This window comes from Pseudophryne corroboree, chromosome 5 (genome assembly GCF_028390025.1).
Source record: "Pseudophryne corroboree isolate aPseCor3 chromosome 5, aPseCor3.hap2, whole genome shotgun sequence".
Classification (NCBI taxonomy): Eukaryota; Metazoa; Chordata; class Amphibia; order Anura; family Myobatrachidae; genus Pseudophryne; species Pseudophryne corroboree.
In genome coordinates, this window is record NC_086448.1 from 118766271 (window position 1) to 118910449 (window position 144179).

Genomic DNA, 144179 nt, shown 5'->3' on the forward strand with positions numbered 1-144179 from the left:
CACTCACAAAATCTGCAACGGACCTAGTGGAGAGGATTTTTACCATTAGAAGCATAGAGATAGGGAAAGTGCAGGAGATCCATGTCTAGCTTTAGGGATACTTTTAGGTTTCAGAGAATGGGTATAAAAACCCTGGGATGTTTGTCCTCCACACACCTTGATAAAGATACCCTTGTGTATTGAAACGCGTTGGTGAGGAGGGGCTCTGCAAACGGAGGACCACTACCCAGGACGAAGGACTGTTTCCAGGGACGCCTGAGGTTTCTTCATTAATCCTGCGAAAAAGTCTATTTTTCAGAATAGACCATTCCATCTGGTAGGAGTCCAATATTTGCAGATTTTACAACTTGGCCATTTTTAAACTGTTTTGTCTACTTGTCGATTAGTAGACCACCTATAAGGGTGGGAGGCTAATTTTTATTTTTGTTTGTGAAAATAAATCTATGGTTTTACACTATGGTGGTGAATTTCTGTTTTCACATGTGATATCCTGAGGAGTTACTGTTGGAAGGCTCAGAAGGAGGATCCATTAAGAGGAGGAACCCCGTGTGATCAGTTGGAGTTTCAGACGCTTTTTTGTCTATCATTAATCTGATAGGCAAATTTAAGGGTACGAGTTTCCTCATAAAGACCTAGTAGAAATGCTATAAAGATATAACACTATATGCATTTTTTGTTGTTTTTTTAAGGTTACACAAGACCCTTGAAAGACCCATCAAACTAATAAGTATTTTATGTGTGCGCCATTCTATGTGGAGGGTTTCTATCTCTGTTCGTCTATATCTGTGAAGTGTTGGTGGAACTTCATTCCCTCTACTAAGAAAAGCAGCCACGCATGCGCAATTGTGACTGTCTATCAATTATTTGTCTAGCACACACAAGTGATAAGGGGATCCCGGGACTTCCCCACAAGAAGACCGGGCTGCTGCCACCAGGAACACACTTTGCTGAGTCTGGCTGGAACGCCTCCTCACCGACGCGTTTCTACCCCTGACTTGGGTCTTTCTCAAGGTGTAAAAAAAGGAATAATCCATTTTGTCTCAAGTCAATATTTAAATCTTCATTGTCCAATTGCGTCGTTCCGTGCACAGCTGAACCCTGAACATCATTTACTACAAGTCTCATGGTGCCCTGCCGTGCACGGACTTCCTGTACAGCAGCTTCCGCGTATACAGGGTTCCATGGCAACCTAGGGATTACGAACACAGTCGGGCGCCCGTTGTCGATACGTTACTTCCGCCCTACGTCCGCTTCGTGGCTATTCGTATTATAGTTGATAGCACCATATACTGTTGTTTTCTCTACAACAAATTTACTTTATAAGGTCTTTTGTGATTTGAGTATGTTTCACATTCATTTTGATAAGCGTAGAGTCCGCGTATGGCGCTACGTCACTTCCGGTGACGCTTTATTGTAAACAAACTGCTGTCACAGGTACATTTATCATCATAGAAAACATCGAAAAAAATAAAATAACATTATACACATATGCACAGATTCAATAAGAAATGGTGGCTAAAAGACATTACCGACACACAAGACCACTACTAAACAGGCTAATAAGCTAAAATAAAGTTAAAAAAGGAGGAGGATATTAATATAAAAACCATTTAATTTCGAAATCAGCATTAAGGCCACCTGTTTTTAACGTTCCAAAATCATAAATGGCCTTCATTTCAGCTTTGGCCAGCTGGCTTTCCACATCTTTTCTTCTCCGCTGGCCTTTAATATGTCTGATACCGCAAAAATGTTTGATACCAGATGTACTACACTGGTGATGGGTTTTAAAGTGCTGAGATAGTCCATGAGTCATTAGACCCTTTTTAATATTTTTCAAATGCTCACTAATTCTTATTTTTAGTGGTCTGGAGGTACGGCCTATGTACCACTTGCTACATGTGCACTGTATCGCATAAACAACGTTTGAACTGTTGCACGTAACATAATCTATTATTTTAAATTCATTATTATTTATATTCACTTCAGTTATTTTACTGCTGTTACTTTGTATATTTCTGCAGCCCAGACAGAATCCACATCTAAAAAAAACCTTGGATTTCACTGTACACATTGGTCTCTTTACTGGTTGGGCACTTTTCACCAAACATTTTCTCAGATTTGGAGCCTTCCTAAAAATGCATTTAGGTTTCTCAGGCAACAAATGGCCAATAATAGGGTCCTTTTTCAGAATCCCCCAATGTTTGTTGAGGGATTTTTCCAGGATTTTATGTTGGCTATTAAATGATGTCACAAACGCCCAATCATAATTTGATCTGTTTCCCCCATCATTTTTATTCTTTGGCTGTAACAAATCTTTTCGATCAAGCTTTGCGACCTTCATTTAAGTTGGTCTATTTTTTCTGGTAAGTATCCTGAAGCCTCAAATTTCAACTTCATGTCTTCTGCTTACATCTCATAAGTTTCGAGACTTGTGCAGTTGCGTTTTAGCCGCATAAATTGACCATTTGGAATTGAACCTAACCAATTTCGGTGGTGGCAACTAGTTGCATTAATATAGGCTCCCGAATTGGTAGGTTTAATTTAAGTTTTTGGTTTCAATTTGTCCATTCTTAATTAAAATTAGAGATGAGCGGGTTCGGTTTCTCTGAATCCGAACCCGCACGAACTTCATGTTTTTTTTCACGGGTCCGAGCGACTCGGATCTTCCCGCCTTGCTCGGTTAACCCGAGCGCGCCCGAACGTCATCATGACGCTGTCGGATTCTCGCGAGACTCGGATTCTATATAAGGAGCCGCGCGTCGCCGCCATTTTCACACGTGCATTGAGATTGATAGGGAGAGGACGTGGCTGGCGTCCTCTCCATTTAGATTAGGAGAGAGAGAGAGAGATTGACCTGAGGCTGATACTGTAGAAGAGAGTGCAGAGTTTAGTGACTGACCACAGTGACCACCTGCAGTGCAGTTGTTTTATTTAATATATCCGTTCTCTGCCTGAAAAAAACGGTACACACAGTGACTCAGTCACATACCATATCTGTGTGCACTGCTCAGCCCAGTGTGCTGCATGCCTGCATCATCTATGTATATATTATATATCTGACTGTGCTCAGCTCACACAGCTTATAATTGTGGGGGAGACTGGGGAGCACTGCAGTGCCAGTTATAGGTTATAGCAGGAGCCAGGAGTACAAGATAGTCACATACCATATCTGTGTGCACTGCTCAGCCCAGTGTGCTGCATCATCTATGTATATATTATATATCTGACTGTGCTCAGCTCACACAGCTTATAATTGTGGGGGAGACTGGGGAGCACTGCAGTGCCAGTTATAGGTTATAGCAGGAGCCAGGAGTACATATTATATTAAAATTAAACAGTGCACACTTTTGCTGCAGGAGTGCCACTGCCAGTGTGACTGACCAGTGACCTGACCACACTGACCACCAGTATAGTTATTAGTATACTATATTGTGATTGCCTGAAAAAGTTAAACACTCGCCGTGTGACTTCACTTGTGTGGTGTTTTTTTTTTTTATTCTATAAAAAACTCATTCTGCTGACAGACAGTGTCCAGCAGGTCCGTCATTATATAATATATATACCTGTCCGGCTGCAGTAGTGATATATATATATATTTTTATATCATTATTTATCATCCAGTCGCAGCAGACACAGTACGGTAGTTCACGGCTGTAGCTACCTCTGTGTCGGCACTCGGCAGTCCATCCATAATTGTATACCACCTACCCGTGGTTTTTTTTCTTTCTTCTTTATACATACATACTACTACATCTCTTTATCAACCAGTCTATATTAGCAGCAGACACAGTACAGTACGGTAGTTCACGGCTGTGGCTACCTCTGTGTCGGCACTTGGCAGTCCGTCCATAATTGTATACCACCTAACCGTGGTTTTTTTTTCTTTCTTCTTTATACATACATACTACGACATCTCTTTATCAACCAGTCTATATTAGCAGCAGACACAGTACAGTACGGTAGTTCACGGCTGTGGCTACCTCTGTGTCGGCACTCGGCAGTCCGTCCATAATTGTATACCACCTAACCGTGGTTTTTTTTTCTTTCTTCTTCATACATACATACTACGACATCTCTTTATCAACCAGCCTATATTAGCAGCAGACACAGTACAGTACGGTAGTTCACGGCTGTGGCTACCTCTGTGTCGGCACTCGGCAGTCCGTCCATAATTGTATACCACCTAACCGTGGTTTTTTTTTCTTTCTTCTTTATACATACATACTACGACATCTCTTTATCAACCAGTCTATATTAGCAGCAGACACAGTACAGTACGGTAGTTCACGGCTGTGGCTACCTCTGTGTCGGCACTCGGCAGTCCGTCCATAATTGTATACCACCTACCCGTGGTTTTTTTTTCTTTCTTCTTTATACATACATACTACTACATCTCTTTATCAACCAGTCTATATTAGCAGCAGACACAGTACAGTACGGTAGTTCACGGCTGTGGCTACCTCTGTGTCGGCACTCGGCAGTCCGTCCATAATTGTATACCACCTAACCGTGGTTTTTTTTTTCTTTCTTCTTTATACATACATACTACGACATCTCTTTATCAACCAGTCTATATTAGCAGCAGACACAGTACAGTACGGTAGTTCACGGCTGTGGCTACCTCTGTGTCGGCACTCGGCAGTCCGTCCATAATTGTATACCACCTACCCGTGGTTTTTTTTTCTTTCTTCTTCATACATACATACTACGACATCTCTTTATCAACCAGTCTATATTAGCAGCAGACACAGTACAGTACGGTAGTTCACGGCTGTGGCTACCTCTGTGTCGGCACTCGGCAGTCCGTCCATAATTGTATACCACCTAACCGTGGTTTTTTTTTCTTTCTTCTTCATACATACATACTACGACATCTCTTTATCAACCAGTCTATATTAGCAGCAGACACAGTACAGTACGGTAGTTCACGGCTGTTGCTACCTCTGTGTCGGCACTCGGCAGTCCGTCCATAATTGTATACCACCTAACCGTGGTTTTTTTTTCTTTCTTCTTCATACATACATACTACGACATCTCTTTATCAACCAGTCTATATTAGCAGCAGACACAGTACAGTACGGTAGTTCACGGCTGTGGCTACCTCTGTGTCGGCACTCGGCAGTCCGTCCATAATTGTATACTAGTATCCATCCATCTCCATTGTTTACCTGAGGTGCCTTTTAGTTGTGCCTATTAAAATATGGAGAACAAAAATGTTGAGGTTCCAAAATTAGGGAAAGATCAAGATCCACTTCCACCTCGTGCTGAAGCTGCTGCCACTAGTCATGGCCGAGACGATGAAATGCCAGCAACGTCGTCTGCCAAGGCCGATGCCCAATGTCATAGTACAGAGCATGTCAAATCCAAAACACCAAATATCAGTAAAAAAAGGACTCCAAAACCTAAAATAAAATTGTCGGAGGAGAAGCGTAAACTTGCCAATATGCCATTTACCACACGGAGTGGCAAGGAACGGCTGAGGCCCTGGCCTATGTTCATGGCTAGTGGTTCAGCTTCACATGAGGATGAAAGCACTCAGCCTCTCGCTAGAAAAATGAAAAGACTCAAGCTGGCAAAAGCACAGCAAAGAACTGTGCATTCTTCGAAATCCCAAATCCACAAGGAGAGTCCAATTGTGTCGGTTGCGATGCCTGACCTTCCCAACACTGGACGTGAAGAGCATGCGCCTTCCACCATTTGCACGCCCCCTGCAAGTGCTGGAAGGAGCACCCGCAGTCCAGTTCCTGATAGTCAGATTGAAGATGTCAGTGTTGAAGTACACCAGGATGAGGAGGATATGGGTGTTGCTGGCGCTGGGGAGGAAATTGACCAGGAGGATTCTGATGGTGAGGTGGTTTGTTTAAGTCAGGCACCCGGGGAGACACCTGTTGTCGGTGGGAGGAATATGGCCGTTGACATGCCAGGTGAAAATACCAAAAAAATCAGCTCTTCGGTGTGGAGGTATTTCAACAGAAATGCGGACAACAGGTGTCAAGCCGTGTGTTCCCTTTGTCAAGCTGTAATAAGTAGGGGTAAGGACGTTAACCACCTCGGAACATCCTCCCTTATACGTCACCTGCAGCGCATTCATAATAAGACAGTGACAAGTTCAAAAACTTTGGGTGACAGCGGAAGCAGTCCACTGACCAGTAAATCCCTTCCTCTTGTAACCAAGCTCACGCAAACCACCCCACCAACTCCCTCAGTGTCAATTTCCTCCTTCCCCAGGAATGCCAATAGTCCTGCAGGCCATGTCACTGGCAATTCTGACGATTCCTCTCCTGCCTGGGATTCCTCCGATGCATCCTTGCGTGTAACGCCTACTGCTGCTGGCGCTGCTGTTGTTGCTGCTGGGAGTCGATGGTCATCCCAGAGGGGAAGTCGTAAGCCCACTTGTACTACTTCCAGTAAGCAATTGACTGTTCAACAGTCCTTTGCGAGGAAGATGAAATATCACAGCAGTCATCCTGCTGCAAAGCGGATAACTGAGGCCTTGACAACTATGTTGGTGTTAGACGTGCGTCCGGTATCCGCCGTTAGTTCACAGGGAACTAGACAATTTATTGAGGCAGTGTGCCCCCGTTACCAAATACCATCTAGGTTCCACTTCTCTAGGCAGGCGATACCGAGAATGTACACGGACGTCAGAAAAAGACTCACCAGTGTCCTAAAAAATGCAGTTGTACCCAATGTCCACTTAACCACGGACATGTGGACAAGTGGAGCAGGGCAGGGTCAGGACTATATGACTGTGACAGCCCACTGGGTAGATGTATGGACTCCCGCCGCAAGAACAGCAGCGGCGGCACCAGTAGCAGCATCTCGCAAACGCCAACTCTTTCCTAGGCAGGCTACGCTTTGTATCACCGCTTTCCAGAATACGCACACAGCTGAAAACCTCTTACGGCAACTGAGGAAGATCATCGCGGAATGGCTTACCCCAATTGGACTCTCCTGTGGATTTGTGGCATCGGACAACGCCAGCAATATTGTGTGTGCATTAAATATGGGCAAATTCCAGCACGTCCCATGTTTTGCACATACCTTGAATTTGGTGGTGCAGAATTATTTAAAAAACGACAGGGGCGTGCAAGAGATGCTGTCGGTGGCCAGAAAAATTGCGGGACACTTTCGGCGTACAGGCACCACGTACAGAAGACTGGAGCACCACCAAAAACTACTGAACCTGCCCTGCCATCATCTGAAGCAAGAAGTGGTAACGAGGTGGAATTCAACCCTCTATATGCTTCAGAGGTTGGAGGAGCAGCAAAAGGCCATTCAAGCCTATACAATTGAGCACGATATAGGAGATGGAATGCACCTGTCTCAAGCGCAGTGGAGAATGATTTCAACGTTGTGCAAGGTTCTGATGCCCTTTGAACTTGCCACACGTGAAGTCAGTTCAGACACTGCCAGCCTGAGTCAGGTCATTCCCCTCATCAGGCTTTTGCAGAAGAAGCTGGAGACATTGAAGGAGGAGCTAACACGGAGCGATTCCGCTAGGCATGTGGGACTTGTGGATGGAGCCCTTAATTCGCTTAACAAGGATTCACGGGTGGTCAATCTGTTGAAATCAGAGCACTACATTTTGGCCACCGTGCTCGATCCTAGATTTAAAGCCTACCTTGGATCTCTCTTTCCGGCAGACACAAGTCTGCTGGGGTTGAAAGACCTGCTGGTGAGAAAATTGTCAAGTCAAGCGGAACGCGACCTGTCAACATCTCCTCCTTCACATTCTCCCGCAACTGGGGGTGCGAGGAAAAGGCTCAGAATTCCGAGCCCACCCGCTGGCGGTGATGCAGGGCAGTCTGGAGCGACTGCTGATGCTGACATCTGGTCCGGACTGAAGGACCTGACAACGATTACGGACATGTCGTCTACTGTCACTGCATATGATTCTCTCACCATTGAAAGAATGGTGGAGGATTATATGAGTGACCGCATCCAAGTAGGCACGTCACACAGTCCATACTTATACTGGCAGGAAAAAGAGGCAATTTGGAGGCCATTGCACAAACTGGCTTTATTCTACCTAAGTTGCCCTCCCACAAGTGTGTACTCCGAAAGAGTGTTTAGTGCCGCCGCTCACCTTGTCAGCAATCGGCGTACGAGGTTACATCCAGAAAATGTGGAGAAGATGATGTTCATTAAAATGAATTATAATCAATTCCTCCGCGGAGACATTGACCAGCAGCAATTGCCTCCACAAAGTACACAGGGAGCTGAGATGGTGGATTCCAGTGGGGACGAATTGATAATCTGTGAGGAGGGGGATGTACACGGTGATATATCGGAGGGTGATGATGAGGTGGACATCTTGCCTCTGTAGAGCCAGTTTGTGCAAGGAGAGATTAATTGCTTCTTTTTTGGGGGGGGTCCAAACCAACCCGTCATATCAGTCACAGTCGTGTGGCAGACCCTGTCACTGAAATGATGGGTTGGTTAAAGTGTGCATGTCCTGTTTTGTTTATACAACATAAGGGTGGGTGGGAGGGCCCAAGGACAATTCCATCTTGCACCTCTTTTTTCTTTCATTTTTCTTTGCGTCATGTGCTGTTTGGGGAGGGTTTTTTGGAAGGGACATCCTGCGTGACACTGCAGTGCCACTCCTAAATGGGCCCGGTGTTTGTGTCGGCCACTAGGGTCGCTAATCTTACTCACACAGTCAGCTACCTCATTGCGCCTCTTTTTTTCTTTGCGTCATGTGCTGATTGGGGAGGGTTTTTTGGAAGGGACATCCTGCGTGACACTGCAGTGCCACTCCTAAATGGGCCCGGTGTTTGTGTCGGCCACTAGGGTCGCTAATCTTACTCACACAGTCAGCTACCTCATTGCGCCTCTTTTTTTCTTTGCGTCATGTGCTGATTGGGGAGGGTTTTTTGGAAGGGACATCCTGCGTGACACTGCAGTGCCACTCCTAAATGGGCCCGGTGTTTGTGTCGGCCACTAGGGTCGCTAATCTTACTCACACAGTCAGCTACCTCTTTGCGCCTCTTTTTTTCTTTGCGTCATGTGCTGATTGGGGAGGGTTTTTTGGAAGGGACATCCTGCGTGACACTGCAGTGCCACTCCTAGATGGGCCAGGTGTTTGTGTCGGCCACTAGTGTCGCTTAGCTTAGTCATCCAGCGACCTTGGTGCAAATTTTAGGACTAAAAATAATATTGTGAGGTGTGAGGTATTCAGAATAGACTGAAAATGAGTGGAAATTATGGTTTTTGAGGTTAATAATAATATGGGATCAAAATGACCCCCAAATTCTATGATTTAAGCTGTTTTTTAGTGTTTTTTAAAAAAAACACCCGAATCCAAAACACACCCGAATCCGACAAAAAAAATTCGGTGAGGTTTTGCCAAAACGCGGTCGAACCCAAAACACGGCCGCGGAACCGAACCCAAAACCAAAACACAAAACCCGAAAAATTTCAGGCGCTCATCTCTAATTAAAATAACTAGGTCCAAAAAATGAATGGCTTCACTGCTACTTTCAAATGTAAAAGAAATATATTGATTCAAATTAATATATTCTAAAACTCTTTTAGACTTTCCTCACTCCCTCTCCAAATAAAAAAGACGTCGTTGATATTTTCCAGGACACCAGGTTCGCTCCATATGGGCAGTGATTCCAAATCGTGGAATCTTCCCACTGACCCATAAAAATATTAGCGTAACTTGGAGCGAACCTGGTGCCCATAGCTGTACCAGTGTACTGCAAATAAAATATACTATCGAAAGAGAAATAACTATTATCTAAAATGAATAAAACTCCTTTTTTAATAAATTCCTGTAGAGATTCTTTTAGTACACTGTTGACTAATGCCTTAGAGATTGCATCTGGTGTTCAATTATTGTATAAAGCGAACAGACATCCGCCGCCACCTGTATGAAGACTTCTTCCGATTGTATTGTTTCTGTTCTATTAAGAAAAACTCTAGTATCTTTTAAATGTGATGGATACTGAGCTACCAGAGGTTGTAAGTAGTAATCAATGAACTCTGATAGGTTCGAAGAGATATAAGCATTGTCAGAATGTCGGCATTAGGGTAGGCTGTGGGTGGGAGTGTTATGGTTAGGCTGCAGGGAGGTTAGGATTAGGGTGTGTGTGTGTTTAAGATTAGGGGTAGGCATAAGCAAGGCCGGACTGTCTATCTGGCAAATGAAGGGCTAATGGCCTGTTGGGCTGATCGGGCCACACAGAGAGTCGTGATGTCCGCACGCAGCACAGCCTCCCAGCTCTCTATTTCCCCCATCTGACCTGCCTGTGTCCAAGAAAGATGGGCGCGTGCTCCGAGGCCAGGTCCCCCTGACTCATGGCCACACCCCTGTGACGTGTGTGGACACCTGCGGCACCCGTGCTCACTCAAATGCCAGGGTCAAAATGTAACCTCAGTCCATCCCTGGGCATAATGGTTAGGGGTGGAATACTCACCCGGCTGACCCAGAAGTGGTGATCACATGACTGCCGGGACCTCAAAGACACTGTTGCAGTCGCCAGGAGCTGGTAAGTGACCGCTGGGCTACTGTGGATGATATGTCGGCATTCTAACATATTGACAATTCATCACTGTCTAAAGGGCCCCATATACTATAACGATAATGCCTGATTTCATCTGATTTTGGCCATTTGGGCCAATATGTCGGATGAAATCGGGCATATCGGAAGTGTTTTACATCCGATCCAATGCGCAGTCCCGTGAGCATCGGATCCCCTATGACTGTGCTGCACTAGTGATATGTCGGACCCAGCAGGCATGGCTGGGATCGCATAAGATACATCGTAAGCAAAAGGACCACATACGATGTATCTTATGCGATCCCGCCGCCCGGGAGGCTGCCGGGCAGTTCAAGGGTGATCACCTGCGGCATGAGGGTCCGACATGTCACAATAGTGTATGGGGCCCTTAAATGATGAATGCCAACAACATCCACATTAAGGGCCTAATTCATTTAGGATTGCAAATTCTGCTAATTAGCAGAATTTGCAATCCTTTTGTTCGTATGCTGGGGGCCGCCCATCACAGGGCAAAGTCGCCCAGCATGCTGACCGCCGCCTCCCCCACTTCATCAAGCAAAAATTGTTATCGCATCACAATTTCTGCTTGATAGCAGAAATAAGGTTGACTCCTGCCTGCCCAGCTTAGCTGCGCCCTCAGGATGCCCGCCATCATGTTATTGATCGTGCCACAATCACACCCATGCTACGCCCTCCATTTCACCGACGATGCCCCCGTTTGGCCGCCTCAGCCCCCGCAACGCTCCATCTCTGCCTAGGAAACAGAGCATTGCCGCCCCCCCCCCCCCCCCCCCCGACATGCATTCATCTGTATGCTTGGTTTGTTACCACCACCATCATCATCATCATCATCAGTGGTCACATGAACCATTCCTATACTAAAAGTAAATCATACCTCCCAACATGACCCTCTCCAGGAGGGACAGAATGCTCTGCTCCTGGACTTCCCTCTTACTGTATGATTGCCATCACCTGTGCTGAAACACCTTTCTTATCCATTAACCTGTTCAACACAGGTGCCGGCAATCATAAATTACGAAAAAAGTCCAGAAGCAGAGCATTGTGTACCTCCTGGAGAGGGTCACGTTGGGAGGTATGGTAAAGAAAGGTGGGCGCTTTTGTATTGACTTGGTAACACTTGGAACAACCACACAGATATTAGTGGGCTAATGCTGATCACTTGCACCTGCTCATTGGACTGCAGCTGCTTAGATTGAGTTGCTGAGTCTCAATGATTATTGAAGGGGAAAAAAAGGATTTTAAAGAAGCGCCATCCGTAGAGCAAAGGTGCTATATTTGTCAACATATTTATTAAATCATATAACATATATATCAGCACATAAATATTCACAATATAATATTATAAATATTCACAGTATCTACAAACCACCCCCAGCTGGAAATATATATGTTTGATTCATAAAACAAAAAAGTCAATAGGTTGGTAAGTAACTTTTGGTTGGTTATAGATAAAAGAATTTCTACCACAGCTGTTGGTGAAAAAGCGCTCTTGATAAAAATAAATAAAAATGAATTAAAAACTTTCCAATCATAGACAACACTGCACCTGTATTTGTAATAGATAGGCTTCATACAGCGGACTCCTTTGGATGAATATACAGGTTGAGTATCCCATATCCAAATATTCCGAAATACGGAATATTCCGAAATACGGACTTTTTTGCGTGAGAGTGAGATAGTGAAACCTTTGTTTTTTGATGGCTCAGTGTACACAAACTTTGTTTAATACACACGGTTATTAAAAATATTGTATTAAATGACCTTCAGGCTGTGTGTATAAGATGTATATGAAACATAAATGAATTGTGTGAATGTACACACACTTTGTTCAATGCGCAAAGTTACAAAAAATATTGGCTAAAATTACCTTCCGGCAGTGTGTATAAGGTGTATATGAAACATAAATGCATTCTGTGCTTAGATTTAGGTCCCATCACCATGATATCTCATTATGGTATGCAATTATTCCAAAATACGGAAAAATCCCATATCCAAAATACCTCTGGTTCCAAGCATTTTGGATAAGGGATACTCAACCTGTATAAGCATACCTCCCAACATGACCCTCTCCAGGAGGGACACAATGCTCTGCTCCTGGACTTCTCCCTTAATGTATGATTGCCATCACCTGTGCTGAAACAATTCATGGGTTGTAGCGCTCAACCTATGTGGGTATGTAAATGATGATGCTGTGAAACTAAATTTCAGAAAAATAAATCAAAGTTTTATTGTTAGTAAAGGACACAAACGTATAGTTCGTGTACATGCATTGATAAATATATATTAATGAAAAAATATGAAAAAGATTATAAATATATATATGTTGCTTGGAAAACTGAATATATATATATATATATATATAAGTCAAGAAAAAAGGGAAAAAATGAAAAAAATGAAAAAAAGTGAAAAAGATGAAAAAAATGAAAAAAATGAAAAAAATGAGAAAAATGAAAAAAATGAAAGAAATGGAAAGAAAAGTCTCTTTGGCTGTGACCCAGCTGATTATGTTACTCAAGTGGTTATGCAGCAATAAAAGTCATTTACAGAGTAGTCAGCGGCGTCCCGCTGACTAAACGGCTCGAGCAGCTGATGGTAACTTGCTTACGGTGATTGCGGTGTTTCCCCGGGGTTCAGGGTGCGCCTGGTGCGGGGAGGGTAAGGGGACAGGGAGCACTGGACTGCACAGGCCCCGTGGGAAGGGATGCACTCACCCCGTCCTGGTTCGGACAGTGATGGGGGATCCAGCCGCCACAGGGACTGAACTAGCGGCGATTAGCAGTGTGGGCTTGTTTAGAGCCGTCACTGCACTTCGTCCGCCGGGACCGGAGCTGCTAACCTGTCTCTCCCCCCTCCTCCGCTGATCGACTCGGCAAAACACCCCACCGGCTTACCTCTCCTCCTTCGGGTATTTCTCCGTCGCTGATGTCTTCTTCCGGGTAGGGGAGTCACGTGACCCCCGCTCGGCAGTGTCTTGCAGGATTTCCACGGCCCGTACTGTCAGTACGGTATCGGTGTGAGTGTGGTGGTTGGTAGTATAAGCCCTGTGCTGAAACACCTTTCTTATCCATTACCTGTTCAACACAGGTGCCGGCAATCACAAATTAAGAAAAAAGTCCAGAAGCAGAGCATTGTGTCCCTCCTGGAGAGGGTCATGTTGGAAGGCATGTATAAGTGCTGCAAGCACTTCCAAAAAAAGTTCTGAAAAATGGATTATTGCTCCAACAGTTCCATGTAGTATATTGCCCCTCACCTGTCGCTTTAGAGAGAATCCAGGTAGATAGCAGTATAGGGGTTAAGAATCTCCGATGCAGGAGCTGTTTGTCTCTTTATGTATGGAGCCTGCTGTCGGGCACCTGTGTGGAGCTGAACTGATGGAGCCTTCCGCTTCCGGCGCTTGGAGCTGATGACCGCTCGTGTCCGCTGAAGGCAACCGTTACTGATGCCGGCTTGTCGGTGTGTAGCGCTGGAAGCCTGGTGTATATCTCCGGTGCAGGGTCAATAACACGTGAAACCAGGGCACTAGATATTGTGAATATGTATAATATTATATTGTGAATACTTATATTTTATATGATTTAATAAATATCATTCCTATACTACTGTAGGTGCAAAGGCTACATCTGAAAACAGGCGTCTTTACTCTCACATCCAGGTCTGTATAGCGCACAATTCCACCAGCACGCTCTTTCTGACCTGCCTTTGCGAAAGCATCACATTACAACTCCGTTACCCCTCTTCAGTCACAGGCGGAGGTGCGCAGGAAATGCGTCAGCTGTTCATCAACGATACATACACATGCCCAGCTTTAGAGCATGCGCAATGGGAAAACACACAAGATACTCTCTATGAACAGGCATGTGTCCAACTCACCATCAGCAGCCCCACTGGCTCATCATGCTTTCTGCCAGTGTAGATTGATATCTGAAGAATGGTGGTCAGATATCGATCAGACGTACCATTCATTTGGGTTCCATACATACTGTTATTTGCATCTACTGTACCTAGGGCTATATATTACCCTGTGTCTGCACCAACTCTGGACATGTGACATCATGACATCACATTGAGGTGGCGGGACTGACGAGAGGAGGAAGAAAGATTCCCCAGGCAGTTCTACAGAACCCTATTGCAGGGCCAAAACTAGGATTTACGGCACCCGGGGCAAGGCAGTAATTTGGCGCCCCTCCTCACCCCCAAAAAAACAAAAATGAAAAAACTCTGTCACACTAAAATAATCAGATTATTAAACATTTAAAAAAAAGGGGATATTATTGGACAATATTCCCCTATGTGCCCCAAATGCCCGAAGCGTCACATGCCCCCCCAGCAGCGTGTTCCACTATATGCCCCCCCGTGTGTCCCAATCCATTGCACTATATCACTGCACTATATCATAACACTTCATCACTGCACTACATTCCCCTATCCACTGCACTACATCACTATACTACATCCCCTACATGCTGAACTACATCACTACACTACATGCCCCTATACACTGCACTACATACCTTATACGCTACACTACATCACTACACTACATCCCCTTATATGCTACACCACATCAGTGCACTACATGCCCCTACAAACGGCAATACATTACTACACTACATACCCTGGCCCTCATTCCGAGTTGTTCGCTCGGTATTTTTCATCGCATCGCAGTGAAAATCCGCTTAGTACGCATGCGCAATGTTCGCACTGCGACTGCGCCAAGTAACTTTACTATGAAGAAAGTATTTTTACTCACGGCTTTTTCTTCGCTCCGGCGAACGTAATGTGATTGACAGGAAATGGGTGTTACTGGGCGGAAACACGGCGTTTCAGGGGCGTGTGGCTGAAAACGCTACCGTTTCCGGAAAAAACGCAGGAGTGGCCGGAGAAACGGTGGGAGTGCCTGGGCGAACGCTGGGTGTGTTTGTGACGTCAACCAGGAACGACAAGCACTGAAATGATCGCACAGGCAGAGTAAGTCTGAAGCTACTCTGAAACTGCTAAGTAGTTAGTAATCGCAATATTGCGAATACATCGGTCGCAATTTTAAGAAGCTAAGATACACTCCCAGTAGGCGGCGGCTTAGCGTGAGCAACTCTGCTAAATTCGCCTTGCGAGCGATCAACTCGGAATGAGGGCCCCTATACGGTACACTACATCACTACAATACATCCCCCTATAAGCTACACCAAATCCACCCTACTGGGAGGCAAAGCAGAGGTTGATACTGCTAACTGGGAGCACAGTGCTGATTATAAAGATTGTCTTTAAACTCACCACAAAGCTGTTGTAGTGATACTCGGTGAGAGTTGGAGGTTGTCCAGGCTCTTAGTTTCCACTGTCAAGTGGATAGCTAGCAAAGTGAGCCTTTGATTTCTGTAACATCGTTGACTGCACCTGTTAACAAGCAGAAGCCTGGGGCAGCGTGTCCTCTCAATGGTGTGTAGCCTGCAGCTTGTTATCGGTTGGAGCTAATATTGTCTAAAATATATAAACAATTAAGAGACAATATTAGCTTTGGTTTATCGGGTGTTCAGAACACCTTATGAGAGCAGCTATTGTTAATCTATAGGTGTATTAATATTTGTGTCTAATTGGGAGCGCCTGATTTATTCTTCTTTATTGAGGATTGTTTGTTATTGTTATCAGTTGGTGCTGGGCAGGCAGCCGAGATCATAGCCTGCTGAAAAACACAGCACCAACAGCTCGCTTCTATAGCTTGCACGGTGCACTACACGCTAGCCGCAGCACTGCATGGCAAAGAAGAGCGTTTAAGACAGTAGCCGGCATGGGAGAGATCCCACATACTGGAGCTCACCCGCACAGCGTCAGAGCCAGCTGCAGACAGACAGGTGGGTCAGAGACACTGCACCGGGAGCCATCTGCTGTCTCACTGGAGCAGCACAGCACTGCCAGTAATTAAAAAAAAAAAAAAACTGTTCCTCTGTAACTCCCTGGCGCCCCCTCAAATCCTGCACTGGGGCGCATGCCCCCTTAGCCCCCCTAGTTGCAGCCCTGCCTATTGTCCTAAGGATGCTCTGCTGTGGTTTTCTAGATTGCAGGTGCCATGGGGCAGTGATGCTGGGTGGCAGCACTCCTTGGGTTGCTCACCCCTATTTATGATCCTAAAATTACCTTATCCAGAATCACAGAATGTATGGGCACAAAAGGATTCATGTGATTCCTGAATTGCTTGCAAGTCTTCTTAGGGTGTGTACACACGGTGAGATAAATCTGTGAGATTTTGACTATATAGTCAAAATCTTATGAAAAGTTAGTGCATATCTCATGGTGCTAGGCAGCTTGCGATACAGATTCGATCCCGATGCGCGCTCCCGTGGGGTCGGTATCGTAAGGCTAGATAGACTGTGCAGGCAAGTCAATCTTGACTATCTAGTGTACAATCTAGTACAAAGTATAGTCAAAATTGGCACTTAGTCAAAATCGTACATAGACGAAATCTCAAGCACAGACAGTCAAAATCTGTACAATCTGTGCTATCTGGGCTCTGGGGGAGTTCAAGGGAAATCGCATAGTCAAAATCGAACATAGCAGGGATCTCACCGTGTGTACACACCCTTACTCTATAAACATATACTCTAGCTTCCTGTCTTATGAATGGGTAGCAATTTGCTCAGTCTCTGGGACCAGTTTCAGGATTTTCATGTCCAGGGAGAGGCAGATTCCAGCTTTGAACAGCTTCATAGCCATACACTAGATGCAAATAGGACATTTATATAACAAACACATTTTTCCAGCCCTTGACACATCTGCAAATCATAGTGGCCTGTGAACAGCAGCCAGTGCGTAGGCGCCTCCAGCGCTGATTTAAGGATATTACATTGCGGGATGCTAACGCCTGTGTGCTATGCTCCTTCTCAGTTGTGATACAAACAGCTGTAGTTTATGGTTTAAATATTCCCAGATTTGAATTCTAGAGGGAGGTTCTGAGCAACTGAAATCCCAATATCCCATCCTGCCTATGCATGGGCCCAGTATATCTCACCTTATAAGCAGAAAAAAGTATTGCAGAACAGTTGTAAATAACGGCTGTATAGGAAACATAATGATATAATACATAATTATTACTTCTGGCATTTAGTGGAGCTGCAGAGATTATGCAGATGCAGATACGTTTGTTAGGATCAAAGAATACATTCAATAATTTTAAAGCTTTCGGCTGAAATATAATGACCTTATTATTGAAAAAAATCATATTACGTTGACTGGAAAAATATGAGTAAGCCCTGCTCATCTACTGAGTGGGCAGAGCATTGGACCAAACGCTGTTCCTCTGAATCATACCCAGCACTATTAATGAGGTTTCAGTACAGGATTCTGTGTTTCTATCCTCATTGAAGCACTTTCTAATGATTGAGGCGTGGCATGAAAGTCCATCTTTCATGGACCAACCCCATGTTAGATGGAAAAAATCCATCAGAAACAGGCTTCTTTACACCAGACGTACTATGCAGAAATGCACAAAGCTTTGGATACACACACACACACACACACACACACACACACACACACACACACACACACACACACACACACACAACACTTCCACAAGTCAGTGTAGTTATGTTATGTGTGATAGCATTGTCACTGCCCAGCTCCCTCACCAAAACATCTGCAAGCCGGCACCTAGTGCTACAAGGCAGGGCTCTGTGTGTTAACCACTGGGGATTGGGAGCTAGCTCCCAGCGCCCCCAGCACTATAGAGTGAATGGGTATTGTTTAAGGTCCCAGCGCCGAGGTAAGTCTGCTGGTGCCGGGACATGTACTGTACAACTGTAAGAGCGGCCCCGAGGGAGTGCCCCAGCAGTTCTAGACTGCATGTCTCAGGGCTGTAACTAGGTGCAGATGCACTGTGGGAGCAGAACTGCCGGCAACACCCACAGTTCCGAGCCGCGATGGGTTTCAGCGCTGTGGGAGGCTACTTGTTACAGATGGCAGCGCTGCAGCTTGGTGGGCACACTGTGGGGTCCTTCTTGCTTCCTGCAGCTTCTGGCTCTTGCAGCGTGTACTGTGTCAGGTAAAGTTGTATGCTCTGGTGTGTGGGGAAACATACGCACACAATGTGGGCCCTATCTGGCATAATGAGGACACCACCTGGCGCCATGTGTATCAGGGGTTCTACCTGGCATAATGTGGGCTCAACTTGCATTATGTGTATCTTGGGCTCTACCTGTCATAATGTGTGCTCTACCTGGCATAATGTGTGTCAGGGGCTCTACCTGGCATAATGTGGGCTCTACCTGGCAGAATGTGTATCGGGGGCTCTACCTGGCATAATGTGGGCTATATCTCCACTGTCGTGTAATGTGTGTAAGGTATACTACTGTGCGGTATTATGTGAACTGGTACTATTATGTGACCATGCCCCTTCCCCATAAAGCCACGCCCCTATATTTTTGTCGTGCACCTTGACCACACACTGTCCCTATTTGAAATATATTGGGAGAGGGGGTGCCAATTCTCTTTCTGGCACAGGGCACCAATATGTACAAAGCTCAGCATGTGTAAAACAAAATAAATAAATGTTATTTAAAATGGATTGTGTTGTAAAGCACTGTACCTGGGTATGTGGAGCGTGGTGCAGGGTACCAAGCATAAAATATGTACAGTGTATTTAAAAATTTATTTTAAAAGAAAAATGCACTTACTGGCATCCCTGGTGGTCTATGGGCAGAACCGGCGCCTCCATTAGGCAGCTGTTTAAGGGCTCCAGGACCTGAAGGGGCAGGAGACAGAGACTGAATGGACATCCTGTAGCAGTAGGCAGAAGTTCTTCCTAGGGTGCCAAGAAACTTTGCACTGGCCCTGTCTTGGGGGAATCCAGAGCAGGGACCCCCAGCCCCTCCCTCTCAGGAGAAACAGAATTCCTTCCCAAGCAGCCTCCTAAATGGGAGTACATGGAATTGGAAAGACAGAGGAAAAGCTTGCCAATTCAGCTAGCTAAGTGTTTTCAGGCAGTCCCAATGGGACCCTGCCTGGGGACACTGGTTGCCTATCTCTAGAGCTTGGATTCAGCCTAGAGGTGGCAGGCTTGATCCCTTAGCAGATTCCTGGAAGTACTTTTGGAGGGAACTTTTTTTTTTATTCCCCAGACATGTCGGCACCAGGGCAGGTTTAACACGGCAGGTTGACATAGGTACAGAGGAGTGACCACTCCCCACTGTCCAAAGAGGACAATGTTAAATGTGCACATGCACTTAATTTGATTAGGTAAAGACAACAGGGTGGAACTACCCTCTGTGTTATTGTGTGTTGAAGTAAAAGGAGGGCTGTTAGCCCTGAGTTGTATTTACTTTTGGTGACATTAAGAAATTAAGAAGTATTGAACTGTTGTAACGTCCCCTTGAAAAAGAGGAGGGGTCTTTTTTTAAGATTTTTTGAGCAATAAACATCTTGTCTTCAAGATGACTGCCTTCATCTTGTGACCAGCAGGAATGCGACACACAAAGTCATGTTCTGGGCTGAGCCCAGCGTTTCCAAGCTCTGCCCTCTGTCAGCTCCTGTGCTGGACTTGGTCCAGGTCACTGACCAGTGGGGTCAATCGACGCCAGTCAGGAGCTGTGGCAGCAGTGAGTCTATGCATACACAGCAGCAAACGATTTCAGGTGATGAGGGTAGGAGCCTGAGCTGAAAAGCTGTTCCAGGGCCGGTGGTAGGACCTGGTGGTGGCAGCAACATACCAACCCACTGCGCAGTGGGTGGAGTCAGTAGCAGGCGGTTACTGATGGTAAGAGGGAATCCCCTATTGGCCAGGCCCTGTGAGACCCAATTCCAATCTGTGATAGCTTGGCAAATCCAGTCACACTTACACTTTACTTCCTAGAGATTTTCAGTGTGATGGCTAATTGCCCGATTACTAGTGATGAGCACCGGAAATTTTTCGGGTTTTGTGTTTTGGTTTTGGGTTCGGTTCCGCGGCCGTGTTTTGGGTTCGAACGCGTTTTGGCAAAACCTCACCGAATTTTTTTTGTCGGATTCGGGTGTGTTTTGGATTCGGGTGTTTTTTTCAAAAAACCCTAAAAAACAGCTTAAATCATAGAATTTGGGGGTCATTTTGATCCCAAAGTATTATTAACCTCAATAACCATAATTTCCACTCATTTTCAGTCTATTCTGAACACCTCACACCTCACAATATTATTTTTAGTCCTAAAATTTGCACAGAGGTCGCTGGATGGCTAAGCTAAGCGACCCAAGTGGCCGACACAAACACCTGGCCCATCTAGGAGTGTCACTGCAGTGTCACGCAGGATGGCCCTTCCAAAAAACACTCCCCAAACAGCACATGACGCAAAGAAAAAAAGAGGCGCAATGAGGTAGCTGTGTGAGTAAGCTAAGCGACCCTAGTGGCCGACACAAACACCTGGCCCATCTAGGAGTGGCACTGCAGTGTCACGCAGGATGGCCCTTCCAAAAAACACTCCCCAAACAGCACATGACACAAAGAAAAAAAGAGGCGCAATGAGGTAGCTGTGTGAGTAAGCTAAGAGACCCTAGTGGCCGACACAAACACCTGGCCCATCTAGGAGTGGCACTGCAGTGTCACGCAGGATGGCCCTTCCAAAAAACACTCCCCAAACAGCACATGACGCAAAGAAAAAAAGAGGCGTAATGAGGTAGCTGTGTGAGTAAGCTAAGCGACCCTAGTGGCCGACACAAACACCTGGCCCATCTAGGAGTGTCACTGCAGTGTCACGCAGGATGGCCCTTCCAAAAAACACCCCCCAAACAGCACATGACGCAAAGAAAAATGAAAGAAAAAAGAGGTGCAAGATGAAATTGTCCTTGGGCCCTCCCACCCACCCTTATGTTGTATAAACAGGACATGCACACTTTAACCAACCCATCATTTCAGTGACAGGGTCTGCCACACGACTGTGACTGAAATGACGGGTTGGTTTGGACCCCCACCAAAAAAGAAGCAATTAATCTCTCCTTGCACAAACTGGCTCTACAGAGGCAAGATGTCCACCTCATCATCATCCTCCGATATATCACCGTGTACATCCCCCTCCTCACAGATTATCAATTCGTCCCCACTGGAATCCACCATCTCAGCTCCCTGTGTACTTTGTGGAGGCAATTGCTGCTGGTCAATGTCTCCACGGAGGAATTGATTATAATTCATTTTAATGAACATCATCTTCTCCACATTTTCTGGATGTAACCTCGTACGCCGATTGCTGACAAGGTGAGCGGCGGCACTAAACAGTCTTTCGGAGTACACACTTGTGGGAGGGCAACTTAGGTAGAATAAAGCCAGTTTGTGCAAGGGCCTCCAAATTGCCTCTTTTTCCTGCCAGTATAAGTACGGACTGTCTGACGTGCCTACTTGGATGCGGTCACTCATATAATCCTCCACCATTCTTTCAATGGGGAGAGAATCATATGCAGTGACAGTAGACGACATGTCCGTAATCGTTGTCAGGTCCTTTAGTCCGGACCAGATGTCAGCATCAGCAGTCGCTCCAGACTGCCCTGCATCACCGCCAGCGGGTGGGCTCGGAATTCTGAGCCTTTTCCTCGCACCCCCAGTTGTGGGAGAATGTGAAGGAGGAGATGTTGACAGGTCGCGTTCCGCTTGACTTGACAATTTTGTCACCAGCAGTTCTTTGAACCCCAGCAGACTTGTGTCTGCCGGAAAGAGAGATCCAAGGTAGGTTTTAAATCTAGGATCGAGCACGGTGGCCAAAATGTAGTGCTCTGATTTCAACAGATTGACCACCCGTGAATCCTTGTTAAGCGAATTAAGGGCTCCATCCACAAGTCCCACATGCCTAGCGGAATCGCTCTGTGTTAGCTCCTCCTTCAATGTCTACAGCTTCTTCTGCAAAAGCCTGATGAGGGGAATGACCTGACTCAGGCTGGCAGTGTCTGAACTGACTTCACGTGTGGCAAGTTCAAAAGGTTGCAGAACCTTGCACAACGTTGAAATCATTCTCCACTGCGCTTGAGACAGGTGCATTCCACCTCCTTTTGCTGCTCCTCCAACCTCTGAAGCATATAGAGGGTTGAATTCCACCTCGTTACCACTTCTTGCTTCAGATGATGGCAGGGCAGGTTCAGTGTACGTGGTGCCTGTATGCCGAAAGTGTCCCGCAATTCTTCTGGCCACCGACAGCATCTCTTGCACGCCCCTCTCGTTTTTTAAATAATTCTGCACCACCAAATTCAAGGTATGTGCAAAACATGGGACGTGCTGGAATTTGCCCAGATTTAATGCACACACAATATTGCTGGCGTTGTCCGATGCCACAAATCCACAGGAGAGTCCAATTGGGGTAAGCCATTCTGCGATGATCTTCCTCAGTTGCCGTAAGAGGTTTTTAGCTGTGTGCGTATTCTGGAAAGCGGTGATACAAAGCGTAGCCTGCCTAGGAAAGAGTTGGCGTTTGCGAGATGCTGCTACTGGTGCCGCCGCTGCTGTTCTTGCGGCGGGAGTCCATACATCTACCCAGTGGGCTGTCACAGTCATATAGTCCTGAGCCTGCCCTGCTCCACTTGTCCACATGTCCGTGGTTAAGTGGACATTGGGTACAACTGCATTTTTTAGGACACTGGTGGGTCTTTTTCTGAGGTCTGTGTACATTTTCGGTATCGCCTGCCTAGAGAAATGGAACCTAGATGGTATTTGGTACTGGGGACACAGTACCTCCAACTAGAGATGAGCGCCTGAAATTTTTCGGGTTTTGTGTTTTGGTTTTGGGTTCGGTTCCGCGGCCGTGTTTTGGGTTCGAACGCGTTTTGGCAAAACCTCACCGAATTTTTTTTGTCGGATTCGGGTGTGTTTTGGATTCGGGTGTTTTTTTCAAAAAACACTAAAAAACAGCTTAAATCATAGAATTTGGGGGTCATTTTGATCCCAAAGTATTATTAACCTCAAAAACCATAATTTACACTCATTTTCAGTCTATTCTGAATACCTCACACCTCACAATATTATTTTTAGTCCTAAAATTTGCACCGAGGTCGCTGTGTGAGTAAGATAAGCGACCCTAGTGGCCGACACAAACACCGGGCCCATCTAGGAGTGGCACTGCAGTGTCACGCAGGATGTCCCTTCCAAAAAACCCTCCCCAAACAGCACATGACGCAAAGAAAAAAAGAGGCGCAATGAGGTAGCTGTGTGAGTAAGATTAGCGACCCTAGTGGCCGACACAAACACCGGGCCCATCTAGGAGTGGCACTGCAGTGTCACGCAGGATGGCCCTTCCAAAAAACCCTCCCCAAACAGCACATGACGCAAAGAAAAAAAGAGGCGCAATGAGGTAGCTGTGTGAGTAAGATTAGCGACCCTAGTGGCCGACACAAACACCGGGCCCATCTAGGAGTGGCACTGCAGTGTCACGCAGGATGTCCCTTCCAAAAAACCCTCCCCAAACAGCACATGACGCAAAGAAAAAAAGAGGCGCAATGAGGTAGCTGTGTGAGTAAGATTAGCGACCCTAGTGGCCGACACAAACACCGGGCCCATCTAGGAGTGGCACTGCAGTGTCACGCAGGATGTCCCTTCCAAAAAACCCTCCCCAAACAGCACATGACGCAAAGAAAAAAAGAGGCGCAATGAGGTAGCTGACTGTGTGAGTAAGATTAGCGACCCTAGTGGCCGACACAAACACCGGGCCCATTTAGGAGTGGCACTGCAGTGTCACGCAGGATGTCCCTTCCAAAAAACCCTCCCCAATCAGCACATGATGCAAAGAAAAAGAAAAGAAAAAAGATGTGCAAGATGGAATTGTCCTTGGGCCCTCCCACCCACCCTTATGTTGTATAAACAAAACAGGACATGCACACTTTAACCAACCCATCATTTCAGTGACAGGGTCTGCCACACGACTGTGACTGATATGACGGGTTGGTTTGGACCCCCCCAAAAAAGAAGCAATTAATCTCTCCTTGCACAAACTGGCTCTACAGAGGCAAGATGTCCACCTCATCATCACCCTCCGATATATCACCGTGTACATCCCCCTCCTCACAGATTATCAATTCGTCCCCACTGGAATCCACCATCTCAGCTCCCTGTGTACTTTGTGGAGGCAATTGCTGCTGGTCAATGTCTCCGCGGAGGAATTGATTATAATTCATTTTAATGAACATCATCTTCTCCACATTTTCTGGATGTAACCTCGTACGCCGATTGCTGACAAGGTGAGCGGCGGCACTAAACACTCTTTCGGAGTACACACTTGTGGGAGGGCAACTTAGGTAGAATAAAGCCAGTTTGTGCAAGGGCCTCCAAATTGCCTCTTTTTCCTGCCAGTATAAGTACGGACTGTGTGACGTGCCTACTTGGATGCGGTCACTCATATAATCCTCCACCATTCTATCAATGTTGAGAGAATCATATGCAGTGACAGTAGACGACATGTCCGTAATCGTTGTCAGGTCCTTCAGTCCGGACCAGATGTCAGCATCAACAGTCGCTCCAGACTGCCCTGCATCACCGCCAGCGGGTGGGCTCGGAATTCTGAGCCTTTTCCTCGCACCCCCAGTTGCGGGAGAATGTGAAGGAGGAGATGTTGACAGGTCGCGTTCCGCTTGACTTGACAATTTTGTCACCAGCAGGTCTTTCAACCCCAGCAGACTTGTGTCTGCCGGAAAGAGAGATCCAAGGTAGGCTTTAAATCTAGGATCGAGCACGGTGGCCAAAATGTAGTGCTCTGATTTCAACAGATTGACCACCCGTGAATCCTTGTTAAGCGAATTAAGGGCTCCATCCACAAGTCCCACATGCCTAGCGGAATCGCTCCGTGTTAGCTCCTCCTTCAATGTCTCCAGCTTCTTCTGCAAAAGCCTGATGAGGGGAATGACCTGACTCAGGCTGGCAGTGTCTGAACTGACTTCACGTGTGGCAAGTTCAAAGGGCATCAGAACCTTGCACAACGTTGAAATCATTCTCCACTGCGCCTGAGACAGGTGCATTCCACCTACTATATCGTGCTCAATTGTATAGGCTTGAATGGCCTTTTGCTGCTCCTCCAACCTCTGAAGCATATAGAGGGTTGAATTCCACCTCGTTACCACTTCTTGCTTCAGATGATGGCAGGGCAGGTTCAGTAGTTTTTGGTGGTGCTCCAGTCTTCTGTACGTGGTGCCTGTACGCCGAAAGTGTCCCGCAATTCTTCTGGCCACCGACAGCATCTCTTGCACGCCCCTGTCGTTTTTAAAAAAATTCTGCACCACCAAATTCAAGGTATGTGCAAAACATGGGACGTGCTGGAATTTGCCCATATTTAATGCACACACAATATTGCTGGCGTTGTCCGATGCCACAAATCCACAGGAGAGTCCAATTGGGGTAAGCCATTCCGCGATGATCTTCCTCAGTTGCCGTAAGAGGTTTTCAGCTGTGTGCGTATTCTGGAAACCGGTGATACAAAGCGTAGCCTGCCTAGGAAAGAGTTGGCGTTTGCGAGATGCTGCTACTGGTGCCGCCGCTGCTGTTCTTGCGGCGGGAGTCCATACATCTACCCAGTGGGCTGTCACAGTCATATAGTCCTGACCCTGCCCTGCTCCACTTGTCCACATGTCCGTGGTTAAGTGGACATTGGGTACAGCTGCATTTTTTAGGACACTGGTGACTCTTTTTCTGAGGTCTGTGTACATTTTCGGTATCGCCTGCCTAGAGAAATGGAACCTAGATGGTATTTGGTACCGGGGACACAGTACCTCCAACAAGTCTCTAGTTGGCTCTGCAGTAATGATGGATACCGGAACCACGTTTCTCACCACCCAGGATGTCAAGGCCTCAGTTATCCGCTTTGCAGTAGGATGACTGCTGTGATATTTCATCTTCCTCGCAAAGGACTGTTGGACAGTCAATTGCTTGGTGGAAGTAGTAAAAGTGGTCTTACGACTTCCCCTCTGGGATGACCATCGACTCCCAGCAGCAACAACAGCAGCGCCAGCAGCAGTAGGCGTTACACGCAAGGATGCATCGGAGGAATCCCAGGCAGGAGAGGACTCGTCAGAATTGCCAGTGACATGGCCTGCAGGACTATTGGCATTCCTGGGGAAGGAGGAAATTGACACTGAGGGAGTTGGTGGGGTGGTTTGCGTGAGCTTGGTTACAAGAGGAAGGGATTTACTGGTCAGTGGACTGCTTCCGCTGTCGGCCCAAGTTTTTGAACTTGTCACTGACTTATTATGAATGCGCTGCAGGTGACGTATAAGGGAGGATGTTCCGAGGTGGTTAACGTCCTTACCCCTACTTATTACAGCTTGACAAAGGGAACACACGGCTTGACACCTGTTGTCCGCATTTCTGGTGAAATACTTCCACACCGAAGAGCTGATTTTTTTGGTATTTTCACCAGGCATGTCAACGGCCATATTCCTACCACGGACAACAGGTGTCTCCCCGGGTGCCTGACTTAAACAAACCACCTCACCATCAGAATCCTCCTGGTCAATTTCCTCCCCAGCGCCAGCAACACCCATATCCTCCTCATCCTGGTGTACTTCAACACTGACATCTTCAATCTGACTATCAGGAACTGGACTGCGGGTGCTCCTTCCATCACTTGCAGGGGGCGTGCAAATGGTGGAAGGCGCATGCTCTTCACGTCCAGTGTTGGGAAGGTCAGGCATCGCAACCGACACAATTGGAGTCGGACTCTCCTTGTGGATTTGGGATTTCGAAGAACGCACAGTTCTTTGCGGTGCTACTGCTTTTGCCAGCTTTAGTCTTTTCATTTTTCTAGCGAGAGGCTGAGTGCTTCCATCCTCATGTGAAGCTGAACCACTAGCCATGAACATAGGCCAGGGCCTCAGCCGTTCCTTGCCACTCCGTGTGGTAAATGGCATATTGGCAAGTTTACGCTTCTCCTCCGACAATTTTATTTTAGGTTTTGGAGTCCTTTTTTTACTGATATTTGGTGTTTTGGATTTGACATGCTCTGTACTATGACATTGGGCATCGGCCTTGGCAGACGACGTTGCTGGCATTTCATCGTCTCGGCCATGACTAGTGGCAGCAGCTTCAGCACGAGGTGGAAGTGGATCTTGATCTTTCCCTAATTTTGGAACCTCAACATTTTTGTTCTCCATATTTTAATAGGCACAACTAAAAGGCACCTCAGGTAAACAATGGAGATGGATGGATTGGATACTAGTATACAATTATGGACGGGCTGCCGAGTGCCGACACAGAGGTAGCCACAGCCGTGAACTACCGCACTGTACTGTGTCTGCTGCTAATATATAGACTGGTTGATAAAGAGATAGTATACTCGTAACTAGTATGTATGTATAAAGAAAGAAAAAAAAACCACGGTTAGGTGGTATATACAATTATGGACGGGCTGCCGAGTGCCGACACAGAGGTAGCCACAGCCGTGAACTACCGCACTGTACTGTGTCTGCTGCTAATATAGACTGGTTGATAAAGAGATAGTATACTCGTAACTAGTATGACTATAAAGAAAGAAAAAAAAACCACGGTTAGGTGGTATATACAATTATGGACGGGCTGCCGAGTGCCGACACAGAGGTAGCCACAGCCGTGAACTACCGCACTGTACTGTGTCTGCTGCTAATATATAGACTGGTTGATAAAGAGATAGTATACTCGTAACTAGTATGTATGTATAAAGAAAGAAAAAAAAACCACGGTTAGGTGGTATATACAATTATGGACGGGCTGCCGAGTGCCGACACAGAGGTAGCCACAGCCGTGAACTACCGCACTGTACTGTGTCTGCTGCTAATATATAGACTGGTTGATAAAGAGATAGTATACTCGTAACTAGTATGTATGTATAAAGAAAGAAAAAAAAACCACGGTTAGGTGGTATATACAATTATGGACGGGCTGCCGAGTGCCGACACAGAGGTAGCCACAGCCGTGAACTACCGCACTGTACTGTGTCTGCTGCTAATATATAGACTGGTTGATAAAGAGATAGTATACTCGTAACTAGTATGTATGTATAAAGAAAGAAAAAAAAACCACGGTTAGGTGGTATATACAATTATGGACGGGCTGCCGAGTGCCGACACAGAGGTAGCCACAGCCGTGAACTACCGCACTGTACTGTGTCTGCTGCTAATATATAGACTGGTTGATAAAGAGATAGTATACTCGTAACTAGTATGTATGTATAAAGAAAGAAAAAAAAACCACGGTTAGGTGGTATATACAATTATGGACGGGCTGCCGAGTGCCGACACAGAGGTAGCCACAGCCGTGAACTACCGCACTGTACTGTGTCTGCTGCTAATATAGACTGGTTGATAAAGAGATAGTATACTCGTAACTAGTATGACTATAAAGAAAGAAAAAAAAACCACGGTTAGGTGGTATATACAATTATGGACGGGCTGCCGAGTGCCGACACAGAGGTAGCCACAGCCGTGAACTACCGCACTGTACTGTGTCTGCTGCTAATATATAGACTGGTTGATAAAGAGATAGTATACTCGTAACTAGTATGTATGTATAAAGAAAGAAAAAAAAACCACGGTTAGGTGGTATATACAATTATGGACGGGCTGCCGAGTGCCGACACAGAGGTAGCCACAGCCGTGAACTACCGCACTGTACTGTGTCTGCTGCTAATATAGACTGGTTGATAAAGAGATAGTATACTACTAATATTATATATACTGGTGGTCAGGTCACTGGTCACTAGTCACACTGGCAGTGGCACTCCTGCAGCAAAAGTGTGCACTGTTTAATTTTAATATAATATTATGTACTCCTGGCTCCTGCTATAACCTATAACTGGCACTGCAGTGCTCCCCAGTCTCCCCCACAATTATAAGCTGTGTGAGCTGAGCACAGTCAGATATATATATACATTGATGCAGCACACTGGGCTGAGCAGTGCACACAGATATGGTATGTGACTGAGTCACTGTGTGTTAGAGATGAGCGCCTGAAATTTTTCGGGTTTTGTGTTTTGGTTTTGGGTTCGGTTCCGCGGCCGTGTTTTGGGTTCGAACGCGTTTTGGCAAAACCTCACCGAATTTTTTTTGTCGGATTCGGGTGTGTTTTGGATTCGGGTGTTTTTTTCAAAAAACACTAAAAAACAGCTTAAATCATAGAATTTGGGGGTCATTTTGATCCCAAAGTATTATTAACCTCAAAAACCATAATTTACACTCATTTTCAGTCTATTCTGAATACCTCACACCTCACAATATTATTTTTAGTCCTAAAATTTGCACCGAGGTCGCTGTGTGAGTAAGATAAGCGACCCTAGTGGCCGACACAAACACCGGGCCCATCTAGGAGTGGCACTGCAGTGTCACGCAGGATGTCCCTTCCAAAAAACCCTCCCCAAACAGCACATGACGCAAAGAAAAAAAGAGGCGCAATGAGGTAGCTGTGTGAGTAAGATTAGCGACCCTAGTGGCCGACACAAACACCGGGCCCATCTAGGAGTGGCACTGCAGTGTCACGCAGGATGTCCCTTCCAAAAAACCCTCCCCAAACAGCACATGACGCAAAGAAAAAAAGAGGCGCAATGAGGTAGCTGTGTGAGTAAGATTAGCGATCCTAGTGGCCGACACAAACACCGGGCCCATCTAGGAGTGGCACTGCAGTGTCACGCAGGATGTCCCTTCCAAAAAACCCTCCCCAAACAGCACATGACGCAAAGAAAAAAAGAGGCGCAATGAGGTAGCTGTGTGAGTAAGATTAGCGACCCTAGTGGCCGACACAAACACCGGGCCCATCTAGGAGTGGCACTGCAGTGTCACGCAGGATGTCCCTTCCAAAAAACCCTCCCCAAACAGCACATGACGCAAAGAAAAAAAGAGGCGCAATGAGGTAGCTGACTGTGTGAGTAAGATTAGCGACCCTAGTGGCCGACACAAACACCGGGCCCATCTAGGAGTGGCACTGCAGTGTCACGCAGGATGTCCCTTCCAAAAAACCCTCCCCAATCAGCACATGATGCAAAGAAAAAGAAAAGAAAAAAGAGGTGCAAGATGGAATTGTCCTTGGGCCCTCCCACCCACCCTTATGTTGTATAAACAAAACAGGACATGCACACTTTAACCAACCCATCATTTCAGTGACAGGGTCTGCCACACGACTGTGACTGATATGACGGGTTGGTTTGGACCCCCCCCAAAAAAGAAGCAATTAATCTCTCCTTGCACAAACTGGCTCTACAGAGGCAAGATGTCCACCTCATCTTCACCCTCCGATATATCACCGTGTACATCCCCCTCCTCACAGATTATCAATTCGTCCCCACTGGAATCCACCATCTCAGCTCCCTGTGTACTTTGTGGAGGCAATTGCTGCTGGTCAATGTCTCCGCGGAGGAATTGATTATAATTCATTTTAATGAACATCATCTTCTCCACATTTTCTGGATGTAACCTCGTACGCCGATTGCTGACAAGGTGAGCGGCGGCACTAAACACTCTTTCGGAGTACACACTTGTGGGAGGGCAACTTAGGTAGAATAAAGCCAGTTTGTGCAAGGGCCTCCAAATTGCCTCTTTTTCCTGCCAGTATAAGTACGGACTGTGTGACGTGCCTACTTGGATGCGGTCACTCATATAATCCTCCACCATTCTATCAATGTTGAGAGAATCATATGCAGTGACAGTAGACGACATGTCCGTAATCGTTGTCAGGTCCTTCAGTCCGGACCAGATGTCAGCATCAGCAGTCGCTCCAGACTGCCCTGCATCACCGCCAGCGGGTGGGCTCGGAATTCTGAGCCTTTTCCTCGCACCCCCAGTTGCGGGAGAATGTGAAGGAGGAGATGTTGACAGGTCGCGTTCCGCTTGACTTGACAATTTTGTCACCAGCAGGTCTTTCAACCCCAGCAGACCTGTGTCTGCCGGAAAGAGAGATCCAAGGTAGGCTTTAAATCTAGGATCGAGCACGGTGGCCAAAATGTAGTGCTCTGATTTCAACAGATTGACCACCCGTGAATCCTTGTTAAGCGAATTAAGGGCTGCATCCACAAGTCCCACATGCCTAGCGGAATCGCTCCCTTTTAGCTCCTTCTTCAATGCCTCCAGCTTCTTCTGCAAAAGCCTGATGAGGGGAATGACCTGACTCAGGCTGGCAGTGTCTGAACTGACTTCACGTGTGGCAAGTTCAAAGGGCATCAGAACCTTGCACAACGTTGAAATCATTCTCCACTGCACTTGAGACAGGTGCATTCCACCTACTATATCGTGCTCAATTGTATAGGCTTGAATGGCCTTTTGCTGCTCCTCCAACCTCTGAAGCATATAGAGGGTTGAATTCCACCTCGTTACCACTTCTTGCTTCAGATGATGGCAGGGCAGGTTCAGTAGTTTTTGGTGGTGCTCCAGTCTTCTGTACGTGGTGCCTGTACGCCGAAAGTGTCCCGCAATTTTTCTGGCCACCGACAGCATCTCTTGCACGCCCCTGTCGTTTTTTAAAAAATTCTGCACCACCAAATTCAAGGTATGTGCAAAACATGGGACGTGCTGGAATTTGCCCATATTTAATGCACACACAATATTGCTGGCGTTGTCCGATGCCACAAATCCACAGGAGAGTCCAATTGGGGTAAGCCATTCCGCGATGATCTTCCTCAGTTGCCGTAAGAGGTTTTCAGCTGTGTGCGTATTCTGGAAAGCGGTGATACAAAGCGTAGCCTGCCTAGGAAAGAGTTGGCGTTTGCGAGATGCTGCTACTGGTGCCGCCGCTGCTGTTCTTGCGGCGGGAGTCCATACATCTACCCAGTGGGCTGTCACAGTCATATAGTCCTGACCCTGCCCTGCTCCACTTGTCCACATGTCCGTGGTTAAGTGGACATTGGGTACAACTGCATTTTTTAGGACACTGGTGAGTCTTTTTCTGACGTCCGTGTACATTCTCGGTATCGCCTGCCTAGAGAAGTGGAACCTAGATGGTATTTGGTAACGGGGGCACACTGCCTCAATAAATTGTCTAGTTCCCTGTGAACTAACGGCGGATACCGGACGCACGTCTAACACCAACATAGTTGTCAAGGACTCAGTTATCCGCTTTGCAGTAGGATGACTGCTGTGATATTTCATCTTCCTCGCAAAGGACTGTTGAACAGTCAATTGCTTACTGGAAGTAGTACAAGTGGGCTTACGACTTCCCCTCTGGGATGACCATCGACTCCCAGCGGCAACAACAGCAGCGCCAGCAGCAGTAGGCGTTACACGCAAGGATGCATCGGAGGAATCCCAGGCAGGAGAGGACTCGTCAGAATTGCCAGTGACATGGCCTGCAGGACTATTGGCATTCCTGGGGAAGGAGGAAATTGACACTGAGGGAGTTGGTGGGGTGGTTTGCGTGAGCTTGGTTACAAGAGGAAGGGATTTACTGGTCAGTGGACTGCTTCCGCTGTCACCCAAAGTTTTTGAACTTGTCACTGACTTATTATGAATGCGCTGCAGGTGACGTATAAGGGAGGATGTTCCGAGGTGGTTAACGTCCTTACCCCTACTTATTACAGCTTGACAAAGGGAACACACGGCTTGACACCTGTTGTCCGCATTTCTGGTGAAATACCTCCACACCGAAGAGCTGATTTTTTTGGTATTTTCACCTGGCATGTCAACGGCCATATTCCTCCCACGGACAACAGGTGTCTCCCCGGGTGCCTGACTTAAACAAACCACCTCACCATCAGAATCCTCCTGGTCAATTTCCTCCCCAGCGCCAGCAACACCCATATCCTCCTCATCCTGGTGTACTTCAACACTGACATCTTCAATCTGACTATCAGGAACTGGACTGCGGGTGCTCCTTCCAGCACTTGCAGGGGGCGTGCAAATGGTGGAAGGCGCATGCTCTTCACGTCCAGTGTTGGGAAGGTCAGGCATCGCAACCGACACAATTGGACTCTCCTTGTGGATTTGGGATTTCAAAGAACGCACAGTTCTTTGCGGTGCTTTTGCCAGCTTGAGTCTTTTCAGTTTTCTAGCGAGAGGCTGAGTGCTTCCATCCTCATGTGAAGCTGAACCACTAGCCATGAACATAGGCCAGGGCCTCAGCCGTTCCTTGCCACTCCGTGTGGTAAATGGCATATTGGCAAGTTTACGCTTATTTTAGGTTTTGGAGTCCTTTTTTTACTGATATTTGGTGTTTTGGTTTTGACATGCTCTGTACTATGCCATTGGGCATCGGCCTTGGCAGACGACGTTGCTGGCATTTCATCGTCTCGGCCATGACTAGTGGCAGCAGCTTCAGCACGAGGTGGAAGTGGATCTTGATCTTTCCCTAATTTTGGAACCTCAACATTTTTGTTCTCCATATTTTAATAGGCACAACTAAAAGGCACCTCAGGTAAACAATGGAGATGGATGGATTGGATACTAGTATACAATTATGGACGGGCTGCCGAGTGCCGACACAGAGGTAGCCACAGCCGTGAACTACCGCACTGTACTGTGTCTGCTGCTAATATATAGACTGGTTGATAAAGAGATAGTATACTCGTAACTAGTATGTATATATAAAGAAAGAAAAAAAAACCACGGTTAGGTGGTATATACAATTATGGACGGGCTGCCGAGTGCCGACACAGAGGTAGCCACAGCCGTGAACTACCGCACTGTACTGTGTCTGCTGCTAATATATAGACTGGTTGATAAAGAGATAGTATACTCGTAACTAGTATGTATGTATAAAGAAAGAAAAAAAAACCACGGTTAGGTGGTATATACAATTATGGACGGGCTGCCGAGTGCCGACACAGAGGTAGCCACAGCCGTGAACTACCGCACTGTACTGTGTCTGCTGCTAATATATAGACTGGTTGATAAAGAGATAGTATACTCGTAACTAGTATGTATGTATAAAGAAAGAAAAAAAAACCACGGTTAGGTGGTATATACAATTATGGACGGGCTGCCGAGTGCCGACACAGAGGTAGCCACAGCCGTGAACTACCGCACTGTACTGTGTCTGCTGCTAATATATAGACTGGTTGATAAAGAGATAGTATACTCGTAACTAGTATGTATGTATAAAGAAAGAAAAAAAAACCACGGTTAGGTGGTATATACAATTATGGACGGGCTGCCGAGTGCCGACACAGAGGTAGCCACAGCCGTGAACTACCGCACTGTACTGTGTCTGCTGCTAATATAGACTGGTTGATAAAGAGATAGTATACTCGTAACTAGTATGTATGTATAAAGAAAGAAAAAAAAACCACGGTTAGGTGGTATATACAATTATGGACGGGCTGCCGAGTGCCGACACAGAGGTAGCCACAGCCGTGAACTACCGCACTGTACTGTGTCTGCTGCTAATATATAGACTGGTTGATAAAGAGATAGTATACTCGTAACTAGTATGTATGTATAAAGAAAGAAAAAAAAACCACGGTTAGGTGGTATATACAATTATGGACGGGCTGCCGAGTGCCGACACAGAGGTAGCCACAGCCGTGAACTACCGCACTGTACTGTGTCTGCTGCTAATATATAGACTGGTTGATAAAGAGATAGTATACTCGTAACTAGTATGTATGTATAAAGAAAGAAAAAAAAACCACGGTTAGGTGGTATATACAATTATGGACGGGCTGCCGGGTGCCGACACAGAGGTAGCCACAGCCGTGAACTACCGCACTGTACTGTGTCTGCTGCTAATATATAGACTGGTTGATAAAGAGATAGTATACTCGTAACTAGTATGTATGTATAAAGAAAGAAAAAAAAACCACGGTTAGGTGGTATATACAATTATGGACGGGCTGCCGAGTGCCGACACAGAGGTAGCCACAGCCGTGAACTACCGCACTGTACTGTGTCTGCTGCTAATATATAGACTGGTTGATAAAGAGATAGCATACTCGTAACTAGTATGTATGTATAAAGAAAGAAAAAAAAAACACGGTTAGGTGGTATATACAATTATGGACGGGCTGCCGAGTGCCGACACAGAGGTAGCCACAGCCGTGAACTACCGCACTGTACTGTGTCTGCTGCTAATATATAGACTGGTTGATAAAGAGATAGTATACTCGTAACTAGTATGTATGTATAAAGAAAGAAAAAAAAACCACGGTTAGGTGGTATATACAATTATGGACGGGCTGCCGAGTGCCGACACAGAGGTAGCCACAGCCGTGAACTACCGCACTGTACTGTGTCTGCTGCTAATATATAGACTGGTTGATAAAGAGATAGTATACTCGTAACTAGTATGTATGTATAAAGAAAGAAAAAAAAACCACGGTTAGGTGGTATATACAATTATGGACGGGCTGCCGAGTGCCGACACAGAGGTAGCCACAGCCGTGAACTACCGCACTGTACTGTGTCTGCTGCTAATATATAGACTGGTTGATAAAGAGATAGTATACTCGTAACTAGTATGTATGTATAAAGAAAGAAAAAAAAACCACGGTTAGGTGGTATATACAATTATGGACGGGCTGCCGAGTGCCGACACAGAGGTAGCCACAGCCGTGAACTACCGCACTGTACTGTGTCTGCTGCTAATATAGACTGGTTGATAAAGAGATAGTATACTCGTAACTAGTATGTATGTATAAAGAAAGAAAAAAAAACCACGGTTAGGTGGTATATACAATTATGGACGGGCTGCCGAGTGCCGACACAGAGGTAGCCACAGCCGTGAACTACCGCACTGTACTGTGTCTGCTGCTAATATAGACTGGTTGATAAAGAGATAGTATACTACTAATATTATATATACTGGTGGTCAGGTCACTGGTCACTAGTCACACTGGCAGTGGCACTCCTGCAGCAAAAGTGTGCACTGTTTTAATATAATATTATGTACTCCTGGCTCCTGCTATAACCTATAACTGGCACTGCAGTAGTGCTCCCCAGTCTCCCCCACAATTATAAGCTGTGTGAGCTGAGCAGTCAGACAGATATATAATATATATAGATGATGCAGCACACTGGCCTGAGCCTGAGCAGTGCACACAGATATGGTATGTGACTGACTGAGTCACTGTGTGTATCGCTTTTTTCAGGCAGAGAACGGATATATTAAATAAACTGCACTGTGTGTCTGGTGGTCACTCACTATATAATATATTATGTACTCCTGGCTCCTGCTATAACCTATAACTGGCACTGCAGTAGTGCTCCCCAGTCTCCCCCACAATTATAAGCTGTGTGAGCTGAGCAGTCAGACAGATAATCAGATATATATAATATTATATATAGATAATAGATGATGCAGCACACTGGCCTGAGCCTGAGCAGTGCACACAGATATGGTATGTGACTGAGTCACTGTGTGCTGTGTATCGCTTTTTTCAGGCAGAGAACGGATTATAAATAAAACTGGTGGTCACTATCAGCAAAACTCTGCACTGTACTGAGTACTCCTAATGCTCCCCAAAATTAGTAAATCAAGTGTCTCTCTAATCTATTCTAAACGGAGAGGACGCCAGCCACGTCCTCTCCCTATCAATCTCAATGCACGTGTGAAAATGGCGGCGACGCGCGGCTCCTTATATAGAATCCGAGTCTCGCGATAGAATCCGAGCCTCGCGAGAATCCGACAGCGTCATGATGACGTTCGGGCGCGCTCGGGTTAACCGAGCAAGGCGGGAAGATCCGAGTCGCTCGGACCCGTGAAAAAAAACATGAAGTTCTGGCGGGTTCGGATTCAGAGAAACCGAACCCGCTCATCTCTACTGTGTGTATCGTTTTTTTCAGGCAGAGAACGGATATATTAAATAAAACAAACAACTGCACTGTCTGGTGGTCACTGTGGTCGTCAGTCACTAAACTCTGCACTCTCTTCTACAGTATCACAGCCTCAGGTCAATCTCTCTCTCTCTCTCTCAACCCTAATCTAAATGGAGAGGACGCCAGCCACGTCCTCTCCCTATCAATCTTAATGCACGTGTGAAAATGGCGGCGACGCGCGGCTCCTTATATAGAATCCGAGTCTCGCGATAGAATCCGAGCCTCGCGAGAATCCGACAGCGTCATGATGACGTTCGGGCACGCTCGGGTTAACCGAGCAAGGCGGGAAGATCCGAGTCGCTCGGACCCGTGAAAAAAAACATGAAGTTCGGGCGGGTTCGGATTCAGAGAAACCGAACCCGCTCATCTCTACCTCCAACAAGTCTCTAGTTGGCTCTGCAGTAATGATGGATACCGGAACCACGTTTCTCACCACCCAGGATGCCAAGGCCTCAGTTATCCGCTTTGCAGCAGGATGACTGCTGTGATATTTCATCTTCCTCGCAAAGGACTGTTGGACAGTCAATTGCTTGGTGGAAGTAGTAAAAGTGGTCTTACGAGTACGACTTCCCCTCTGGGATGACCATCGACTCCCAGCAGCAACAACAGCAGCGCCAGCAGCAGTAGGCGTTACACGCAAGGATGCATCGGAGGAATCCCAGGCAGGAGAGGACTCGTCAGAATTGCCAGTGACATGGCCTGCAGGACTATTGGCATTCCTGGGGAAGGAGGAAATTGACACTGAGGGAGTTGGTGGGGTGGTTTGCGTGAGCTTGGTTACAAGAGGAAGGGATTTACTGGTCAGTGGACTGCTTCCGCTGTCGCCGCTGTCGCTGTCGCCCAAAGTTTTTGAACTTGTCACTGACTTATGATGAATGCGCTGCAGGTGACGTATAAGGGAGGATGTTCCGAGGTGGTTAACGTCCTTACCCCTACTTATTACAGCTTGACAAAGGCAACACACGGCTTGACAAATGTTGTCCGCATTTCTGTTGAAATACTTCCACACCGAAGAGCTGATTTTTTAGTATTTTCACCAGGCATGTCAATGGCCCTATTCCTCCCACGGACAACAGGTGTCTCCCCGGGTGCCTGACTTAAACAAACCACCTCACCATCAGAATCCTCCTGGTCAATTTCCTCCCCAGCGCCAGCAACACCCATATCCTCCTCATCCTGGTGTACTTCAACACTGACATCTTCAATCTGACTATCAGGAACTGGACTGCGGGTGCTCCTTCCAGCACTTGCAGGGGGCGTGCAAATGGTGGAAGGCGCATGCTCTTCACGTCCAGTGTTGGGAAGGTCAGGCATCGCAAACGACACAATTGGACTCTCCTTGTGGATTTGTGATTTCGAAGAACGCACAGTTCTTTGCTGTGCTTTTGCCAGCTTGAGTCTTTTCATTTTTCTAGCGAGAGGCTGAGTGCTTCCATCCTCATGTGAAGCTGAACCACTAGCCATGAACATAGGCCAGGGCCTCAGCCGTTCCTTGCCACTCCGTGTGGTAAATGGCATATTGGCAAGTTTACGCTTCTCCTCTGACAATTTTATTTTAGATTTTTGAGTCCTTTTTTTACTGATATTTGGTGTTTTGGATTTTACATGCTCTGTACTATGACATTGGGCATCGGCCTTGGCAGACGACGTTGCTGGCATTTCATTGTCTCGGCCATGACTAGTGGCAGCAGCTTCAGCACGAGGTGGAAGTCGATCTTGATCTTTCCCTATTTTTGGAACCTCAACATTTTTGTTCTCCATATTTTAATAGGCACAACTAAAAGGCACCTCAGGTAAACAATGGAGATGTATGGATACTAGTATACTTATGGATGGACGAGCGACTGCCGGCACAGAGGTAGCTACAGCCGTGGACTACCGTACTGCGTCTGCTACTAATATAGACTGGATGATAATGATATAAAAAATATATATATATATCACTACTGCAGCCGGACAGGTATATATTATATAATGACGGACCTGCTGGACACTGTCAGCACTGCAGACTCCTAAAGTAAGCTACTAGTATCAAGAAGATAGAAGAAGAAAAAACACCACAGGTAGGTGGTATACAATTATGGATGGACGAGTGACTGCCGACACAGAGGTAGCTACAGCCGTGGACTACCGTACTGCATCTGCTGCTAATATAGACTGGATGATAATGATATAAAAAATATATATATCACTACTGCAGCCGGACAGGTATATATTATATAATGACGGACCTGCTGGACACTGTCAGCTCAGCACTGCAGACTCCTAAAGTAAGCTACTAGTATCAAGAAGATAGAAAAAAAAAAACCACCACGGGTAGGTGGTATACAATTATGGATGGACGAGCGACTGCCGACACAGAGGTAGCTACAGCCGTGGACTACCATACTGCGTCTGCTGCTAATATAGACTGGATGATAATGAGATATAAAATATATATATATATCACTACTGCAGCCGGACAGGTATATATTATATAATGACGGACCTGCTGGACACTGTCAGCTCAGCACTGCAGACTCCTAAAGTAAGCTACTAGTAGTATCAAGAAGATAGAAAAAAAAAAAACACCACAGGTAGGTGGTATACAATTATGGATGGACGAACGACTGCCGACACAGAGGTAGCTACAGCCGTGGACTACCGTACTGCGTCTGCTGCTAATATAGACTGGATGATAATGATATAAAATATATATATATATCACTACTGCAGCCGGACAGGTATATATTATATAATGACGGACCTGCTGGACACTGTCAGCTCAGCACTGCAGACTCCTAAAGTAAGCTACTAGTATCAAGAAGATAGAAAAAAAAAAACACCACGGGTAGGTGGTATACAATTATGGATGGACGAGCGACTGCCGACACAGAGGTAGCTACAGCCGTGGACTACCGTACTGCGTCTGCTGCTAATATAGACTGGATGATAATGAGATATAAAATATATATATATCACTACTGCAGCCGGACAGGTATATATTATATAATGACGGACCTGCTGGACACTGTCAGCTCAGCACTGCAGACTCCTAAAGTAAGCTACTAGTATCAAGAAGATAGAAAGAAAAAAAAACACCACGGGTAGGTGGTATACAATTATGGATGGACGAGCGACTGCCGACACAGAGGTAGCTACAGCCGTGGACTACCGTACTGCGTCTGCTGCAGTGCTAATATAGACTGGATGATAATGATATAAAAAATATATATATATCACTACTGCAGCCGGACAGGTATATATTATATAATGACGGACCTGCTGGACACTGTCAGCAGAATGCGTTTATAGAATAAAAACACCACACGACGAGTGTTTAACTTTTTCAGGCAGACAATCACAATATACTGGTGGTCAGTGGTCACTGGTCAGTCACACTGGCAGTGGCACTCTGGCAGCAAAAGTGTGCACTGTTAAAATATGTACTCCTGCTATAACTGCTCCCCAGTCTCCCCCACAATTAAGCTGTGTGAGCAGTGAGCACTCAGCACAGTCAGATATACAGTATTACATAGATGATGCAGCACACTGAGGCTGAGCACAGATATGGTATGTGACTGTGTCACACTGTGTATCGTTTTTTTTCAGGCAGAGAACGGATTAATTAAACTGGTGGTCACTGGTCACACTATCAGCAAGTAGTACTCCTAATATGCTCCCCAAAATTAGTAAATCAAGTGTCTCTACTACTCTCTAGTCTACTCTAAACGGAGAGGACGCCAGCCACGTCCTCTCCCTATCAATCTCAATGCACGTGTGAAAATGGTGGCGACGCGCGGCTTCTTATATAGAATCCGAGTCTCGCGATAGAATCCGAGCCTCGCGAGAATCCGACAGCGGGATGATGACGTTCAGGCGCGCTCGGGTTAACCGAGCAAGGCGGGAAGATCCGAGTCTGCCTCGGACCCGTGTAAAAAGCGTGAAGTTCGGGGGGGTTCGGTTTCCGAGAAACCGAACCCGCTCATCACTACCGATTACCTGGAATTTCTCACATCTCCCGGAGAAGTGGGCATCCAGCATCCTACTACTGCTCAGGGGAAGTACGCAGAGAGTGTGATGACACAGTTAGTTATGAATTGCATCAGTGCAGGCTTTAGACCCCTTTGACGTGGTACCTATGAAGCTGGAGCTGCGATTACATGATTCATAGAGCAACGCTACCACCACTGCCGTCTGGACATTCCCCATGTGCTGATCTCATGAAGAGCATATCAGGTAAGCATGGTGTGATAGCAAGAGTTACCTAATAGCAAAAAGGTGATTGGCCTCTTTGTCTCAGATACCAGGGTCAATAAGTTTCAAATATGGTTAACAGCCTTAAGGTCTCATGAATCAGAATGCAGTATGGCTCCAAATTACTGGTGTCTTCTGAACACTCAGGAAAAAAAATTGCCATTTGCAGTGGAAACCACTGGCTAACCAATGAACGTGTGTCTGACAGTGTCCTATAAACCTATAAATTGCTTTATGTTATAGAACAAATCACTTTTGGATCTAACAGCACTTCATGTAACATTTATCTCTTGTATGTTACAAAGAATTAAGGTTCAAAAAGGGTTGAGATTACCTAAAGGCTTAAAAGTAAAAGGGGCAGACTAGATGGGCCAAGTGGTTCTTATCGGCCGTCAAATTCTATGTTTCTATGTTTCTATGTTGTAAATTAATTAATGTGATCATTTTTCTATCTGCTGCTGAGGCTCAAGAAAGCTGATTTCCGATAATCTCCTGCACTTTCCTACTACTTAGCCGTTACAAATGGGGCTAATTCTCATTATTTTATGCATTCCCAGACTGTGACATGAATACAGACTTCAAAGGAAACTTGCTTTCATCCACTCTTGTTGACAGTCCCCACACAAGTAGGAGATTTATTAGTTGGGCTGCTGATAGCTCACTTACACCGCTAATACTCCAGGTGCAAACCACCAGTATCACTACGGCATGTCACCTAGGTGCAGGTAACATATCTAAATGATTCAGAGAGCCTGATGTAGTAGTTAGTAGTGAACCCCACTGGAGTCTCCTTTACATTACATTTATTGACAAGTAGTCATAACCTTTATTATAGGACTATATAAAACTTTGTGAAATTATAAAGCGGCAATGGGGGTGATTCCGAGTTGTTCGCTCGATAGCAGATTTTAGCAGCATTGCACACGCTAGGCCGCCGCCCTCTGGGAGTGTATCTTAGCTTAGCAGAATAGCGAACAAAAGATTCGCAGAATTGCGAATAGAAATTTCTTAGCAGTTTCTGAGTAGCTCCAGACCTACTCACAGATTGCGATCAGCTCAGGCCGTTTCGTTCCTGGTTTGACGTCACCCACACGCCCAGCATTCGGCCAGCCACTCCCCCATTTCTCCAGACACTCCCGCGTTTTTCCCTGACACGCCTACGTTTTACCGCACACTCCCAGAAAACGTCCAGTTTCCGCCCAGAAACACCCACTTCCTGTCAATCACACTACGATCACTTCAACGATGAAAATTCTTCGTTTGGACGTGAGTAAATCTACTAAGTTTTGTGCTAAAATACTTAGCGCATGCGCACTGCGTACCATGCGCATTTTTGCCTTAATCGCTCCGTTGCGAAAATCTGCAACGAGCGAACAACTCGGAATGACCCCCAGTATGATAATATCACCACTTTCTTGCGTGATTTTGTTAAAGTAAAAGGCGCCAGATTCAGAGCGAAACTGCTGGGAAATTGTAACAAAAAGCAATTTTCTAAACTGATACAACACAATAAAAAAATAATAATACTACAAAGTATATAAACCTGTGGTTTCACAAACTGTAAGATAATCCATCCATAAAATAAAAACAAAAGCTGAAAAAAGAGGTGGTTGTGACAGGGGAGATATCAGACACAGGTCCTTCTTCAGAGATGAACGCAGATCACTGCATACTCAGCCAGGTCTGCGTTCATCTCCTCACATGCGTTCATCTCCTCATTTTTTTAATCGGAGCGGCTGAGTGTGACGTCACGCAGCCGCCCCGAAAACGGTCCCAGCCCGCCCCCATTCCAAATGCCCCGCCCCCCAACACCATGTCACTGTCCCGCAAACGGCCGCTGCTGTCAATCAAATTGTTGTCACATCTATCGGGAATGCAGCTGCAATGTGTGTGCCCACACAGCCGCAATGTGGCCACTGCGCATGCGCAGTTTGCCTCCATCGGCAGACTGCACTGCAGACCGCATTAGTGGCTGGGTCTGAATGACCCCCACAAGTCACAGCTATTCTGCCTGCCAGCACAATAGAAAAAGCACCAAAAACTCTTCCTCCCTTCCTGAATGGGCTATTCTACTTAGCACTTGTCCCAGTCTTATAAGTAGCATTGGCTCCCTGCCAGTACCTCTGGCCAGTGTGTTCCAGGTGAACACAGAAGTAAATATCATTCTTAACAGTATACAGTACATAATATCAGCGTGCCTTCCAATGAGTGAAGACTATGATTCAGTAACATTCACAGGATGTAATTAGTTTCAGTGGTGCACGCAGTGGGGGGGTTTCCAGATCCAGATATGTGATAATATATATTACATATCTGGAAACCCCTCTTTACATGCCTATGCCATTCGGGGGGTAGGAGGGTACACTTGTAAGGGGCATGGGCTGACAAGGGGACCTGCCAGAGATGATGATCCTAACTGTGAATAGACAGCCCTGTGCACGAGAAGCAGTCAGTGGCTGGCATCGAAAATCCAAATTTACAGGGGGAGGGGTTCCCTGGACCCATTTATCTCAGTGGGTGGTTTGAAGAAGAGCATGTAAGGGACATACTGCATTCAGTTTTGTGGGAGAGAGAGCCTCCCTTTGTGCATTTTCATTGCTCAAACTAAAAATATATTGTAATCAACACCCTACATATTGTATTCCACAGGTTCTCAAACTCTGTCCTCAGGACCCCACACAGTGCATGTTTTCCAGGTCTCCTCACAGAATCACAAGTGAAATAATTTACTTTACTTGTGGACCTTTCTAAAATGTGTCAGTGAGTAATAAATACACCTGTGCACCTGCTGGGTTACCTGGAAAGCATTGGCTGTTTGGGGTCCTGAGCACTGACTTTGAGAACTTATGTTGTATAGAAATGGAAAAGACCACAACTCACAAATGGATTCATCTAGATGGCACCACATTTCTTACACTAATTTCTCTAAAATATACTGTATAACAGATCCTCAACACCTCCAAGAATTCATAAAGAAGCCGCTCCTCATAGTGTAAAAAAGTTAACAATTTTTTTCTCTCATAAACAAACCCTTAGATAGGGTAATAGCTTACCCAAGAGGGCCTTAAAGAAGGCAATGTTCAGACATGGCGGTACTTCATCTGCTTCCTGGGACACTAGTCTTTGTCACAAGACCCCCAAGGTGTGGCAGACCACTCTCCTTCAACAAGCGTTTCTTGAAGATTTCTTGGAGGTATTGAGGATTCATTATATTTTTTAGAGAATTGAGTGTAAGATATGTTGCGCAATCTGGGTGTATCCATTTGGTAGTTAAAGAGGTTTCCCAGTGGGAAGGAAAATAAAGAAAACTTTCAAGGCCCATCTCTCACCTATTAAAGGTGAGCAGGGAAATAATTGAAAGCAAAAACAGTCAGAAAAAATAAAGCCTAATACAGCGGTTCTCAGGTGTACTCATTACTCTCTGACACATTTTAAAGGATCCACAGGTGAAACTAATTATTTCACTTGAAATTCCGTGAGGAGACCTTGAAAACATAAACAGTTTGGGGTCCTGCGGACCAAGTTTGAGAACCTATGGCCTAATATATTTTACACTGCATTGTGGACTTTTGTATGTTTTACATCATACTTGCATACTCTCCCAGAATGGCTGGGAGGCTCCTGAAAATTGGGTAGTGTTCCCGGCCCTTTGGGAAAGTGGGCAAGTCTCCCGAAGCCAGTCGCCACTGCCTGCATTCCCCTGCACTCCCCTGCAGCAATCTGTGAAAGTGGGCGGTCCGGATGGGGCTGATGACGTGATCATCGTAGCCATGCCCCCATTTGGTACAATGGCAGTAATATCGGCATTGCACGCCCTCACCCACTGCCTCTTCTGCCGCATAACAGCCCACACCCCACATTGGCCACCGCTGTGCTGACCTGATTGCCCCCTCTCGGAGGGGGCAGCCATAAAGTCGTAAACTGTGTTTTCCATATACTATACGCAGGGTGACGACCGTTAAGAACTGCGCTTGGTGGCCATCCCTGTGTTATTTTGGTATTTGTTGGATAGTTATACCCCTTTCACACTGCCAATGCTGGATCCCACCCGGGAATTGGAAACGGGTCCTTCCCGGGTGGGATCTGGCATTGGCAGCTGCTGCAGGCTTCCCCGACCCAGCAATATGTCGGGCGGGTTGCCAAAGCAGTGGCGGGTGGAGCCGCGGGCGGGTGCGGAGGTGGAGGCGGCGCTGGGAGATGAGATCATCTCCGTGCCGCCTCTCCCTGCTGTAGTAAACGGGTCCCGGGACGCATCAACCCGGGAGCCCGTTAATGCAGCCACTGACCCGGTATTCAACCCGGGTATAACACTGCTTTATTCCCGGGTTGAATTGCTGGGTCAGGCAACCCGCGATTTTGGCTATGCCCCTTTCACACCGCACGCCGACCCGTGTCGACCCGGCAATACCGGGTTATTTGTGCGGTGTGAAAGGGGTATATGTGACCTCTGGGTGGGACCCTTGCTGCTGAATTGAAAGCCTCAGGTTATAACATACCATTTCCGTTTGAAAATACATTGTGATCATACTGAATCATGCACACCCAGCTACTCTGTGATAGAATGTTTGGATATGAATGATGATGTCATTTCCTCTTGTAACATTTTATTTCATGCTTCACATTTTATAAAATGGACTTCTGGCATTCTTATCAATACATTAAATATGAACTGTTTACTAAACTGCAGTTGGTATATTTTCATGCCAGTAATTTTCACAAGAAACCAAATATTTGCAAGGAAGTTAGCTTACTGTAGCTCAGTACATACTGTAGCAAAAAAAAAGATAATGGCCAGGATGTAATGAAGTCCTGTAACAAAACGTCCAAGTTCGGCCCGCACGGCTGCTGAGCTAGGACTTCATTATATCCCGTCTGTCACGGATGAAGTTATTTGTGAGTCCAGACTAGGTTTTGGCTTGAGGTCTTAGGACAGAATTTAGCAGGCTTAATAATATAGGATCTCCTCATTCAAAGACGTGACAGTTCGGCAATTCAAGAACACCTGGATGATTGCTGGAACAGGTAAGTAGAGTTACTGTAGTGAAGTGGTCAAGCTATATGGGGAACTGGAACATTGGAGTAATGTGTTTCCAGTGCAATAGAATAGCTGGAAAGTTCATAACACTGGGATGAGATTAACCAGTGACTCTGGAAATGCTGTAATAGGTTTGCAGGAGCAGCTTTACAGGAACGCTGGGGTAGGCTGTACCACAAATTGGGTAATGCTGCAGTGGAGATGCTGCCTGGAACAGCTCTTCAGGAACGCTGGGATAGGCTGTACCAGTGTATTGGAAATGCTGCAATGATGAACTGAGCAGCCCTTCAGGATCACTGGGATTAGCTATACCGGTGGATCTGGATATGCTGCAATGAAGTAGCTAAGCAGCCCTTCAGGATCCCTGGGATTAGCTGTACCGGTGAATCTGGATACGCTGCAATGATGTAGCTGAGCTGCCCTGCAGGATCACTGGGAATGGCTGTACCGGTGAATCCAGATATGCTGAGAGGATGAACTGAGCAGCCCTTCAGGATTGCCAGGAAGCCAAGGAGTGCTAAAGATGGAAACTGCACTTGTCTAGAATCCAACAGCAGAGTCAGGAGGTCTTCACAGGTAGAAAGACAACAAAGCATTGGCAATTTGCCTGTGTTAGGATTTAGGATTTATACACATGGCTTACAGCTGATTGGTGGTGATAATCACATGACTGTGAACTGATTCCTGGTTGGACTCTGGGCGGTCAGCTGATCAGAACTGTCATGGCTCCATGGTGTGTGCCGTGGAGACTGACAATGGCTGCCAGACCTGTGTTCGCCGGTAGCGCAGCACAGCGGCAGACTGCGCAGGATGCCAGATAAGCCAGCACATGATAGACAGCGCCTCAGACTGCAGCGCAGGTAAGAGAGAGCGTGGCTGGGGAGTGCTGAATACCTCAGTTTTGTGACACTGTCCAATTTCTGCATGCCAAATCTAGCAGTGGCGCACCCAGGGGGGGTTTCCGAGCACCCAGAAACCCCCCTCCACTTTTTTTTTTTTTTTTTAGCTGCATGAGTATTATTAATGGCTGTCTAGCGTCCTCTGCAGCCTGCTGTCTTCCTGGTGGCACTTGTAAGAGCAATAAAAGTTTATTTTAATTATAGTACATATATATATTTCCCTCATGTGCTTATCCATTCTTACTTTAATAATCTTCAACTGCATCACCTCCAGCAGTCTTCGGCAACCTGATACTTATTCCAGTGTCATCTGCTGATGTAACTATGTGTATTTACCCTGTACTTGTCCTATACTGTCATCAACTGAAAGTTGCTGTTTTCCTGTTTGATTATTCATGTACTCTGTAATTGGGCGCTGCGGAACCCTTGTGGCGCCATATAAATAAAGGATAATAATAATAATAATAATATATCCATGTGCATACATATATACACATGTATATAAATACATACATATAAACACACACACATGATATATATATATATATATATACGTGTGTGTGTGTGTATATATATATATATATATATACTGTATGTGTGTACACACACATATATATATATATATATATATATGTATATGTATGCATGTTTAATATGCTGTGTATATTGTCAAAGTCAGAAAAAATATCACGCTGCACATTGCCATATATGCACCTCATGCGTGTGCCCGCTGCACGAGCATGAGCTCTCCCGTGCGTGCGTATACTCGCGGTCGCGTGCACTCGCAGGCGCACGGTATGCGCATTTACGGTAGAGTTTGTGTGCGTCTAGCGGGCGACTCAATCGTAACATAATTTAGTCATATAATGTATTTTGTAGATTATGGTCCCTTTGATAGAATCTGAAAGTTTAGCTAATATAGCATGTTCGGAGACAAAGAGATTCCTCTTTGTTTGATACGAAGGGTCAGACAGGGGTGACACAGTGGTGTTTAGTATCCATCGGAAGAGAATATAATTAGCAATATTCCGGTGTTGGTTTGAAGCGGATTACTCGCTCGTGCGTATAGTTATGGACATAAGAAGTTTATGGACATTTACTATATTTGCACTTTATTACCCATGCGGCGGGAAACCCAGTTTCCCTCCCACCTGAGCAGTTTGAAATAGTCACAGCCCACCTGTATGAACCAACCTATGACCTTTTGTTATAATGCGGAGACGGATTCCTGTGTCCAATGAACAATAAGAATGTAGGGACCATTGTACTGTACTGTGTGTAAGTGTATATAAAGACAAGCCGACCTGGGCCAGCTCTCTACTCTTTTCAACGGTTCTCATCACTGATAATCGGGAGCTGGATATCCAGAAAGGCGCTTGCGATTGTTCCCCTTGTGCGTAAGTTCTCTGCAACCATATTTATCTCCAATTTTGTTGTAAGCCATTCTCTCTCTCCTTCCCCCTTAAATGTAATTGTGTCTTTGATTGTATTTTAACGTGTAGTAACTCGGTTAGGTATTTTATGTTAGTTTGGTAGTGTATAACTTGTATTGTGTATTCTTTTGCAATTGAACGTTCATTCATTCCCTTAAAAGGTGTTAGACCCTTAGACCGGTATTTGAGTGTTTATTGTATTGCTAAAGGGTTCTCAGAGCGTAAGAATCGCTCATACAGCTTTCTAACTAACAAGGTTACACTGTGTTGCATTTACACCTTATCACTGCACAAAGGTTTACAATATAAGTACATTGTTTATGATATTGTTACAAAGGTTTAACTCTGTGAGCGTCAGCGCCGCTCGTGATCTCCTCGTGGTCTCGAGCGTCCGCTACGCTGATAGCGTATCATTACGGTAATCGGCAGCCTATAGCGTGCTTGCCTTTACGCATTAAGCCGTGAGCGAACGTGCCGCTCGTGCGTCTCGTCCACGGCTAAGCGTCCGCTACGCTGAGTACGTACCCTTACGGTACCACATACTCCAATAGCGTACTGAGTCTCTTAACCTTTTAGCGTGTTTAATATAGGATATATATTAGGATTTGTCAATTGGGGACTCGCCCGCTCTTCACATATCTGCACTAGGTAATTTCAGCAGACATTATCGGTCAGCAAAAGGCGGGAGGTAATATTCCTCGTTGTGCTGACCAGATAAGCGTCTGCTTCGCTTAGTAAGGAGTGCTGAAGGAATCCGGAACCGGAAGGTAGGAACAGTACGTTATTGTCTTTTAAAACCTGTTTAGTTTCTGTTTTGCGTACGTACGCATAAGCACACACACCTGTATTTCTTGCTTAGTAGTATTTGTCCATATCTCATTCTCCTGGTTGCCATTTCATAATTGATAACGTGCTGAGAAAGATTTGTTGCTATTGGTAGTTAAAGAGTAAAAATAATACATTAAGGGGTAATTTGTAAAACACACACACAGCTTTGCCTAAAATACAAGGAGAGACCTGTGTGGTGCTCGGTAGATGATTACAGTTAAAGATCATCTACATTGATAAACGTGCTAATTGTATTTCTGTGAACATATCTGGCCAGCGCACACGTGTCTCTAACAAAAGGGTGAGACTAGTGTGCGCGACGCAAGGGTCGACGCACGGAGCGTACATTACGCAACGGAGCGCCTGGGTACGCCCACCGAAACTCAAATCGCACAATAGCATTGTTTTAGTGGGGGCGGTATAGTATAGCCACGCGATAATAGCACAAATTGATTTCAGTTTCCAAAACTTAGTTTAAATACCTTACTTTACTGTAATGCCTCTGGGGAGAGCTATCAGATTACGGGAAATTATTTTTCTGATCAGAAAACTATAGAATGATAGTGGGTTGAAAACGGTATGAGTGTATTGAACTCCTCTTGGTGAAGTCTTGGTGAAATCTTGGTGAAGTAAATCTTGGTGAAGTAAGTCTTGGTGAATCACGGTCAAGGTGAATACGTGATGAGCACGGTCTAGGTGAAAACGTGCGACGGAGTGTGATAAAGTTTTCGTTGTATTACGCTCTGGCTGTTTTGGAGCACAGTAGGGAGACTCCAATGATCCTACAATTTATAGGCAACAAGTGTCTATAAGTGGTACGATTGGACCGCACGGTTGTATGTGTGACCAATAACGCAACGTGATATGAGGTCATATATTAAATTTCCCCCATGCGTGTTGTAGGGAGCACATGCAAGTGTGATTTGTGTAAAAATATAAAGGTAAGGCGCTGGTAGGGCCTGCAACGATTACGTGGGTCTGCTAAAAGGGGCAGATTCGTTGTACTCGGAGCAGAAGAAGCTGGTGGTAGAGCTTGGAGAACTTCCACCGTAGACTTCTGTGTTTGGTGCATTTTAGGAAGTTTTTCTGTGTTAAAAAGGTCCACAATGGCAGCCAAGTGCACAACACAGGGACGTTTAGCAGTCAGGGTTCAGACTGAAGAGGCTTGCAGACCCCGAGGGTCTGCTCGGTTAGTAATGTGGGGGAGGTATGGTCCCCACACTGAGACCTTTTGTGACGAATGGACACGAATGACTGTGGGGGATAAAGCACCATTTCCTGGGATAGGTAGTTTTGACTCAGAGGTATTGCAAAATTTAAGGCGAAGGATCTGTCTCATAAAATCCGGGAAACAACGAGTTAGACATTATGATTGTTTACAGTTATGGGATCAGGAAAGTGAAATGCAAAGAAATTTAACTTACATATCTGACTCTCATCTTGGGAGGAGAGACATGGCAATGGAGAGGATTATGGCTGCAGAGAATGGCACGATGGTGTACGATAAAAATGCACTTAGTAACTGTATTAAGACTGAAAGAAACAATTGTAATAAATGTAACAAGAATAATCGTAATACTGTTAAATGTACAACTATTAACCCATGCAAGTTGCACCCCATGTTAAACTTCCCTCAGGATCACCAGCAAGAAAGTGGGCCCAGCACGATGTCGGCACCTTTTCCAGCAGCCATCACACAAGACATCCAGGTGGACGCGACCAATTCGGTAAAGGCAGTAATCAAACCCCCTAACGGAGGGTCAGGTGAGGTAGTGTCCACAGGTACGTATGGTGTTATACATCACGCACAAACAAATGTACCTCATATTGTAGAACCAACTCAGAATGACGCTATTGGACTTAATCCTGTCAGGGTAATTGCAGTACCAAATGGGAAAACTGACACTTCAGGAGTCAATCCTGTCAGGAACATCGCCATGCACTGCCCCTTTTCCCGAACAGAATTAAGAACAATTTTGTCTGAATTTCCTGACCCTAGGAAAGACTTAGTTGCATGTCAAAAGTATATTAGAGAGCTAGGAAATTCTGCAGAGCCAAATAACAAAGATTGGAGGACAGTTTTGAGGGCATGTTTACCCACCGAAGTCGACTCAGTGAAATTTATCGCTGACTGTAAACTAGATGAAGAAATACCACTAACAGACGAGTATAATCAGGATAATGTAAAGAGAATCAACTTACAGTTAGGAGTATATTTCCCTGCAGTGGTAAAGTGGAATAAAATATTTACAATAAAACAAAAAGAAGGTGAATCCACACCAGAGTATTTTCACCGGGCTCTGCAGGATATGGCTAGGTACACTGGTATAGATGACATTAAAACTAATGTACACCACAGAGAAGTAGCTGTGTCCGTATTAATGGACGGCTTAAAAGACACACTAAGAATCAGGGTACAAACCTCTCTACCTCACTGGAGAGGTATCTCGGTGGCTGCATTAAGAGAGTCCGCTATCGAGCATGACCGTAATATCCAAAGAACCAGGGAAGCACAGGGAGAGCGGTTGATGGTGATGAGCATCCAAGCATTAGAGGAGGCATCAAATCGACCGAAACCCCAGGCCACTGGCACATGGAGGAAGCCAAGGGTTTGTTATCTTTGTAAAAGAGAAGGGCATTATGCCAGCAACTGTAACAGCCCACATAAAGTCAGACCCCCTAGACATGAATATGAGCAAAGTTATGACACACCAAATTATAATCAGGGATCACATAGGAAGAATTTTGGGCCACACTTATGATATGTAGTCAGGAAAGGTGATCATTAGGACTGATGATGAGCCTGAGGTAACGGTTAATAAATTGGGAGGTCATTCCCTGAAGACACAGGAATGACCGGGGTAAAATTTGTAAAGTATCTGTAAAATGTTTCCTCCCCCCCCCCCCATCTCTGACGGTCATCGGCAGGACTCAAACATTACATAGCTACTTGGTCTTTGCAGAAGTCTACCAAACCCCAGCATGACCTACCCGCATCAATTTATCCTGGCCAGATACAAAGGGTGGAGTTTGGAAATGCTGGTGGGAGGGACTGCGCAAAGATACCATTGGACATGCAGGTGTGACAGCCTGATGATGAACGGAAGAACTGACAATGAAAATGTTTGAAAAAAAATGTTTTTTTCTGTTGTTGTTTATTGTTGATTTATGTGATGCATATATATATGAACGGTTCTCTCTCTCTTGTTGTTTTTTCTCTCTCTCTTCTTTCTCATGTTCTCATAACGTTATAGATGGTATGTCACACATCAGTTGGATGAATGGTAATGCAAGATTTATTTTCCTTACAGAAAGAGCGCTGAGCTAGAAGAAATATTGTATCACCAGAATGTTTACAAGACTGAGAGACAGCACCTTTGAGATGACAGCAGAACAAGAAGAACAACAAGACTAGAGAACTAATTATCGTAACAAGTTTCTCTCCCCCTCAAACTGTTTTTCTGTACCCCCATTACGAATTTCTCCCTTCTCCTCCTGTAAGATGGACTTGCCCCAAGAGACTGTGATACGGATTTTCCTGTTGACCATGATGATTGACCTGAGCAGTCTGTTTCGGTGAGAGTACCAGTGAGGTCGAGAAAGGATCCAGAAAGGTTCTGATGACAGAGATGGAGGCGTAGATTTCCAAGAATAACATAATCACCAAGCAAAGGCGAGTATCAGAAAACGATCTGGTAGCATTGACCATAGAAGGAATTGTGAAGGATTGTTAGCTGAAGAGAACTGTATCTGTAGACTCTGTGACAGTGTAGTTGAGGATGGGTGCATCAAGAAATGTCAGTCCAGTTTTAATATCCACATGGACCGGCATCCATTGAGTGACTATCACTCCTTAGTGGGTAAAGTGTTAAATCAGACAGATTGTTGGGTATGCTCTCAAGTACCTCAAGGCCATAGCAAATCAGGATTAGTGCCATTCCCTTTAACTATAGGGGAGGTACTTGAGCTAAGTGGTGGGAGGCCGGTGGACAGGAGGTTTAATATCTCCAGTCCTCCTAGTTTGAAGCTCCACCAATATCATGTGGATAGATCCCTAGTATGTTTTAACATTTCCAATCCCCGAAAGCCGGGAAATTGGGAAGTGTCATGGAACAACCAAACCATGACCTTTTCATACAGAGCCGATAGAATGCCTACAGATACAGAACTTATACGCCACATAGCCGGTAGTGGAAAATATTTCCGATATAGGTATACCCTAGGAAGTAGGATCATGAGAGTTGGAGAAGTATCACCAGGATACTGTGCACATATCGTACAAACAGATACGTGTACTAAACAGATGGGAGAATTAGGGTTAGGAGATTTTATATGGAAAATTTGTAATATGGTAATGTCCTATTCCGTCCCATATGTTCTCCCCGATAATGCATATTTCATATGCGGGAGGAAGGCATATAAGTGGCTTGCCCCAAACTCAGAAGGGTTATGTTGTATTGGAAAAGTACTGCCTGAGGTAATGACCATATCCCACACTAAAATGAAGGATATTCACCGCAGTGCCCAAGCTCCTTATACTCACACTCATTACGAGCACATCGTTAAATGGTACCTGATAGAAAGAACAGAGCATCCGGCCTCTGACCTGATCCATGAATCCACCGGGATTCAATTCCTAATCGCGTTAGATATCACTCGTACCGCCAGAGGAGTGATAAATTATAAATATATATCTGCGCTTGCAAATTTATTAGACAATATCACTGAAATGTATGATGACACATTCAGGTATACCAGAAGGGAGCTCCAAGCTTATAAAACAGAACTGGTTCAGCATAGGATGATTCTCAATTATCTCACAGCTGTGACAGGCGGGTATTGTGTTACCCTAGCGACTCAGTATGGAATAAAGTGCTGCACGTATATTACAAACAGCACCGAGGACCCGGCCGAGGTCATAGACCAAAAGATGGATGACATTTTGCAATTAAAATGGGAGTTCCGAAGGAAACACAATCTCACCTTTGCCGCTGTGGGTAATGAGCTGACCGGTTGGGTGTCATGGTTGAACCCGCGAAATTGGTTCTCTGGTTTAGGAGAATGGGCTCAAGGAATTATCATGGATGTAGGGAAATTTCTTTTGTGTATTCTGGGTGTCATCATAGTGGTCGGTCTGATATTTAGATGCGTTCGGGTTTTAACAAAGTGTAAACGTAGCGCCCGAGTGATGAGTTTAAGAAGTGAAGATACTGTAATAACGACTGATTTGATTTACGACCCAACCATTGAGACAATGTTGTGATGAAAATGTGATTCCACGGTCCGTTTCTTTCACCCGTTTCTCCTTTGTTTTTCTCCAAGGTACAAAGACATCCGCTTGGAAGAAGAATTTGACAACCTTTTACACAGACAACTGATGGACTATGCCATAGACCCCCCATATCCCTAGTAACTTTAACTTTACGCTAGCCCAACATTTTTTGTAGGTCTATGGACATTGAAAAAGCTTTTTGCACACCGTTTATAGCAAAAGCTCAAAGAGACTACAGTCATCGAGACAAGACATCAGACAAGACCTCAATCGGCAAATGTACATTAAACTCACATAGTTTACGACTGCATTTACCATAATTGCTACTTATCTTCATCTCTACAACCTTCAGGTAATGACACACATAGTCGATAGGGAATATAGGCACAGATATCAGCACTCACATATCCCCCCATTCATGTATCATCAACTAAAATGTGCTCCCCCATTTTGTTGCAACCAAAAGCCGAAAAGAGCTCGGTAAAGTTTGACAGCCCATCCACAGACCCGTACCACGGGATAAGAAGGAATTCAAATGTATACTTCGCAATACCTCGAAGCTTGATTTAAAACACGTACGGCACGATGATACATGACCCCCCAAACATGGATTCATACACACATGCTTCTACTATCTCACTAGGTCATACCGTTTTCCCACCTTCTTCTCTTCTCCCCTACCCAATCATAGAAATGTATTATACATGACATATATTTTTCTCTATTTGAACTGTTTTAGGAAGTGGCAGTTATTGGTGACTGCCAAAGGGTGGACTGTCAAAGTCAGAAAAAATATCACGCTGTACATTGCCATATATGCACCTCATGCGTGTGCCCGCTGCACGAGCATGAGCTCTCCCGTGCGTGCGTATACTCGCGGTCGCGTGCACTCGCAGGCGCACGGTATGCGCATTTACGGTAGAGTTTGTCTGCGTCTAGCGGGCGACTCAATCGTAACATAATTTAGTCATATAATGTATTTTGTAGATTATGGTCCCTTTGATAGAATCTGAAAGTTTAGCTAATATAGCATGTTCAGAGACAAAGAGATTCCTCTTTGTTTGATACGAAGGGTCAGACAGGGGTGACACAGTGGTGTTTAGTATCCATCGGAAGAGAATATAATTAGCAATATTCCGGTGTTGGTTTGAAGCGGATTACTCGCTCGTGCGTATAGTTATGGACATAAGAAGTTTATGGACATTTACTATATTTGCACTTTATTACCCATGCGGCGGGAAACCCAGTTTCCCTCCCACCTGAGCAGTTTGAAATAGTCACAGCCCACCTGTATGAACCAACCTATGACCTTTTGTTATAATGCGGAGACGGATTCCTGTGTCCAATGAACAATAAGAATGTAGGGACCATTGTACTGTACTGTGTGTAAGTGTATATAAAGACAAGCCGACCTGGGCCAGCTCTCTACTCTTTTCAACGGTTCTCATCACTGATAATCGGGAGCTGGATATCCAGAAAGGCGCTTGCGATTGTTCCCCTTGTGCGTAAGTTCTCTGCAACCATATTTATCTCCAATTTTGTTGTAAGCCATTCTCTCTCTCCTTCCCCCTTAAATGTAATTGTGTCTTTGATTGTATTTTAACGTGTAGTAACTCGGTTAGGTATTTTATGTTAGTTTGGTAGTGTATAACTTGTATTGTGTATTCTTTTGCAATTGAACGTTCATTCATTCCCTTAAAAGGTGTTAGACCCTTAGACCGGTATTTGAGTGTTTATTGTATTGCTAAAGGGTTCTCAGAGCGTAAGAATCGCTCATACAGCTTTCTAACTAACAAGGTTACACTGTGTTGCATTTACACCTTATCACTGCACAAAGGTTTACAATATAAGTACATTGTTTATGATATTGTTACAAAGGTTTAACTCTGTGAGCGTCAGCGCCGCTCGTGATCTCCTCGTGGTCTCGAGCGTCCGCTACGCTGATAGCGTATCATTACGGTAATCGGCAGCCTATAGCGTGCTTGCCTTTACGCATTAAGCCGTGAGCGAACGTGCCGCTCGTGCGTCTCGTCCACGGCTAAGCGTCCGCTACGCTGAGTACGTACCCTTACGGTACCACATACTCCAATAGCGTACTGAGTCTCTTAACCTTTTAGCGTGTTTAATATAGGATATATATTAGGATTTGTCAATATGTATGTGTCTGTATGTATGTATATATATATATATATATATATATATATGTGTAGATATGTGTGTATATATGTATATATATGTGTGTGTATGTGTATGTATATATATATATATATTATACATACACACACACTAGTTTTACGGACCCAGCATATGCTGGGTCACCTCAATCCCCACACCCGTGATTGGCTCCGCCCAGTTCTGGAAACCCCCCCATGCAAATCCTGCGTTTGCCACTGTCTAGAGCAGGCGTTAGCATCGCATGGGGCCACACATCGCTGTCGCCGGCACCCTACACACGGAGCGATGTGTTCTTATTTTCTAAGCAATCTAGTCAGATTGCTTAGAAATTAAGTGAACATCGCTACGCGTATACCCCCTTTAACTTTTCTTTTTATTGTTGCACTATCTGCTGTTTGTAGTTATTTTTCTTGCATTGTGTTAAAGGAATTCAGTTGGATGATTGCCAAATTTGGGTAGTGATTCATTCTTACATATCTCCCAACATGACCCTCTCCAGGAGGGACAGAATGCTTTGCTACTGGACTTCCCTCTTAATGTATGATTGCCGGCACCTGTGGTAAAACACCTTTCTTATCCATTAACCTGTTCAAAACAGGTGCCGGCAATCATAAATTAGGAGAAAAGTCCAGAAGCAGAGCATTGTGTCCCTCCTGGAGAGGGTCATGTTGGGAGGTATGCTCTAGGTCTGAAAGTGGCATAACCCTTAGCTAGATCAGTGTTTCCCAAACGCAGTCCTCAAGGCACCCAAACATTCCAGGATTTGGGGATATCTCTGCTTCTGCACAGATGGTATACTCAAACTGACTGAGTTACTAATTAAGGGGTCTATTTAGGAAGACTTGGGTGGAGATAAAGTACCAGCCAATCAGTTCATAACTGTCATCTTACAAGCTGTGTTTGAAAAATGACAGGAGCTGGTTGGTTGGCACTTTATCTTCATCCACTTTATCTCTATCCAAGGCTTCGTACATAGGGGGTCATTCTGCACCCGGGTGTAATGCCTAGAAGGGGTGACACCAATCTATGGGTTCCTCCGCAGTGACAGTAGCCAGGTGCTGCAGTGTGAAATTCTGCTATAGCACCTGGCTCCTGTCATAACAGAGGAGCCGACAGCGCTGCAGACAGTCTTCGGGGGTAGCCCAGTACAACCCAGCATCTCCGGAGATGCTGGGCATGCCTCCGAAATGACGTTCTGCGAGGGCACATCCCTTTTCTTTGCGACCAAGCCCCCTTTTGCCGCGAGCGCGCCTCCAGTGCGCTGGCATATGAAGGGTGCGCACCAGGTGTCACCACACCCGGTGATGCCTCTGCATACCTCCCAACATGACCCTCTCCAGGCGGGACAAAATGCTCTGCTTCTGGACTTCTCTCTTAATTTGTGATTGGCAGCACCTGTATTGAACAGGTTAATGGATAAGAAAGGTGTTTTAGCACAGGTGAGGGCAATCATAAATTAAGAGGGAAGTCCAGGAGCAGAGCATTTTGTCCCTCCTGGATAGGGTCATGTTGGGAGGTATGCTCTTACAGTATGTATATTGGGCCTTGCAGTCTCCCCTGTCTTTTGCTCTAGCAGCTTTTGGAGTTTCCTGGATGTGTTCATTGGGGCACAGTCAGATGCAATGGAGTTCCCTGTTGCTGCTGCTGATTCCTTTGGGCCCCCAGCTGTCTTGGTGGTACACCTAGGTGGGAACGACCTGAGTGGCCCTGGTGTAACTAGTGTGGTTGTGTCATCCCCTGGCAGAAATGGCACAATATTTTGTAGGATGTGATTATGGACAAGTCCAGGCAGAAGATGAATGCCTTGGTTTCTTGGAGATGCAGGGAGTTAGGTGGCTATGTTGTTGAGCTCCCACGTATTTCCTTTCTTGATGTGCACTTGTTCCTATTGGATAGTATGCATTTAACTGGGGACGCAATGGTTTTGTTTTTGGAGGCTGTTTTGGGGTTTTTAGAAAGCTTAGTTTAGTGGTGGCAGGCTCGGATCCTTTACTAAGGCACCATTGTCTGCTGGTAAAGAACGTCATTTATCCAGTAGATATTTTAGTGGGACGTATTTTATTTGGGTGCGCTTCCTATCAATGCTTACAGTTATCTGATTTCACCCTAAGTGGGGTCAGCAGCATTGGCTGTCAGGCCGTGCTCTGGTCGGCACTGTTTAGGGGATTGGAGCCTGGTAAAGTTTGCTTGCACTTTGTGAGAAGGACAATTGGCCCTGCAAGTTTTATATGGTTGTCATCTAGTATATTGGCTGTTGGCTGGCCACTGGATATCTGCCCTTCTTTCTTCCTGCCACCATATCAGTTTAATTGGATTATATTTTTTTCTTTGGCTGTTTCCAATAAAAGGATTGACAATTTGAAATGCCACCTCATTGGTCTGTGCCTTTATTTAAGTTTAGGGTTACGGTTTATATCTGCATGGGTAAATCAATCGGGCATCAGACAATAGGTAGTTTATGTATTCAATAGGAATCTGTTTTATAGAAACCTATCCCCACATATTGTTGATTTGAGTGAATACTAACTCTGAAGTATGGGGAAATAAGCAACGCAAGTTAAATTTTTGGGGTGAAATATATGGCGACTGTCCTGTAAAAACTAGGAGATTGTAGAGTGAAATTTACCCATACACAAAATTTTCCTATGTTCCCTGATTTTTAGATTTTTCCCTTTTAACTAAAAAACTATTCTTTTTGGTGAAAAAGCTCCTTTAAATCTCCTAAATTATTATTTACTAAATGTTTGTATGTTTCACTATAAAAGCAGAAACAGGAATATGTTACATACATTCTTTACTAAAATAAGCTTTGATCAGTTTGGAATTTTTATTATTTGCTTGCTCTGATAAAAAGCATATCCGCTGCTGGGTAAAAATGCTGACTGCATACTAATCTCTCTCATTGCCCTAAATTATTCCAATATCGGTAATACACAGTTCTGCCTCAAGGGCGAATTGCATGGGTAGATCAAGAACGCTATCTGCATTTCCAAAATAAGGAACCTTAAAAAATCTGTAAGATTTAGTGGAGAATTATTTTTACATAAAATTATCAATTGCTTTTATGTCATGTTTAATGTTTTAGGTTATTGTAGAGACATTATTATTCATTAAAACAATAGTGTTAAGTTTACTAAAAGATATTTATGTATAGGTACTGCATGGGCCACCAAACACATATTGTACATGTTGTATTATATCATAAGCTTTCCACATGGGTCACTGCTGTTCCATTGGAATCTATATCCAATATTTTATGTTACATTGCTTGAGGCATTAACATTACAGCTTACTGAAATCGAGTCTGCAGATCAGGATGTTCTCTCTCTTTAATGAGTATTTATATCGGACTGTACCATTATAGTAATATGATGCAAAATCGATCGTATATCGCCAATATTAATATTTTTTTAGAGAAATAAAAATAGCTCATTGTTTTGTGATCTAATAAAAATAATACAACAAATCAGTCGTGATCCAATGAAAAACCTGTAATGTTAATAAAGCACTGGAAAATAATAAATGTTGTCTAAAACATTCAGGTCCAGAGCCAACGGATGTGGTTCAGAATCAGGCCCTACATCTCTAAAAAGGGCAAGATGTACTAAGCCTTGAAAAGTGATAAAGTGGAGAGTGATAAACTACCAACCAATCAGCTCCTGTCATTTTCAAACACAGCCTGTAACATGGCAGTTAGGATCTGAATGACTGGTACTTTATCTCTCTCCACTTTATCACTTTTCAAGGCTTAGTACATCTGCCCTGTAGGTCCTAATCCACTCTGCACATTATAAATCGCCCCACTTGCAGGGCAATGTGGTTTTTCCAAAGTGCAAGTTGTTCCTTTTTCTTAAGGGGGGTGCTCACGGAGAGATCCATGCTTAAAATCTAAGCAATCTGACTAGATTGCTTAGATTTTAAGCAGAGATCACTCGTGTGTAACCCCCTCAGCGATAGCGATGCGCGGCCTCGCACATCGCTATCGCCGGTGCTAGATTGGCCTAAATCTAGCACGTCCTCCCCCACATCGGCCCCCCGTCCTCCCCCACATCGCTCAGCACACATCTCTCCCGTTTATATGGGCCTTAACTCTTGTTTTACTTGCTCCTATCTTTGAATCAGGCCAACTATGTTGAAAGAAAGGACAATTATACAATAGCAAGACTCTTCTTTCTATTTTGTTTAATAAGCGTAATTAGTAATCAGTTAAAATATGTCAAATGCAAACGCCTTTAAAATTTATTACAGCTAGTACTTGCTGCCAACTAGACTCCAGAAGATGTTTGGCAAGACTTCAAACCCCCCCCCCCCCGGAGTTGGAAAGTTTGTGGTGAACTAGGCTCTTATTTGTACATTTGTACATCTTAAGATTGTCTCTTTCCGGAACAACACAGCTATAAAATTATTATTATTATTATTATTATTACTATTATTATTATTCATAATAATAATAATAATAATAATAATAATAATAATGATAATACTATTATTACTACTACCACTAATGTAAAGTGCTTTACATTTGCATTTAAAAAACACAAGATACAGGAAAGAGAGTTAAGCGTTTGGTTTGTATATTTTTTTTAGAAACTAAAGGGGCATTAGTGAAATGCGTGGGTTAAGACTTGAGTCTGTTTAGGATCACATCTACGGCAGAGGCTCCTGGAAGCCTCGGCAGCTTACTGAGTACATCACAGGGACAGGCTCCTTTTGGTGCCCATGACTCTGCGGGTGGCCCTTCATATATCCCTCCCCCCCCCCCCCCCCCAATTGTGCAAATGTTATTTGCTTCACCTGTGACTAATGGACATCTAATGCTATACTTTGGGGTTTCAATATGTGTGACAATGCTTATGCTTAATACCTTTTTGCTACCCACACTGTGATTGATTGCCGTTTTGATGCACTCTCTCATTGCCTGTTGCTGTTTACATTTGTGTACCTGAAAACTGGAATAAAGTTATAAAAAAAAGCTTACTTAAGCATGATCTTGAGGCTACATCGCAGAAATCTCATCAATGGCCGCAACTCACAGGCTATTACATATCAAAACCAGCTCTGCTTTGAAAAGTTCAATACAAGTAGCAAGAAAGTGTCCCAACAGCAATATTTAAACACAACACATGAAAATGAAACTGCATAACAGAAATCAAATAGACAGTTGCACATAAGTCAAACCCAATTAATTTTTATTGTGCAATAAATTTCATTGAAGCAAGTAATTAGAAAGAAATTATTTTGATGTGTAAATTAGTCTCATACATTGTATTTGATCTGACAGCCTACGAAAGAGCCCATACCTACTACAAACGGGATGCAGATAAAATTCCAGCTGTCAGGATCCCGGTATTGGAATCCCGACAGACAGTGAAATACCGCTGTAGGGAATCCCGACCTCCGCAGGGTATGCCCACTCAGTTGGTGGGTCCATGCCACAAGACGACGACACAAACACGACACGGGCGACGAAACGACGGGGGAGCGAACGACTATGCACTTCAATTATACCTTATACATATGTTACCTTATACTGCACAGAACTATGGTGTATTTTCTACAGTGCATTTCTGTTATTAATGTGGTAGATTATCATGCATGCACTAGCAATATTTACTGTGTATAATTATCAAGGGGTCCAGACTATACACTCTCAGATGGTTAGGCAAACCAGTGTGGTGGCTGGCCACACCCCCTCTGGAGACTGACCTAATCCCTAAGTATGGGCCCCTAACACTGCATTCCCCCAGTGGGCCCTTCATGCCTCAGTCCAACACTGCGAGTATGGTATAAATTCTGTCTCCATCATAAAATGGAAGTGAGCGGTAACACAAGCCCAAACCATCTGAACCACTCTGAAATGCATGTTAATTTATTAAACCAAATATTCCTTACCCCTGACAGATTACATATGCCAAAAGGTATGTAATCTGTCAGGGGTAAGATATATTTCATTTAATAATTTACCATGCATTTCAGTGTGGTTGAGACACCATGACTTATGGAAGGACATGACATAGATTATCTGCTGTTGAGCACCAGAGATAGGATGACCCAAACCTATGTCACAGTGGAGTTGAGCAGATGATTTAACCTGGGGGCACAAACCTAAAAGAAATTTATATCAAAAGGAAATATTACCCCTACTCCCACCAAAAGTCAGATGAGATAAAAGGTCATTAGTAGGTAGACGTACAGGCCCAGAAAAGCGCACCACACTTCCAAACCAATGATGGTTCTGAAGATATGGAAATATTTCAGTAGAGGGTAGGGAATATCGGTCATGTAAAGTAGGGAAGGGAAGCAAGGTTACATCATCCATGAGGTTCCCTAAAGTCTTGACATCCTGAGAATACCAGAGAGAGAGATATTGACATTAAGGGCGGTATTTAATTCTTTCCACTCTCTTCCACACCCATTCTGTTTATGGTGATGGGCATGGTATTATAATTTCAGCTTGCTATCCCCACGGTAGTGAGGCGCCCAACCCTTTACACAGCTAAACCTGATTACTATGGGCGCGATATGCGCAATAACGGGGATCACTTTAGAAAGGAGATTGGGTGTGATATATCATTTAAATACCACCCTAAGAATCAATTTAGCAACAGCCCTAAGAGACAGAGAAGTGGTCAGGGTAGACAACTCTGCAACCTGATTGACCAATCTATCTCAGACTTACAGTATAATATGGCTCTAATAGATGGGAGAGATAAAGAGGGCAGAATTTTACATGTGGTTAGTAGTCCATCATAAATTTTCCAAAGGGTAGCCAGGACATCAAGACTATTCAAGGGGCACCCAAAAATTAACAGTGGATTAATGGAACCACTCTGGAAGTGGAGAAAATAAGCATGGCTTTTGATGTCTGGCCAGATCAGGAAGAGCCAAGTGACCCCAGATTTTTGGAAGAATCATACGAGCTTGCGCTAGTCTCGGAGAATGGTTCGCCCAAAGGTAAAGAGACAGTATGGAACAACAATTGTCTAAATATTTGCTAGGGAAGGTGAAGGAAATTATACGAAAGAGATACATAAGTTTAGGGATCAGGGATATCTTGAATGCTGCTAGGCGGCCCAGCCAATACATTTTACATGACAGCCAATATTTAGTGTAGTTAATCAGGCACTCAATCAGAGGAGGGAGGTTCACATCGAAAACAGAGGAGGGTGATGGAGGGATTTAATATTAAGGGCTTTTGCCAACTGTCAGGGATTTATTTTTTAATGAAAACATTGCATATAAATATTGTAATTAATATGTGGAATATCTGGGACTTTGGGGTTGTCTAGTAAGGATGTTTCAAACTGATAAGAATTAGTTTATGTCTTGCTAGAGGAATAATATACAGTATAAATTCAATAGACACGTAATAAACAGAAACAAATAGCACAAATAATAACATAAAAACACATCACTAACAAATAGTAACCATACACAGATATGCTTACTGATCATGCTTGTTCTGTACATATTGCAAATCCCTGAACAGCAATATTAATTCCTTTTTTTACGTTTCAGGTTTTCCAGAGCATTTTGGATTATGGCTTACCGGATAAAAGATCTCATACTTGTACTATAATGTTACTTTCATTTGAACAATATAAATGTACACAAAAGAAACAGACAGCTATCCTTTTGACAATTAATGCATAGTACTATTCCAACGTACAGTATATAAAACAATGTTATCCAACCCAATTTTCTCCAAACTAGCTGAATGCCTAGCGTTTCCTCCACTGAGTGTAATCTCCAGGCATCAAGCATTTATTACATTTACTTTATTCATTTTTGGGGTCCCTACATTTATTTTATTATTTATAGGGTCACCTACTGTACATGTATTATTAACAGGACAACTAGCCATGAGATCCGCTGGTTCGGCTTCCAGCGGCTTTGGTGTTACAGCTTCCAGCAGCTTCAGCCTAAATAGGTGAGAGAAGAAATCAGGTAACATAAAGGACTGATCTGTAACTAAATGATTAATTTAATTGGCCCCTAAGATATGATTTAATCAATACTGAGAGCACTATTAAATATTTAACCCTAGGAAGGGGTCAATAAATGTAATGCACAATATTGAGGCACTACAAGTACATGTATGCACTTGTGCACAATAGTCTCTAGAGCATGGGGGTCATTCCGAGTTGATCGTAGCTGTGCTAAATTTAGCAAAGCTACGATCATTCACACTGACATGCGGGGGGACGCCCAGCACAGGGCTAGTCTGCCCCGCATGTCAGTGCCGCCTCCCCCCCCCCCGCAGAAGTGCAAAGGCATCGCATAGCGGTGATGCCTTTGCACTTCAAGAGTAGCTCCCGACCAGCGCAGCTTTAGCGTGCTGGCCGGGAGCTACTCATCGCTCCCCAGACCGCAGCGGCTGCGTGTGACATCACACATCCGATGCGGACCGCCCCCCCCCCCCCAACGGTCCGGCCACGCCTGCGTTGGCCAGACCGCTCCCCCTAAACGGCGGCTTAACGCCTCTGTCCAGCCCCCTCCTGACCAGCGACCGGCTCTGCCTCAGAGTCAATCGCTAGGCAACGATGACTGACATGCGCCGGCACACTGCGGCGCCAGTGCATGCGCAGTTCCGACCCAATCGCTGCGCTGCGAGAAACTGCAGCGAGCTATCGGGTCGGAATGACCCCCCATGAACTACATATACTACATGTAGCGAGTATGGGGGTAATTCAGAGTTGATCGCATCAGCAAATTTGTTAGCAGGTGGGCAAAACCATGTGCACTGCAGGGGGGGGGGGGGCAGATGTAACATGTGCAGAGAGAGTTAGAATTGGGTGGGTTATTTTGTTTCTGTGCAGGGTAAATACTGGCTGCTTTATTTTTACACTGCAATTTAGATTTCAGTTTGAACTCACCACACCCAAATCTAACTCTCTCTGCACATGTTATATCTGCCCCACCTGCAGTGCACGTGGGGGTAATTCCAAGTTGATCGCAGCAGAATTTTGGTTAGCAGTTCGGCAAAACCATGTGCACTGCAGGGGAGGCAGATATAACATGTGCAGAGAGAGTTAGATTTGGGTGTGGTGTCTTCAATCTGCAATCTAATTTGCAGTGTAAAAATAAAGCAGCCAGTATTTACCCTGCACAGAAACAAAATAACCCACCCAAATCTAATTCTCTCTGCACATGTTAAATCTGCCTCCCCTGCAGTGCACATAGTTTTGCCCAACTGCTAAAAAAATTCCTGCTGCGATCAACTTGGAATTACCCCCATGGTTTTGCACATCTGCTAACAAATTTGCTGCTACGATCAGGTCTGAAGGGCTAATTCAGACTTGATCGGTGCTGTGCATTTTCGCACAGCAGCAATCAGGCCTGAACTGCACATGCGCCGGAGCCGCAGTGTGCCAGCGCATGGCAGACAGCCGACGGCTGTCTTAGCCCTGCGATCGCCTCTGCCTGATTGACAGGCAGAGGCGGTGGCCGGGCCGGAGGAGCGGGTTGGTGGCGTTTAGCTGCAATTTAGGGGGCGCGGTCCGGGCAACGCAGTCGTGGCAGGACCGTTGGGGAGGCGGGCCGTGGCTGCGTGATGTCACACGCAGCCGCTGCGACCCGGGCTGCGACATGCAGCTCCCTGCCAGCGCGCAGGAGCTGCGCTGGCTGGGAGCTACTCTTCCAGTACAAAAGCATCGCACTATGAGATGCTTTTGTACTTGTGCGGGGTTGACCATGACATGCGGGGCGGATTAGCCCTGTGCCTGATGTCCCCCCGCATTTCAGGAAAGCTGATCGTAGATGTGCTAAATTTAGCACATCTACGATCAGGGCTGAATCACCCCCTGAATTAGGCCCATGGTCACTAGAAGTAAGATGCCAGAGCCATTGAAACTCCGTACAGGATCACAGTCACAAACTGTCACACGTCACAGTCACCACTCCCCTGTTACCTCCCTCAAATGCCCCCTGCCTGTCACTCACTATGCAAATAAATCCTCACTGCAACCACCACCGTAATAACTCTGCGGCACATGCGCAGTGCGAATTATACGTATACGCAGCGACATAACATCGCTACACTGCGTACAACATCTGCATTGCCCCATCTCTGAATCAGGCCCAGAGTTCAGTTGTGTAGCAGCAAGCCAGATTCCACTAGTAGCCTAAACATAACTATATGCTGAAAGTGGGGACAGTTCATGAGGATATACAGCAAGCGAGTCAAGGCCACAGTTCCTTCAGTCTGCCTGTAAAGAAAGTTGAATGAGTATATGATTGCTGTGAACTACTGTAACATCCAGGGCTGTTTCTAGCCAATTTGTCTCCCAGTGCGAGATTTAAAAATGTGCCCCCGCCCCCACTGACATTAAAAAAATGTGTGTGTACTTCCGGCAGGGGGCGTGGCCTCACTAAATGGGTGTGGTCTCTAAAATGGGCGTGGTCTTGCATGAAAAGACTACCTTACACCCCAGTTTTTGACCCTGCACCAACAGATCACAGCCACCACAGGGAAAAAAATTAATTCCACCATATTAAGCCCCACGCAGTAATGCCCCCTGTACCATATTATGCCACATACCACTATGCCCTTGATACATTATGCCCTACAGTAAAGCTTCTAATTACTTTTAAATTACCTGCTCATTGCCAAGGGTTTCACGCGCTGGGTGTCATGCTGGTTGCCAGGGGTTTCATGCTCTGGGATCCATGCTTGTTACCAGGGGTATCATGCTCTGGGACAGGTGTCATGATCGTTGCCAGGGCTGTGTAATGCTAGTTGCCAGGGCTGTGTAATGCCAGTTGCCAGGGCTGTGTAATGCCAATTGCCAGGGCTGTGTAATGCCAGTTGCCAGGGCTGTGTAATGCCAGTTGCCAGGGCTGTGTAATGCCAGTTGCCAGGGCTGTGTAATGCTAGTTGCCAGGGCTGTATAATGCTAGTTGCCAGGGCTGTGTAATGCCAGTTGCCAGGGCTGTGTAATGCTAGTTGCTAGGGCTGTATAATGCTAGTTGCTAGGGCTGTGTAATGCCAGTTGCCAGGGCTTTGTAATGCTAGTTGCCAGGGCTGTATAATGCTAGTTGCCAGGGCTGTGTAATGCTAGTTGCCAGGGCTGTATAATGCTAGTTGCCAGGGCTGTGTAATGCCAGTTGCCAGGGTTGTGTAATGCCAGTTGCCAGGGCAATGTAATGCTAGTTGCCAGGGCTGTATAATGCTAGTTGCCAGGGCTGTGTAATGCCAGTTGCCAGGGTTGTGTAATGCTAGTTGCCAGGGCTGTATAATGCTAGTTGCCAGGGCTGTGTAATGCCAGTTGCCAGGGCTGTATAATGCTAGTTGCCAGGGCTGTATAATGCTAGTTGCCAGGGCAATGTAATGCCAGTTGCCAGGGCTGTATAATGCTAGTTGCGAGGGCTGTATAATGCTAGTTGCCAGGGCTGTGTAATGCCAGTTGCCAGGGCTGTGTAATGCCAGTTGCCTTGGCTGTGTAATGCCAGTTGCCAGGGCTGTGTAATGCCAGTTGCCAGGGCTGTGTAATGCCAGTTGCCTTGGCTGTGTAATGCCAGTTGCCAGGGCTGTGTAATGCCAGTTGCCAGGGCTGTGTAATGCCAGTTGCCAGGGCTGTATAATGCTAGATGCCAGGGCTGTGTAATGCTAGTTGCCAGGGCTGTGTAATGCCAGTTGCCAGGGCTGTGTAATGCCAGTTGCCAGGGCTGTGTAATGCTAGTTGCCAGGGCTGTGTAATGCTAGTTGCCAGGGCTGTGTAATGCCAGTTGCCAGGGCTGTGTAATGCCAGTTGCCAGGGCTGTGTAATGCCAGTTGCCAGGGTTGTGTAATGCTAGTTGCCAGGGCTGTATAATGCTAGTTGCCAGGGCTGTGTAATGCCAGTTGCCAGGGTTGTGTAATGCTAGTTGCCAGGGCTGTATAATGCTAGTTGCCAGGGCTGTGTAATGCCAGTTGAACTTGCCAGGGCTGTATAATGCTAGTTGCCAGGGCTGTATAATGCTAGTTGCCAGGGCAATGTAATGCCAGTTGCCAGGGCTGTATAATGCTAGTTGCCAGGGCTGTATAATGCTAGTTGCCAGGGCTGTGTAATGCCAGTTGCCAGGGCTGTGTAATGCCAGTTGCCTTGGCTGTGTAATGCCAGTTGCCAGGGCTGTGTAATGCCAGTTGCCAGGGCTGTGTAATGCCAGTTGCCTTGGCTGTGTAATGCCAGTTGCCAGGGCTGTGTAATGCCAGTTGCCAGGGCTGTGTAATGCCAGTTGCCAGGGCTGTATAATGCTAGATGCCAGGGCTGTGTAATGCTAGTTGCCAGGGCTGTGTAATGCCAGTTGCCAGGGCTGTGTAATGCCAGTTGCCTTGGCTGTGTAATGCCAGTTGCCAGGGCTGTGTAATGCTAGTTGCCAGGGCTGTGTAATGCCAGTTGCCAGGGCTGTGTAATGCCAGTTGCCAGGGCTGTGTAATGCCAGTTGCCAGGGCTATGTAATGCCAGTTGCCAGGGCTGTATAATGCTAGTTGCCAGGGCTGTGTAATGCCAGTTGCCAGGGCTATGTAATGCTAGTTGCCAGGGCTGTGTAATGCTAGTTGCAAGGGCTGTGTAATGCTAGTTGCCAGGGCTGTGTAATGCCAGTTGCCAGGGCTGTGTAATGCCAGTTGCCAGGGCTGTGTAATGCTAGTTGCCAGGGCTGTATAATGCTAGTTGCCAGGGCTGTGTAATGCCAGTTGCCAGGGCTATGTAATGCTAGTTGCCAGGGCTGTATAATGCCAGTTGCCAGGGCTGTGTAATGCCAGTTGCCAGGGCTGTGTAATGCCAGTTGCCAGGGCTCTGTAATGCCAGTTGCCAGGGCTGTGTAATGCCAGTTTCCAGGGCTATGTAATGCTAGTTGCCAGGGCTGTATAATGCTAGTTGCCAGGGCTGTGTAATGCTAGTTGCCAGGGCTGTGTAATGCTAGTTGCCAGGGCTATGTAATGCTAGTTGCCAGGGCTATATAATGCTAGTTGCCAGGGCTGTGTAATGCTAGTTGCCAGGGCTGTGTAATGCTAGTTGCCAGGGATTTGTAATGCCAGTTGCCAGGGCTGTGTAATGCTAGTTGCCAGGGCTGTGTAATGCTAGTTGCCAGGGCTGTATAATGCTAGTTGCCAGGGCTGTGTAATGCTAGTTGCCAGGGCTTTGTAATGCCAGTTGCCAGGGCTGTGTAATGCCAGTTGCCAGGGCTTTGTAATGTTAGTTGCCAGGGCTGTATAATGCTAGTTGCCAGGGCTGTGTAATGCTAGTTGCCAGGGCTGTGTAATGCTAGTTGCCAGGGCTGTATAATGCTAGTTGCCAGGGCTGTGTAATGCCAGTTGCCAGGGCTGTGTAATGCCAGTTGCCAGGGCTATGTAATGCTAGTTGCCAGGGCTGTATAATGCCAGTTGCCAGGGCTGTGTAATGCCAGTTGCCAGGGCTGTATAATGCTAGTTGCCAGGGCTGTATAATGCTAGTTGCCAGGGCAATGTAATGCCAGTTGCCAGGGCTGTATAATGCTAGTTGCCAGGGCTGTGTAATGCTAGTTGCCAGGGCTGTGTAATGCCAGTTGCCAGGGCTGTGTAATGCCAGTTGCCTTGGCTGTGTAATGCCAGTTGCCAGGGCTGTGTAATGCCAGTTGCCAGGGCTGTATAATGCTAGTTGCCAGGGCTGTGTAATGCTAGTTGCCAGGGCTGTGTAATGCCAGTTGCCAGGGCTGTGTAATGCCAGTTGCCTTGGCTGTATAATGCCAGTTGCCAGGGCTGTGTAATGCCAGTTGCCAGGGCTGTGTAATGCTAGTTGCCAGGGCAGTGTAATGCCAGTTGCCAGGGCTGTGTAATGCCAGTTGCCTTGGCTGTGTAATGCCAGTTGCCAGGGCTGTGTAATGCCAGTTGCCAGGGCTGTGTAATGCTAGTTGCCAGGGCTGTGTAATGCCAGTTGCCAGGGCTGTGTAATGCCAGTTGCCTTGGCTGTGTAATGCCAGTTGCCAGGGCTGTGTAATGCCAGTTGCCAGGGCTGTGTAATGCTAGTTGCCAGGGCTGTGTAATGCCAGTTGCCAGGGCTGTATAATGCCAGTTGCCAGGGCTGTGTAATGCCAGTTGCCAGGGCTGAGTAATGCCAGTTGCCTTAGCTGTGTAATGCCAGTTGCCAGGGCTGTGTAATGCCAATTGCCAGGGCTGTGTAATGCCAGTTGCCAGGGCTATGTAATGCTAGTTGCCAGGGCTGTGTAATGCCAGTTGCCAGGGCTGTGTAATGCCAGTTGCCAGGGCTATGTAATGCTAGTTGCCAGGGCTGTGTAATGCCAGTTGCCAGGGATATGTAATGCTAGTTGCCGGGGCTGTTTAATGCTAGTTGCCAGGGCTGTATAATACCAGTTGCCAGGGCTGTGTAATGCCAGTTGCCAGGGCTGTATAATACCAGTTGCCAGGGCTATGTAATGCTAGTTGCCAGGGCTGTTTAATGTTAGTTGCCAGGGCTGTATAATACCAGTTGCCAGGGCTGTGTAATGCCAGTTGCCAGGGCTGTATAATGCTAGTTGCCAGGGCTGTGTAATGGTAGTTGCCAGGGCTGTGTAATGCTAGTTGCCAGGGCTGTGTAATGCTAGTTGCCAGGGCAGTGTAATGCCAGTTGCCAGGGCTGTGTAATGCCAGTTGCCTTGGCTGTGTAATGCCAGTTGCCAGGGCTGTGTAATGCCAGTTGCCAGGGCTGTGTAATGCCAGTTGCCAGGGCTGTGTAATGCCAGTTGCCAGGGCTGTGTAATGCCAGTTGCCTTGGCTGTGTAATGCCAGTTGCCAGGGCTGTGTAATGCCAGTTGCCAGGGCTGTGTAATGCTAGTTGCCAGGGCTGTGTAATGCCAGTTGCCAGGGCTGTATAATGCCAGTTGCCAGGGCTGTGTAATGCCAGTTGCCAGGGCTGTGTAATGCCAGTTGCCTTAGCTGTGTAATGCCAGTTGCCAGGGCTGTGTAATGCCAATTGCCAGGGCTGTGTAATGCCAGTTGCCAGGGCTATGTAATGCTAGTTGCCAGGGCTGTGTAATGCCAGTTGCCAGGGCTGTGTAATGCCAGTTGCCAGGGCTATGTAATGCTAGTTGCCAGGGCTGTGTAATGCCAGTTGCCAGGGATATGTAATGCTAGTTGCCGGGGCTGTTTAATGCTAGTTGCCAGGGCTGTATAATACCAGTTGCCAGGGCTGTGTAATGCCAGTTGCCAGGGCTGTATAATACCAGTTGCCAGGGCTATGTAATGCTAGTTGCCAGGGCTGTTTAATGTTAGTTGCCAGGGCTGTATAATACCAGTTGCCAGGGCTGTGTAATGCCAGTTGCCAGGGCTGTGTAATGCTAGTTGCCAGGGCAGTTTAATGCTAGTTGCCAGGGCTGTATAATACCAGTTGCCAGGGCTGTGTAATGCCAGTTGCCAGGGCTGTATAATACCAGTTGCCAGGGCTGTTTAATGCTAGTTGCCAGGGCTGTATAATACCAGTTGCCAGGGCTGTGTAATGCCAGTTGCCAGGGCTGTATAATACCAGTTGCCAGGGCTGTGTAATGCCAGTTGCCAGGGCTGTATAATGCTAGTTGCCAGGGCTGTATAATACCAGTTGCCAGGGCTGTGTAATGCCAGTTGCCAGGGCTGTGTAATGCTAGTTGCCAGGGCTGTTTAATGCTAGTTGCCAGGGCTGTATAATACCAGTTGCCAGGGCTGTATAATACCAGTTGCCAGGGCTGTGTAATGCCAGTTGCCTTGGCTGTGTAATGCCAGTTGCCAGGGCTGTGTAATGCCAGTTGCCAGGGCTGTGTAATGCCAGTTGCCTTGGCTGTGTAATGCCAGTTGCCAGGGCTGTGTAATGCCAGTTGCCAGGGCTGTGTAATGCCAGTTGCCAGGGCTGTATAATGCTAGATGCCAGGGCTGTGTAATGCTAGTTGCCAGGGCTGTGTAATGCCAGTTGCCAGGGCTGTGTAATGCCAGTTGCCTTGGCTGTGTAATGCCAGTTGCCAGGGCTGTGTAATGCTAGTTGCCAGGGCTGTGTAATGCCAGTTGCCAGGGCTGTGTAATGCCAGTTGCCAGGGCTGTGTAATGCCAGTTGCCAGGGCTATGTAATGCCAGTTGCCAGGGCTGTATAATGCTAGTTGCCAGGGCTGTGTAATGCCAGTTGCCAGGGCTATGTAATGCTAGTTGCCAGGGCTGTATAATGCTAGTTGCCAGGGCTGTGTAATGCTAGTTGCCAGGGCTGTGTAATGCTAGTTGCCAGGGCTGTATAATGCTAGTTGCCAGGGCTGTGTAATGCCAGTTGCCAGGGCTGTGTAATGCCAGTTGCCAGGGCTATGTAATGCTAGTTGCCAGGGCTGTATAATGCTAGTTGCCAGGGCTGTGTAATGCCAGTTGCCAGGGCTGTATAATGCTAGTTGCCAGGGCTGTATAATGCTAGTTGCTAGGGCAATGTAATGCCAGTTGCCAGGGCTGTATAATACCAGTTGCCAGGGCTGTGTAATGCCAGTTGCCAGGGCTGTATAATACCAGTTGCCAGGGCTGTGTAATGCTAGTTGCCAGGGCTGTGTAATGCCAGTTGCCAGGGCTGTGTAATGCCAGTTGCCTTGGCTGTGTAATGCCAGTTGCCAGGGCTGTGTAATGCTAGTTGCCAGGGCTGTGTAATGCCAGTTGTCAGGGCTGTGTAATGCTAGTTGCCAGGGCTGTGTAATGCTAGTTGCCAGGGCTGTGTAATGCTAGTTGCCAGGGCTGTGTAATGCTAGTTGCCAGGGCTTTGTAATGCCAGTTGCCAGGGCTGTGTAATGCTAGTTGCCAGGGCTGTGTAATGCTAGTTGCCAGGGCTGTGTAATGCCAGTTGCCAGGGCTGTGTAATGCCAGTTGCCTTGGCTGTGTAATGCCAGTTGCCAGGGCTGTGTAATGCTAGTTGCCAGGGCTGTGTAATGCCAGTTGTCAGGGCTGTGTAATGCTAGTTGCCAGGGCTGTGTAATGCTAGTTGCCAGGGCTGTGTAATGCTAGTTGCCAGGGCTGTGTAATGCCAGTTGCCAGGGCTTTGTAATGCCAGTTGCCAGGGCTGTGTAATGCTAGTTGCCAGGGCTGTGTAATGCCAGTTGCCAGGGCTGTGTAATGCTAGTTTCCAGGGCTGTGTAATGCTAGTTGCCAGGGCTGTATAATGCTAATTGCCAGGGCTGTGTAATGCTAGTTGCCAGGGCTGTGTAATGCTAGTTGCCAGGGCTGTGTAATGCTAGTTGCCAGGGCTGTGTAATGCTAGTTGCCAGGGCTGTATAATACCAGTTGCCAGGGCTGTGTAATGCCAGTTGCCAGGGCTGTGTAATACCAGTTGCCAGGGCTGTGTAATGCTAGTTGCCAGGGCTGTGTAATGCCAGTTGCCAGGGCTGTGTAATGCCAGTTGCCTTGGCTGTGTAATGCCAGTTGCCAGGGCTGTGTAATGCAAGTTGCCAGGGCTGTGTAATGCCAGTTGTCAGGGCTGTGTAATGCTAGTTGCCAGGGCTGTGTAATGCTAGTTGCCAGGGCTGTGTAATGCTAGTTGCCAGGGCTGTGTAATGCTAGTTGCCAGGGCTTTGTAATGCCAGTTGCCAGGGCTGTGTAATGCTAGTTGCCAGGGCTGTGTAATGCCAGTTGCCAGGGCTGTGTAATGCTAGTTTCAAGGGCTGTGTAATGCTAGTTGCCAGGGCTGTATAATGCTAGTTGCCAGGGCTGTGTAATGCCAGTTGCCAGGGCTATGTAATGCTAGTTGCCAGGGCTGTATAATGCTAGTTGCCAGGGCTGTGTAATGCTAGTTGCCAGGGCTGTGTAATGCTAGTTGCCAGGGCTTTGTAATGCTAGTTGCCAGGGCTGTATAATGCTAATTGCCAGGGCTGTGTAATGCTAGTTGCCAGGGCTGTGTAATGCTAGTTGCCAGGGCTGTGTAATGCTAGTTGCCAGGGCTGTGTAATGCTAGTTGCCAGGGCTTTGTAATGCCAGTTGCCAGGGCTGTGTAATGCTAGTTGCCAGGGCTGTGTAATGCCAGTTGCCAGGGCTGTGTAATGCCAGTTGCCAGGGCTGTGTAATGCCAGTTGCCAGGGCTGTATAATGCTAGTTGCCAGGGCTGTGTAATGCCAGTTGCCAGGGCTGTGTAATGCTAGTTGCCAGGGCTGTGTAATGCTAGTTGCCAGGGCTGTGTAATGCCAGTTGCCAGGGCTGTGTAATGCCAGTTGCCAGGGCTGTGTAATGCCAGTTGCCAGGGCTATGTAATGCTAGTTGCCAGGGCTATATAATGCTAGTTGCCAGGGCTGTGTAATGCTAGTTGCCAGGGCTATGTAATGCTAGTTGCCAGGGCTATATAATGCTAGTTGCCAGGGCTGTGTAATGCTAGTTGCCAGGGCTGTGTAATGCTAGTTGCCAGGGCTGTGTAATGCTAGTTGCCAGGGCTGTATAATGCTAGTTGCCAGGGCTGTGTAATGCCAGTTGCCAGGGTTGTGTAATGCCAGTTGCCAGGGCTGTGTAATGCTAGTTGCCAGGGCTGTATAATGCTAGTTGCCAGGGCTGTGTAATGCCAGTTGCCAGGGCTGTATAATGCTAGTTGCCAGGGCTGTATAATGCTAGTTGCCAGGGCAATGTAATGCCAGTTGCCAGGGCTGTATAATGCTAGTTGCCAGGGCTGTATAATGCTAGTTGCCAGGGCTGTGTAATGCCAGTTGCCAGGGCTGTGTAATGCCAGTTGCCTTGGCTGTGTAATGCCAGTTGCCAGGGCTGTGAAATGCCAGTTGCCAGGGCTGTGTAATGCCAGTTGCCTTGGCTGTGTAATGCCAGTTGCCAGGGCTGTGTAATGCCAGTTGCCAGGGCTGTGTAATGCCAGTTGCCAGGGCTGTGTAATGCCAGTTGCCAGGGCTGTATAATGCTAGTTGCCAGGGCTGTGTAATGCCAGTTGCCAGGGCTGTATAATGCTAGATGCCAGGGCTGTGTAATGCTAGTTGCCAGGGCTGTGTAATGCCAGTTGCCAGGGCTGTGTAATGCCAGTTGCCTTGGCTGTGTAATGCCAGTTGCCAGGGCTGTGTAATGCCAGTTGCCAGGGCTGTGTAATGCCAGTTGCCAGGGCTGTGAAATGCCAGTTGCCAGGGCTGTGTAATGCCAGTTGCCTTGGCTGTGTAATGCCAGTTGCCAGGGCTGTGTAATGCCAGTTGCCAGGGCTGTGTAATGCCAGTTGCCAGGGCTGTGTAATGCCAGTTGCCAGGGCTGTATAATGCTAGATGCCAGGGCTGTGTAATGCCAGTTGCCAGGGCTGTGTAATGCCAGTTGCCAGGGCTGTGTAATGCCAGTTGCCAGGGCTGTGTAATGCCAGTTGCCAGGGCTGTATAATGCTAGTTGCCAGGGCTGTGTAATGCCAGTTGCCAGGGCTATGTAATGCTAGTTGCCAGGGCTGTGTAATGCTAGTTGCCAGGGCTGTGTAATGCTAGTTGCCAGGGCTGTGTAATGCCAGTTGCCAGGGCTGTGTAATGCCAGTTGCCAGGGCTGTGTAATGCTAGTTGCCAGGGCTGTATAATGCTAGTTGCCAGGGCTGTGTAATACCAGTTGCCAGGGCTATGTAATGCTAGTTGCCAGGGCTGTATAATGCCAGTTGCCAGGGCTGTGTAATGCCAGTTGCCAGGGCTGTGTAATGCTAGTTGTCAGGGCTATGTAATGCCAGTTGCCAGGGCTGTGTAATGCCAGTTGCCAGGGCTATGTAATGCTAGTTGCCAGGGCTGTATAATGCTAGTTGCCAGGGCTGTGTAATGCTAGTTGCCAGGGCTGTGTAATGCTAGTTGCCAGGGCTGTGTAATGCTAGTTGCCAGGGCTATATAATGCTAGTTGCCAGGGCTGTGTAATGCTAGTTGCCAGGGCTGTGTAATGGTAGTTGCCAGGGCTGTGTAATGCTAGTTGCCAGGGCTTTGTAATGCCAGTTGCCAGGGCTGTGTAATGCTAGTTGCCAGGGCTGTGTAATGCTAGTTGCCAGGGCTGTATAATGCTAGTTGCCAGGGCTGTGTAATGCTAGTTGCCAGGGCTTTGTAATGCCAGTTGCCAGGGCTGTGTAATGCCAGTTGCCAGGGCTTTGTAATGCCAGTTGCCAGGGCAGTATAATGCTAGTTGCCAGGGCTGTGTAATGCTAGTTGCCAGGGCTGTATAATGCTAGTTGCCAGGGCTGTGTAATGCCAGTTGCCAGGGCTGTGTAATGCCAGTTGCCAGGGCTATGTAATGCTAGTTGCCAGGGCTGTATAATGCTAGTTGCCAGGGCTGTGTAATGCCAGTTGCCAGGGCTGTATAATGCTAGTTGCCAGGGCTGTATAATGCTAGTTGCCAGGGCAATGTAATGCCAGTTGCCAGGGCTGTATAATGCTAGTTGCCAGGGCTGTATAATGCTAGTTGCCAGGGCTGTGTAATGCCAGTTGCCAGGGCTGTGTAATGCCAGTTGCCTTGGCTGTGTAATGCCAGTTGCCAGGGCTGTGTAATGCCAGTTGCCAGGGCTGTGTAATGCCAGTTGCCAGGGCTGTATAATGCTAGTTGCCAGGGCTGTGTAATGCTAGTTGCCAGGGCTGTGTAATGCCAGTTGCCAGGGCTGTGTAATGCCAGTTGCCTTGGCTGTAATGCCAGTTGCCAGGGCTATGTGATGCCAGTTGCCAGGGCTGTGTAATGCCAGTTGCCAGGGCTGTGTAATGCTAGTTGCCAGGGCTGTATAATGCCAGTTGCCAGGGCTGTATAATGCCAGTTGCCAGGGCTGTGTAATGCTAGTTGCCAGGGCTGTGTAATGCCAGTTGCCAGGGCTGTGTAATGCCAGTTGCCTTGGCTGTGTAATGCCAGTTGCCAGGGCTGTGTAATGCCAGTTGCCAGGGCTGTGTAATGCTAGTTGCCAGGGCTGTATAATGCCAGTTGCCAGGGCTGTATAATGCCAGTTGCCAGGGCTGTGTAATGCCAGTTGCCTTGGCTGTGTAATGCCAGTTGCCAGGGCTGTGTAATGCCAGTTGCCAGGGCTATGTAATGCTAGTTGCCAGGGCTGTGTAATGCCAGTTGCCAGGGCTGTGTAATGCCAGTTGCCAGGGCTATGTAATGCTAGTTGCCAGGGCTGTGTAATGCCAGTTGCCAGGGCTATGTAATGCTAGTTGCCAGGGCTGTTTAATGCTAGTTGCCAGGGCTGTATAATACCAGTTGCCAGGGCTGTGTAATGCCAGTTGCCAGGGCTATGTAATGCTAGTTGCCAGGGCTGTGTAATGCCAGTTGCCAGGGCTATGTAATGCTAGTTGTCAGGGCTATGTAATGCTAGTTGCCAGGGCTGTGTAATGCCAGTTGCCAGGGCTGTGTAATGCTAGTTGTCAGGGCTATGTAATGCCAGTTGCCAGGGCTGTGTAATGCCAGTTGCCAGGGCTATGTAATGCTAGTTGCCAGGGCTGTATAATGCTAGTTGCCAGGGCTGTGTAATGCTAGTTGCCAGGGCTGTGTAATGCTAGTTGCCAGGGCTGTGTAATGCTAGTTGCCAGGGCTATATAATGCTAGTTGCCAGGGCTGTGTAATGCTAGTTGCCAGGGCTGTGTAATGCTAGTTGCCAGGGCTGTGTAATGCTAGTTGCCAGGGCTTTGTAATGCCAGTTGCCAGGGCTGTGTAATGCTAGTTGCCAGGGCTGTGTAATGCTAGTTGCCAGGGCTGTATAATGCTAGTTGCCAGGGCTGTGTAATGCTAGTTGCCAGGGCTTTGTAATGCCAGTTGCCAGGGCTGTGTAATGCCAGTTGCCAGGGCTTTGTAATGCCAGTTGCCAGGGCAGTATAATGCTAGTTGCCAGGGCTGTGTAATGCTAGTTGCCAGGGCTGTATAATGCTAGTTGCCAGGGCTGTGTAATGCCAGTTGCCAGGGCTGTGTAATGCCAGTTGCCAGGGCTATGTAATGCTAGTTGCCAGGGCTGTATAATGCTAGTTGCCAGGGCTGTGTAATGCCAGTTGCCAGGGCTGTATAATGCTAGTTGCCAGGGCTGTATAATGCTAGTTGCAAGGGCAATGTAATGCCAGTTGCCAGGGCTGTATAATGCTAGTTGCCAGGGCTGTATAATGCTAGTTGCCAGGGCTGTGTAATGCCAGTTGCCAGGGCTGTGTAATGCCAGTTGCCTTGGCTGTGTAATGCCAGTTGCCAGGGCTGTGTAATGCCAGTTGCCAGGGCTGTGTAATGCCAGTTGCCAGGGCTGTATAATGCTAGTTGCCAGGGCTGTGTAATGCTAGTTGCCAGGGCTGTGTAATGCCAGTTGCCAGGGCTGTGTAATGCCAGTTGCCTTGGCTGTAATGCCAGTTGCCAGGGCTATGTGATGCCAGTTGCCAGGGCTGTGTAATGCCAGTTGCCAGGGCTGTGTAATGCTAGTTGCCAGGGCTGTATAATGCCAGTTGCCAGGGCTGTATAATGCCAGTTGCCAGGGCTGTGTAATGCTAGTTGCCAGGGCTGTGTAATGCCAGTTGCCAGGGCTGTGTAATGCCAGTTGCCTTGGCTGTGTAATGCCAGTTGCCAGGGCTGTGTAATGCCAGTTGCCAGGGCTGTGTAATGCTAGTTGCCAGGGCTGTATAATGCCAGTTGCCAGGGCTGTATAATGCCAGTTGCCAGGGCTGTGTAATGCCAGTTGCCTTGGCTGTGTAATGCCAGTTGCCAGGGCTGTGTAATGCCAATTGCCAGGGCTGTGTAATGCCAGTTGCCAGGGCTATGTAATGCTAGTTGCCAAGGCTGTGTAATGCCAGTTGCCAGGGCTGTGTAATGCCAGTTGCCAGGGCTATGTAATGCTAGTTGCCAGGGCTGTGTAATGCCAGTTGCCAGGGCTATGTAATGCTAGTTGCCAGGGCTGTTTAATGCTAGTTGCCAGGGCTGTATAATACCAGTTGCCAGGGCTGTGTAATGCCAGTTGCCAGGGCTATGTAATGCTAGTTGCCAGGGCTGTGTAATGCCAGTTGCCAGGGCTATGTAATGCTAGTTGCCAGGGCTGTTTAATGTTAGTTGCCAGGGCTGTATAATACCAGTTGCCAGGGCTGTGTAATGCCAGTTGCCAGGGCTGTGTAATGCTAGTTGCCAGGGCAGTTTAATGCTAGTTGCCAGGGCTGTATAATACCAGTTGCCAGGGCTGTGTAATGCCAGTTGCCAGGGCTGTATAATACCAGTTGCCAGTGCTGTTTAATGCTAGTTGCCAGGGCTGTATAATACCAGTTGCCAGGGCTGTGTAATGCCAGTTGCCAGGGCTGTATAATACCAGTTGCCAGGGCTGTGTAATGCCAGTTGCCAGGGCTGTATAATGCTAGTTGCCAGGGCTGTATAATACCAGTTGCCAGGGCTGTGTAATGCCAGTTGCCAGGGCTGTGTAATGCTAGTTGCCAGGGCTGTTTAATGCTAGTTGCCAGGGCTGTATAATACCAGTTGCCAGGGCTGTATAATACCAGTTACCAGGGCTGTATAATACCAGTTGCCAGGGCTGTGTAATGCCAGTTGCCAGGGCTGTATAATACCAGTTGCCAGGGCTGTGTAATGCTAGTTGCCAGGGCTGTGTAATGCCAGTTGCCAGGGCTGTGTAATGCCAGTTGCCTTGGCTGTGTAATGCCAGTTGCCAGGGCTGTGTAATGCCAGTTGCCAGGGCTGTGTAATGCCAGTTGCCAGGGCTATGTAATGCTAGTTGCCAGGGCTGTGTAAGGCCAGTTGCCAGGGCTATGTGATGCCAGTTGCCAGGGCTGTGTAATGCCAGTTGCCAGGGCTGTGTAATGCCAGTTGCCAGGGCTATGTAATGCTAGTTGCCAGGGCTGTGTAATGCCAGTTGCCAGGGCTATGTAAAGCTAGTTGCCAGGGCTGTTTAATGCTAGTTGCCAGGGCTGTATAATACCAGTTGCCAGGGCTGTGTAATGCCAGTTGCCAGGGCTATGTAATGCTAGTTGCCAGGGCTGTGTAATGCCAGTTGCCAGGGCTATGTAATGCTAGTTGCCAGGGCTGTTTAATGCTAGTTGCCAGGGCTGTATAATACCAGTTGCCAGGGCTGTGTAATGCCAGTTGCCAGGGCTGTGTAATGCTAGTTGCCAGGGCTGTTTAATGCTAGTTGCCAGGGCTGTATAATACCAGTTGCCAGGGCTGTGTAATGCCAGTTGCCAGGGCTGTATAATACCAGTTGCCAGGGCTGTTTAATGCTAGTTGCCAGGGCTGTATAATACCAGTTGCCAGGGCTGTGTAATGCCAGTTGCCAGGGCTGTATAATACCAGTTGCCAGGGCTGTGTAATGCCAGTTGCCAGGGCTGTATAATGCTAGTTGCCAGGGCTGTATAATGCTAGTTGCCAGGGCTGTGTAATGCCAGTTGCCAGGGCTGTGTAATGCCAGTTGCCTTGGCTGTGTAATGCCAGTTGCCAGGGCTGTGTAATGCCAGTTGCCAGGGCTGTGTAATGCCAGTTGCCTTGGCTGTGTAATGCCAGTTGCCAGGGCTGTGTAATGCCAGTTGCCAGGGCTGTGTAATGCCAGTTGCCAGGGCTGTATAATGCTAGATGCCAGGGCTGTTTAATGCTAGTTGCCAGGGCTGTGTAATGCCAGTTGCCAGGGCTGTGTAATGCCAGTTGCCTTGGCTGTGTAATGCCAGTTGCCAGGGCTGTGTAATGCCAGTTGCCAGGGCTGTGTAATGCCAGTTGCCAGGGCTGTGTAATGCCAGTTGCCAGGGCTGTGTAATGCCAGTTGCCAGGGCTATGTAATGCCAGTTGCCAGGGCTATGTAATGCCAGTTGCCAGGGCTGTATAATGCTAGTTGCCAGGGCTGTGTAATGCCAGTTGCCAGGGCTATGTAATGCTAGTTGCCAGGGCTGTGTAATGCTAGTTGCCAGGGCTGTGTAATGCTAGTTGCCAGGGCTGTGTAATGCCAGTTGCCAGGGCTGTGTAATGCCAGTTGCCAGGGCTGTGTAATGCTAGTTGCCAGGGCTGTATAATGCTAGTTGCCAGGGCTGTGTAATGCCAGTTGCCAGGGCTATGTAATGCTAGTTGCCAGGGCTGTATAATGCCAGTTGCCAGGGCTGTGTAATGCCAGTTGCCAGGGCTGTGTAATGCTAGTTGTCAGGGCTGTGTAATGCCAGTTGCCAGGGCTGTGTAATGCCAGTTGCCAGGGCTATGTAATGCTAGTTGCCAGGGCTGTATAATGCTAGTTGCCAGGGCTGTGTAATGCTAGTTGCCAGGGCTGTGTAATGCTAGTTGCCAGGGCTGTGTAATGCTAGTTGCCAGGGCTATATAATGCTAGTTGCCAGGGCTGTGTAATGCTAGTTGCCAGGGCTGTGTAATGCTAGTTGCCAGGGCTGTGTAATGCTAGTTGCCAGGGCTTTGTAATGCCAGTTGCCAGGGCTGTGTAATGCTAGTTGCCAGGGCTGTGTAATGCTAGTTGCCAGGGCTGTGTAATGCCAGTTGCCAGGGCTGTATAATGCTAGTTGCCAGGGCTGTATAATACCAGTTGCCAGGGCTGTGTAGTGCTCGTTGTCAGGGAGGTGTACAGCGCCCACCAGCCGGCATCTCCTTCCTCCTACTCCTCCCGCCTGCCAGTTGCTCCTGGTGCTCCCCATCATTATCACTCCCCTCGGGGGCAGAGTTTCATGAAATGACGTCTTGCATTGTGATGTCCTGAGTGGAGTGCTAATGATGGGGAGGAGGGGGAGCACCTGGAGCAAGCATAAGTGCCGAGGCGGACGGCCCGTGCGACGGCATGCCTTGCCTGCCACAAGAAATGGCACTGGTAACATAATTTTTTTTACCAACATCAAGTGGAGGTTTCATGAGCATAGAGAACTTGTACGCCATCATTGGGTCTGATTCAGATGTGATCATAACATTGATGGCGTCGCAACTGAGCAATTATCAGCAGACTGCGCATGGATCGTGGCCGCAGTGCGCAGGCGCCAAGGAACATTTGCGATGCAGTGAGGAATCAGTCGCAGAGTGATTGGCAGGAAGAGGCCGTTCGGGGGAGGTAATGGGGTGTATTGCAAAAATGCAGGCGTGTCAGGGCATGTTATTTGGCGTGTGACTGCGATCTGGTATGCATAAAACAAGGCACCAGTGTTGCAGCTGCCGCAGCCATACTGCACGGCCATAGAGGCACTCAGGGAATTGATATTCTGCGTTGTGAGTACATAGTTGTATGTTGCAAAGACTTTGGTGGGCGTCTCTGGTCTCGCAGTTCCATCACTGAAAATGATCGTTGCTGCGTCAGCATGAAACTACATCTGAATCAGGGCCATCGTGCATTCCTTACCATACAGGTGTTTTGGATTCCAGAAAAGAGACCATATTGTAGTGTGGAGGTTTCCAGTCTATGGATAAACAGTGTCTAGCTAGACAGTCAATAGGTCAACCCCATATGGCGACATGAAAAAGGCCACCTGGGTCAAAGGGTCTACAGGTAAAGTGTCGACTGTGTCTAAATTTGACAGGTACAAAAGGTCAACATGACATTGGTCGACAACTCGACATACAAATGGTCAACACAAGGTTTTTATTTATTTTTTTTACTTTTTTTTAAACTTTTGCTGCATTTACCATCCACGTGGACTACGATTGGGAATAGTTACCTTGTCTGAAGCGTGATGAGCGAAGCGAGCCTCATGAGGGGACGTGGCACACTATCTGTGGTCATACTATATGGTGAACTATACAAAACGACACCCCAAAAATGGAAAAAACTTGTGTTGACCTTTCTGTGTTGACCATTTGCTTGTTGACCTTTTGACCCTGTCGACCTTAGACATGGTCAACCTTTTAACCCTATCAGCCTTTTGACCGTGTTGAACTTTTGTATGTCGACTATATGGGGTCGACCTATTGACTGTTCATCCTTTTACTGCAGCTCTATTGGTCTACACCCGGCATTTTTTTGCTGTGTATATTTTATACTGTATATGTTTTTTTTAAATATGTTTATTTGGTATTTGTCCATCATAGATATTGTATTTTATTTTAATTAGTTTTACCTACCTACCTATCTGTTAAGCGCCTTGAATCCTATTGGAGAAAGAGCGCTATATAAATAAAAAATGTATTATTATTATTATTATTATTACAGTACATACCTACATTTCTTGCATTCATTTTATTTCAATAAATTTCAGCAGCCTATTTCCTATCATGATTCGCACAGCAATATTCAGCCAAGTTCAGACTTGCCACGCAGAATAGTAAGTGCAGTGATAATGAACAATAGAGAGACTGCAATTTACTTAAGTTAGATGGGGAAACGGGTGTACTATGGTATGCCGGTGCTCGGGATCATACCGGCACCGGGATCCCGGCTGCCGGTATACCGGCAGCGCGGCGAGCAAAAAAGAGCCTCTTGCGGGCACAGTGGCGCGCGCCATGCTATTTATTCTCCCTCCAGGGGTGTCGTGGACACCCCAAGAGGGAAAATAGTTGTTGGTATTTCGGCGCCGGTTTGATAAGTGCCGGGATCCCGACAGCCGGCATATCAAGTGCCGCCCAGGAAAACTTACTCTAAATAAATCAGCAACCTGCGCATGGTCGCTGCTGTAGCTTTGCGGCTCTTCTCTCCTCCGCTCTGCATAACAACTCGGTTTGCTCCGATTCAGCTTCTCCCACTCTGCTCCTCATAACATGTCCAGCTACTCCAATGACTTCTCTCCAACTCTCTGTCTCCTCTATCTTCTTCCCACAAGGCTGCACTTGCTCTCTCTCTCTCTGTCCAGTCGGCTCTTGCCATCTCACCAGTACAGGATATGTGACCTGACTCTGGTTCGTCTTTTAACCCTTGCAGTACCAGCAAACTGCCAGGTTGTAAACAATGTCATTTCAAGTTTTAAAGGGGCACATACAATTTTCAGGGGTGCCACACATGAATGGACCCAATACTTAGGGGTCTATGTACTAAGCCTCGGAAAGAGAGAAAGTAGACGGAGATAAAGTACCAGCCAACCAGCTCCTAACTGCCATGTTACAGGTTGTGTCTGAATAATGACAGTGAGGAGCTGACTGGCTGGTACTTTATCTCCATCCACTTTCTCTCTTTCCAAGGTTTAGTACATCGACCCATTAATTTCTACAAAGGTATTTAAAACTTTTTATTTTTTCCTACTTTTGTTGAAATTAAGGGATGTGATTAGACCTCCTAGCCCAGTACCTGTATCATGGTTCACATCTTAAGGTGAGCACAATTTTCTTCTTGAGTTTCCATGCTTCTTCATCCTTCAAGGCACTCAGCAGTAGAACCATATTCCTTAAAAGTCAAATATACAATGATTCTTATTAATACTATTATTACTACTACTACTACTACTACTACTACTACTACTACTACTTTTACTACTACTACTACTACTACTACTACTACTACTACTACTTTTACTACTACTACTACTACTACTACTACTACAGTACTTCTACTACTACTACTTCTAATAATAATAATAATAATAATAATAAGCTGGTTATATCAGCATGCCTTCCAATTGTCCCGATTTTCGCGGGACAGTACCTTTTTTTGGGACTGTCCCGCTGTCCCACCCGCGGGCCGTAGTGTCCCACGGTGGGTGGGTGGGGCAGTTGGGAGGCTCCTGCACTCGATGCTCTGCTTAGCAGAGCAGCGGTGAATAGATGCTGTGCGCATGCGCACAGCAACTATTCAGTGGAGACAGGAGGAGAGGGGATATGCCAGCAGCTCACGAAGCGCTGGGCATGCCCCCTCACTGAAGAAAACGGTGGTGTGGCTCGCGATCGCGGGTCCTCCCGTGAAGTCACGTCCCCTTTCATAGGCAACGACCCCTTTTCAGGAGCGCGCGGCGTCCCTCTTTCAGAAAGAGGAAAGTTGGGAGGTATGTATCAGTTCTGTAAGGTTTGGTACCTGCAGACTGTATAAAGTGGCAGTATGAAATACGTCCCCACACCACATAATATTTTAAACCTTGTCACCAACAAGGCAATTTTAAAACTTAACATGCATATTCCCAGTCATACTGTCTTCATATACACAGATGCCACATACTTTACAATTGCATTTCTGTAAAAATATACCAAAGAAGATATTGAATATAGCAGGCGGCACATATATACTGTTATTCTCTGATTGTTGTTGTACTTTACTTTTTTTAAATGTTTCCTGTATATATTGACTTTAAAGCTAATAAAGTAAGTGATTGATATGCATGGACAGTACATGATCCTATGCATTAGTAACAGAGGACCATGTCACTCAAGACCATGTCAGAGGACCATGTTATAGAAGGTGCTTCTATAGCAGTTGCTGTTATAGCAGTCAGAACGCTAGTATAACATACAGTCAAGTCATTTTGAGATTACTAACAGCCATCCCTTAACATAGCGTATGAATTAATTATGTTCTTTTTCGTGGTAAATGCATTGTGTGGCTCCACAGCAATATTACATTATAAAACATGTACTTTGGAACAAGTCCAAAAGTATCCAGAAGATTTTTTTTCTTCACCTATTTGTTTGACCACATAAATGGGTTTTTGGCTTCTTAGGCCATAACAGCCTCAGCCACATTGATTGTGAGAAGCATGTTAGTCAACACTCCAATAATCGGCAGCTCTGTTCGAATGGTACTGGGGGATATTTCTTATCTTCTGCCAAGCACCTTGCGAATCTTCCTGTGTAGTCAAGAAGGTAATTTCTTGTTGTTTATAAGCGAGTAAAATAGGCAAGGAATGGTAGGTATAAAATAGACAATGGATGGCTAATATAAAAAAGCCAATGGGTGGTAAGCAGTACTATTTTTCTGGAAAAACAGGGTCAGGAACGTATTATTATTTCTCTAACGTCCTAAGTGGATGCTGGGGACTCCGTCAGGACCATGGGGTTTAGTGGCTCCGCAGGAGACAGGGCACAATAATAAAAGCTTTAGGATCAGGTGGTGTGCACTGGCTCCTCCCCCTATGACCCTCCTCCAAGCCTCAGTTAGATTTTTGTGCCCGGCCGAGAAGGGTGCAATCTAGGTGGCTCTCCTGAGCTGCTTAGAATAAAAGTTTAAGTTAGGTTTTTTATTTTCAGTGAGTCCTGCTGGCAACAGGCTCACTGCTACGAGGGACTTAGGGGAGAGAAGTAAACTCACCTGCGTGCAGGATGGATTTGCTTCTTAGGCTACTGGACACCATTAGCTCCAGAGGGAGTCGGAACACAGGTCTCACCCTGGGGTTCGTCCCGGAGCCGTGCCGCCGACCCCCCTTGCAGATGCCGAAGTTGAAGAGGTCCAGAGGTCCAGAAACAGGCGGCAGAAGACTTTCAGTCTTCATAAGGTAGCGCACAGCACTGCAGCTGTGCGCCATTGTTGTCAGCACACTTCATACCAGCGGTCACTGAGGGTGCAGGGCGCTGGGGGGGCGCCCTGGGCCGCAATGTATTATACCTTTTTTATGGCTAAAATACATCACATATAGCCCTTGAAGCTATATGGATGTATTTAACCCCTGCCAGATCTCACAAACTCCGGGAGAAGAGCCCGCCGTTTTAGGGGGCGGGGCCTATTCTCCTCAGCACACGGCGCCATTTTCCTGCTCAGCTCTGCTGTGAGGAAGGCTCCCAGGCTCTCCCCTGCACTGCACTACAGAAACAGGGTTAAAACAGAGAGGGGGGGCACTTATTTGGCGATATGATTACATATGTGAAAATGCTATAAGGGAAAACACTTGTATAAGGGGTTGTCCCTGTATAATTATAGCGTTTTTGGTGTGTGCTGGCAAACTCTCCCTCTGTCTCCCCAAAGGGCTAGTGGGGTCCTGTCCTCTATCAGAGCATTCCCTGTGTGTGTGCTGTGTGTCGGTACGTGTGTGTCGACATGTAGGAGGACGATGTTGGTGAGGAGGCGGAGCAAATTGCCTGTATTGGTGATGTCACTCTCTAGGGAGTCGACACCGGAATGGATGGCTTATTTAGGAATTACGTGATAATGTCAACACGATGCAAGGTCAGTTGACGACATGAGACGGCCGGCAAACAAATTAGTACCTGTCCAGGCGTCTCAGACACCGTCAGGGGCTTGTAAAAACGCCCATTTACCTCAGTTGGTCGACACAGACACAGACACGGACACTGACTTCAGTGTCGACGGTGAAGAAACAAACGTATTTTCCTTTAGGGCCACACGTTACATGTTAAGGGCAATGAAGGAGGTGTTACATATTTCTGATACTACAAGTACCACAAATAAGGGTATTATGTAGGGTGGGAATAATCTACTTGTAGTTTTTCCTGAATCAGATAAATTAAAGTGTGTGATGATACGTGGGTTTCCTCCGATAGAAAATTATTGGAGGTATACCCTTTCCCGCCAGAAGTGAGGGCGAGTTGGGAAACACACCTTAGGGTGGATAAGGCGCTCACACGCTTATAAAAACAAGTGGCGTTACCGTCTCCAGATACGGCCGCCCTCAAAGAGCCAGCTGATAGGAAGCTGAAAAATATCCTAAAAAGTATATACACACATACTGGTGTTATACTACGACCAGCAATCTCCTCAGCCTGGATGTGCAGCGCTGGGGGGGCTTGGTCGGATTTCCTGACTGAAAATATTGATACCCTTGACAGGAACAATATTTTATTGACTATAGAGCATTTTAAGGATGCATTTCTATATATGCGAGATGCGCAGAGGGATATTTGCATTCTGGCATCAAGAGTAGATGTGATGTCCATATCTGCCAGACAATGTTTATAGACATGACAGTGGTCAGGTGATGCAGATTCCAGACGGCACATGGAAGTATTGCCGTATAAAGGGGCGGTCCATCGGACCTGGTGGCCATGGCAACAGCTGGAAAATCCACTTTTGTTACCCCAAGTCACATCTCAGCAGAAAAGGACACAGTCTTTTCAGTCTCAGTCCTTTCGTACCCATAAAGGCAGGCGGGCAAAAGGCCAGTCATATCTGCCCAGGGTTAGAGGAAAGGGAAGAAGACTGCAGCAGGCAGCCCTTTCCCAGGAACAGAAGTCCTCCACAGCTTCTGCCAAGTCCGCAGCATGACGCTGGGGCCATACAAGCGGACTCAGGTGCGGTGGGGGGTCATCTCAAGAGTTTCAGCACGCAGTGGGCTCACTCGCAAGTGGACTCCTGGATCCTACACGTAGTATCCCAGGTGTACATTGGAAATTCGAGACGTCTTCCCCTCACAAGTTCCTGAAGTCTGCTTTACCAACGTCTCCCTCCGACAGGGAGGCAGTATTGGGAAAAAATTCACAGGCTGTATTCCCAGCAGGTGATAATCAAAGTACCCCTCCTACAACAAGGGAAGGGGTATTATTCCACACTATATTGTGGTACTGAAGCCAAACGGCTCGGTGAGATCTAAAAGATTTGAACAATTACATACAAGGGTTCAAATCAAGATGGTGTCACTCAGAGCAGTGATAGCGAACCAGGACAATATGGTGTCACTGGATATCAGGGACGCTTACCTACATGTCCAAATTTTGCCCTTCTCACCAAGGGTATCTCAGGTTCGTGGTACAGAACTGTCACTATCAGTTCAGACGCTGCCGTTTGGATTGTCCACGGCACCCCGGGTCTTTACCATGGTAATGGCCGAAATGATGATTCTTCCTAAAAGAAATATGGACGCTTTCCTGATAAGGGCAAGGTCCAGAGAACAGTTGGCGGTCGGAGTAGCACTATCTCAAGTAGTTCTACGACAGCACGAGTGGATTCTAAATATTCCAAAATCGCAGCTTTTTCCGACGACACGTCTAATGTTCCTAGGAATGATTCTGGACACAGTCCAGAAAAGGATGTTTTCTCCCGGAGAAGAAGGCCAGGGAGTTATCCGAGCTAGTCAGGAACCTCCTAAAACCAGGAAAAGTATCAGTGCATCATTGCACAAGGGTCCTGTGAAAAATGGTGGTTTCTTACAAAGCGATCCCATTCGGTAGATTTCACGCAAGAACCTTTCAGTGGAATCTGCTGGGAAAATGGTCCGGATCGCATCTTCAGATGCATCAGCGGATAACCCTGTCTCCAAGGACAAGGGTGTTTTCTTCTGCGGTGGCTGCAGAGTGCTCATCTATGAAAGGGCCGCAGATTCGACATTCAGGACTGGGTCCTGGTGACCACGGATGCCAGCCTGAGTGGCTGGGGAGCAGTCACACAAGAAAAAAAAAAAAAAATTTCCAGGGAGTGTGATCAAGTCTGGAGACTTCTCTCCACATAAATATACTGGAGCTAAGGGCAATTTACAAGGCTCTAAGCTTAGCAAGACCTCTGCTTCAAGGTCAGCCGGTATTGATCCAGTGGGACAACATCACGGCAGTCGCCCACGTAAACAGACAGGGCGGCACATGAAGCAGGAGGGAAATGGCAGAAACTGCAAGGATTCTTCGCTGGGCGAAAAATCATGTGATAACACTCTCAGCAGTGTTAATTCCGGGAGTGGAAAACTGGGAAGCAGACTTCCTCAGCAGGCATAACCTCCACCCGGGAGAGTGGGGACTTCAGCGGGAAGTCTTCCACATGATTGTAAACCGTTGGGAAAAACCAAAGGTGGACATGATGGCGTCCCGCCTGAACAAAAAACTAGACAAATATTGCGCCAGGTCAAGGGACCCTCAGGCAATAGCGGTGGACGCTCTGGTAACACTGTGGGTGTACCAGTCAGGGTATGTGTTCCCTCCTATGCATCTCATACCAAAAGTACTGAGAATCATAAGAAGGAGATGAGTAAGAACGATACTCGTGGTTCCGGATGGGTCAAGAAGGACTTGGTACCCGGAACTTCAAGAGATGCTCACGGAAGAACCGTGGCCTCTACCTTTAAGAAAGGACCTGCTCCAGCAGGGGCCTTGTCTGTTCCAAGACTTGCCGCGGCTGCGTTTGACGGCATGGCGGTTGAACGCCGGATCCTGAAAGGGCATTCCAGATGAAGTCATCCCTACCCTGGTCGAAGCCAGGAAGGATGTAACCGCAAAACATTTTCACCGCATTTGGCGAAAATATGTTGCGTGGTGTGAGGCCAAGAAGGTCCCTACAGAGGAATTCCAACTGGGTCGTTCCTACATTTCCTGAAAACAGGACTGTCTATGGGCCTAAAATTAGGGTCCATTAAGGTTCACATTTCGACCCTGTCGAATTTCTTCCAGAAAGAACTGGCTTCAGTGCCTGAAGTTCAGACGTTTGTAAAAGGGGTACTGCATATACAGCCTCCTTTTGTGCCCCCAGTGGCACCTTGGGATCTCAATGTTGTTTTGAGTTTCCTAAAGTCACATTGGTTTGATCCACTCACCACTGTGGAATTAAAATATTTCACATGGAAGGTGAAGATTCTATTAGCCCTGGCTTCAGCCAGGCGTATGTCAGAATGGGCGGCTTTATCATATAAAAGCCCTTACTTAATTTTTCATTCTGACAGGGCAGAATTGAGGACTCGTCCTCAATTTCTCCTTAAGGTGTTTTCTGTTTTTCACATGAACCAACCTATTGTGGTACCTGCGGCTACTAGGGACTTGGAGGACTCCAAGTTACTTGACGTTGTCAGGGCCCTGAAAATATATGTTTCCAGGACGACTGGAGTCAGAAAATCTGACTCGCTGTTTAGCCTGTATGCACCCAACAAGATGGGTGTTCCTGCTTCTAAGCAGACGATTGCTCGCTGGATTTGTAGTACAATTCAGCTTGCACATTCTGTGGCAGGCTTGCCACAGCCAAAATCAGTAAAAGCCCATTCCACAAGGAAGTGGGCTCATTTTGGGCGGCTGCCCGAGGGGTCTCGGCTTTACAACTTTGCCGAGCTGCTACTTGGTCAGGGGCACACCCTGACTGAGGAGGACCTGGAGTTCTCTCATTCGGTGCTGCAGAGTCATCCGCACTCTCCCGCCCGTTTGGGAGCTTTGGTATAATCCCCATGGTCCTGACGGAGTCCCCAGCATCCACTTAGGACGTTAGAGAAAATAAGAATTTACTTACCGATAATTCTATTTCTCGTAGTCCGTAGTGGATGCTGGGCGCCCATCCCAAGTGCGGATTGTCTGCAATACTTGTACATAGTTATTGTTACAAAAATCGGGTTATTCTTGTTGTGAGCCATCTTTTCAGAGGCTCCTTCGTTGTTATCATACTGTTAACTGGGTTCAGATCACAGGTTGTACGGTGTGATTGGTGTGGCTGGTATGAGTCTTACCCGGGATTCAATATCCTTCCTTATTATGCACGCTCGTCCGGGCACAGTATCCTAACTGAGGCTTGGAGGAGGGTCATAGGGGGAGGAGCCAGTGCACACCACCTGATCCTAAAGCTTTTATTATTGTGCCCTGTCTCCTGCGGAGCCGCTAAACCCCATGGTCCTGACGGAGTCCCCAGCATCCACTAAGGACTACGAGAAATAGAATTATCGGTAAGTAAATTCTTATTATTTCTATTTTACATTTTACTTCTGTTCAATTTTGCTTTACTATAAATACTATTTTAAATCTATTCTATGGTTGGTTTCAGTTTAATTATGTACTGTAGGACTACCAGAGCAGAGACACTGAGATCTCTGCATTACCATTATCATATAGGATGTACAGTATGTCTCTTTTGCTGGCTAACTGAAGTGTGCTGGGGGAATTTTTACTTGTCTAGATTACCCCCTCCCTTACATGCACCTGTGGTGGGCCAATAAATTAATTGAGCAGCTCCTATTCTATGTATCAGTAAAATAAATTGCATAGAAGAAAATTCTTACAATGTTTAAAAGATATACAAAAACAATTAATACAAAATTACAAATTACCTACAAAGATATTTTCTGCAAATGTTTCTTAGAAAGCCGGCTGAGGGCTGACTAAGCATGAAGCCACATAAGCACCCTGCTTTTTGTGACTATTGTTAAAGACAGGGCAGGGCTAGTTTTAGTGATGTCATTTTGGGTCAGGTGCCATTGTCTGCCTATTAGGGAGCTGGTAGGAGGAGTATATAGCATAGTACTTATAGGCAGGACATGGGGGCCATCGTTCTCTTTGCCATTCGGGAAGCAACTGAGTATATATTGTGTTCACTGGTTTCTCTTTTGTGCTTAGTGTGTTGTCTGTTCCCCCCTTCTTTTTGCCTTTTCTTGTTGCCCTTCTTTCCCTACTCTTTATTCCACTTAATTTTCCGCTGTCATTACCCATTTTCCTGTCATGCCCTACCCACATAGGTCTGCGCTTACCGCTGCGGGCTATCAGCGACCCCGTGTTCGGGTAATCGCTTCCCCTCCTGCCTCATCTGCTGGGTTGCTGCGGGGGTCCGCTGCTGGCGGCCGCACTCCTTCCCAGGCCACTTCTTCTGGCAGTAGGCATGGCTTCACGGCCACGCACGCTGTGGACGGGGCTCCGTTGGTATGGGCGCTGCATCCGGCTGGGACTCCCGTAGTGGGTCTAGCCAGCGCACCATGCAGCGCCGCGAATATTGGGTTATGTGCACCTGGCGCTACTGTGGGCTCCCCTCGGGGGCATGGGATGTGCCTGGCCCATTTTCCTTCCCCTCCCTGGTTCAGGGTGCGTCGACGGCTGCAGTTGCTGGGCTGCCACTTGCTTCTAGTGGTATGTCCAGCATGCTTTTCTCCTGCACTGGCGCTTCGGTTACTGCCCCAGTTGCCCTTGGGTCCCCTCTTTTCGCTGCTCAGCCGTCATTAGGGGTTTTTAGGGGTACCCTCCCGGTTTCCCAGATTCTACTGCCTCCTTCTGGGGATTTCTCACATGTGGTTGGTGCGCCATCTGCTGGCCGGCCTGGGGTGTTACATGTTTCCAATCACAGCACTCTCTCCGCCACTTTTCAAGTGCCGGGCAGTGTCTTCCAAGTGGTTCCTTCCGGTGTCCTGTCAGTGACGGCAGTATCTGGGGCTTGGTCTGGTGCCCAACATGTCCCCATCATGAGTGCTGCCATTTCTCCCAGTTTGCCCATGTCCCACATCAGCAGGTTTTGTCCCCCCACCGCCCCCTCCTTCTGTCTCCCCATCAGGTGTTGGTGATGTGAGCAGGGTTTCGCCTCCTGTGGTGTCCTCCGAACCCACGGCGGACCTTGCTTCCAGTGCTGTGCGAGGGAGGTCGTCGACGCAGAAGAGCGGGCTTTCTGGAAGTGATGAGGCTGGGGGATCTAGGGTCCCTGAAGAGGATTTACCAGGTCCAGCCTCCATGGCCAAAGGTGCCGAAGGCCCTCCAGGAACTGGTGAGCTTGTTGTTACTAATTCCTCTTCTTCTAGTTCTTCTTCAAGTTCTTCTGGTACAAGGTCTCCAGGTTCTCACAGGTGCCCGCACAAATTTACTAGGCTTATTGCGCATTGCTTACACAAGAAAGATAGGAAAGCCATAGGGAAGGATGCTGCCATTCCGGCTGACCCTCCCTTGTGTTCGGAAATGGTCCATTGTGCGAACACAGCGGTTACTAGGGGTTTACGTAAAAGCATGAGGGACAAGATTAAGAAGGGAAAATATGTCGACATATTTACCCTTACGGATGACATGAGGAAGGCGTTTGATAAGGCGAGGAAGGTTGGGGGCATTGGTGAAAACGCTTATAGTAATTTTCATCAGTGGCTCTGGGGTTTCTTAGTCTTTGAGGCTTGCTACGCCGATACTAGACCGGCTGAATAGCATAACGTGGTCAAATATTTGTTCCTAGTCCATGAGATGTACTTAACCTCCAAGGGTTATGCTTGGTGGGAGTACGATGAGATGTTCCGTTGGAATCAGGACGGCAACCCAACCTTGCCCATGGGTTTTAAGGACGTTGAGGTGTGGCTCGAAGTCACTCAGCAGGGTAGGCATCCGGTGGATTTTCAGGGTGGTAAGCCACCCCAAGGCATTCGCCCGGGTGTGGCCACTCCAACTAAGGCCAAGTGTTTTGCATATAATGATGGCAAGTGCGTCCGTGGTAGCAGTTGTCATTTTCGCCACTCCTGTAAAGTGTGTGGTGGTGGGCACCCAGCCAAGGACTGCACTTCCGCTGCAGATGCCAGATTCTCAGAGGCTGCCGATGCACCCGGAGGTGGCAAGTAGTGATGAGCGGGTTTGGTTCCTCGGGATCCGAACCCCCCCGAACTTCACCCATTTTACACGGTTTCGAGGCAGACTCAAATCTTCCCGCCTTGCTCGGTTAACCCGAGCGCGCCCGAACGTCATCATCCCGCTGTCGGATTCTCGCGAGATTCGTATTCTATATAAGGAGCCGCGCATCGCCACCATTTTCACTCGCGCTTTGGAGATGATAGCAATAGGACGTGGCTGCGTTCTCCCAGTTTCTGTGTTCAGTGTGCTGCAAATATATGCTCAGTGTGCTTGCAAATATCTGTGCTCAGTGTGCTTGCAAATATCTGTGCTCAGTGTGCTGAAAATATCTACGTTCTCTGCCTGAAAAACGCTCCATATCTGTGTTGCATTGTAGTATATAGTAGGAGGACAGTGCAGAATGTTGCTGTGACCACCAGTATATATTGTCAAAGTCGAAAAATATCCTGATACATATGCCTTGTACTAACCCCTCATGCACATGCCCGCTGCACGTGCACACGCTCTGCCGTGCGTGCACATATCCGCAATTTGCGTAAGATCGCTCCGGCGATCACACGTGGTGTATGCGCATTTACGGTAGAGTTTGTAAGCGTCTAGCGTGCGACTCGATCATAACATATTTAAGCCAAATAGCGTATATTGTAGTAAATATTCCCCTAGACAATGTCAGTAAGTATGTTCAGTTTAAACTGTTCCTGGACAGAGGGATTCCTCTTTGCATGATAGGAAGGATCAGACAAAGGTTGAAAGGTGGTGTTTAGTATCCAGCTGTAGGGTATTTTATGAGTAACATTCTGATGCTAGTTAGGAAAGGATCGCTCGCTCCTGCGTATAGTTATGTACAAAAGTAGTTTATGGACATTTACTGTATTTGCTGTTCATTATCCATGCGGCGGGAATCCTGAGGATACCTCCCACCTGAGCAGTTGGAGAAAGACACAGCCCACCTGTTCAAACCCACCTATGACCTTTTGTTATAATGCAGAGACACATTCCTGTGTCCAATGAACAATGAGATTATAGGGACCATTGTATTGTTACTGTATGCTGTGTATATAAAGACCACCATTGCCTGTCCAGTCACTCACTCTCTCTCTGAAGGCTTTCTCTGTGAATGCTGAGGGCTGGATCCAGGACGCGCTTGCGAATCATCCCCACGTATGTATTATTCTCTGTATCCATTTTGTTATCCATTTTGTTTGCCATTTGTTCTCATTGTGTTCTCATTCTGTCCGCTCTTGTTTGCGATCGTTCGCTATTGTTCATGTATATTCTATTATTCTGTTTAGATTTCTCTGTTAGTTTGTAGTGTATAACTTGTACTGTGTTTCCCCTTTTACTCTAAATCATCCACGGCAGTGTTAGAACTGCTGCGGTTTTAAATCCAAACCAGGTCTTGTGTTTTCACTGTTTATTGCTAAGGGCTTTTCTTAGTGACTCAATTGTTCTAACACCATACACATTGCTTAGAAGGTTCTAATCATTACATCTTTTCGGTACTTGGTTATTAAGATTTAGAGTATAAGTATATCTTCACTGTGTTTCAATTAGCAAGGTTTAAAAGGTTAACCACTGTGTGTGCGCCCGCTGTGTGTAATCCGTACACACAGCGCAGCATGCGTACGCCAAGTGCGTACCACATGCAGGTCTCTGTACGCAAATAGCGTGCAAAGTACGTAGCATGTGCACGTGGTCTAGTGGCCATTACGGCTTTACGGTAGTGGTATATAGCTTCATGTTTAAAGGTAATATTTGACATTATCAATTGGGGGCATCGTCCGGGCCTCCTCATATCCACAGCCTAGCGGGACAAGGCAGACTTTATCCATCAGCAAAGGGCGGGAAGGTAGTATCCCCTGTTAGCCGTTCGGTGGTCGGGGATACGGGAGTGCTGATTAGATAAGCGTCTGCTCCGCTTGGTTTGTAGGGATGCTGGTGGGATCCGGATCCGAAAGGTAAGAACGTTAAGCTATTGTCTTTTAAATCTGTTTTAATTTCTGTATTGGTGCAAATTGCACACGCAACACACGCACACACCTGTATTTTCATTTGTGTATTTTCGCATATCTACCTTTCTGTTTGCCATTTAGCATTGATCACGTGCTGGGTAATTTGTTGCTATTTCGAAAAAAGTAATATTTAAGGAAGTAATTGTAAAGCACACACGCAGCCTGACCCAGTTATAAAGGTTTATACAGGAGATACTGTGTGGTGCTTGGTAAGCGATTATAGTTACATATCGTTTACATTTATAGAAGCGTGTTATTTGTATTGCTTCGGACGCATCCGGCCTTTGTATACGTGTCTCGGACCACGTACGAGATTGCGTACGCAACGCGGAGGCCTACACACGTGGCGTGTTTACGCAACGTGCGTACAGATACGCCCACTAAATACAAATCACACGATAACATTGTTTTAGTTTAAGTGATACGGAAGCCAAGCGATAATAGCACAAATTTGTTCAGTTTCCAAAATTTTAGTTTAAAAAATCCTCCTCTTGTTGCATCACCTCTGGGATTAGCCTGTTTTACGTGAATGAAAGTAATTTTCTGTACAGAAAAATCAAAGTGCATATGAGTGAGCAGGAGTAAGTGTAAAAAATAAAGTTTTTTTGTGAACCCATAATTCGGGATCCCGTCGGAGACCACATCAGGTGAGTGGACACTTGGTGGCGTGGGAGAAGGCCATCTCACGTTAACATTGTATAAGGTATAAAGGAGCAATTAGTATTACAGCAGACCAAAAGGTCAGCGAAAGTCAGAAATCCGTTAAAAGTAAGTAATGAAGTTCTGAAAATCCTGACTTAAGAAAGGTCAGAGGTAGTGAGCGCAGCCCCGGGGGTTTGCGTAGTACCCATCTAGGCCCGTTTGAGAATACGCTCCGGCTGAGGTTTTGCAGCCTAAACAACCGATTCCGTTGGTCGTTCAGCGGATAAGTAATAGCTACTTATACGCAGTGCGACTGGACCGCACGCTACTGTGTACATTAGTTAGTTCACCTTGATACCCACTAAAATTGCTGTGGGAACATAGACGCTAATTGTACAGGTAAACGAGATTTGTGTAGGTTTTTGTTATTTTAAGGGAGTTTTGCTGTTCACTCAGGAAATCTCCAACAACTGATATTTACTGGGAGGGGTAGTATACTCCCACACGCTCTCAGTAAATAACGGTTACACAGGGGCCCGAGGTTGGGTACTACTGGCACTGGCAACTGGTTACGGACACAGGGCTGGTGTATAGGCCAACAGGGGCGTGAGTGGGTGAGAGCGCTCGGAGAACTTTCACCGTCGCCTTACCACTGAGTAAGTTGGTTTTTGTAAGGGTTCGCTGAGAAGGCAATACCTGCAAAGAATGGGGGCCACTTACTCAAGTAGGGGACGATCAACAAGGGTTCACGTTGATATTTGTCGGCCCAAAGGGTCGGCGAGGTACATAATGTGTGAGAAATATGGATCACATGCAGAGGTCTTGTGCAATGAGTGGGAACGTATGACTGTGAACGATGGGGAACAGTTCCCTAGGGTAGGCAGTTTTAATCCTGAGGTTTTGCAAAATTTAAGGAGAATGATATGTCTGATTAAATCCGGAAAGCAACGGATTAGACATTATGATTATTTACAGTTATGGCAACAGGAAGGTGAGATACAAAGGGGATTAGCTCAAGCAGCTGGTTCCAACCCTATCAGAAAACTGATAGCCACTGCACCACCACCACCATACATAACAGGAGAGAAAATGGCTACAGAGAATGGCATACTGGTATATGATAATAGTGCACTTAATAAATGTATTAGTGATAAGAGTAAAGTAGATAAGTGTATTGATGCTAATGCTAACCCGTGCAAGTTATATCCCATCCTAAACTTTTCTCAGGACTGCGACCAGGAAGATGAGCCCACAACGATATCAGCACTCTCTTTAGCAGCCACCATACAAGAGACTACAGTAGGCACGGCCCAACCAGTAAGAGGAGTAGCGAAGGCCCCTAGTGGAGGGATAGGTGAGGTCGTGTCTACGGGTAAGTACGGAACTGTACATTATGCGGAAACAATTACACCTCACATTGTAGAAGAAACACAGAGTGATGTAATTGAACTCAATCCTGTCAGGGTGATCGCAGTCCCAAATGGAAAGACTGATGCTCTGGGAGTCACTCCCATCAGGAACATTGCAATGCATTGTCCCTTCTCCCGGACAGAATTGAGGACAATTATGTCTGAATTTCCAGATCCAAGGAAAGATCTAGCCGCATGCCAAAGGTTCATTAAAGAACTAGGTAACGCCGCCGAACCCACAAACAAGGATTGGCGGACAGTACTGCGGGCATGTTTGCCCTCTACCATTGACCCTTTGAAATTCATTACTGATTGTAAGTTAGATGAAGAGAAACCTCTCACTGATGCTTACAATCAGGAAAATGTTAAACAGATCAACCTGCAGTTAGGAGTATATTTCCCAACTGTTGTCAAGTGGAACAAAATTTTCTCCATAAGACAAAAGGAAGGGGAAAATGCTTCTGATTACTTCCATAGGGCATTAGAGGAAATGGCTAGGTACACTGGAGTTGTAGACATTGAAGAAAATGTGCACCATAGAGAGGTAGCGGTGTCCGTATTAATGGACGGTTTAAAAGAAGTGTTGAGAAATAGGACACAAACCACTCAACCAAACTGGAGAGGTATGTCGGTGGCTGCTTTGAGAGAGACCGCTGTCGGGCATGATCGGAACATCATTAGACACAGGGAGTCACAGGGTGATAAACTGATGGCAGTGAGTATACAGGCCCTTACAACAAGGCCACCTCAGCCTAAGCCCCAGATCCCTGACGGTAAGTCGTATGTGGTAAAATGTTATAACTGTCAGAGGGAAGGACATTTTGCACGACACTGCACCTATAGAAACCCACATAAGGTATATCAACCCCCTAGACAACAACATGAGACACGTAATTGGGATCAGGGACCGCAGAGGAGGAGTCATGAGCCACATGCAGGGGAAACCAAAAGGTACCCACCAAGGAGAGACTGGCAGGTCTCTGAAAATTCTCTGTTACCCCCCTCACACATTGTAGCTACCAACGCGCTGCGGGAGGGCCACAACTTACAATAGGGGTCAGGCCACACCTGTAGTCTGCAGCCAGTGAAATTAATTGCGAGCCTTGGAAGTGAACCCGAGGTCACAATTGATGTAGCTGGTAGATCACTACCTTTCCTTGTAGATACGGGGGCGGCCAAGTCAGTGTAAAATTCAACAGTGGGTATGAAAACCACTGGTAAAACAATTCCAGCCATGGGAGTAACAGGAGTAGTACAACACTACCCTTTAAGCAAACCAGCAGAGATTACGATAGGGCCTTTGCAGACCAAGCACTCCTTTTTGCTAGCTGCATCGGCTCCGACTAATCTACTTGGGAGAGATTTACTGTGCAAAATGGGGTGCGTCATATATTGTACTCCTGGAGGTGTGTTCTTAGATATACCCGAGAATCACGCTCAGGAAGTGCAGGATATGCTAGACTCCCCTCAAAGGTTAATGTCACACACTGCTGTTACAAACAGGTGTCCATCCAAGGTAGAGGAAATGATCTCCCAGATACCGGAGTCACTTTGGACCAAGGATGGACAAGACACTGGATTAATGGCAAATGTAGCTCCTGTAGTAGTTCAAGTAAAAGATGGTAGGATAGCTCCAAAAATCCCACAGTATCCTCTGAAGCCAGAAGTGGAGTTAGGAGTTTACCCAGTAATAGAGCGCTTGCTACAACAGGGCATTCTGGTTAGGACGTCCAGCACTGCCAATAGTCCCATCTTCCCTGTGAAAAAGAGTGGGGGGAGGGGTTACAGGCTAGTGCAGGATTTAAGGGGGATCAACAAAATAGTTGAGAGCCAATTCCCCGTAGTGCCAAATCCAGCTGTCATCCTTATGCAAATCCCTCCCACTGCGAAATTTTTCACTGTTATTGACCTCTGCTCCGCTTTCTTTTCGGTCCCTCTGCACCCTGATAGCCAATATTTGTTTGCATTCACATACAGAGGAGTACAGTACACCTGGACTCGTTTACCACAAGGTTTCATTGACAGCCCAAGTATTTTCTCACAGGCTTTACATGACTGTTTACAATCCTTTCAACCTGAGAGCAGATCAGTATTAATACAGTATGTAGATGACTTACTGCTGTGTTCTGATTCACTGGAAGCATCCTTGAGAGACACGAAACAGCTTCTGTTTCATCTTTCTAATACGGGACACAAGGTTTCAAAGGATAAGTTACAGTTATGCCAGACCAAGGTAAAATATTTGGGACATTGTTTGACACAAGGACTGAGACACCTCACCGCTGATAGAATACAGGCGATTCGCGACATGACTCTGCCACAAACCCAGCAACAGATCTGCACTTTCCTAGGAATGTGTGGGTACTGCCGCAACTGGATCCCAGGGTTTTCCATACTAGCCTTACCTTTACAAGAGATGGTCTCATCAAACAAACCAGATCGGATTTCGCACACAGATGAGTCCGAACTGGCATTTAAGAGACTCAAACAGTGCCTATCGCAGGCACCAGCATTAGGTATGCCAGACTATGGGAAACCCTTTGAACTGTACGGAACGGAAAGTGCTGGGTGTGCGGCAGGTGTTTTAACCCAGAAACATGGTGATGCCAGCAGGCCGGTAGCCTACTACAGCGCTCAGCTAGACACCGTAGCACGATCTCTCCCCACATGCTTGCAAAGCGTTGCAGCGATAGCATTGCTAGTGAGTAAAAGCGAAGATGTAGTGTTGGGACACAACCTGACCATCCATACACCTCATGCAGTGTCAGCCTTACTGAATTCTGCCCAAACCAGACACGTCTCATCTGCACGGTTTACAAGGTGGGAATTAGCACTAATAGCCCCTGTAAACATCACCATAAGGAGATGCAGCGCACTAAATCCTGCAACGTATCTCCCAGGTGTGCCTGGACAGGCACAAAGGGTGGGGGATGAGAGTGATGGTGAAGGAGGATTTAGTACAGACACTGACACACATGATTGTATGGAATATTTGACCCAAAATTTCACTGCAAGGCCCGACATCAGTGACAACCCACTGGAAGGTGTAGATTTTACTTTTTACACTGACGGTAGTTGTCACAGGCAGACGGACTCGGGAGACTTGTGTACTGGATACGCAGTCGTAGATGACAAAGGTACCATAGAAGCGGAACCCCTGGGCCCACCTCACTCAGCACAAGTTGCTGAGCTGGTCGCCCTAAACAGAGCGTGTGAATTGGCTAAGGGTAAGTCAGCCAATATTTACACGGATTCTAGGTATGCCTTTGGAGTAGTGCATGATTTCGGGGCCCTATGGCGCCTCAGAAATTTAATGACGGCAGCTGGCACACCCGTGGCGCATGCGACCCACATCAAAAGACTTCTAGCAGCGATACAGGAACCTGACAGAGTGGCTGTTATCAAGTGTAAAGCCCACACATACAGCCAAGACCCAGTGTCACTTGGTAAAAGCCGGGCAGACGAAGCTGCTAAATCAGCAGCCAGTACCCCCATACAGACAGACATCACACAACTGATGGTATTCAATACCGTCAACACACAGAAATTGAGTAAAATGCAAAATTTGTGTTCCCCACAGGAAAAGGCAGTCTGGAGGTCAAAAGGATATGGCCAGGAGTCCTCAGGACTCTGGACAGATGGACAGGGTAAGCCAGTGGCACCCAGAGCATACCTTCCAAGTTTAGCTGAGGCGGCACATGGTCTGACTCATCTAGGCAAAGAAGGTATGTGCAAGTTGGTAAGAGCCTACTGGTGCGCACCAGGATTTTCTTCTCATGCAGGCAAGAGAGCAATGACATGCCTAACCTGTTTGAGGAAGAATATTGGAAAGGCGATACCAACTGAACCATCCCATATCCCGCCAACGGACGGCCCTTTTCAGGTAATACAAATTGATTTCATACAATTGCCACCTTGTAGAAATTTTAAGTATGTATTGGTTTGTATTGATGTGTTTTCAAATTGGGTTGAAGCGTTCCCCGCTGCCACAAATACTGCTGTGTTTACTGCAAAGAAAATTGTGCAGGAATTTGTGTGCAGGTATGCTATCCCTAGGATAATTGAAAGTGATAGGGGTACCCATTTTACAGGTGAAGTCTTTCAGGTAATGTGCAAGTTAATGGGAATTAATAGTAAGCTGCATACTCCGTACCGCCCACAGGCGAGTGCGAAAGTGGAAAGAGTAAACAGCACTATTAAGAACAAGTTGAGCAAAGTAATGGCTGAAACTGGATTGTTGTGGCCAGAAGCTTTGCCAATTGTATTATACAGCATCAGAACCACTCCCAGGTCCCCTCTTAATCTGTACCCCTTTGAAATTCTTTTTGGTCGACAACCCCATGTAATGATTGACCCCCAGGATGATTTGAAATGTAACAATGAAGTCACTGTAAAGTATTTGGTTAAGATGAGCAAGCAGTTGAGGAATCAGAATAGCAATCTAAAGCTGGTGATTCCTGATCTGCCAGACAGTAATTGTCATGACATTGAACCTGGGGATTATGTAATGATTCGCAATTTTCTACGCTCAGGTTGCCTGATTGACTGGTGGGAAGGACCGTACCAAGTCTTACTGACCAGCACAACAGCATTGAAGGTTGCCGAGAGGGAGACTTGGGTCCACTCGTCCCACTGTAAGAAGGTCGCTGACCCAGAGAAAGCTCGTGACAAAGAGCAGAGTGTGGAGGAAACCATATCACTGGAGTGTCTGTTCCGGGAAGGCTGAGAGGCAGGACTGTTGTCACAGCACCTGAGCACAGAGAACTACAAGATCAGAGGCGGTTGTCGCACCAAGTTTTCTTTCCCTTCTAGTTGTATTCTTTCCCCCATTACAACTTTTACTTTCTCCTCCTGTAAGATGGACTCGCCCCAAGAGACTGCAGTTCGTGTTTTCCTGTTGACCCTGTTGTTGACCAGAGCAGTCTGTTTCGGTGAGAGTACCAGTGAGGTCGAGAAAGGATCTGGAATGGGTTCTGATGACCAGGATGGATTCGTAGAATTCCGAGAGCAACACAATCACCGAGCAAAGGCAAGTATCAGAAAACGATCTGGTAGCCATGACACTAAGAGACATTGTGAAGGATTGTTAGCTGAAGAGAATTGTATCTGTAGGAATTGTGAAAATATAGTTGAGGACGGGTGCATCCAGAGATGTCAGTCCAGCATTAATATCAACATGGACCGTCATCCATTGAGTGACTATCACTCATTAGTGGGTAAGGTTTTAAACCAAACGGAATGCTGGGTGTGCTCACAAGTACCTCAAGGTCATAGGAAGTCAAGACTAGTGCCATACGCTTTAACGATAGATGAGGTACTTGAATTAAGGGATGGGAGACCGGTGGACAAGAAATTTAATATTTCTAAGCCTCCTAGTTTGAAGCTCCACCAATATCATGTGGATAGGTCCTTAACATGTTTTAACATTTCCATCCCCCGAAAGCCGGGAAATTGGGAAGTGACATGGAACAACCAAATCATGACATTCTCACACAGAGCCGATAGAATGCCCGTAGACTCAGAGCTTATACGCCAAATAGCCAGCGGTGGGAGATATTTTCAGTATAGGTACACTCTAGGAAGTAGGACCATGCGAGTTGGAGAAGTATCACCAGGATACTGTGCGCATATCATACAGCCTGATACGTGTACTAGACAAATGAGAGAGTTAGGAATAGGATTTTTCACCTGGAAGGTTTGTAATATGGTGATGTCATATTCTGTCCCATATGTCCTCCCCGATGATGCATATTTCATATGTGGGAGGAAGGCGTATAAGTGGCTTGCCCCAAACTCAGAGGGATTGTGTTACATTGGAAGAGTGTTGCCAGAAGTAATGACCATTACCCATGAAAAGATGAAAGACGTTCACCGCAATGCTCAAGCTCCTTACACTCACACCCATTACGAACACATTGTAAAGAGACACCTTATAGATAGGACAGAGCATGCAGCCGCTGATTTGATCCACGAATCCACCGGGATTCAACTCCTACTCGCGCTAGATATTACCCGTACCGCCAGGGGAGTTATAAATTTTAGGTATATAACTGCGCTAGCGAACCTGATAGACAATATCACCGAGATGTATGATGACACCTTTAGGTACACTGGGAGAGAATTGCAAGCTTACAAAACGGAACTGATCCAGCACAGGATGGTTCTAAATTACATCACAGCGGTGACAGGCGGGTATTGTGTCACCCTAGCAACTCAGTATGGTGTAAAGTGCTGCACGTATATCACAAACAGCACTGATGACCCAACCGAGATCATAGATCAAAAGATGGACGATATCTTGCAATTGAAGTGGGATTTCCGAAGGAGGCACAACCTTACCCTTACCTCTGTGAGTAATGAACTGACCGGCTGGGTATCATGGTTGGACCCACGCAATTGGTTCTCAGGTTTAGGAGAATGGGCCCAAAATGTTATCGTTACTGTAGGGAAATTCCTCTTATGTATCCTAGGAGTTGTCATAATGATTGGATTGATATTCAGATGTGTTCGGATTTTAATGAATTGCAAGCGTAGTACCAAATTGATGAGTTTGAGGAGCGAGGGCATTGTAACAACAACTGGTTTAATTTATGACCCATCAATCGAGACAATGTTGTGATAAAATGTGATTCCACGGTCCGTTTCTTTCACCCGTTTCTCCTTTGTTTTTCTCCAAGGTAAAAAGACACCGACTCGGAAGAAGATTTTGATGACCCTTTATACAGACCACTGATGAACTTTTATACAGACATTTTGATGAACTTTTAGAGACTTTAACTTTATGGACACTTGAAAAACTTTGCTTGCCATATACAGCAACCCGGACAAGACATCGACAAGACTTCAACAAGACATCCAAGGACAATCACATACCACATCATATGACTGCATTTATAACGCATGTTTCTTATCTTCATCTCTACGATCTTCAGGTAGTGACAAACATAGTCGACAGGTAATATAGGCACATATATTAGCACTCATATATTTTCCCCTTCGTGTATCATCAACTAATGTGCACCCCATTTGTTGGAACTAAAAGCCGAAAAGAGCTCGGTAGAGTTTGTTAGCCCACTTACAGACCCATAATACGGGATAAGAAGGATTCAATGTATACTTCGCAATACCTCGAAGCTTATTTTAGAACATGTACGGCACGATGATACATGACTCCTCAGACATAAATCTCATACATACATGCTTTTACTATCCCACTAGGTCATACATTTCCCACCTTCTCCTCTCCTCCCCACACCCAATCATAAATAGGTATTTCACGGTATTATATATTTTTCTGCTTAATTGTTTAGATAGTGGCAGTTATTGTTAACTGCCAAAGGGTGAACTGTCAAAGTCGAAAAATATCCTGATACATATGCCTTGTACTAACCCCTCATGCACATGCCCGCTGCACGTGCACACGCTCTGCCGTGCGTGCACATATCCGCAATTTGCGTAAGATCGCTCCGGCGATCACGCGCGGTGTATGCGCATTTACGGTAGAGTTTGTAAGCGTCTGGCGTGCGACTCGATCATAACATATTTAAGCCAAATAGCGTATATTGTAGTAAATATTCCCCTAGACAATGTCAGTAAGTATGTTCAGTTTAAACTGTTCCTGGACAGAGGGATTCCTCTTTGCATGATAGGAAGGGTCAGACAAAGGTTTAAAGGTGGTGTTTAGTATCCAGCTGTAGGGTATTTTATGAGTAACATTCCGATGCTAGTTAGGAAAGGATCGCTCGCTCCTGCGTATAGTTATGTACAAAAGTAGTTTATAGACATTTACTGTATTTGCTGTTCATTATCCATGCGGCGGGAATCCTGAGGATACCTCCCACCTGAGCAGTTGGAGAAAGACACAGCCCACCTGTTCAAACCCACCTATGACCTTTTGTTATAATGCAGAGACACATTCCTGTGTCCAATGAACAATGAGATTATAGGGACCATTGTATTGTTACTGTTACTGACCACCATTGCCTGTCCAGTCACTCACTCTCTCTCTGAAGGCTTTCTCTGTGAATGCTGAGGGCTGGATCAAGGACGCGCTTGCGAATCATCCCCACGTATGTATTATTCTCTGTAGCCATTTTGTTATCCATTTTGTTCGCCATTTGTTCTCATTGTGTTCTCATTCTGTCCGCTCTTGTTTGCGATCGTTCACTATTGTTCATGTATATTCTATTATTCTGTTTAGATTTCTCTGTTAGTTTGTAGTGTATAACTTGTACTGTGTTTCCCCTTTTACTCTAAATGATCCACGGCAGTGTTAGAACTGCTGCGGTTTTAAATCCAAACCAGGTCTTGTGTTTTCACTGTTTATTGCTAAGGGCTTTTCTTAGTGACTCAATTGTTCTAACACCATACACATTGCTTAGAAGGTTCTAATCATTACATCTTTTCGGTACTTGGTTATTAAGGTTTAGAGTATAAGTATATCCTCACTGTGTTTCAATTAGCAAGGTTTAAAAGGTTAACCACTGTGTGTGCCCGCTGTGTGTAATCCGTACACACAGCGCAGCGTGCGTACGCCAAGTGCGTACGCCAAGTGCGTACCACGTGCAGGTCTCTGTACGCAAATAGCGTGCAAAGTACGTAGCACGTGCACATGGTCTAGCGGCCATTACGGCTTTACGGTAGTGGTATATAGCTTCATGTTTAAAGGTAATATTTGACATTATCAATATATAGCAGTACGGTACAGTAGTCCACTGCTCTACCTCTGTGTCGTCAAGTATACTATTTATCCATACCTGTGCTGCATTTTAGTTGTGCGCAGTATATAGTAGGAGGGGACAGTGCAGAATGTTGCTGTGACCACCAGTATAAATATATAGCAGTACAGTACAGTAGTCCACTGCTCTACTTCTGTGTCGTCAAGTATACTATGCATCCATACCTGTGCTGCATTTTAGTTGTGCGCAGTATATAGAAGGAGGGGACAGTGCAGAATGTTGCTATGACCACCAGTATATATATAGCAGTACGGTACAGTAGTCCACTGCTCTACCTCCGTGTCGTCAAGTATACTATGCAGCCATACCTGTGCTGCATTTTAGTTGTGCGCAGTATATAGTAGGAGGGGACAGTGCAGAATGTTGCTGTGACCACCAGTATATATATAGCAGTACGGTACAGTAGTCCACTGCTCTACCTCTGTGTCGTCAAGTATACTATGCATCCATACCTGTGCTGCATTTTAGTTGTGCGCAGTATGTAGTAGGAGGGGACAGTGCAGAATGTTGCTGTGACCACCAGTATATATATAGCAGTACGGTACAGTAGTCCACTGCTCTACCTCTGTGTCGTCAAGTACACTATGCATCTGACAATGTCTATAATATTTGTCCTATTAAAAACACGTTAAAGGTTAAAGAACACAGTACGCAATTGGCGCAAAAAGTACCGCAAGGGTACGCCCTTAACTATACCTTAAGGAATGTACTTATACTGTAAACATTTGTGCAGTGATAATGTGTAGATGTAATGCAGTGTAACCTTGTTAGCTTAAAAGCTGTATGAGCGACTATGACGCTCTGAGAACCCCTTAGTAATACAATAATCAACCAAATACCGGTCTAAGGTTCTAACGCCTTTAGTGAGAGAATGAACGTTCAAAATAATAATACAATACAAGCTATACACTACCAAAATAACATAAAATATCTAACCAAGTAACTAACATATAATACAATAAAGACACAAGTACGTTTAAGGGGAAGGAGAGAGAGAGAGAGAGAGAGAGAGAGAGAGAGAATGGCTTACAATAACAATAAAGGCAATATGGTTGCAGAGAAACTTACACATGTGAGAAACAATCGCTGCGCAGTTAGTCAATGCTGAGAATCTTTGTGGAGAGAATACTTGAGCTTACCCATACTGGCTGTCCCTATATACACAACCCTACAATACCGCATGGGACAGAAGCTAGACTCCATTTTGGGAAAACTCCCATGATTCCAAAGACTGCAACACATGGTTCAAAGGGGGAGGAGAAAACACCCAGCAGCAGCCATTTTCTACAAACCAACTAATCTTATTCCACATTCCAATCCAACTAATTATATTCCACATTCCAATCCAACTAATTATATTCCACATTCCAATCCAACTTCCTAGAACCATCTTATTCAATTTCACATTCCAAACAAACTCAGTATCTCAATAACCAGAGCATATGGTATGCTGGCTATGCTATATGAATCATCACAAAACCAGATCACAATGTAACCACACATATCAGCCTGCCATTGCTACAAGCACATGACTACAGTAACAAAAGGAAGTATGTTTTGACTGCAAGCCTTCAGCAAGATGCATCATGTAAAACTACTATAATCTGTTATAAATCACCATCCATAAATGTATACCAGGAATACTATGCTACAGATTGTCTACTGTTCCAATTCATTACAGATTTCATAGAGTATTATCACCAACACATAACAATCACACAACTGCACAAGCCTCATTAACCTTAAGCCATTTGTGTCTCCACTAACTATTCAATACCAATCATTTCACAACTACTTTAAACTATTCTATGCCAATCAGCCATGTGGATTCAATACTTAGCCTTTCGCTTGGAGGTCAGTCCTGGGGATGAACCAGCCATGCTGCTGGGTGCTAGCTTAGTTCTGAGTCAGTGTCTGTGCCCTGTGATTTCCAGTGGATATAATCATACCTGCATTCCAGCTGTGGGGGGGTGTCAACCACAGGAAGTGTGTGTCTTTCACAGCATGTGGGCTAGCTGTATCAGTGACCTTGGTTATGCAAAACGTTGGGTGATGACTAACACATTCCTGTCTTGTGGAAAGCTATTGTTTGGCGAATACAAAACAAACCCTGTCTCTTGAGCTTTGTTTGATATTCTCAATGTCCACTTTCAGTTGAGACAATGACATCTCACAATCATTCTTCTGGAGAGAATCCTAAACCCAGGTGTTGGCCCTCTATTGAATCTCAAAGCTCAGTGTAATTAAAGGCTATTGTACTCCGTCTGCGGGACAGAAACTGACTATTCTTAGGTGTAATTTATTCGGAATACAATTAATCTTCAATTACTATTCCTGTGCTTAACTATGCATAAGAACATGTGAAGCCCTTTTAACATGCAAACTATTGTTTGGGGAATCTCTAAGGTCAAAGAGCCATCTCAAATATACCATACTTTGCTGAACTCAGGGGAATATTTACTTATAAAATACATTATTTTGGTTAAATATGCAGCGTGCACACACGCATGAAGTGCATATATGGCAACGTGCAGCGTGATATTTTTCTGACTTTGACAGTCCACCCTTTGGCAGTCACCAATAACTGCCACTTTCTAAAACATTTCAAAAAGAGAAAAATATATGTCATGTGTAAATACATTTCTATGATTGGGTAGGGGAGGAGAGAAGAAGGTAGGAAAAAGGTATGACCTAGTGAAATAGTAAAAGTATGTATGTATGAATCCATGTTTGGGGGGTCATGTATCATCATGCCGTACGTGTTTTAAATCAAGCTTCGAGGTATTGCGAAGTATACATTTGAATTCCTTCTTATCCCGTATTAGGGGTCTGTGGATGGGCTGTCAAACTTTACCGAGCTCTTTTCGGCTTTTGGTTGCAACAAAATGGGGGAGCACATTTTAGTTGATGATACATGAATGGGGGAGGTATGTGAGTGCTGATATCTGTGCCTGTATTCCCTATCGACTATGTGTGTTATTACCTGAAGGTTGTAGAGATGAAGATAAGAAACAATTATAGTAAATGCAGTGGTATTCTATGTGAGGTTAATATACATTCGTTGATTGGAGTCTTGTCTGATGTCTTGTGTTGACTGTAGTCTCCTTGTGCTTTTGCCAATAAACGCAAGCAAAGCTTTATCAATGTCCATAGACTTACAAAAAGTGTTGGGCTAGCGTAAAATTAACGTGACTAGGGATATGGGGGTCTATGGCATAGTCCATCAGTTGTCTGTATACAAGGTCGTCAAAATCCTCTTCCAAGCGGGTCTTTTTACCTTGGAGAAAAACAAAGGAGAAACGGGTGAAAGAAACAGGTCGTGGAATCACCTTTTATCACAGCGTGGTTTCAATGGTTGGGTCGTAAATCAAATCCATTTTGTTATGCGATACAGTCATTACTTCAGGTAGTACTTTTCCAATATAACACAATCCTTCTGAGTTTGGGGCAAGCCACTTATACGCCTTCCTCCCGCATATGAAATATGCATCATCGGGGAGGACATATGGGACAGAGTATGTCATTACCATGTTACACATTTTCCATGTGAACTCTCCTAACCCTAATTCTCCCATCTGTTTAGTACACCTATCAGTTTGTACGATCTGTGCACTGTATCCTGGTGATACTTCTCCAACTCTCATGGTCCTACTTCTTAGGGTATACCTATATCGGAAATATTTTCCACTATCGGCTATGTGGCGTATGAGCTCTGTATCTGTAGGCATTCTATCGGCTCTATGTGAAAAGGTCATGGTTTTGTTATTCCATGACACTTCCCAATTTCCCGGCTTTCGGGGATTGGAAATGTTAAAACATATTAGGGATCTATCCACATGATATTGGTGGAGCTTCAAACTAGGAGGACTGGAGATATTAAACCTCCTGTCCACCGGCCTCCCACCACTTAGCTCAAGTACCTCCCCTACCGTTAAAGGGAATGGTACTAATCCTGATTTGCTATGACCTTGGGGTACTTGAGAGCATACCCAACAATCTGTCTGATTTAACACATTACCCACTAAGGAGTGATAGTCACTCAATGGATGCCGGTCCATGTGAATATTAAAACTGGACTGACATTTCTTGATGCACCCATCCTCAACTACATTGTCACAGAGTCTACAGATACAGTTCTCTTTTTCAGCTAACAATCCTTCACAATGTTTACAAATAACATGGTTGCTAGATCGTTTCCGGTACTCGCCTTTGCTTGGTGGTTGTGTTGCTATTGGAAATATACACCTCCGTCTCAGTCATCGGAACCTTTCTGGATCCTTTCTCGACCTCATTGGTACTCTCACCGAAACAGACTGCTCTGGTCAACATCATGGTCAACAGGAAAATCCATATCACAGTCTCTTGGGGCAAGTCCATCTTACAGGAGGAGAAAAGGAGAAATTTGTAATGGGGGTACAGGAAAACAGTTTGAGGGGGAGAGAAACTTGTTACGATAATTAGTTCTCTAGTCTTGTTGTTCTTCTTGTTCTGCTGTCATCTCAAAGGTGCTGTCTCTCAGTCTTCCAACCGAACACTCTGGTGATACAATATTTCTTCCAAACCAGCGATCTTTCTGTAAGGAGTAAAAATCTTGCATTACCATTTGTCTAACTGATGTGTGACATACCATCTTTAACATATGAAAACATGAGTGAGAAGAGAGAAAAAAAAAAAAAAAAGAAAAGAGAGAGAGAACAATTCATATATATATATATATATTACATAAACCAACAATAAACAACAACAGGGAAAAACATTTTTCAAACATTTTAAAACATTGTTCATCAGGTTGTCATATCTACATGTCCAATGGTATCCTTGCGCAGTCCCTCCCACCAGCACCTCCATACTCCACCCTTTGTATCTGGCCAGGATACATTGATGTGGGTAGGTCATGCTGGGGTTTGGTAGACTTCTGCAAAGACCAAGTAGCTATGCAATGTTTGAGTCCTGCCGATAACCGTCAGAGATGGGGAAAAAGAAAACATTTCACAGATACATTACAAATTTTATCCGGTCATTCCTGTGTCCTCAAGGAATGACCTCCCAATTTATTAACAATAACCTCAGGCTTACCATCAGTCCTAATGATCACCTTTCCTGATTGCATGTTACAGATGCAGCCCAAAACTCCTTCCTATGTGATCCCTGATTACAATTTGGTGTGTCATAACTTTGCTCATATCTTTGTCTAGGGGGTTTATATGAATTTGGTCTACTTCTTGATCTACAATCTCTTGCAAAATGACCTTCCTTCTGGCAATTATAATACCTTTTCACCTTTGACTTACCCACAGGGATCTAGGGCTTCTTTGTTTCCCTGTGTTTGATGATGTTTTGCTCATGCCCAACAGCGGAGTTCCTTAATGCAGTTACTGGGTTATTTCTCCAGTTAGGTAGAGAGGCTTGTATACTCGTTCTTAATACTTCCTTTAAACCATTTATTAACACCTAAACTGCTACTTTCCTGTAGTGTACATTTGTTTTAATATATTGTGTTCACCCTGACAGGATTTTGTTCCATTATGCTATTTTGTGTTAACTCTTTGGTGTAAGATGCATTTGTCTGTGAGTAACATACAATACCGTACTTACCTGCTGACACGACCTCACCTGACCCTCCGTTAGGAGGTTCTGCTATTGCCTTTACCAACTTGGCCGTGTCCCTCTGGGTGTCTCGTATGATGACTGCTGGGTAAAGTGTTGACATCGTGTTGGTTTCACCTTCTCGCTGGTAATCCTGAGGGGAGTTTAACATGGGGTGCGACTTGCACAGGTTAACATTTGTAATTTTTTACACTTTCATTTTTATAAACATTATTACATTTGTTACTTTCATTCTTAATATAGTTACTAAGTGCATTTTTATCGTACACCATCGCCATTCTCTGCAACCATAATCCTCTCCATTGCCATGTCTCTCTTCACAAGATGAGAGTTTGACATGTAAGTTAAATTTCTTTGTATTTCACCTTTGTGTTGCCATAACTGTAAATAATCATAATGTTTGATCCGTCTCTTTGCAGATTTAATGAGACATATCCTTCTCCTTAGGTTCTGTAACACATCTGGGCTAAAGCTGCCTACTCTTGGGAACTTCTCCCCGTCATGTACAGTCATTCTTTCCCATTCATCACATAAAACCTCTGTGTGTGAACCGTATTTTTCACACATTACATACCTTGCCGACCCGATTGGTCGGTTTACTGAGTCAACCCGAACCGAGGTTGATCGCCCCCTACCTGAACAACTGGCCCCCATAACTTGCAGGTGTTGCTTTCACTACCTCTGACCTTCAAATCAGGGTCTTCAGCGAACCCTTACAAAAACCAAGATGTCCGGGGCAGGCCAGCGGCGAAGTTTACCGAGTACTCCACTCACTCCTCGCCCACGTTGGCCAGTACTGCAATCACTGTATCCAGAGCTGTTGTACCCAACCTAGGGCCCCTATGAACCTTTACTTACTGGGGCGTGTTGGACCTACCAGTCCCCAGCAAGTATCGGTTGTTGGATAGTTCCCGAGTGACCAGCGAACCTCCCTTAAAATAAAAAAAATTTCACAAATCACGTTAAAATGTACAAATAGCGTTTATGACCCCTCTAGCGTACGCAAATGGTACTGGGTCAAATTACTAACTAATGCACACAATTACATGCGGTACAATCGTTCGGCACATAAGCAACTAATCTTATGTGCGGAGCGACCAGTGGAATCGAAAATTGCGGCTGCGAATTCCTTCAGCCAGAGCTTTAATGGCCTATATGGGTTCTGCACCAACCCCCTGGGTTGTGCTCCTTTCTCTATAGCGGACTTCTTAGTCTGCTGTACCTGGACCTCCTGGTCTGTTCCGGACCTCCTGGTCTGCTATACTCTAATGCTCAAATTTATGTTTAACAAGGGATGCCTCCCCAGCCACCATGCACGTCACTTACATGTATGTACCTCACGAGAACTCGACTTCTTGTGGTTCAACCCAAAAATTGTAAAAACATATATATACAAACACTCACTCACCACATGTACACTTTACTTTTGTTTCTATTTCTGCGCAGAAATTTCTTTCCTTTAGACCAGATGAGTCGTAAATTTAGAGAAGGATCTATTAGTTTAAATTTCGGACACTAAAATTGACTTGCGCTATTTATCGCGTTGCCACCTTTTCGCCTGTTAAAATAATACTATAGTGTGATTTGAGTTACGTGGGCGTACCCAGACGCTCCGTTGCGTAATATACGCTGCGTGCGTCGGCCTTTACGTTGCGTACACTAGTCTAACCCTTTTGTTATAAACACGTGTATGCCAGCCAGATATGTCCACAGAAATACAATTAACACGTTTATCAATGTAGATGGTCTTCAATCATCTACCGAGCACCACCCAGGTCTTTCCTTGTATCTTAGGCAAAGCTGTGTGCGTGCTTTACAAATTACCCCTTAATGTATTACTTTTACTCTTTAACTTCTAATAGCAACAAATCTTTCTTAGCACGTTATCAATTGTGAAATGGCAAACAGGAAGGTAGATGTGAAGATTACACAAATGAACATGCAATTCTAAATTTAATTTAATAACATACATTTATGTAAGCACACGCATATAGATATTACATATAAGTACCAATCACTATTACTTATGATTGACTATGATATAGATTAAATAAATGCATTAAAAAAAACTCATTAAATGATGATTTCTTTTTGACAATGGATGGCTGATTATTTCCTGAGTCAACTGAAAATCAGCCGCTTAGGGGGGAAAAAAATTGACCTTCCCAAAATGGCCGCTGCTCCTCCCCCTTCCACATCCATGAGGGCTACACAAAATGGTGGACAGACCATTTGTCACAAAGAAAATCATCATGCCAGCTCCTTTTAGTTATCACGCGATGCAGAGCGATTAAAAATAATTTTAAACCTATTTAAACAGACAAACCATCCAATCTGCGTGTGTAGTTGGCACCAAATAGAAATAAAAACCAGATTTACAAAGACAATAACGTACTGTTCTTACCTTCCAGTTCCCGAATTCCCTCAGCACTCCTTACCAAGTGAAGCAGACAATTAACTGGTCAGCACTGCAGTATCCCCGACCTCCAAACGGTTTAACGAGGGATACTACCTTTTCCGCCCTTTGCTGACCGATAATGTCTGCTAAAATTACCTAGTGCAGATATGTGAAGACCGGAGGAGAGCCCCCAATTGACAATGTCTATAATATTTGTCCTATTAAAAACACGTTAAAGGTTAAAGAACACAGTACGCAATTGGCGCAAAAAGTACCGCAAGGGTACGCCCTTAACTATACCTTAAGGAATGTACTTATACTGTAAACATTTGTGCAGTGATAATGTGTAGATGTAATGCAGTGTAACCTTGTTAGCTTAAAAGCTGTATGAGCGACTATGACGCTCTGAGAACCCCTTAGTAATACAATAATCAACCAAATACCGGTCTAAGGTTCTAACGCCTTTAGTGAGAGAATGAACGTTCAAAAAGAATAATACAATACAAGCTATACACTACCAAAATAACATAAAATATCTAACCAAGTAACTAACATATAATACAATAATGACACAAGTACATTTAAGGGGAAGGAGAGAGAGAGAGAGAGAGAGAGAGAGAGAGAGAGAGAGAGAGAATGGCTTACAATAACAATAAAGGCAATATGGTTGCAGAGAAACTTACACATGTGAGAAACAATCGCTGCGCAGTTAGTCAATGCTGAGAATCTTTGTGGAGAGAATACTTGAGCTTACCCATACTGGCTGTCCCTATATACACAACCCTACAATACCGCATGGGACAGAAGCTAGACTCCATTTTGGGAAAACTCCCATGATTCCAAAGACTGCAACACATGGTTCAAAGGGGGAGGAGAAAACACCCAGCAGCAGCCATTTTCTACAAACCAACTAATCTTATTCCACATTCCAATCCAACTAATTATATTCCACATTCCAATCCAACTAATTATATTCCACATTCCAATCCAACTTCCTAGAACCATCTTATTCAATTTCACATTCCAAACAAACTCAGTATCTCAATAACCAGAGCATATGGTATGCTGGCTATGCTATATGAATCATCACAAGACCAGATCACAATGTAACCACACATATCAGCCTGCCATTGCTACAAGCACATGACTACAGTAACAAAAGGAAGTATGTTTTGACTGCAAGCCTTCAGCAAGATGCATCATGTAAAACTACTATAATCTGTTATAAATCACCATCCATAAATGTATACCAGGAATACTATGCTACAGATTGTCTACTGTTCCAATTCATTACAGATTTCATAGAGTATTATCACCAACACATAACAATCACACAACTGCACAAGCCTCATTAACCTTAAGCCATTTGTATCTCCACTAACTATTCAATACCAATCATTTCACAACTACTTTAAACTATTCTATGCCAATCAGCCATGTGGATTCAATACTTAGCCTTTCGCTTGGAGGTCAGTCCTGGGGATGAACCAGCCATGCTGCTGGGTGCTAGCTTAGTTCTGAGTGAGTGTCTGTGCCCTGTGATTTCCAGTGGATATAATCATACCTGCATTCCAGCTGTGGGGGTGTGTCAACCACAGGAAGTGTGTGTCTTTCACAGCATGTGGGCTAGCTGTATCAGTGACCTTGGTTATGCAAAACGTTGGGTGATGACTAACACATTCCTGTCTTGTGGAAAGCTATTGTTTGGCGAATACAAAACAAACCCTGTCTCTTGAGCTTTGTTCGGTATTCTCAATGTCCACTTTCAGTTGAGACAATGACATCTCAGCAATCATTCTTCTGGAGAGAATCCTAAACCCAGGTGTTGGCCCTCTATTGAATCTCAAAGCTCAGTGTAATTAAATGCTATTGTACTCCGTCTGCGGGACAGAAACTGACTATTCTTAGGTGTAATTTATTCGGAATACAATTAATCTTCAATTACTATTCCTGTGCTTAACTATGCATAAGAACATGTGAAGCCCTTTTAACATGCAAACTATTGTTTGGGGAATCTCTAAGGTCAAAGAGCCATCTCAAATATACCATACTTTGCTGAACTCAGGGGAATATTAACTTATAAAATACATTATTTTGGTTAAATATGCAGCGTGCACACACGCATGAAGTGCATATATGGCAACGTGCAGCGTGATATTTTTCTGACTTTGACACATCCATACCTGTGCTGCATTTTAGTTGTGCGCAGTATATAGTAGGAGGGGACAGTGCAGAATGTTGCTGTGACCACCAGTATATATATATAGCAGTACGGTACAGTAGTCCACTGCTCTACCTCTGTGTCGTCAAGTATACTATGCATCCATACCTGTGCTGCATTTTAGTTGTGCGCAGTATATAGTAGGAGGGGACAGTGCAGAATGTTGCTGTGACCACCAGTATATATATAGCAGTACGGTACAGTAGTCCACTGCTCTACCTCTGTGTCGTCAAGTATACTATGCATCCATACCTGTGCTGCATTTTAGTTGTGCGCAGTATATAGTAGGAGGGGACAGTGCAGAATGTTGCTGTGACCATCAGTATATATATAGCAATACGGTACATTAGTCCACTGCTCTACCTCTGTGTCGTCAAGTATACTATGCATCCATACCTGTGCTGCATTTTAGTTGTGCGCTGTATATAGTAGGAGGGGACAGTGCAGAATGTTGCTGTGACCACCAGTATATATGTAGCAGTACGGTACAGTAGTCCACTGCTCTACCTCTGTGTCGTCAAGTATACTATGCATCGATACCTGTGCTGCATTTTAGTTGTGCGCAGTATATAGTAGGAGGGGACAGTGCAGAATGTTGCTGTGACCACCAGTATATATATAGCAGTACGGTACAGAAGTCCACTGCTCTACCTCTGTGTCGTCAAGTATACTATGCATCCATACCTGTGCTGCATTTTAGTTGAGCACAGTATATAGTAGGAGGGGACAGTGCAGAATGTTGCTGTGACCACCAGTATATATATATAGCAGTACGGTACAGTAGTCCACTGCTCTACCTCTGTGTCGTCAAGTATACTATGCATCCATACCTGTGCTGCATTTTAGTTGTGCGCAGTATATAGTAGGAGGGGACAGTGCAGAATGTTGCTGTGACCACCAGTATATATATAGCAGTATGGTACAGTAGTCCACTGCTCTACCTCTGTGTCGTCAAGTATACTATGCATCCATACCTGTGCTGCATTTTAGTTGTGCGCAGTATATAGTAGGAGGGGACAGTGCAGAATGTTGCTGTGACCATCAGTATATATATAGCAGTATGATACATTAGTCCACTGCTCTACCTCTGTGTCGTCAAGTATACTATGCATCCATACCTGTGCTGCATTTTAGTTGTGCGCTGTATATAGTAGGAGGGGACAGTGCAGAATGTTGCTGTGACCACCAGTATATATATAGCAGTACGGTACAGTAGTCCACTGCAATACCTCTGTGTCGTCAAGTATACTATGCATCCATACCTGTGCTGCATTTTAGTTGTGCGCAGTATATAGTAGGAGGGGACAGTGCAGAATGTTGCTGTGACCACCAGTATATATATAGCAGTACGGTACAGAAGTCCACTGCTCTACCTCTGTGTCGTCAAGTATACTATGCATCCATACCTGTGCTGCATTTTAGTTGAGCGCAGTATATAGTAGGAGGGGACAGTGCAGAATGTTGCTGTGACCACCAGTATATATATATAGCAGTACGGTACAGTAGTCCACTGCTCTACCTCTGTGTCGTCAAGTATACTATGCATCCATACCTGTGCTGCATTTTAGTTGTGTGCAGTATATAGTAAGAAGGGACAGTGCAGAATGTTGCTGTGACCACCAGTATATATATTACAGTACGGTACAGTAGTCCACTGCTCTACCTCTGTGTCATCAAGTATACTACAAAAGTTCAGTAAAATGACCCAAAAATCTAAATTAAAAGCATCTGATGAGAAGTGTAAACTTGCCAATATGCCATTTACAACACGGAGTGGCAAGGAACGGCTGAGGCCCTGGCCTATGTTCATGGCTAGTGGTTCAGATTCACATGAGGATGGAAGCACTCATCCTCTCGCTAGAAAACTGCAGTGCCACTCCTAGATGGGCCAGGTGTTTGTGTCGGCCACTTGGGTCGCTTAGCTTAGCCATCCAGCGACCTTGGTGCACCTCTTTTTTTCTTTGCATCATGTGCTGTTGGGGGACTATTTTTTAAATCTGCCATCCTGTCTGACACTGCAGTGCCACTCCTAGATGGGCCAGGTGTTTGTCGGCCACTTGGGTCGCTTAGCTTAGTCACACAGCTACCTCATTGCACCTCTTTTTTTCTTTGCATCATGTGCTGTTTGGGGACTATTTTTTAAATCTGCCATCCTGTCTGACACTGCAGTTCCACTCCTAGATGGGCCATGTGCTTGTGTCGGCCACTTGGGTCACTTAGCTTAGTCACAATGCTACCTCATTGCACCTCTTTTTTTCTTTGCATCATGTGCTGTTTGGGGACTATTTTTTAAATCTGCCATCCTGTCTGACACTGCAGTGCCACTCCTAGATGGGCCAGGTGTTTGTGTCAGCCACTTGGGTCGCTTAGCTTAGTCACACAGCTACCTCATTGCACCTCTTTTTTTCTTTGCATCATGTGCTGTTTGGGGACTATTTTTGAAATCTGCCATCCTGTCTGACACTGCAGTGCCACTCCTAGATGGGCCAGGTGTTTGTGTCGGCCACTTGGGTCGCTTAGCACAGCCATCCAGCGACCTCGGTGCAAATTTTAGGACTAAAAATAATATTGTGAGGTGTGAGGTGTTCAGAATAGACTGGAAATGAGTGGGAATTATGGTTATTGAGGTTAATAATACTATGGGATCAAAATGACCCCCAAATTCTATGATTTAAGCTGTTTTTGAGGGGTTTTTGTAAAAAAACACCCGAATCCAAAACACACCCGAATCCGACAAAAAAATTTCAGGAAGGTTTTGCCAAAACGCGTCCGAATCCAAAACACGGCCGTGGAACCGAATCTAAAACCAAAACACAAAACCCGAAAAATTTCCGGTGCACATCACTAGTGGCAAGTAAAGCGTTTTCTCCCGTTAAAGTTTACGAATTAGCTAAGTGGATGGGTTTTTATCCAGATTCCCTTTCTGGTCATTTTTTAGTGGATGGTTTCCGTTTTGGTTTTAGGCTGCCCATTTCTGATTCCGTTATCATTATCGCTTGCCGCAATTTGAGATCTGCGCGTGATTTCCCCCAGGTTGTTCCTCGGAAAGTTGCGTCTGAAGTGCCCTTGGGAGGCATGTGCGGCCCTTTCCCGTCACCTCCCTTGCCCGGTCTATGCATTTTGCCCTTGGGAGTAATTCCCACAAAGGCCCCGGGTCAGTTCTGCCTCATTCAGCACTTGTCACACCCACATGGTGGTTCAGTCAACTACGCTATCCTGACGGAGGCCTGTCGTGTTCGGTACCAATCTTTTCATGAGGCCCTTCAGTTAGTTAAGGAGGCTGGCCCTGGTGCGCTGATGGCCAAACTGGACTTTGAGTCCGCGTTTCGTCTTCTTCCAATTCATCCCGATTTCCTGCGGTTTCATGGTTTCCGTTTAGGGGGCAGTTACTACGTGGATAAGTGCTTGCCTATGGGGTGTTCTGTCTCTTGTGCCTACTTTGAGAAATTCAGCTCTTTCTTACATTGGTGTATTCAGTCGGCCTCCGGTCACCCCGGGGTTGCCCATTGCATAGATGATTTTCTCTTCGTAGTCCCAAGGGATAGTTCGGTTTGCGGTAATGTTTTAGGCCTAGCACAGCATTTGTTCAGTATACTTGGGGTCCCCATGGCCCCTGATAAGACTGAGGGTCCCACTTGTTGTCTGAGTTACTTGGGTATTGAAATCGACATGGTGGCCGGTTGTTGCCGGCTATCTGCTGGTAAGGTTCATAAACTCATGGGCCTTATAGATGAGTGTCTCAGTAGACATAGGGTCAGACTCAAGCAGGTTCAATCGTTACTTGGTTCTTTCAACTTTGCATGCAGGATCATCCCCATGGGGCAGGTTTTTTTGCCATAAGCTTGAGAGGTCCACGGCGGGTGTTTCTAAGCCCTATCACACCGTCTACCTGTCTCGCGAGATCAAGGATGATTTGTGTGTCTGGTCCACTTTCCTGGTTTCTTTCAATCAGCAGGTGTTACGGCCGTCCGAGCGTTGTTGTAATGATTCCCTACAACTTTTCACGGGCGCTGCTGGTGGTTCGGGTTTTGGTGCCTTTTTTAAGGACGAGTGGTGCGGTTTTCCTTGGCCTGTTTCATGGGTTTTGCGTGGTTTTACCAGGAACTTGCTTCTTCTGGAGCTCTTCCCATTAATTGAGGCGGTGGAGTAGTGGTCCTCTAGTTTGGCCGACCAGAGCATTGTTTTTCGCTGTGATAATTTAGGTGTCGTGCATGTGGTTAATAACCAGCGCTCCTCCTCTCCCCAGGCCTTGCGCTTGTTGCGGCATTTGGTGCTCAAATGCCTGACACACAATATTCATTTCATGGCTAAACATGTCCCGGGTGTCGACAATGGGATAGCGGACTCTCTTTCCCATTTTGAGTTTGCAAAATTCTGGGAACTAGTTCCGGAGGCGGCGACGTTCGGTTTGTCATGCCCGCCCTTCCTGTGGCAGTTCATTGAGTAGTTTCCTGGGTAGGTTGGGAGTTCAATTCTGGCATTTGGCTTTGCAGTTTCCCACGGTGGGAAGCCTTGCGCTTTGTTTGCGATTTTCTTTCAGGATGTCAGTTTGTACCAGGTAGCGGCTATTCCTGCTGCCGTTAGTTTTCAGTGCTGCGGTGAGTGGGTCCTATCCGCACGGATATGGTCAGCTGCTCCGGCTGTGGCTTCGAGTCTCAAGTGCATACATGTTGGTAACATTTTCGTTGCGCCTGTTGCGCTAACCCAAAAACTTTGTTTACCCATCAGTTTTTGAATGGCTAGCGTTCAGGAATTGAGGGTTCGAAGTGAATTTTTTAATTTTCCTCCAAGGGGGCCGAATTACAATTGGCACAATCACAGTCCATGGGAGGTTTTTGGAGTTTTCTCCTTCACTTGGGTTTTTTCCTTTCCGTTCTTGTTGTATTCTTGTCTCTGAATTGTTGCTGATGTTAGGGTTTTACTTTTTCAGCTGCATTGGATTCCTTGGAACAGATTTGGTTGGTTGGCCATTCTAAAAATTTTTGGGTGGGGAGGCATCCTATGGCGGGACAAACGGCTGACTTTTTTCGTGACAGAGTAGTCAGATGGTAAGGTGTAAGGGGTTTGCATTGGGTTGGTTTGCTTCAGCTTCTTTTCCGTCACGAGCAAAGGTGGGGCCGGCCCGACTGGATCGTTATTCACCTTGGCGGGAATGACATGGGTTGAGATAAGGGCAGCGACCTTATCCTAAGTGTCAAGACGGATTTGCTGGCGTTGCGAGCCTCTTGGCCTTGAGTGAAAGTGATGTGGTCGGATATTGTGCCTCGTTTTCACTGGCGGGGTGCGGTCCGCTTTTCTGTTATAGAGAAAGCTCGTAAGAAGGTGAATTCCGTGGTGTCTGTGTGTGTGAAAGTCATAGGTGGTTTGGTGGTTCGGCATCCACTGCTGGTCCTTCGTAGCTTGCAGTTTTATAGGGAGGACGGTGTTCACCTTTCCCCTGCGAGCATCTGTGTTTTTCTGGAGAGCATTTTTAACTGTTTGAATGGTTTGTTTCAGGTTTTTGGTTCTCTTCTGTTGGATGACGTTCTGCGGTTTAGTTAAACCTTGTTGTGGCGGAAAGTCGCTACCAGCCAGCGGTGAAAGTTTGCATAAGTGGTCACTGCGGGGCACCCCCTTTTGGTAAGACGTGAGTGTGTCCTCCCCCTGCGGGTGGACTACGGACATTCCCGTGTGGTTTCGTCCATTGCTCTGCTAGAGCAAACGGTGGTGAGTCATACACAGTGTGGGTTATGCTTTAGGAGGCGGTGGTAAGTCACCTCCTAGGTTATTTGGTATTATTCTAGTTGACTGGTGCTGGTGAGTTAGTAGTCCCTTTCTTTGCCATCCTCCAATACATAGTTGAAATTAGGTCATCAAACTATAAATACCTGTTGACCTTTTAAATCTAGCAGTTGGTGTCCGTGTCGTTATTTCTTAGTTATAAGCTAGTTGATACACTGCTCAAATAAATAAAGGGAACACTAAAATAACACATCCTAGATCTGAATGAATGAAATATTCTTATTAAATACTTTGTTCTTTACATAGTTGAATGTGCTGACAACAAAATCACACAAAAATTATCAATGGAAATCAAATTTATTAACCCATGGAGGTCTGGATTTGGAGTCACACTCAAAATTAAAGTGGAAAAACACACTACAGGCTGATCCAACTTTGATGTAATGTCCCTAAAACAAGTCAAAATGAGGCTCAGTAGTGTGTGTGGCCTCCACGTTCCTGTATGGCCTCCCTACAATGCCTGGGCATGCTCCTGATGAGGTGGTGGATGGTCTCCTGAGGGATCTCCTCCCAGACCTGGACTAAAGCATCCGCCAACTCCTGGACAGTCTGTGGTGCAACGTGGCGTTGGTGGATGGAGCGAGACATGATGTCCCAGATGTGCTCAATTGGATGCAGGTCTGGGGAACGGGCGGGCCAGTCCATAGCATCAATGCCTTCGTCTTGCAGGAACTGCTGACACACTCCAGCCACATGAGGTCTAGCATTGTCTTGCATTAGGAGGAACCCAGGGCCAACCGCACCAGCATTTGGTCTCACAAGGGGTCTGAGGATCTCATCTCGGTACCTAATGGCAGTCAGGCTACCTCTGGCGAGCACATGGAGGGCCGTGCAGCCCCCCAAAGAAATGCCACCCCACACCATTACTGACCCACTGCCAAACCGGTCATGCTGGAGGATGTTGCAGGCAGCAGAATGTTCTCCTTGGCGTCTCCAGACTCTGTCACGTCTGTCACATGTGCTCAGTGAGAACCTGCTTTCATCTGTGAAGAGCACAGGGCGTCAGTGGCGAATTTGCCAATTTTGGTGTTCTCTGGCAAATGCCAAACGTCCTGCACGTGTTGGGCTGTAAGCACAACCCCCACCTGTGGATGTCGGGCCCTCATACCACCCTCATGGAGTCTGTTTCTGATCGTTTGAGTAGACAAATGCACATTTGTGGCTTGCTGGAAGTCATTTTCTAGGGTTCTGGCAGTGCTCCTCCTGTTCCTCCTTGCACAAAGGCGGAGGTAGCGGTCCTGCTGCTGGGTTGTTGCCCTCCTACGGCCTCCTCCATGTCTCCTGATGTACTGGCCTGTCTCCTGGTAGCGCCTCCATGCTCTGGACACTACGCTGACAGACACAGCAAACCTTCTTGCCACAGCTCGCATTGATGTGCCATCCTGGATGAGCTGGACTACCTGAGCCACTTGTGTGGTTTGTAGACTCCGTCTCATGCTACCACTAGAGTGAAAGCACCGCCAGCTTTCAAAAGTGACCAAAACATCAGCCAGAAAGCATAGGAGTTGAGAAGTGGTCTGTGGTCACCACCTGCAGAACAACTCCTTTATTGGGGGTGTCTTGCTAATTGCCTATAATTTCCACCTGTTGTCTATTCCATTTGCACAACAGCATGTGAAATTGATTGTCAATCAGTGTTGCTTCCTAAGTGAACAGTTTGATTTCACAGAAGTGTGATTGACTTGGAGTTACATTGTGTTGTTTAAGTGTTCCCTTTATTTTTTTGAGCAGTGTATATAGGTTTAAGGATCACAATAAAGTTATGGGCAACTTAAATAAAAAGAGTAAATAACAGAAGGTTTCACTGACATGATCGCATCTGTGCGGGAAGTCATAAGAATAAAGAAACTATTCTTCAATTCCAGATTGGCTCCCAAAGAATGGAAGACCTCTATACATTTCTTATGGCATTTTATGTCAACTATGGTCTGTCAGATAACCACCTTCTTGTGTTTCATCATATTGTACATGCAAATATGTTTTTATGACCCTTGTTAAGATCAACTTCTTTACTTCAAACATGTTTTATATCTCGATGTGTACATGAATACATTATAACGCTGTCTTCAAAAGTTATATTAACCTATTTATTTACCTTTTCTAAAGGAAATTTAAACTGTCTTGAATGGTCTTTTGGATAACTATTGGCTGTGACATTTCAAAGAACCTCATGGAATTTGGAGAATGGCTGTTTTTTTTAAATAATTTGTAAAAAATTGACATGTAAGTAATTATAGGCCAAGTACAATATCAATCTCCCATGTACCTACTAAACAGTATTTATACACATCATACTTCTATACCAACACAGTGAAGTGTTAAATGTTAATCAAGGGTTATTTTTAGATTTCGGACAACCACCAAACAATAGAGTGGTTTTAAAATCTGAGGTCCTATAATCTCTTGTAGGCAAGCAGTCAATTTACCGCCTGATAGGATTCCAGCGCTCAGGTTACCGATGCCGGAATCCCGACACCAGCTGAAATACTGGCGGTCGGAGTCCCGACCGCCGGCGGGTTACCCCTCAGAGAGGAATAGAACCCTGTGGCGACCGAAGGTCGGCACCGGGCCCGAAGCGTGGCAAGCGCAGCGAGCCCGTGAGGGGACATGCTGTGCTTACCGCCAGTATCTCGTCTATTGGGCTCCCGGCGTCGGGCTCCTGACCGCTGGGATCCCGACCGCCGGGATCTCGTACTGATCCCCTCTTGTATTACCTAAATACTCAAGAAACATAGACACAAAGGAAAAAGAGGAAGTATATTCTAAAAATATTAATCAAATAAGTACAAAATTAATATTAAATTGTTCATTGCTTTAACTTCAGAATCAAATATTTTACATTTGTTTTTAGAATTGAATCTGTTTAATAAGACTCTTTATAGAACATATGTTATATCTGATTAAATGTATTATAGATGTGTGGTTGACTTATAGGTTTTTCAAGAGATGAGGGTAGAATAGACACATTAAGGAAAGGCCAAATACTAAAAGCAATTTTAAAGTGCAATATAATGTTATGTAAGAGTACATTGATTGACAGTTTCAATCCTGTAACTGTGGATAATTTTAGAACTATTCCTTTGACGACATCCACTAATAATGATACAACCTAACTACTGATGAGACGTAAACTCTGAAAATACTTTTGACTGATTAAGCAATATTTACCAAGTCAGGGAGGAGGAACAGTGTTGCAAAATGTTGATTATTATCAGCTACCAAAAACTCACAAGTCACTCACTGTACTTCCTGGTCTTCAAATATTTCAGGTATTTGTTGGTTATGTACTTAGCTTATCTAACCTCTTTAGCCTTGCATGACTTCTTTACAATAACATATGCCAGATTATATATGAATGTAATGAAATCAGAGGTGAACGTGTTCAGTTCTCGGAGAACCCCTGAACTTCACGATCCGAGCCGGGAACCAAGTCCGGCTCGGGACTTCCCATCAGAATTGGATCCCAGAACGAGGCAAAATGTCATCATCCCGCTGTTGGATTCTCGCGGGTTTTGGATTCCATATAAAGAGCCGTGCATCACCGCCATTTTCACTCCAGACTTGGAGAGTGAGGGAGACAGACCTCTGTCTCTCTGTGGGTGGTGGGTCAGGTGGGGTCAGTGTGTGCTCTCTAGGAGTGCTGTACAGTCACTGTGCTGTTCAATGCTGTTAGGGGTGCTGTCCTGTCACTGTGGTGTCATGTGCTGTTAGGGGTGCTGCAGCTGTACATGGGTGTTGCTGTCCTGGCTGTCACTGTGCTGTACAGGGGCACTGTCCTATATGCTGTGAAAATACAGGGGGGGGGGGGGTTGTTCTGTCCTGTATGCTGTAAAAAAATACACGGGTTCTGTGAAAATAAATGTACATTGGCCCTGTCTTGTATGCTGTAAAAATTCAGGGGTGCTATGAAAATAACTGTACACTGGCCCTGTTTTGTATGCTGTCAAATTACAGGGGTGCTGTGAAAATAAACGTACACTGGCCCTGTCCTTTATGCTGTAAAAATACAGGGGTGCTGTGAAAATAAATGTACACTGTTCCTGTCTTGTATGCTGTAAAAATACAAGGGTGCTGTGAAAATAAAGGGGCACAGTTCTGTGTGCTGTAATAATAAAGGGGTGCTGTCCTATGAAATGGAGAAAAAAAATTGGAGGAAAAAATAGTGCAAGATCAGGAACCACTTCCAGTTCCTAGTACTAGTGCTGAAGCTGCTGCTGCCACCAGTCATGACATTGACAGTGCAATTCCATCAACGTCGTCTGCTTAGGCCAATGCCCAATGTCATAGAGGGCATGTAAAATTCAAGAAGTAAATATTAAGAAAAAAAAAATTATTCGATAAGAAACGTAAAATTGACAATATGCCATTCACGACACAAAGTGGCAAGGAAAGGCTAAGGCCTTGGCCAATGGCCTATGTTCATGACTGGTAGTTCAGCTTCTCATGAAGATGGAAGCCCTTCTCCCTCTCGAAATTAAAAAAATAAAATAAAGCTTGTTAAAGCACAGGAAAAAACAACTGTCCATTCAGAGATATCACAAATCCCCAAGGAGAGTCTAAGTGTGCCCGCTTATCTACATCTTCTAGTGTGCATTGTGTACCCAGCATCAGAGAGAGGTTCTTCTCAATTATTTCATGTTATAGACTCAAATGAATGGCTCCAGTTAGTCAACCTTATTAAGATTTATTATTAATGTTCCACATTTTGGGGTTATTTACAAAATGCGCATTTGTTGTTCAGGGTTCTTTTCCTTTATTTTGTAAATGTTTTCTCCTTAATAATTGTACAATGTAAGGGCTGCGTAGGGCTATCGCAAGACCTTGTGGTGTTAGAAGAACAGAGTTTCAGTGATCTTGCATTACATCAGCTTTTCATTGCACCACAGCACTAGATGGGCCAAGAGCTCCTGTGAGGCACAAACAGTTACTGAATAAGGCCCAGTATGGAGTCTCATGGTGGCTTACAGCCAGGTAGTATGTCTGGCTTGCCAGGCTGAGGCATGCTGGTGGCACAGAGGCTAGCATTGCTTTCTCCCACAGTCCTACTTATAGTATGAAATGAGTTTGGACTGTAGAGTGGTAAGCTCCACTAGGGCAGGGGCTGAATAACAAAAAATTCACTGCGCAGTCCTGCTTAGTTCTGTACCGAACCCACCCAAACTCAACTTGCCCTATCCGGGCTGCTGTGGGGGCTCAGGAGGGGCTGCTAAACCATATAAGTGTCACACGCCATAGGCGGCGTTCACCGCGCTTACCCCTGCGTGCCTGCTGGTCTGTGTTGCAGCCTCCGCCTTCGTTGGTCCATGGGCTCCGGCGCCTGGCTGGCGCGGCTCCCGGCGGTTCCCCGGGGCAGGGGCGCCGCCATGACACCCGGCATCAGGTGGGCGGGGAGCAGGTGACGTCATCAGACTGTTCCGCCAATCCAGCGGAGGCGGGAGATTCAAAGGCAGACGCCGGGCAGCGCCTCAGCGCCTGAGTATCGTCTTTTCCCCTGAAGTGGATGCCAGTGCTTCTGTTCTCGGCGGATCTCTCTGCAGAATACCCCAGTGTCTCCGGCATTTCCAGGTGTCAGTTGTTGCACAGCTTCCAGCGTTCCCAGCCGCTGCTGGGTTCCACTGCGCTCTAGTCACCAGTGCTTCTTGGAGTCAGCGTGGTCTGCAGGTTAACCCTCGCTCTCAAGTTATACAAGTCCTCAGTGTCTTTAACCCTTGCTCTCAAGTTATACAAGTCCTCAGTGTCTTTAACCCTCGCTCTCAAGTTATACAAGTCCTCAGTGTCTTTAACCCTCGCTCTCCAGTTATACAAATCCTCAGTGTCTTTAACCACCGCTCACAAGTTCTTCAAATCATCAGTGTCTTTAACCACCGCTCTCAAGTTCTTCAAATCATCAGTGTCTTTAACCACCGCTCTCAAGTTCTTCAAATCATCAGTGTCTTTAACCACCGCTCTCAAGTTCTTCAAATCATCAGTGTCTTTAACCACCGCTCTCAAGTTCTTCAAATCATCAGTGTCTTTAACCACCGCTCTCAAGTTCTTCAAATCATCAGTGTCTTTAACCACCGCTCTCAAGTTCTTCAAATCATCAGTGTCTTTAACCACCGCTCTCAAGTTCTTCAAATCATCAGTGTCTTTAACCACCGCTCTCAAGTTCTTCAAATTATCAGAGTCTTAACCACCGCTCTCAAGTTCATTAAATCATCAGTGTCTTTTAACTACCGCTCTCAAGTTCTTCAGTCACCAGTATCTTTTACCATCACTCACAAGTACTTCCTGGACATTTCTCCATACGCTCCTTCTCTGTTATGTGACATTGTGTTGCTCTCTTCCTGCAATAAAGACCTTTAATATTTTCACCAAGCTTTACTGTCAGAGTCCTGTATGAGGAAGACCTATATCAAGCGATCCGTGTTCCGACCCAACTGTGGTTCCTCTCCCCTACCATCGGGAGAACCCCCGAGTTCACAACACCCCCAACCTAGGTCAGTGACAGTATACTCAGGCCTCATGGACCCGGGGGATCGGAGCCCAGAGGCAAGTACCATCCAGGACTTGATTTCTCGAGTACAAAGTCAGGAAGCAGCACAGGGCCAGGTGATGCATTATCTCCAGGAATTATCTTGCCGGCTGGATCAAATTCAGACTTCTCTGGCTTCAGTAGTACCGGCCCCAGCTCCAGTACCCGCTCCAGTGGTTGTCTCTAGTAATATTTCATCCTCCTCTGGAACCAGGTCACGCCTTCAGCTCCCTACTCCTTCTCGCTATAATGGGAATCCAAAGAATTGCCGTGGTTTTCTCAATCAGTGCGAGGTACATTTTGAACTGCTTTCACATAACTTCCCTACTGATCGGTCCAAGGTGGCATACATTATTTCTTTGCTCGAGGGTTCAGCGTTGGATTGGGTGTCTCCGTTATGGGAGCGATCTGATCCATTGGTTTCTAGTTACACCAATTTCATTACGTAATTCTGGAGGATCTTTGATGAGCCCGGCAGGACGACCGCTGCCTCTGCAGACTTGCTTCGTGTCCTACAAGGCTCTCGTTCAGTGGGACAGTATGTGATTAATTTCAGACCATAGCCTCAGAACTGCGCTGGAATAATGATGCTTTTCGGGCTGCCTTTTGGAACGGGCTCTCCGATCGTCTAAAGGACGAGTTGGTCACTAGAGATTTGCCGGATTCTTTAGAACAGTTGATCTCGCTCTGTGTAAAGGTGGATCTTCGCATGCAGGAACGAGGTGGTGAACGTAGTCGGTCAGATCGATCAAGGGTCCGATCTCTTCCATCTAAGCAAACGGTTATTCCAAGCCCTGATGAACCTATGCAGATTAATCGATCTCGGCTGTCCCCAGAAGAACGTCAGCGTCGTCGTGAGGGTAGACTCTGCCTCTACTGTGGAGCCGCGGATCACTTTCTCAAGTTTTGCAAGTCTCGCCCGGGAAACGGGCAGTCCTAGCTTGTTCCGGAGGAGTCGAGCTAGGGGTTTCTTCTAAACCTTCTCCGCCAGTGGACTGTTTACTCTCCGTGTCTCTGTTCTCCGAGTCAATAGCCAAACCCGTTAAGGCTCTGCTGGACTCAGGGGCTGCAGGGAATTTTATTTCCCTTTCCTGTGCCCAGGATCTGGGTTGTCAGCTACGGTCGGTCGAACGACCTATTACGTTGACTGCTATCAATGGTACCCAAATTTCTAACGGTCTGATTTCAAGTTGCACAGTATCAATCAAACTGCAAGTGGGAGCTCTGCATCAAGAACACCTGGAGTTTCTAGTGATTCGTGAGATGCCCCACGATCTGGTTCTTGGCCTTCCTTGGCTAAAACTTCACAACCCTCACGTCGACTGGAGTACGACACAAATAACATCTTGGAGTTCTTTTTGTCATTCAAATTGTCTCACCCCTGTCTATCCGCTTCGTGTATCTTCCAAGTCAGATGAAGGGCTCATTCCAGAGGTCTATCGGGAGTTTTCTGACGTGTTCTCGGAGCAAGCGGCTGATCAGCTACCACCGCATAGACCCTGGGACTGCCCCATTGAGCTCATTCCGGGGAAAATGCCACCTCGGGGTCGCACTTATCCCATATCACTGCCCGAGACCCAAGCTATGTCGGACTATATCAAGTCTAATCTGCAGAAAGGATTCATCTGCCCCTCTACCTCCCCGGCGGGGGCGGGTTTCTTTTTTGTGAAGAAGGACGGAGGGCTGAGACCATGTGTTGACTATTGTGGTCTAAATGATGTCACCATTAAGAATAAGTATCCTTTGCCGCTCATTACGGAGCTTTTTGACAGAGTTCGCGGAGCACGAGTTTTCACCAAGCTTGATTTAAGGGGAGCTTATAATTTGATACGTATCCGACAGGGGGACGAATGGAAGACGGCCTTCAATACCAGGGACGGGCATTACGAGTATCTGGTAATGCCGTTTGGCCTCAGCAACGCCCCTGCCGTCTTCCAGGGATTCATTAACGATGTCTTTCGGGATATGCTATACCTAAGTGTAGTGGTATATTTGGATGACATTCTGATATTTTCTAAAAATCTCACAGAGCACAGAATACAGGTCAAAGAGGTACTGCTTCGATTGCGAAAGAATCATCTTTATGGCAAAATTTTCAAATGTACTTTTGAGGTTCCTTCTATTCCATTTCTTGGTTACATAATTTCGGGCACGGAGCTTCGTATGGATCCATAGAAACTCGCTGCCATCCGGGATTGGACTCAGCCTCTTTCCTTGAAAGCGGTACAACGATTTCTGGGTTTTGCAAATTACTACCGGAAATTCATAAAGGGATTCTCAACCATCGTGGCACCTATTACTGCCCTAACCAAGAAGGGTTCTGACCCAAGTCATTGGTCCTCCGAAGCTGTAGCAGCGTTCGCTCAGTTAAAGGCAGCCTTTATGTCCGCTCCAGTACTTCAACAACCAAATTTTTGAAAACCATTCTTTCTGGAGGTTGATACTTCCATGGTAGGCATAGGTGCCGTGCTTTCGCAGTACGCTCCAGATGGGAAGTTACATCCATGTGGTTTCCATTCTTGCAAATTCTCTCCTGCAGAACAGAATTACACCATTGGAGACAAAGAGCTTTTGGCAATAAAATCTGCCTTGGAGGAATGGAGATATCTTTTGGAAGGTGCTAAACACCTAATTCCAATTTTCACTGATCATAAGAATTTGCTGTACCTCAAGACGGCCCAGTGCTTGAATCCCCGTCAAGCTAGATGGGCGCTCTTCTTTTCTCGGTTTTCGTTTGTTATTAAGTACCGGGCTGGGACTTTTAACACCAAGGCTGATGCTTTATCCCGTTCCTTAACAGCTTCGGATGAGGAGAATTCCGTTGAGAAGGCTTTGATTCTCAGTCCAGTTTCTATGTCAGCGGCTCCCACCGCTCTGGGCCCTCCTCCTGGGAGAATGTCTGTGCCAGCTATATTTCGACCAAGGTTGTTGCAGTGGGCTCATATTTCCAAGTTTTCCGGTCATCCTGGAGTTCAAAAGATGTAGGAGTTTCTACGAAGGTCTTACTGGTGGGACACTATGAAGATGGATATTCAAGATTATGTCAACTCATGTCCTCAGTGTGCTCAGCACAAAATTCTTCATTTGCCTCCTGCGGGGTTGTTGCATCCACTGTCCATTCCTCAGAGGCCTTGGACCCATATCTCTATGGACTTTGTCACCGAATTGCCCCTCTCCAAGGGTCACAATACTGTCTGGGTAATTATCGACCGTTTCTCTAAGATGGCACATTTTGAAACTTTGACCGGGTGACCATCAGCTCCCAAGTTGGCTTTGTTATTTATCCAAGAACATTTCCGCCTGCACGGCTTACCTCAGGAAATCATCTCTGACCGGGGGATACAATTCACTGCAAGATTCTGGAGAGCTCTCTGTACGGCCTTACAAATAAAAGTTTTCATCCGCTTACCATCCACAAACCAATGGGCAAACTGAACGCGTCAATCAAGATTTAGAGACTTTTCTATGTGTTTATCTTTCTCCCTCGCAAGATAATTGGGTGGAACTGTTGCCATGGGCCGAGTTTGCCCATAATCATCTATACCACTCTTCGACTGGTGAGTCCCCATTTTTCATTAATTATGGGTTCCATCCTCAAGTTCCTGAATTACCCATTTGTCCTCCGGAGGATGTTCCTGCTGCAGCCTCTACTCTTCGGCACTTCAGCCAAATTTGGAGTCGAGTTCATGCTAATCTCAAGAGAGTTTCTGGCCGCTATAAGTTCTTTGCGGATAGGAAGCGTCGAGCAGCTCCCCAATACAAGGTTGGTGACAGGGTATGGCTTTCCACCCGCAACCTCCGGTTAAGGGTGCCCACTATGAAGTTCGCCCCAAAGTTTATTGGTCCTTACCCCGTGTTACAAGTCCTGAACCCGGTTGTCTGCAAATTGGGATTGCCTTCCCACCTCCGGATACCAAACTCCTTTCATGTCTCTCTCCTTCGCCCCCTTATTTTAAACCGGTTCCATTCAAAGTCCCCGAGGCCAACCTCTGCAGAGTCTGAAGCTGGAACGGACTTTGAAATCAAAGCTATTCTTGACTCTCGTTATCTTCACAAGAATCTACAGTATTTGGTGGAGTGGAAAGGTTTTGGCCCCGAGGAGAGGAGCTGGGTCAAGGCTACTGAAGTTATGGCTCCCCAATTGGTGCGGATTTTCCATTCCAGACATCCAACAAAACCAGGAAAGTGTCCGGGGGCCACTCCTGGAGGAGGGGGTACTGTCACACGCCATAGGCGGCGTTCACCGTGCTTACCCCTGCGTGCCTGCTGGTCTGTGTTGTGGCCTCCGCCTTCGTTGGTCCACGGGCTCTGGCGCCTGGCTGGCGCGGCTCCCGGCGGTTCCCCGGGGCAGGGGCGCCGCCATGACACCCGGCATCACGTGGGCGGGGAGCAGGTGACGTCATCAGACTGTTCCGCCAATCGAGCGGAGGCGGGAGATTCAAAGGCAGACGCCGGGCAGCACCTCGGCGCCTGAGTATCGTCTTTTCCCCTGAAGTGGATGCCAGTGCTTCTGTTCTTGGCGGATCTCTCTGCAGCATACTCCAGTGTCTCCGGCATTTCCAGGTGTCAGTTGTTGCACAGCTTCCAGCGTTCCCAGCCGCTGCTGGGTTCCACTGCGCTCTAGTCACCAGTGCTTCTTGGAGTCAGCGTGGGCTGCAGGTTAACCCTCACTCTCAAGTTATACAAGTCCTCAGTGTCTTTAACCCTCGCTCTCAAGTTATACAAATCCTCAGTGTCTTTAACCCTCGCTCTCAAGTTATACAAGTCCTCAGTGTCTTTAACCCTCGCTCTCCAGTTATACAAATCCTCAGTGTCTTTAACCACCGCTCACAAGTTCTTCAAATCATCAGTGTCTTTAACCACCGCTCTCAAGTTCTTCAAATCATCAGTGTCTTTAACCACCGCTCTCAAGTTCTTCAAATCATCAGTGTCTTTAACCACCGCTCTCAAGTTCTTCAAATCATCAGTGTCTTTAACCACCGCTCTCAAGTTCTTCAAATCATCAGTGTCTTTAACCACCGCTCTCAAGTTCTTCAAATCATCAGTGTCTTTAACCACCGCTCTCAAGTTCTTCAAATTATCAGAGTCTTAACCACCGCTCTCAAGTTCTTCAAATCATCAGTGTCTTTTAACCACCGCTCTCAAGTTCTTCAGTTACCAGTATCTTTTACCATCACTCACAAGTACTTCCTGGACATTTCTCCATACGCTCCTTCTCTGTTATGTGACATTGTGTTGCTCTCTTCCTGCAATAAAGTCCTTTAATATTTTCACCAAGCTTTACTGTCAGTGTCCTGTATGAGGAAGACCTATATCAAGCCATCCCTGTTCCGACCCAACTGTGGTTCCTCTCCCCTACCATCGGGAGAACCCCCGAGTTCACAACACCCCCAACCTAGGTCAGTGACAATAAGGGGCTGCTTTATTTAAAAATAAAATATGAATAAAATAAACAAGACCCACAGGTATGCTCACATGCATGAAACTGGAACACACAGGTATGCTCACAAGCGTGTAACTGGGAGCTGTGAAAAACAAAAATATGGCATCTGCCACAAAATATGTAAATAAAAATGCAATACAGAAATGGAAAAAAAGAAACCCACAAGATTTTCACAAAATTAGTCTCCAGACTCTGTGGAGGGGAAAATATACAATCTTGATCCTGTGGTATACACCAGTTATTTGCATCCCAACATTAAATCCAAGATTACCTTAATCCCTGAAAATGGAGAAGGGGGTACAAAATCGGAGGCTTTGGCCCCTAGTTTTTCAGTTTGTCCAGTAATGTGGTAATTATATATTTGCTTGGTTGAAGTCCTTTCCATTCCACACCAATATAGGAGTGGAGGTGAAAGCCTGTGTGTTGTTCCTGATTGCGTGTGCCTCTCTAAATTTTAATCACCTTCTTGACACTGTCCTCTTCCTCTTGACTCTTCTTATAATGTGAAAAGTTATCAAATATGGAGGTGGTATGTTTGTAGCTAGCTATGATTCGAAGAACTTGGCGAGCTTTTATAAAATATTAGTTTTTATAGTAAGCCTATTCTATCATTTAAAATTGTTGTACATACATTTTTTTATTTCCTTTATTTTTCTGTAATGACTTTTTTGTATTTATGTAACAATAATTATATACTCCGTAAGATTTTTTGAACATGAGGCCAGTTGGTTGTTTACACTCTTAAAAGCTTGGAGAAGAGATAGAGAACATTGGGATGTTAATTTTTAGGAGTAACTACTGCATTATTGACCTATGATGGAAAGCTATCAGAATAGGGAGCTAATTACACAGCTAGTTAAAGGTGTGTGTGTGTGTGTGTGTGTGTGTGTGTGTGTGTGTGTGTGTGTGTGTGTGTGTGTGTGTGTGTGTGTGTGTGTGTGTGTGTGTGTGTGTGTGTGTGTGTGGTAGGGAATATAGATTGTAAGCTCCACTGGGGCAGGGACTGATGTGAATGACCAAATATTCTCTGAAAAGCATTGCGGAATGTGTGCGCTATATAAATAACTGGTAATAAATAAAATAATAAAGCTGGTGTGGGCACTCTAGCAGGGCCATAACTAGGTTGTGCGGAGGGTGCACCGCACATAGCGCTGCAGTGTAGCTGGCGCTGTTACCAGCACTTGTCAATTACCTGTTTTAATTACATTCACTTGTAGCTTCCCCCCTTTTTGAAACCCAGAATCTCCTGACCGTTCCTGTCTCCTGCCCCCACCTTTTCTGTCACTAATAACTATACAGCAGGGGTGTTAAACTTGCAGCCCCTACAGCATCCTTTTGCGCCCCCTGGCCAGGGGTCCTTATTTGGCCCGATAGCAGGGAATTGAGCCAGAACGCTGACCAGGTTAGCGGTGTCCGCCTGGCTCCGGCCCCTGCTCTGGGATGTAGCCCACCTTGTCCAGGCTCCATAGGATGACCAGGCACCGGCTCAGCAGCCACCACACCCCAGCGGCGGCAGCAGCAGCACTGCAGGCAGGAAGGGCTCCGGACAGCAGCAGAGCGCGAGGAGGGGAGTGGACTGGAGCCGGGCAGCAGGCTGAGGCACTGGCCAGCAGCACAGCCCCCAGCACACACAACACGGCCAGCGAGCAGGGGAGCGACTCCATCACCTCCCACCCAGCATCTCACCTGCAGCATGGTGCGGCTCTGCTCACCTTCCCGGCCCCGCTCCTGGCAACCCAGTGGTGTCCCTGGCAACTTCGGCGGCGATACGTGACCCTGATTGCTGATAGCAGGTGGCAGGTGAATGGGTGATGGTGGCAGAGGCACTATACTGGGGGCATTACTTGTATCTGGCATTATAGGGGTTAAAAATTATTAAATATTCCGAAATGCAGAATAATCCATTATCCAAAATGCTTCTGGTCCCAAGAATTTTGGATAAGGGATACTCAACCTGTATTATATACAGCATTCATGGAGTTGACTTGATAGCTCTTTGTTGTTCAGTCACACTGTCCTTTATACCATTTCGGGATGCGGATGTACCCGGGATTCAAACCCTTTGCATATGGCATTGCAGTTGGACACTTTTCATTCAGCTATCTGCCCTTGCATAGAAAGCTAGAGAATTCCAAGATGGAGAGTTCTAAATATTTGAAGCTTACCTTGTACTTTGCGTAGGGGTGATCAGCGTTATGGCTGGCCAGATCTATGCAGTGTGTGGCTGCAAGGGAGTGGATGTGTGGCTGCACTCTAGATAGATCTGCTCAATTATGGTGCTGTTTTTTTTAACTCGGTAGGTACAGGTAGCTTCATATAGTTAGAAATCTCATAGTTTTTAGGCAGGATCAAGTGGCACAGTGGTTGGGGTGTTTGGCTGGGATACAGCAGATTGTGGGTTGAAGTCCCAGGTGTGACAGTATATTATTATATACAGTGTATTGTTTAATGAGGGGTATTGTGGCTGAATGGCGGCGAGCTCACGGGTTAAGCTCATGAATGCGGTATAAAGAGGATTTGTATCTAAATCCATTTTCTTGCAGTCTTCTATAAATATATGTGTATTATATATATATGTGCAGTGCGGTGCCTGCTCATGCGCAGATCATTAAACATCGGAGATTTATGTAAATCTCAGAATCAGACTCTATATATATTTAACCAATATCTCCCCCTAGCTAATAACACTGTTCTGTAACATTACTTTTTTCTTTTATCTTTGGCATAATCTGAGCCGGACAGGGCCATGTCAGTTCAGGAGCTCCAACGGCACATCTTGTCCTACCGGCATTACAACATGGAGGGTAGAAAACCTGAGATTTGAGCACTACCATAAGTGCCCGATATCTGCTCAGCTGGGCATTGCGGCAATACCCAAGGGAGAGATGTAGAAAACCTTCTAAAGAGTTTGTTGTCCATAGCAACCAATGAGCTTCTAGCTATCATTTATCAAATATATTCTATAAAATGATAGCTAGAACCTGGTTGGTTGCTATGAGCTTTGTATGGTGGTCACTGTGATTTTTTATTTTACACTGCAAGGAAAAATGTGAGACCAGTGGGTGTGGAGCAATGGATGAGACCCCAGTAAGAATGATCTATTTTATAATGACCTTTTACCAAGTCGGTGCTAATTTTTGTAATTCCCTGTTGTTGGATTAAGTACTGTAGTAGTAATCATTTAATGTGTGTACTTGTCACCCTGGTGTGCTGCCTATCAGTACAGTACCTCACCCACTGGTGTGATCTCCACCTACTGTGACAGGATCTTTCTGTTGGTGCTGTGACTGCCTGCCATGCCGCATTGGCCATGTTTACTACCATTGTGGCTAATGCTAACAATTTGCTAACCCCCAGTTTGTGTTGGGCCCCGCTTATAGCTGACTTACTCCAACCTACATGAGGCCACTTTTCATATATTCCTAGGGCCACGTTAAGTTCCCAATCCGCTCCTGGCATGGAAGACACGTCAATGATAAATCATAGTAAATGTACCAGGAGGGTATTGACAAGCCATTAGAAAGTTATCGGAAGATGGAAACCCTTTTTAACATTATCTTATACTGGGAATTTCTTACCCTGTTTCCAAGAAAAAGACATTGTCAATTATTAATTTAACTTGTTAATTAAGTGAAAAGAAGACATGATATTTTCCGGGAGATGTATGAAGCCACAGAGAGAGATAAAGGGTATTTGCCCTTGCAAATGATACTTCTAACTGCAGGTATAATTTCATGTACTGTGCTAGATAAGTGACAGAAGATGATTGGGTGGTTTGGACGGGATCCGGTCTGAAGGTCGACACTGTCTAGGTCGACAATGTTTAGGTCGACCACTATAGGTCGACAGTCACTAGGTCAACATGGATGGAAGGTTGACAGGGTTTCTAGGTCGACATGTGCTAGGTCGACAGGTCTAAAGGTCGACATGAGTTTTTCAATTTTTTTTAAATTTTTTCATACAAATGATACTTCTAACTGCAGGTATAATTTCATGTACTGTGCTAGATAAGTGACAGAAGATGATTGGGTGGTTTGGACGGGATCCGGTCTGAAGGTCGACACTGTCTAGGTCGACAATGTTTAGGTCGACCACTATAGGTCGACAGTCACTAGGTCAACATGGATGGAAGGTCGACAGGGTTTCTAGGTCGACATGTGCTAGGTCGACAGGTCTAAAGGTCGACATGAGTTTTTCAAATTTTTTTAAATTTTTTCATACTTAACGATCCACATGGACTATGATTGGAACGGTAATCTGTGCTGAGCGAAGCGTAGGCACCATGCCCGAAGCATGGCGAGCGAAGCGAGCCATGCGAGGGGACGCGGTGCACTAATTTTGGATCCCGGTCACTCTACGAAGAAAACGACACCAAAAAAAATTAAACCTCATGTCGACCTTTAGACTTGTCGACCTAGCACATGTCAACCTAGAAACCCTGTCGACCTTCCATCCATGTCAACCTAGTGACTGTCGACCTATAGTGGTCGACCTAAACATTGTCGACCTAGATACTGTCGATTTGATGAACCACACCCGGTTTGGACATCTCCACTTTATATCTCTCCAAGGCTTGATACATCTTCCCAAGAGTGCTGTATATAAAATATATCTCTCACTGCTATACAGCAGGTCAGGAGCACCAGCAGGACAGTAGAGTAATAATTTGCGGACCTTGTGAAATTAGCATTCAGTAAAGACGGGAGACTCAGTCAATGAACACATAAAACATTTTTTAGTTTATGCTAAAATATAAAAAGTTTATTATGAAGAATATTTAACAAATAATATTTGCGAGACATCTCCAAAAAGTTTTGGAGACTGCCCACAAATATTAAACAGGCCCTGAATGTATGTATTGGGGATTGCAATAGATATTGTAGATATCTATTGCATTCCTCCTACTGTGATCACAAAGGCAGCCACCAAAAGTTTCTACGGCAGTTGGTAAACTGCGAAACTCACCAAGCTCCAGAATGCAGAGCATTTCTGAGCTTGGCACGGCAGCTAATGCCATTTCTAAATGGCGTTTGTAGCCCGTGGGCTACATTATGCAATTCTTCGCTGGAGAGGGATCCTTGGGAACCCCTGCATTACTGTCTGCTCTCACATATGCAGTCTGACGATTGCAAATGTGAAGTAGCGCAGCCAGGGTCTAAACCCAGAAGTAAAGTGATCGCATTAGCGATTATTTTGCTTCTTATACATTGCAGGGACGGGCATGAGAATGATTATGGCATAAAAGCTACATCTCTGGACTCACGAAGAGTTATCCTTCAGCACTCAGGAAAGGAAAACCCCCCTTGGGGGGAACCTCTGGGAAACCATGGCTTCAGGATCGCCCTTCCCTCTGGGCATTAATAGGTGTACTAATAGGGGGATCAGTATGATATCCCGGCGCGTAGGATCCCGGTGATCGTAATACTGACGCCGGGATCCTGGAGCAAAAAAGACCAACAGGGGTGAGCAGGGGCATATGAACATTTATGGGCTGGGGGAGCAAGATAGATCCTCATTTGGTGTCCCCCTGGGGGAGAAGCCACCGGGGAGGAGGAGGCCATACTACGGGGACAAAATGGAGACAGCACCATGGTAGGGAGGAGGTGGGAAGAGAGAGACTGTCAGGGAAAGAAAGAGGGAGAGAGAGAGAGAGAGAGAGAAACTAAGTGTCAGGGAGAGTAAGGGATAGAAAGGGACAGTGTCAGGTAGAGAGAGTAACAGTGTCAAGGAGAGAGAGAGGAGCAACAGGAGAGAGAATGTTAGGGAGCGAGAGAGTGTGTTAAGGAGAGAGAGAGAGGAGCCAGAGTGTTAGGGAGAGAAGAGGGAGTGTTAGGGAGAGGAGAGAGGAGCGAGAGTGTTAGGAATAGAGAGAGGAATAAGAGTGTTAGGGAGAGAGGAGAGAGAGTGTTAGGGAGTGAAAGATCAGCAAGAGTGTTAGGGAGGGAGAGAGAGTGTTAGGGAGTGAGAGAGAGAGAGAGAGAGAGAGAGAGAGGGGAGAGAGAGTGTTAGGGAGAGAGGAGAGAGTGTTAGGGAGAGAGGAGCAAGAGTGTTAGGGAGAGAGAGGGAAGATAGAGTGTTAGGGGGGGAGAGAGAGAGAGAGAGAGAGAGAGAGAGAGGGGGTGTTAGGGAGAGAGAGGGAAAATAGAGTGTTAGGGAGAGAGATAGAAAGAGAGAGGAAAGAGCATGTTAGGGAGAGAGAGGGGAGAGGGAGTGTTAGGAAGAGAGAGAGTGTTAGGGAGAGACATGTACTGAGAGAGACACTATTGTACCTGCCCTGATTACACAGCAGCACAGGAGGTGGGCACTCCTAGGCATTAGGCCATGCCCCCAAAACACCTGCAATTCGCGGTAGTTTGGCACTGCGCTGCTGGGAATGAGGGGTGGGGGAGGGCCGTTGCCTAGTCCCTGCACTGCACGGAGGTTGTGATGTGCGGTTTTTAAATTGACTGCACATCACTCCTCCTGTGTATATTTGCTGGCGCCTCTCATGTTTGGGGGGAGCAGGCTTCCCCCTTGCCCCATCCATTCCAACGCCTCTGGTGCCAGAACATTGCCAAATGATGAAAAAACACAAAATACTATCCTTAAGCATAGTACTAAACAAATAACATGTCCATGAGTCAACCACTTTTCCAGTTTTCCTTAAACCAAACATACTTTAAAATGTATCAATTTGCCATTTATCTATTTTATTTACTTTTTAATCCCAAAGCAAGATCCTGTCTCATAGAGACTTATCTGCATCCCCTGTATGTGTGCTTGTCCTCCATACTGCCCTCTTTATTCCTGTAACGATATATTTGTATTCCTATATATGTCATTCCATCCTGCGCTTCTCTTAATAATGTGTCCTTGTACCTATATTCCCTGTTCTGTTTATCTTGTCTTGCCTTTCAACTGACTATACTGCACTCTGTCTTCCTTACTCCCCTCCATTATACCCTGCTATGTAGGAATCACCTCCTCCTACCTGTCTTCCTGCATGGAAACTGGAAACTTCAGCAGCTGTAGATGGAATGTTACAGGAAGAAGCATTGTGATGTCACAGGCTAGTGATGTCACAGGCTAGGTGTGTGATGTCACAGTAACCAGCAGCAAAGCTATCAAACTGCAGCTATCTTACATATACATTTTTTACATGAATTTCTAGTTTAAAAAAGGATCGAGACTAGTGTAGAAAATGAACTATAAGGCAATGTTGTACAGAGTGCCTCAATATATACAGTAGGTAAAGGGAAAACAGAAGTGAAAGGGATTTCTAGACTAAATCACCACTTATATTTTATAAGGAAATAAATTTCTCTATCTAACAGGCTGAATTAATCATTTTCCATTGTGTGTGTGTGTGTGTGTGTGTGTGTGTGTGTGTGTGTGTGTGTGTGTGTGTGTGTGTGTGTGTGTGTAGGTGTTTATTACCTGGGAGAGCACCTGGGCTGTACTGATTTATAGCAGTAGTGCCGGTATTTGGACTGCATATATATATATATATATATATATATATATCTCAACCACCGGGCGGTATCAACTACCGTATGTATAACATTTAATTCAAGATATGGACTCTGACAAAGTCTTGGCTGACGAAACGCATAGGGACGTGGCCTAGCGCGAGGACTGCTGTGAGGTGGTGAGACTGACCTGATGCGGTGAAGTCCATATCTTGAATTAAATGTTATACGTATGGTGGTTGATACCGCCCGTTGCAGTACGTTTCCTGTTAAATGTGTGTGAAAAGTTGATGAAATAAATTTTATTTTTCAACGGATTCATGCACTATGGAGCACTCTTTTCTATTTTGACTTTTTAGAGTTTATTACCATCTGTGGGTACTGGTGTTTAAAAGGTGTTTTAAAGGAGGATCAAGTTGACTGAACTGCAAGGAGACTTTATTGGATTCCCTCTGCAAAGAAGGGACAGCATACCTCCCAACATGACCCTCTCCAGGTCTTTTCTCCTAATGTATGATTGCCGGCAACTGTGTTGAGCAGGTTAATGGATAAGAAAGGTGTTTCAGAACAGGTGCCGGCAATCATACATTAAGAGGGAAGTCCAGGAGCAGAACAATCCTGAGACTTGTTGCTCTACATGGTGGTTTGTGAAAGGGACTGAGTATTGCGCATAAACTATTATCTTACTATATATATATATATATAGGGAGGGTAGGGGTACTAGCGACTAACAGTATCTACACCTAAAGGATATATATATGAAGAATGATGCAATACGTATTTCTAAAAAAAAAGGGGGGGTATTTATTATAAAACAGACAATTTAATAACAATATTTGATAAAAAATGGGATGGAATAAAAAAGGTGGGTTTAATCAATTAAAACATAAATTCAGGCTGACTAGCACATAAAAACATATCTGGAACAATAAAAATATAAAAGTATATTTGAGATAAAAGAAAGGTGC